This window comes from Carassius carassius, chromosome 13, assembly GCF_963082965.1.
Source record: "Carassius carassius chromosome 13, fCarCar2.1, whole genome shotgun sequence".
Taxonomy (NCBI): Eukaryota; Metazoa; Chordata; class Actinopteri; order Cypriniformes; family Cyprinidae; genus Carassius; species Carassius carassius.
The window spans coordinates 835,056-979,234 of NC_081767.1; the positions used below are offsets into that span (position 1 = coordinate 835,056).

Consider the following 144,179-nt stretch of genomic DNA (forward strand, 5'->3'; position numbering starts at 1 on the left):
GATCCAGTTCTCTGATCTGATTGGCTGAGCGGCTGTGTCTTGATCCAGTCCTCCTCTTGATTGGCTGAGCGTCTGTGTGTTGATCCAATCCTCTGATCTGATTGGCTGAGCATCTGTGTGTTGATCCAGTCCTCCTCTGATCTGATTGGCTGAGCGTCTGTGTGTTGATCCAGTCCTCTGATCTGATTGGCTGAGCGTCTGTGTGTTGATCCAGTCCTCTGATCTGATTGGCTGAGCGTCTGTGTGTTGATCCAGTCCTCTGATCTGATTGGCTGAGCATCTGTGTGTTGATCCAGTCCTCTGATCTGATTGGCTGAGCGTCTTTGTGTTGATCCAGTCCTCTGATCTGATTGGCTGAGCGTCTGTGTGTTGATCCAGTCCTCTGATCTGATTGGCTGAGCGTCTGTGTGTTGATCCAGTCCTCTGATCTGATTGGCTGAGCGTCTGTGTGTTGATCCAGTCCTCTGATCTGATTGGCTGAGCGTCTGTGTGTTGATCCAGTCCTCTGATCTGATTGGCTGAGCGTCTGTGTGTTGATCCAGTCCTCTGATCTGATTGGCTGAGCGTCTGTGTGTTGCTCGAGACTCAACAAACAGCCTGTTTTCATCTAAAAACATTAGATACCTGATATCAATTAACCGCTTAATGAAATGCTTCACTCACAGTCGAGTTAAATGACATGCACAGCCAACTTGATTATACTTAAACATGTAAAGCTCTGTAAAGTGTAAGTAACATGTAAAGTTCTTGAAATATTGAAGGGAGGCTTAAAGGATGAATTTGCAAATACAAAGCTGTTTCTTTGTAAAATGATCGATATAAATACCCTGACATTATCTGTCACCATAGCAACAGCTGATTCTCCTGTCAGTTAGTGCAGCTGTGTGTGTGTGTGTGTGTGTGTGTGTGTGTGTGTCTGTGTGTGTGTGTGTGTGTGTGTGTGTGTGTGTGTGTGTGTCTGTGTGTGTGTGTGTGTGTCTGTGTGTGTGTGTGTGTGTGTGTGTGTGTGTGTCTGTGTGTGTGTGTGTGTGTGTGTGTGTGTGTGTCTGTGTGTGTGTGTGTGTGTGTGTGTGTGTCTGTGTTTGTGTGTGTGTGTCTGTGTGTGTGTGTGTGTGTGTGTGTGTGTGTGTGTGTGTGTGTCTGTGTGTGTGTGTGTGTGTGTCTGTGTGTGTGTGTGTGTGTGTGTGTGTGTGTCTGTGTGTGTGTGTGTGTGTGTGTGTGTGTGTGTCTGTGTGTGTGTGTGTGTGTGTGTCTGTGTGTGTGTGTGTGTGTGTGTGTGTGTGTGTGTTCAGTCGGACTTAACCCCAGCATCAAATCTTCTTCGATTGGATTTTTTTTTGGTGGATTATATATAGCCTACTTTTTTCCAACCTGGCCCGGAGGACTACAAGTTTTGGCTGAGTGAGCTTTTTCCGGTGATGAGACTGTGGTCACAACTGATCTAATTTTGAACTGAACTTTTGTGCATTAACAAGCGGATTGATCATCGCTGGATTGCAGGTTCATTATTTCCATTACACACATGTTATGTGTTTACCTTGTATGGATTAAACTAATGTTGAATTGGACCAGGTTTTGGGTGATTATAAGCTATTATTGCTGTTGGGTGTTGTGATTATATTATTTTGATATATTCATTTTGAGCTGGTGGTTGGTAATTATATTTGGATGTGATTCCCCCCTTATTTTCTATTTGTGTTTCATTTTTGTCTTAGTTATTAGACTAGTTGTCACACAAAATGTCGCCCGAACAAGGACCTTCCAAAGGCAACCAGTTCATTTGAAAGAATCTTGATTTGTTCGTTTGTGTGTACTGGGTATTGTACAAACAATTGTATTTTTTTATATATATACTTAACTGTTTATAGTTGAGCAGTAATACCAAGTTGTATTTTTTATGTATATTGTAGTTTATTCATACCCTCCCAAAAATGGATGCTGATCCTACTGAGACAGTGGGTGAGGGCCCAAAAGAGCCAGGTTATGGTTCAGATGCTTTCACTATGTGTCGTGAACCCCTGCAAGATATCATACAGTCACTCAGTAGTCTCTATTTGGATCCTGTGTTGGAGAGTGAAGAGGGAGAAGAGCTAACTGTGCTGCCACCGCCAATAGAGGAAGATGAGAGTCTGATATCTATGGTGATCGCCTCAAGGGTAAGCCAAGTTGAACAAAAAGTGATGGGGTTGGAGAATGATATCAAGTGTCACATTAAGGACTTTGAAACACAGGTACTTGATGGATTTAAAACCCAGCATGACCAGGTGTATCATTTGGAATCTCAAGTCAGTGCCCTAGAAAGGTCGCACAAGGAGTTGGCAGAAACCATACTTGATGGAACTAAACAAGAATGTCAGAGAGTGAAAGAGCTCCTTGAGCAGAATATGCAATCGCTGGGAAATGCTGTCATGGACTGCCTTAGACGAAGAGATGAACAGTTAAAGGCTAAGGTACTCCCCATTCCATATGCCATGTCCACTCCCACTGTAACTTCAGTCTCACCTTTTGACACTGGGCAGCGATCAATTCACTTTAGTGCTCCCATCAAAATTGAATTCCAAAGTTCAGCAGTCAGGAAGGAGAAGATGCAATAGCCTACCTAGAAAAGTGTGATGAATATCTGGCTATTCACCCTATAAGTAGTACAGAGATATTATCCATGCTTCCGTCAGTACTTATCCACACAGCAAAAGACTGGTGGATTGCTGAGAGAACCCGGGTAAAAACTTGGGCTCAATTTAAGACTCTCTTCTTGCGATCGTTCTTGCCTGATGACCACGAAGTTGAAGCTGAAAGAAAAATCAGGGAGCGAAAACAGGAAATCGGAGAAAGTATAAGCACTTTTGTTTATTAATACAGAGCGTTATGCTTAAGACTGAAGCCTTCTATGTCTGAAAGAGTAATTCTACAAGCCACTCTCTGAAACTGCAATACTGTATAGCTAGCATACTAAGGGGTACCGTATCCACAGTGGACGAGATGGTTAGAGTGGGAACATTGGTGGAGAGAGACCTCAATGAGGAGAGAGCATATTGGAGACAGAGGCAGGCTAAACAATCACGAAAACCTGCTGTGGTTGGAAGAGCTGGTCAAGGTCAGCATGATAGTCAACCTATTGCTCTCTTGGATGGAACTTGTGAGTGTTCTATAACTCCTCTGACATTACCTCTAGTTATTCGTGGTTATCCCTTTGAAGCTTTTATAGATACCGGCAGCACTTACTCGTTGGTACAAGAATTCCTTTGGCATCGTATCAAGGAAAGAGAGGAAGCTTGGCAGTCTGCTAGAGGGCAGACGTTTTCCCTTGCCAATGGACACCTTCAGCATGCCTTGGGAAAGGTAACATTAGAATGTACATTGCATGACCATGTTTATCCTTTTAACGCTTACATCATGAGAGATCGTGATTTGACTTTTCCCTTGATAATAGGCCTTGATTTCTTGAATGTCTCTGGCATGGCCTTGGACTTCCGTGGCGCAACATATTCTTTGCCCAAAGGGGATAAGGTGCATCAGTTATCCATCCCTTCATCTTCACACAATACTGACTTCTTTTCAACTGCAACCAGATTACATTTAGCACTACCTGCTGTTCAGATCAATGAGGTTACCAGAACTATCATTTAAGATCTTGTGAGTTCAGCAGATGCCTTACCTTCCCAGAGACATCAATTAGAAAGCCTTCTCTTTGATTGGCCTACAGTGTGTACTGATTCACTGGGAAGAACTTCAACCATCAGGCATCGCATCAACACCAGTGATGAAATTCCAGTGAGGAAACGGGCAGACCCTACCCCAGTTCACAAGCAAAAATTAATTGAGGATGAGGTGTCAAAGATGCTGGAAAAGGGAGTCATTCGTCCATCCACTTCCCCGTGGGCTGCACCTATTGTATTGGTGCCAAAAAAGGATGGTAGTTTGCGCTTTTGCGTAGACTACAGGTCCTTAAATGCAAAAACTCCACTAGATGGTTTTCCTATGCCTCAGGTGCTGGACATTCTTGTCTCTTTGTATTGAGCCTCAGTTTTCAGCACGTTAGATCTGAAGAGTGGTTATTGGCAGGTGTGTATGGAGGAAGATAGCATTCCCAAAACTGCTTTTGTCACCAAATCTGCACAATATGAGTTCATTCGTCTTCCGTTTTGTTTGAAAAATGCTGCTTTGACTTTCCAGTGATTAATGAATACCATCTTACAAGAGCTCATAGGTAGATGTTGTTTTGTCTTTATAGACGCTATTGTTGTGTACTCGGCTAATGTTCAGGAGCACTTTGGGCATTTAAGACAGCTGTTCACAAAGCTGGAAGCATCTGGTTTGACTTTGAACTTGAAAAAATGCAATCTAATAAGAAAGTCCCATTCGTTCCTTGGTCATGTCATCTGTGAAGTCCAGCGATTCCTTGGCTTGGTGGGTTGGTATCATCGCTTCATACCTAATTTTTTTAGAGCGTGCAGCACCTCTTCATGCCCTGAAAAAGAAGGATGTCTTGTGGGTATGGACTCAGGAGTGCCAACAATCATTTGAGTGGCTAAAGGAAGCTCTGCAGAAAGCTCCTATACTTAGACCTCCAGATTTCAGTCGACCCTTCAGAGTGCAAACAGATGCCAGTAACGTTGGTTTAGGAGCAGTATTAACACAAGAAACTGATCAAGGGGAAAATGTAATAGCGTATGCTTCCAAGCTGCTGCAGAGTGCTGAGAAGTCATACTCCACAGCTGAGAAAGAGAGTCTCGCTGTGGTATGGGCTGTGGAGAAATGGCGAGAGTACCTCGAAGGACGACACTTTGATGTGCTTATAGACCATTCTGCACTCACATGGGTTTTTAATCATCCAAGACCCACATTTCGGTTAACAAGATGGGTCATTCGGCTCCAAAGCTTTGATTTTACGGTAAAGTACCGTAGAGGGCAGTGCAATGTTATCCCTGACACGCTGTCACGGGGAATGGAAGAAGAAATCCCTGGGACAATTGCTCTCTCTCAGGCGGTCAGTGCCCCATGTAACTTACCTTTGAACTGGGAGGACATCGAGCGTGGGCAGAAAGAGGATGTTTCTCTTCAGCATTTCGTTATGTCATTCAAAATGACTACTTATTTAGGTGTACCTCCAACAAAGAGGTTGTTTTCCAAGTGATCATTCCTACACAATACAGAGAGCAGTGTCTTCAATTCGTCCATGCAAACCCCTTGTCCGGACATCTGGGACGCATGAAAACCTTGCGCAGATTGCTGGAGGTGGCCTATTGGCCAGAGATTCGGAAGGATGTCTGGAAGACCTGTAAAGAGTGTCAGATGTGCCAGCAGTATAAGTCACGGATCACCAAACTTGCAGGTCGACTTCAATCAACTCCCATTGTTGAACCAGGGTTAGGGATTGACCTAATGGGGCCTTTCCCAAAAGTACTCGCCTGAATGAATACCTGCTGGTGATTGTGGATTATTGCAGCAAGTGGTTGGAGTTATTTCCTTTAAGATCTGCAAAAACACCCTTGATTTCAAATGTCCTGACGAAGGAAATCTTTACCAGGTGGGGTACTCCAGCATATCTAGTCTCAGATCGAGGACCTCAATTTACATCTCAACTGCTTCAACACACCTGCAAGCAGTGGGGTGTGGTCCAGAAACTCACAACGGCTTACCATCCTCGGACTAATTTGACTGAGCGAATTAACCATACCCTTAAGACCATGTTAGCCTCCTATGTGCAAGAGAACCATCGCCAATGGGATAGGTGGATCCCTGAATTTCGGTATGCCCTTAATTCGGCATGGCAGGAGAGCACTGACCACACACCTGCTGAAATTGCAATTGGCAGAAAACTGAAAGGTCCCCTTGAGCGTCTTGTCCACAAGTCTCCAGACCCTGACCAAGCCACTTATAACACCATTGAGAGACAGAAGGCCTTATTGGGTTGTGTCAAAGAAAATGTGAGTAGAGCCCAGAAGAGACAGGCCAATTATTATGATCTCAGAAGGAGACTAGTCCAATATGAAGAAGGAGACTTAGTATGGGTACAAAACCACCCGTTGTCTCGAGCAAGTGATGCTTATATGGCAAAGCTGGCTCCCAAGTGGCAAGGACCTGCTAAAGTTATATCAAAACTTAATAAAGTCAATTATCGAGTAAGAATGGTCCAGGAGCCAAATAATGTTGAGATCTATCATGTAGAGAAGTTAAAACCCTTTTTTGGGGCTGTCTAGCCTTTTTCAGAATCGAGGGGTATGTAACAGTTCCAGAGTGTGTTCACTATTACTGGCTGTCTATAGCTGTTTTGTAATTATCTTCCTGGTCACCAGGGGGCAACGCCCTCAGGTAAGGGGTTGAGAATACCCATATAAAGAAGAATGAGTGATCTAGCTGGAAAAAGGGCCATGTGGTGGCTTGATTTGGAGAGGGCTCACTCTTTTTACTTAAGAGGGGTTTTGAGTTGAGGCTCAATGTTTATGCCTCTTTTGGCTAGTATTTGAGGAACACTGTGTTTGCAATACTCAATGTAGGCCATATTTCCTCAATTGTGTTGTTTGGAGTTAGCCGGAATCCTTGTGTTCAATACGGACTTAACCCCAGCATCAAATCTTCTTCGATTAGATTTTTTTTGGGGTGGATTATATATAGCCTACTTTTTTCCAACCTGGCCTGGAGGACTACAAGTTTTGGCTGAGTGGGTTTTTTTCCGGTGATGAGACTGTGGTCACAACTGATCTAATTTTGAACTGAACTTTTGTGCATTAACAAGCGGATTGATCATCGCTGGATTGCAGGTTCATTATTTCCATTACACACATGTTATGTGTTTACCTTGTATGGATTGAACTAATGTTGAAGGTCTCATTGGACCAGGTTTTGGGTGATTGTAAGCTATTATTGCTGTTGGGTGTTGTGATATATTATTTTGATATATACATTTTGAGCTGGTGGTTGGCAATTATATTTGGATGTGATTCCTCCCTTATTTTCTATTTGTGTTTCCTTTTTTGTCTTTGATATTAGACAAGTTGTCACAAGGTCATCAGTTGCGAAACCTCGTGTGGTGAAATCAGTTAAATCACAGGATGGATTGTGTTATTAAAACCTGTTGCACAAGAAGTTTTCTGGCTTTTCTAGTCGAGCCTGTCTGGGTGAATCAGCAACCAGAGAAGAAGAACAGATTTACAAGCAGCAGACACAATCTCACAGATCTGATGTGTTATTCATCACGGATGCATTCAACTGACCAAAAGTGACAGCGAAGACATGTATCATGTTACAAAAGATTTCTGTTTCTAATAAATGCTGGTCTTTTGAACTTTATGTGAATCCTGAAAAAGAAATGTATCACAGTTTCCACAAAAATATTCAGCAATATTTTTTTATATTTTTACATCCAGTTGTTTTTCTTTTCGTTTTTTCTTTATTTGATCTATATTTAGTTTTATTTTAGTTTCAGTTATTTTGGTACAAGTTACACAATTAAAACGAGAAATGCTGCTTTAGTAACTAGCCAGATTAAAATAATAATAAATTGGTCTTTATTTTAGTTTTCGGTGACAATAATAACCCTGCACATGTGCTGCTCCAGAACCAGCCACTCAACCGTGTTCTGAAGATGAAGAGCATTGTGTGATCAGACCCAGACCAGGAGTGTGTGTGACATCAGAGGTATGATCACATTACTGTCAAATAATGTAAAGTGCGCACTGCTGATGTGTGATGTCATGAAAAATGGTCTCCATAGCAACTCTCCTGAAGATACAATGTATAGGTAATGTTTATGAATGAAGAGTGTTTGTCTGATATCAGGAAACTACATACAGGTGTGTGTGTGTGTGTGTGTCCCCAGAACGGAGGAGAGCAGCTGTGTTCAGACAATATAGTACCCTTCTAAGACTTTGATTTTGTTGATTTAAAAAAATTCCTAGGCACTCATGAATATTTTTTATGTATATATATATATATTATGTAATATGGGGTAATATAAGGGTGAGTCTGTGGGGAAGTTGAGATGATGTGAACACAAATATATAAAGAGTTTTCCATTTTGCCTGCCCTGTGATGGAGAGAGGCCGTGATATAAATGGTAACTACATTTAGGTAAAAAAAAAAAAAAGTTTTTTTTGCTGTTCAAAGTGATTTTTGTGTGATGTATGTTACTTCCTGTGTCTAAACAATTATAGACAAATCAGAAAAAATATCGTGTTTGTGTTTTAGGAGGTTATAATACTGTTAGCTCTAAACTGCTGGATGATACAAGTCTGTTAAAATGGCAGGAGTGGGGTAAGATGAGCCAGTGGCTCACCCCTTCTCATAATTATAAATGACTATTTTACTGTGATTCTACATATTTCCTCTCATTAAAAAGCAAACTTTTTTTTAGTTCTTCAATTACTATTTTGTGCTGAAATGTTGTAATCTTTAAATGTATTATCTTCTAATTTATTCATATACATATTGTATAATTTGTATTATCTTCGTTAAAAAAAATTATGCCACGTGTTTTTCCACACACTGAGTATCAAGCTCAACACAGACTGTAGTCTCTTATATTATCTTACAGCGCCATCTAGTGCTCATATACTGGCACGACCAGAGTGTCCACTCAAATACAGTTTATCCTTCACAGATCACACATCTAAAACCATGCATTCTAGAATTAAACTTTATTTAGATGAAAAGTAAAAAAACAAATCAAAGAAAGCATGTTTTTAAGGCAAAGGTAGATGTGAGTTTGACTGAACTGGTCACTTCACAGCATCTAAAGGCCAAACACACACATCAGAGTCGTCCTCCTCCAGAGAAGATGAGCTCCAGAGCGGCCTGCAGATCTCCGTTTGTGGCTGTCAGCGCTCGCAGAGCCACTTCCTCGTCCTGGATGCCCATATCCCTCAACTGCTGCATCTGCGTCTGCCAGCGGCCCTGCACACACACACACACACACACACACACACACAGACACACACACACACACACACACAGATAGAGACACACATGTTAAAGCCAGCAGTGCATCAATCCTCTACTGCTCTCATTTAATGGAATTAAAGGGACAGTTCCCCAGAAATGCAGATTCTGTCATGATTTACTTACCTTCATGTTGTTCCAAACCTGTATGAGCTTCTCCTGAAGAACATGAAGATATACTGAAGAATGTTGGGAACCAAACAGTTGGTGGACTCCATTGGCTTCAACAGTATGTGTGTAAAAAAAAAAAAACTAACTAACATAGAAGTCAATGGGTACCAGCAACTGTTTGCTTCCCAACCCTCTTCAAAATATCACAGAAGAGCGTTCAGCAGAAGAGACAAACTCATACAGGTTTAAAAAGAGTAAACCATGACAGAAAGATTTGGGTGACAAAACACTAAGTGATAGTAGTAAAACATATACAAGTTCATATACAGAAATGATTTAAAGTTAGAATTGTGCTTGTATACAATGCATATATTGCTTCATACTAACTTAAATGCAATAATAACAATAATAATGATAATAATTCTACTTACTACATTACTTATAAAGAAGTCTTGTTTAATGAGAAATTGGTCAAAATTAATCTTATAATTCAAGTTAGATGTAAAACAAACTAATATTTGCCAATGGATTTAGAAAATAAAATGAATTCATTGAGAAAGCATGTGTGTGTGTGTGTGTGTACGTGTGTATGTGTGTGTACGTGTGTGTGTACGTGTGTATGTGTACGTGTGTATGTGTGTGTGTACGTGTGTATGTCTGTGTGTGTATGTGTGTACGTGTGTGTGTGTGTATGTGTATGTGTGTGAATGTACGCGTGCATGGGTGTGATTGTGTGTGCGTACGTGTGTGTGTGTACGTGTGTTTGTCTGTGTGTGTACGTGTGTGTGTGTGTGTATGTGTATGTGTGTGAATGTACGCGTGCATGGGTGTGATTGTGTGTGCGTACGTGTGTGTGTGTACGTGTGTGTACGTGTGTGTACGTGTGTGTGTGTGTGTGTGTGTGTGTGTGTGTACATGTGTGTGTGAATGTACGCGTGCATGGGTGTGATTGTGTGTGCGTACGTGTGTGTGTGTGTGTACGTGTGTGTATGTGTGTGTGTGTGTGTGTGTGTGTGTGTACGTGTGTATGTCTGTGTGTGTGTGTGTACGTGTGTATGTGTGTGTGTGTGAATGTACGCGTGCATGGGTGTGAGTGATTGTGTGTGTGTGTGTGTGTGTGTGTGTGTGTGTGATTGTGTGTTGTGGTTGTGTCACCTGAGGTGAGCTCACTCCAGAGGCCTGTAGCGCCTGCTGCAGCGCGTGACTGAACAGACTGCTGCTGACGCGGGCTCCTGACGACCCTGACGCTGCGCTGGAAGACCCCTCCTGCAGAGTAAAGCACAGTGAGGACTGAGTGGAGATGTGAGCTGTATTAGTCACTGAGACCTGGTGTTCAGTGTGTGTGTGTGTGTGACCTGAGCGCTCCGTGTCGCTGTGACGCCGCTGCTCTCCGGAGTGCTGGCTAAGGCCAGGGCGGACGCGAGCTCGCTCTGAGTGATGGGTCGGGGGCCCGTGGCTCCGCTGTGACCAAACGTCTGTGGTCTGGAGCCTGCAGACACTCGCTGGGCTCGCACTGAACCGCCTCTGCTTCCCTGCTTCAAACAACACGTACAGTATGACCATATACATCAAAATACTATCTGGTCACTGTGATTTCACAATAATACTAAACATTTTCCTCACTACAATATTATTATAAACACTAATAAAACAACCTCTTCTCACAATAATACTACTATAATAATGAAACAATTATTTTCACTATAATAATAATAAATATTCCATTTTTATATATTACAAAAAATTAATATATAACTATAACAATTATAATAAAATCTAATCTAACACACACACACACACACACACATACACATATGTTTTATACACAAAATATTCTAACATCAACACATTGTATATTTTACATTGAAGGAGGTAAAAACGTACAGATTGGAAATCGTCGTCCTCATCCGACATGCCATCAAACAGAAAACCTCCTGCTCCACACAGAGAGAGAATAAAGACATGAGCATCAGTGATCCGGAGCTGTGGATCAGGATGAGGATCAGGATCAGACGTGTACCTGGCAGCTCACTGAAGGAGGCGGCGGCAGGGTTTCGTGTGGAGCTGCTGCCGGTCACTGAGTGCAGGACCAGGATGATGGCGTTGACCAGTGCTGGGTGAGACTGGATCAGTCTGTGGGAGGTGATGGAGATCATGTTCACTGGGGCTCTGTGAGAGACTGTGTCTGTGTGTGTTCAGGAGACTCACATGTCCAGCAGCTTCGGGTCTGTGAACTGAACGAACAGATCCTTGTCCTGGAGCACACCTGTAAAACCAGTGAGCTGATGAGAGACGGACCCAATCAAACCCTGGAGCTGCAGTGTGCTTCACAGTCACCCTACCTAAAGCCACGGGGTCCGAGCGGAGTCCCGGCGAGGCCACGATGATCTGCTCCAGAGACTCTTTATTAGCCAGCATCTTAAACACCTGCAACCCAGCGACTCAATCAGGTTTGCACTTTTCTTCATAGAAAAAAGTTTGCAACTTGGGGACTTGATATATAAAACAAACAATAAAAATAATAATGAAGTCACTGACATGATTACACAAAGCTAAATGGTCTTAAAAATAGACACATGGTCAAAATGAAAAACCATCATAAGGAATGAATGGGAAATACAAAAATGACATACAATCTACAAATCACCCATAATTAAATATTATTAAAAAGTTTCCAAATATATATAATAATTTAATAATTGTATATTATATATCCAGTTTATGTGTGTGTGTGTGTGTGTGTGTGTGTGTGTTTCTTTTTTTATAAATTTAAATGATTTTATTTTAAATAATTGTAAATTTATTTATTTATACATTTTTGGTCTACAATCTACAAATCATTTTCCAAACTATACATATCAAAATGAAAATGTATTAATTTAATAATTGTGTGCATTTATGTGTGTGTGTGTTTCTATATTTTTATTTGCATTTTATTTGCAAGTGTTTATTTGTTTTTAAATACTTTTAATATATATTTTAACTTTTTTTTTCTTTAATTTTCAGTTGTATTATTTTAAATAAAAATAAATTTAGATGCAAATATCAAATAGTAGTAGTAAATTACCTCAAAATACAATATTAAATAAATAATAGTGAAACAAAATATACTACATCACTTTCAAGAATAATGAATGAATGTATGTGGATAACAGAGGGTTTCAGAAGAAACGTGTTAAATCAGTATGAATACACTATGTATAGTTGCAATTTGCTAATTCTTTCACACATTCATTCTGTACTTTATTGTGGACTCAGAATTAATTCAAATGATTTGTTTTTTTTGTTGTTGCTCCATTCTGGCATTTTGTAGTTTCCAGCAGGATTGAATGTGTGAGTGAAAGGTGAAGACTGAAGTGAGCACCGCGTCTCTGTAGCCTCCGCTGGAGAGCAGAGCAGCCTGAAGCGTCCTGAACTCTCTGACAGCAGCAGATCTGTTCACCGGCTCTGTGTGAGGAGCACAAACACTCAGAACCACCACCACTGACACACATCTGCACACACACACACACATCACAGCTCAGCTCAGCTCAAACACACCAGGCTTGACCTCCGGCTCCGGCCACGTCTTCTTGAGGATATGAAGCGTGGATCCAGACTTGATCCCGTAGGAGTCTAGCGTGAGATCATCCTTCAGCACGCAGCCACAGTGCACGAAGTCTGAAAACACAGCAGCGTCAAACCCAGCGATCCACAGCAGCGATGGTCCTGAAGCACACTCACCTATGAGCTCGGGGTCGGGCAGAGCGTCGCAGAGCTGCGCTGAGATCAGCTGCTTGAGCGTGGACACCTGGTATCCTCCTGGACACACGTCTCCGGGCTCAGTGTCTGGAAACTGAAACACTTCCTTGGGTTTGTCGCTGAGCTTCAGGGAGAGATGCCAAGCTGAGCTCTCCATATCCTACAAGAGAGAGAACGGGATGAGATGCATTTCAGTTAAACACACACACACACACTCACACTCACACACACACACACACACACACACACTGCTGAGCAAAAGATTGGGATCAGTAAGATTTGTGTTTATTTTTAAAGAAGTCTCTTCTGCTCACCAAGGCTTTGATCAAAAAATATAGTACTAATTGTGAAATATTATTCTAGTGTAAATCATCTGTTTTTTGTGTGAATCTGTGTTAAAGTGTAATTTATTCCTGTGATGCAAAGCTGAATTTTCACATTAAATTTTCACAGATTAAAATAAAAATAAAATAAAAAATCAGCATAGTAAATATGAACTATAAAATAAAAAAGTAATCTATGAAGTGTTTTCTGCTTGTTCAGAGCTGATCGAGTCTTTCAGTGGAGAGGAAAGATCTGAATAAACACACCTTGAATTTCTTTAACTGCATGTTTTCTGTCTGATTTCAGTTCAGATCTTTATGAAGGCTGTGGGTTTTCTTCTTAACTTCAGCAGCACTTTAGTTTATTCTCTCTGTATTCTGAGGGGTTTCTTCACATATGTCTGATTCGCCTGGATTATATTGATCATCTCAAGCCTAAACCGCGGTCGAAATGTGTTTGTTTTCTGCCTGTTGACAGTATTGTCTGATTTATATCCGAAAACCTCTCTTTTAAACACCTTTATCTGTGATATCAACTGTTTCTGTTTCTGTTCTGGAACACATTTACTCCGATAATATCGAAACAAAACATTCCAGCTGTATTAAAGCACAGAGAGCACGAGATTCAGATCAACACCGATCACTCGTTGATTCATTTCTCATCACAGTGACATGTAATTCAACACAAAAGGACTAATTTCTCACCAGTTTTATCAAGATCTGTTCACACTGCAGCAGAAAGAATCAGCGCTCTGTCAACAACCGGTTCCCGGAGGTGACGTCACCCCGCGTCCGACAGAATAAAAGTCTTCTAAATATATACAATTTTCTTATAAATACATACAATTATGTGTTTATTATATATTGTCACGTAGTGCCTCTAGAATGTATATATATAAACATATACGCTCTATCGTTACATATCTTACATTTAATAATTTAGTTAAACATATATTTCAGATTAAATGTATACTTAATGTCTATGCAAAACAAATGTAGGGGAAATTATCGTTGAATTTTGATTAAATAAAATCAAATGAAAATAATTTGTGTAATAATTACAAAAAAATTAACTTTCAAACTAGAAATATACACGTATGTTTTATATCCCTGCCCTGACTATTTATTGACTTGCATATTTATTTATTTATTTATTTATTTATTTATTTATTTATTTATTTATTTATTTATTTATTTGGAAGGATTTTTTCCTTTCTTTCTTAGGCTATATCATGTTTTATTTTATTCACAGTTTTGTTATTTAGCGTTTTTTTATATAAATAATTATTAATTCAAAAATCTGAGTAACAATAATATGGTCATTTTAATATCAAAATATAAAATAAAATAAAATAAAGAAGAAGTAAAATATCTGAAATGTAAAAGTCTCTGAATAATAATAGAATTCAGCCAGAGCACTGAACTGTGATGTTTGGAAACTTGGATTCATTAACTTTGATTGATTTTACAGGTCAAACAGAGATCTCAAAGTGTTTTTACAGTTTTACAGAACACTACAGCATTGTTTCAAGTATTGTAGGTCTTCTGAACTTCATTCAGTCAGTGTAGCAGATCATATTATTGTTTTTTTTTCTTTTAGTAACTATATTTAACTTTAATAATAATACAGATAGGCTAATAACAATCGGCTATATGCTTTTTATTTTCTGTCTCATCGAGGTGATTCGCTCTATAAGGTTAACCTAGTAAACGATGAAAGAGTAAGCACAGTCAATATTAATATGAAATATCAAAAATAATAAACCCTTACTATAATGTTTTGTGTTGTTTTTCGCTTCCATTATTAAATAACTAATAATATCCTCCTGAGAGCCAGAAAAAAAAGTTTAAGTTTAAATAAGTTTTTTATGCGTTTCTTTGTGGATAATGAATCTCCGCTTTATTGGATCCAGAGTTTGAGATGTGAACCACAGCCCTGATCTGGACTTTACCTTCAACATCTCACTTTCACTGATGAGATTCACAGCATCTCTGCATTTACATTAGATCAAGTTTCTTAAATTTTATTTATTTATTTATCTTATGTCATTAAATTGATTGGAGTAAAAGAGACAAATAATTTATTCATATTGTCTTTATGGATTGAGTGTTATTAACAAACAACAACAACAACTACAAAACAATGTTTTTTTTTTTCATTCACCAATCAGTTATCAGACTATTTTTAACCAAACTTTGTACAAATATGATTCTCGACTATGTCAAAGATATAACAGAATGATTTTGTATACTATTGTTTTTATGCAATATGCGTAAAATGTCAATAAATTGCTAAGTGATGACGTAAGAAGCGCTGTTTCCGGGTCCAAGCCTCAACTCGCTTCCTCAGCAGCCGTTTATGAGCACTGTTTATTCATATTAATAATTTAAGCTAAATGCTATCAAACTTACGGTATACACTACAGTCTCCGTGCTCACAGCGTCCCAAACACAAATAATTTTTATGTATATTTTTTATATTTATATTTTCATTGTCTGGCTATCTGATACTTCGATATGGAGTTAAAGGTTAATATTATAACTTTTTCGCTAGTATTCTATCACATTGTGAGTTTATATTAGCACCTTTTGTTGTTTTCTCATGGTAACTGATAGAGCGTTTGGACACGGAAGCGCTGCTACGTGACGTCAGACTTAACAAGCGAATTCCCAATCTATACAATGTGTGTGTGTGTGTGTGTGTGTGTGTGTGTGTATGGCTATGTTGTGTTTCCCCAAAATGCCTGATTAACATGCTGTTTGTCCTCTACCGAAGACATGTATGAAAAGTATGCCGTTTCATAACAAAAAAGTCATAATCCGAGTTGAAACCCATAACAATTTTCTGAGGGGTTTAATTTTTTTTCTTTTTTAAGACAAAACGTTTGAAAATCACTCAGGTTTAAACAATAACTACAAAACATCATCATATGTCCCTAGGAGTACTAAAGTTGATCATGAATATTTAAGGACTAAGTAAACATTAGATATCCACAAAAAGCCCTGAATGTGGCCCGTGCAGGACATCCAGAGTAAAACTGTGTCTCAGAGAAGATTCCGTGAATGCTGAAGTCTGTCTGTGTCTCAGGAATCAAAGCGTGTTGTGGCAGTGACCCGTGACGTCATACGCCCGACAAGGGTGACGTAGCAATTTAGTTTCACTCAGTGTTACAAATAAACCGTGCGCGTTCACGCTTCGCTCGAGCTCAGGCGCTTTGTCCTCTGACTTCAGTGCTGAGATGGTGAGTTCATCAAAATGCCTCCAATGCATCTTTCAGATCCGCTCGAGTCGCTAGAAAACACGGCTCGGTTTGTGTAACGGTGCTCGGGGAAAAAAGCTTAGGAAAGTCTTAGGAAAACTGCGGGGTTCTTTGTGAAAGAAAAACTGAATCAGTGAGTCAGAGCCATTCAGGGTGTGTTGTTTTTGAGCAGAGTCGGAGATTCAAACTTCTCTACAGTTCAGAAATAGTGATCTAATAGTGAGCTGGCTTTATTTGGGTCGTTTCTTTGTGGATAATGAATCTCCGCTTTATTGGATCCAGAGTTTGAGATGTGAACCACAGCCCTGATCTGGACTTTACCTTCAACATCTCACTTTCACTGATGAGATTCACAGCATCTCTGCATTTACATTAGATCAGGCTCTGGACACACTCTCAAACCACACAGACTCATGCTTTGCTTTGCTTTTCGAAAATGTTTATATATATATATATAACTGCATTTCATTATTTGAAAGTTATTTTAAGTTATTATTATTAACATTATTGTTGTTGTTGAGTTGTGTGCTATATGTTAGACGAGTCTGATGTTGATTGCTGGCTGTGAGTCCAGGACAAAACTCCCAAAAATGGGAAAATACATTCTATTCTATTCTATTCTATAGCATTTTTGCATACTTAAGGTGCATGCACACATAGATTAATGTAGTCTACCCTGCTCTATAGTGTTTAGGGAAGCAGTTCTTCTCCTCTTGTTGTGTTTCTACAGTAATTTAGAGTAACAAATAGCAGTCCAGGATATTATACATTTAGTACCTGGTGGATAAACTGTGGCCTGGGGTTTACTGATGTGAGTAATACTAATGCAGGTGATTGTTTGAGAACAGGGATAAATGTGCTTGTTTATATGAATAGATGCTGCAGGAAGCAGTGTATTATACAGCTTTAATGACTCAACGAGCCGTGACCCGGGTGGAAGATCACTGTAGTTTTTCTAGAGAAAGTATTGGATGTTCATGCAAAGCAGCCGGTGATTTATTTTTTGACTCTATAGTGTTGATCGTACACAATGCTTACATCATATTCTTTTAGTTTTCTGGCGTGCTGTGGATTATTGTGATGTTTTTTATCAGCTGTTTGGACTCTCATTCTGACGGCACCCATTCACTGCAGAGCATCCATTGACGAATAGGGATATGCTGGTGTCAGATGTTCCTGTTGCGATTAGTTTCTTACGCTTTTATCACAGTATTAATATTTAGTTAAAAAAAGTTTGGTCATAATACAGTATAACAGGTTAAATAACTTTTTTCTTATAACAAAAATAACTGAACATTTAAATACAATAAAGCAATACAGAAACATATATAAAGTTTTACACAGATTAAAGTGCAAAATAAATCTAAAGACCCATAGATATGATTTTACAATAAGACCTCATTAGTTAACCATTAACATTCATAATGAGCAATAGCTACATTCACTACAGAAGTTTTTTTTAATCTTTTTTATAATTTAGTTCATGTTAGCTCTTTTAATTACACAGTTGCAACTTTCGATTTTAACAATATAAGTTATTATATATTGGAATACCTAAAATTAATGAATGTTCAGAAGAATTTTAACTGGCAGTTTATGTTAACTAATTAATTAACTAATGTTAACTATTGAAGCCCTAATATAAAGTGAGACTGAACAATAAAGACCCAAAACACTTTCAAACAATATCTAGGGCGTTGTAGTCCAGATTAAAATGAAAAAAAAAAAAGAGTTTGAAAATAAATGGCCTATTAAATCGATATAATTAAGTATTTGGCACTGTGATGAACATCACAGCAAATCCACAGATCTGAATGCTATTTAAAATGATTTCTATATGTTTTAGAAAGTAGAGCAGCTGCTTTATTTATGGGGTTTGAAGGGAAACGGCTGCAGTTTAGCGCCATCTGCTGTCAGAGAGTGAATGTGTGTGTCAGGTGTTCCTCATGTGCTTCTCATGCGTGCTTGTTCACATCAGAACACACACACATCTTTCAAGCAGCATACAGTTGTGTTGTGCATTTTGACCAGTTGATGGGAATAGTATTTTTAAAATGAATTACAAATTCTGAATAATTTATAATATATAATTATTCATGGTATTTTGAAGTGCCCAGGATAACAATATCGTGCATATTCTTTACCGAGATATTTCGCGTTATCGAATACCAGCACATGTCTATTGCTGAGACACTGATGCAATGCTACATTCCTCCAAATCTAATGAAGAAACAAACTCATCCACATCTTGGATTCCCTGAGGATAGCATCTTCATTTCTGGCTAAACTATTTTTTGGAGTCTAGACGGAATTTTGGAACAGCACTGCGTTGAAAGACACTGACAAAGTGATCGAGTCCAACAAAAGACATTCTGAGGCTTTCTGAGGATCCAGAAGGAAGGAACGAGTGAAGGAATGTGCTGTTTGAAGTTCACACAGACACTTCCTGTGATCTAGAAAGTGTGGCGTTTAATCATGCTGTGCTTTAATGCATGTGGAAAGCCTGACTAGTTATTATGAGCTTTGTCTCGGAGGAAAGTTGACTCTGTCTCAGTTTCTGAAGAGAGTAGCAGTGCAGTTGTCTGACCGCATGTTTTGTGCTGAGTGCAGATCATGACTGGAAGAGTTTAGTCAGAGCTCACATGAGTCTGACCTGTTCATCGAGCGCCCACTCGCTGCTTTAGATCGCCCTACAGTCGGATAACTGTGGTGCTTCTGCTCAAAGATAGGGTGGATGTGAGCAAGCGGATCAGGAAGTCAGCTAGTAATGCAGCTGTTTGTGTCTGTCAGGGTGTTAAAGACCACATGAAATCAAACTCGACTAATGCAGGAGATCTCCGACAGGTTTGGCCTTGAATGTCTTTACTAAATATAAAGGCAATTTGATATATCTACATTGTTTTTAATGAATAAAACTGACATTCAGAAATCTTGGGTCGGTAAGACTTTTTAATAATTTTGAAAATCTCTTCTTTTTTTAAAGTCTCTTCTGCTCACCAAGGCTTTATTTATTTGGCCATACATACAGTAAAAACAGTAAAATTGTGAAATATTATTATAATTTAAATCAGTTGTTTTCTGTGTGAATCTGTGTTAAAGTGTAATGTATTTCTGTGATGCTCCGCTGTATTTTCAGCATCATTCCTCCAGTCTTCAGTGTCACATGATCTTCAGAAATCATGAAAATATGATGATTTACTGCTCAAGAAACATTTCTGATTATTATCAGTGTTGAACACAGTTGTGCTGCTCAATATTTCTGTGGAAACTGATACATTTCATTTTTCAGGATTCACAGATGAACAGAACGTTCAGAAAAACAGCATTTATTAGAAATAGAAATATTTTGTAACATTACGAACATCTTTTCATCATCTTTGATCAGTTTAAAATCAGGACGAAGTCCACCCAGACTTCCTGTTAACAGAAGAAATGTGTCATCACAGGGAAGGAAACCAATCTACTTTACGTAGTCTTTAAGAGGTTTGACTTCCCAGAGAAAAGAAAGAAAGGAAGAAAGAAAGAGGAAATGAGAAAAGGATGTTAAAATTGTGACCAGGCTGAACAGGATGCACTGACGTGTCAAATTAGATCTAGAAACATCCTGGTCAGCAACTACCTAACCATATAAACCATGCATTACAGTAGTGAAGGGAATGCATTTCAGTTTATGTGCAGCAGACACAAACCAGACTTTATAAGAGTGAAACTGCATGATTTTGTCAGAACTGAATTCACTACGTTATTATTCCAGGTGTGAACAGAATCCAGGAGTCACTCCTGAACTATCAGTAGCAATGTTTTAACATCTCAAAACTACGAACAAGACACACGGCTGTCTGTATTTAAACGTGTGCGATGTTAATTCATATCAGGAACTGGAGGTGTATTACTGACGGCCGATTTCTAGTATGCACTTGAAGTTTAATGCGTCTTTCACTCGCACAGTCGAATAGAATCAACTATAGAGTTGAATAAATAACCAAAAGCATTAATGAAGCATCAGTAGTACAAAATCCTGTTTAAATTGTAGCACTTTTTGCAGTAACACTAAGAATGTATTTGTGTGGCACTAATATGAATTTAATTCTACACATTTGGCAATCAACGCATTGTGAAATCAAGTTTGTGGAGCCAAAAGGGTTAAATGAGTGGACTAAATCAGCATTTGGCTTGAATACGAGCTCCTAGATGGCATAGTTTCTGTGGGACGTCAACCGTGGCGTGGCATGTATGTGTTTATATCAGCTGGAGATGTTTCTCTCTCAGTCTCTCAGCTCCAGGTTAATCAGTCTCTCTGTCTGCTTTTCCCCACAGTGCTGTGATTGAAGGAGCTGCCCTGCTGTTACACACACACACACACACACACACACACACTCGTCTCAGTATGCTGGCTCTCCTGTTGTGTGCTGTGCTGGCTGTTCACGCTGACGGTGGGTGATCTTCTGTTCTCTATGTTCTCTAACCTGTAAACATGGAGCACATCAGAAGAGCAGGCCCTGCGCAACAAACAGACATAGACCGGAGTTAATGAACCGACTGGGCCTTGCAGAATTAAATTCATATTTTAATATTATTATTTAAAGATGCATTAAATTGATCAAAAGTGACAGTAAAGATGTTTCTACTGTTATAAAATATTTCTGTTTTAAATAAACGCTGTATTTCTGAACGTTCTGTTCATCTATGAATCCTGAAAAATCAAATGCGTCACAGTTTCCACAGAAATATTGAGCAGCACAACTGTGTTCAACACTGATAATAATCAGAAATGTTTCTCGAGCAGTAAATCATCATATTATTCTGATTTCTGAAGATCATGTGACACTGAAGACTGGAGGAATGATGCTGAAAATACAGCGGAGCATCACAGAAATAAATTACACTTTAACACAGATTCACACAGAAAACAGCTGATTTACATTAGAATAATATTTCACAATTTTTGCTGTACTTTACGGTAATTTTAATCAAATAAATGCAGCCTTGGTGAGCATAAGTCTGAACAAAAACTTACAGATGCCAAAATGTTGAACGGTAGTGTATATTATAATCATAATAAAAACAACCATCTTCATCATCATCATCATCATCATTATTATTATTATTTATTTAAAAAAAGATATACATATATTTCTTTCTTTTTTTTTAAAGTTTGGGTTAAGTGTCCAAATACTTTAAAATATGTATTGTTTATACTATCTATACTTAATACATAACAGAGCTACAGAAAAAAATGATCCTTCTTGAGCTTAAAGTGATTTTATTACATAAGAGACTACTACAGCGTTGTCATGTCGTTAGGTGACATGCATTACAAACCATGCATGACATTGAGATGTCCTGAAATATCAAAGTTTGCACAGACAAAAAGCACGAAAGTATCTGTGAAATTTGGTTTAATCGATGCTCGGCGAGAAAGAGAGTTTGATTCTTCCCCATTAAAAGTCCATTAGAGGCTTATATGGCATATCCTTAGTTAAATTTGCATAGTGCATAAAGGGATTAATGCGTGAATATTATAATATTGAATCCAAAACTGATTAATACCTGCCTCTGCTGGTAAAAAACTCTCTCTAGACTTTATACAAATACGAAGATTGTTAACAGCAGTGTAAGCTGGCGAAGGTCAGAAATGTGCTGGGGAAAGTGAAAACATGGTGTCTGTGAGGTTTAAGGTTATTCCTTATAGACCTGCAAACCTGAAGAGAAAAGAGCGAGGAGGACAGAAGAAAGGTTTTCCCCTCTGTCTTGCTCATCTACGTCTGCGGATGAAAACCAGAACACGGGTGTGGCGTGTTGGACCTAAACCACAGATATGAATCTCTATTGTAGGACCGTGCTGAAACTGTGAGAGTTATCGCTGAGAGGATCCTTAAAGTATCTGAGAAGTTTCTCAAACTTTACCGTTCAGCAGAAGAGCGTAACTCAATATACAAGACATAAATTGGCTCCTAGGATGTATGAGCTCATATGCTTTCGTATTATCATTCCCAGTTTCTCCATTTCTCTGTATTTTCGCCACATATCTGGTACACAAGTACAGCTTAGGGCCTGCGATCGGACGCTTGCTAATGGTTTCCTAAACAGACCGATAGAGAACTTGCCACATTTTATTTAATTTGTGAATTAAATAAATTTGAAGGATGAGTTTGTTTCTTCATCAGGTTTGTAGAAATGTAGCACTGCATCAGTGTCTCATCAATGGATGCTCTGCAGTGAATGGGTGCCGTCAGAATGAGAGTCTGATAAAAACATCACAATAATCCACAGCACTCCAGTCCATCAGTTAAAGGGTTAGTTCACACAAAAATTTGTGTTGAGTTATTATAAAAAGCTGTTTGATGTCACTCAGCGAGTGTTGCACTGCATCGGTCCAAGAGAAGTTTAATAAAAAGCTCATCCATTACAAAAAAAGTGTGTCACACAGATATTTTTAAAGAAAATATCTGTCTCCTCTTGGCTTATATCGAAATCCTCTGACATTCTTCTTTACAAATCCTCGTTTTGTTCTTCTAATTAGTGACCGTTGTTTAGTTTTGATTAGGAGTGTTCTTTTTAACTGGTTAGTCGTTAACCGACCGTTCAGAATTTCGACAGATTAATACAATCAGTTAAACGGTTTAAAATGTCATAGATTTATTTATTTTCAATCATTTTTCAAAATATTAAAAAAAAAATGTTTGCTGCATTAAAATATCCTACGAGTATAAAATATTGTGTTATTTAGAAGAAAAAAAACACAACTCACATATAATAAGTCGCATATTTCATTCAGAAATAGGCCTAATGCTGACGCGAAATGTTTACAAACATTATAATAAACTATAACTAGGCTATTTTAGTTTCCCTCACTCCACAACTAATCTTTTCAATTAACAATACTTAGAAAATAACAATCTATTGAAAATAGTCCTTTCAGAAGTTACAGCAATATAAACGGCAAGCCAAAATGAATTAATTTAGGCTAAAACTAAACTGAAGCCAGTGTTGGATCTCTCATTCGACACAAATTAAATAGTTTCCGTATTCACTATGTATTTGAATGACTAATCATCTTTATGTACTTCACTCGCGTTCCTATATGTTTTGCATAACATTACAGTAGTACGATGATAAGACTTAACAGCACTGATGTTCCTGCATATTTAAACTGAGCAGTGCTTTCCTCCATATGTTTGACTGACTGTATTTCATTATGATAATAAACAGGGTGCAATGTAACTGTGAGCGTGCATGCAGCACCAGAGCAATCACTTTAGTTTTCCCTTCTAACAATGCAAGCAACTTCTCCTTTTTGCCATAAAGATAAAAACAATTTTTAGCCTTTATTTGTATACATTCACAATAAAAAACAATCTTTGTGTGTAAAATAAGCCTAAAGAAAACTAGAATGGCGCTTTCTGCCATCTGTTTCCTTTTGTGCAGCACAAAAATTAACTGAAACTGCATTTTTTGTTCATTTTTTTAATTTATTAAGTAAGAATATATTTCCTGTATGGGCCTATTTATGTGTTATATATACGCATACGCATATTTTGAATGGGAGCTTATTCGGTGTGCGGATCTGTTACTTACTATTACATATATACGCAGCAGATCAAGCCCTTACAGTGTGTTTAATTAACCTCTTGTTATCTGGTGACAAAAAGTCCCAGATTTTAGGAGCATGCGCCTCCTCAACACTTTCCTGACCTACCTGTACACACTTGTGAAGCACACTGCGACTGGTTTGATGCTGATCTGTGCACATTAGGGCTGCACGATTAATCGGAACAAAACTGACATTGCTATATGGCTTACCTTGTAGTTAAATAAATGTATATAAATATATGTTTGTGTTTCAGAATGAAATGTGGCCCTGTGTTCATTTACACATGAGCAGCTCGTGATCCACCAGTGTTTTCAGTGTCTACATCTTTCTTAAAATGCTTATATGATGCGATTTTAAATGTTTCCTTTCTCTTTGGAGTGTAACAATGCATTTAGGAATCTTTAAGATTACTTACAACAGAACAGCAACGCATTTTATGGACGACTGTTTCGTGAACCCTGGAGAGGAGGTCATTCTGACTTTGATACGACAAGCTGGCATTTCTGAATCAGCTACTGGAAGTTAAGCAATTGACTGCTCAGATGTGGAGTTTTGCACACTGCGTGTGTGTGTGTGTGTGTGAGAGAGAGAGACAGGGTCACACAGTGGAGTCAGCTGTCTTAACAAACACACACGAGCTTCATCACTACATCACGAGACTCTGTTCCTCTTTCAGCTTGAACTGATGGTAAAACTAAGGACATTATTAGCTGTCTTTACATTTATTTTGAAAGCTGAATCTCGCGATTATGTATTAAATTAATGGATTGCTTTGTAAGGACACTTTTTCAGTTTGGAGAATATTGATTTGGGCGTCCTTTTTTAACCTCAAGGACCCGAGAAGCAGATCAGAAGGTGTTGGATGCTCACAGCGGGTCTCCTGCGGTGTAAACGCCTCCTATAGTCCTGCAGAGACACAGAGACACTTTCAAACGTGATGCTTATTAAAGCAGAGCACATTACCCAGCATCATATCAGCACATTTCAGTCTTTTGGGAATCAAAAGACCAAACCTGATGTACTCGATGTTCTGAGACAAGTCTCTTTCTCCATTCATCTCTCTTTGTCTTGCTTTCTTTTAACACTTTGCACAGAAATTCGAATAACTCACCTGAAAGTTCCTGTAAACTGTAGCTCATGATGCTAGCAACAGGAAAGTCATGGGTTTGAATCCCAGGGAATGCATGAACTGAAATGATGGTCAGCTAGTGTAAGTCACTGAGGATAAAAGCGTCTGCCAGATGCATAAATGTAAATGATGTTTTACTGAAAACTAAACTGTCAGTCTCCATCTCTTCATACACACAGACTGTATGTAGACACACACTGGTGATCTTCTGCTGTCCGTATCTCAGTCCGAGCCTCGTCTACATCAGCTGAAAGACAGCTGGATATTTATGACACCATATTTACACTGTGAATGTCATTATGATTTGACGATATCATCCTGTCGGACCAATAAGGGCCTTTGAGCAGAACATAATCTCAAAGAAAGAGATGAGAATGACACGTTTGGAGATCATGTGAGACGCTGAGCTGTTATTACGTTTGGACAATACCAGAGCCATCAATCTCATTCACATGGAAATCAATCCCTCACACACAGAGAGAGAGACGATTGATGTGTGGGCCAGTGGTACCCATGATTCATTCGGATGATAATGTCTCTAGCTCTCCGTCAGATACGTGGCCTTGCAAATGAGTTCTTCTGTTGGCCGCTGACAGTGAGAATTGAAAATCCAGAGGAGATTTTGAGTGCTTCAGAGCTTGAGTGTCGCCAGCAGCGTCTTTAGGACTTTATTAGGTGCTTTGAACACCACTGTTGCCTCAGATTGTGTTGCTTGTTGAGGAAAGGTGTGCAATTACCTTTTCTACACACAATTACAGCCTGGCAGATGATGAAATCTCAAACCTAAAACACCCTGGCAAGCACAGAGCTCAGTTTAACCCCTTCAGCTCCTCTCGCAGCGTGATTGTGGCAGTGAGTTTTGTGTAAGTGTGTCTCTCGCTGTGTTCAGAGAGTCTCCTCGGTTGGAGTTATACTCAGGAAGCCTGATTTCCTGCTGCTGTGTTGTTTCCATCACTGGAGGGCGACAGAGCCTCTCCGCTGCGACCGAACACATTTACACCAGCTTTCTGTAGCCTTTATTAATCTAACCAGAAATACACCTCCATCACTTTAATATGTGTGTGTGAATAATGCTGGCGCTGGATGATGGAGGTCTGATATAGTCTCTTATCGAGCTCAATTGAAGCGGTGTCTCTCTGCAGGTAGATATTGAGCTCTTTGTTTCTCGCTGATATTCAGGCTTTGTCTGTTTGTGTGTATGTGCTTACTGGCCTTCCAGCGGTTATTGAGCACCATGCATTGAACTCTCTCTCTTTACAGCCTGCGTTATGAGAGAGAGAAAGAGACAGAGAGAGAAAGAGAGCGAGAGAGACAGCGAGAGAGAGATCAAGGGTTGGAGAAATAGAAGAAATAGTGGCACTTTCAAAAACATTTACCATTTTTGTTGTTGTTGCTGAAATATTTCATCTTTGGAAGCCTGTTTCCATCCTGGAACAAAAAAGTTAATTGCAACTTATTGCAATAGTGTTGTTTTGCTTATGCTACAAAATAGAAATAACATAATTGCAACATTTCTTCTCAGAATTAAAATTGCACAATTCTGAGTTTATATCTCATAATTATGTTTTGTTGCTTCCTCCAAAAAAAAAAAAATGTTATTGTGATTTTTAATCTCATAATTTAGATAATTTTTTCCTCACACGATTCTAAGTTTATATCTCAGAATTTAGACTTCCTTTCAGAATCTTGAGTTTATATTTTGAAATTCTGAGAAAAAGACTGAACTGAGAGATATGAACTCAGAACTGCCTCAGACTGCAGTTACCCTCAATGACTCAATGAATAAATACAAAACAGCGCACCAGCCCCTCACGGACGACTGACGCGCACAAATAAAAATCAAAACACAAACTAAAACCCAGACCTGGTCCTCTCTCGTCCTTCACTGTCGTCGCTCCAGTTTTATATCCCTCCATCTCCTCCGTGGGACTCGAGACTGGTGGGTCGAGCAGGTGTCGCTCATCTCCAATCACTCCACCGGCCTCGCTCCAGTTCCCACGTCTCTCGGCCCCGCCCCACTCCTCACAATTATATTTGTAGGGTATTTTTAGATGTCTAGACTAGATCTAATGTGACTCCAGGACTGTTGTGCGATCACACAGAGGACAGACGATCCACACACAAGATCTCTTTAACTCCTCTCTTTGATGGCAATGAGATTAAATGAAGAGCAAACTGACTTTACCTCAAGAGTTCCTCAAGAGAAATTAAGAAAAGATTTTTCTATATATATATATATATCTACAATTATAATATATCTACAATTTAAAGCCATATTTTTTTTTATTCAGTTTAATTAATTTGTAATATTTCATTTTATATTTGTGTTTTCAAAACTGTTTCAGTCTTTCTTCCAAGTGTCTTTGTTTAATTCAACATATATTATTTGCTGTTTCTTTGGAATTATTTGTGGATATGTATTTTTTTAATGTTTGGACACTTAACCTACACTAAAAAACAAAACAAAACATCAATCATATAATGAATTATATGTACATGTCTGTATTTAATAATAATAATAATAATAATCTGATAAAAAATACATCACCAATAAGAAATTTGAAGTTTTTTAAAGAAGTCTCTTCTGCATTTATTTGATCAAAAATGCTGTAAAAAGATGTGACATAATATTAGAAATTAAATCATCAGTTTTCTGTGTGAATCTGTGTTAAAGTGTAATGTATTTCTGTGATGCTCCGCTGTATTTTCAGCATCATTCCTCCAGTCTTCAGTGTCACATGATCTTCAGAAATCATTCTGATATGATGATTTACTGCTCAAGAAACATTTCTGATTATTATCAGTGTTGAACTCAGTTGTGCTGCTCAATATTTTTTCAGGATTGACAGATGAATAGAACATTCAAAAGAACCACTTATTTGAAAAAGAAATATGTTGTGTTGTTATAAACATCTCTTCTGAACAGTAGTGTCTACTTTATCTTAAAATATTAATTTATTTTAGTTTGACCCCTGATGAAGCTGATGCTGATATCTAGAGAAAGACTGATGCTCCGTTTCATATCACATGGATACTTATCTAGTTAGACATCATTGTATGTAATTAAACAACAAATTAGTTTAAATGATCATTATATTCCGGTACCTGGATGACATCTGTTCAGATTAATTAGTGTAATAAAAAGATGTAGGTGTATACTGTGCTTAATTCCTCTGAAGGTTTCATTCTCATCTGCTCAATCATCTACATTTCTTCTCTGTAAACGGAGAAATTATCAGAAATTGCTCCAAAGCAGGAATAATTGAGGAGAGGAGACGTGAATAAAGCGCAGCGGTGTGTGTGGCAGTGTTTATGAGGCTGTAATGACTTTATTTGATTGCGGTGGCACAGGTTCCCGTTCCCCTCTCCGATGTAAATTCACATCAGCCCACCTCATTCTATATATATATATATATATATAGCATTTATGGATGAAGCGGTTCATGTGTACTTCGATGTGGAAACATCTAAATAAACTGACTTCATTAAAGGCATAAAAAAACTGATTTAACCATTGATTGACCAGTTTTACGGGTCAGATCATATAGAAAAAGCACATTTCAATGTGTTATGTAAAGTTTCAAGGTATTTCAGTGATCATATCGTATCTGAGTCAGGGCTATTTTAGTGATGTCAGATACCACACAGCATGTGATAAGTGCCGTATCCAGACAAAGAAACACAGACAACAGACAACAGACGGGAGTTATTAGATATTAATGTTGTCTATGTAGGATATCTATGAATATAATGTTAAACATTAAACATGAGCGTGCAGCGGCGGAGATGTGCGAGCTTGTCGAGTGAATATACAGTTCATCATGGGAAAGTTTGTAGTTCAGTCGGATATGTCAAAAACAAGTAAAGTAAAACAATGCACAAGTTACTTAAAGGTAGAGAGAGATTTACAAATGCAATACAAATATTGGTATTTGTACTCCGATTCAAGAAGGACCAAAAATAAAAGTATCGGTATTGGTACTCACTATCAGCAAGTACAAAAAAAATTAAAGTATCGGTATCTGTACTCGGTATCGGCAAGTACCCAAAATAAAAGTATTGGTATCTGTACTCGGTATCAGTAAGTACTCAAAATAAAAGTATCGGTACTCCGTATCAGCAAGTACCCAAAATTTTATTATCGGTATAGATACTCGGTATTGACAAGTATCAGATATAAAAGTATCGGTATCGGTACTCCGTATCGCCAAGTACCATAAATAAAAGTATCGGCATCAGGTGAGTACAGGAAAAAGGGGTATCCGTGCATCCTTAATGTCAGTTTTTAAATTATCGATTAGATTCAATTAATATTTGAAGCACCAAATACAGTACCAGGGCTTATTTATTTTCCAACTCAGAATTTGTATTTCATTTTATTTTATTTATTTTATTTTGTTTTATTACATTTAAAGTATCTTGGGCAATAATAAGAAAAAAGTTTTTGTTCTAATACAGTAATTTTTACAGTGTAGTAAGTCATAGTAAGTGAGGCGTCTGTATTTAGCAGTAAATATGTGTGTGTTGATAACTGTTACTAGGATCTTGTGCAGTCTTTAGCAGTGATCATCTGAGACTGGAATATTAATAGAGTCAGATAATTTTCCTGTTTGATTGTCATACTTTAGAAACTCCATCATACACGCATGCACACACTCCCAGACACACACACACACACACACACACACACTCGGTTTGGTCCCCTGTGTGGCAGCAGATTGAGGTTGATTTGAGCATCTTTAATGATTGTGTGAGCAGCTCACAGAAGACAGACGCACGCGTTCCTGAAGTTTCCGTGACGTCAAGCGTCCTGCCGCGAGCTCTTCCTGGCTGCACGGTGAGAGACGCAGGCTTTCTGAATATGCTGTTACCAAAATAAATCATTTGGGGCTGCTGAGTCCCGTAATGGTTGAACAGCAAGATTTGTTCATAGTTCCTGTCACTTTAGAGTTGTTTGACTGCTGATGTTCTTGTCCGTCTGTTTGTCCTCTCAGAGCCTGTCATTCTCCAGGCCTTGGGTTTTCTGATGGCAGAAAGGCTGATTTAGTGCTGACATGAGCAAAGAGGGCCATTTCTAATGACTTTTTGCACTCAGATGCATCACTCATCAACCACACTTAAAGAATAAACCCTCTAGCACTCTACAAAACTAAACAAAAAAATATGTTTCAAGACTTGACCGTAAAGGTACCAAGAGCGAGTGGAAAAATGAAGAGGCTCAGAGGGTTAAATAATTAAATATAGTTCACATGCATAAATTAAAGCAAAACATTTATTCCTGAATCCATCAAATATTCAGAGGGCATTAATATCTACAGTTAGTTTAGATGAAGAGCTGACAGAATAATTAGGAATCTCAGATCCTCATCTCATATGGAAATGCTGTTTGTTTATCATCCTGGTGGCAAGAACATGTGTGTCAATATCAGTTAGTTTGCGTATGCTGTGAAAGTCTTGAAGCGCTGGCCAGTCTTAAAGGGGACACAGTTTATTTATTCATTCATTTATCCCTGAAGTGTTATGCTGGGAACGTGTATTTGTGCCATAGACAGGATTCACACGGTCCTAGCAAACATGAAAAAACTAACTAATGTGATTTGAAGGCCTAAAAAAAGTCATGGAAATGAATAAATATTTTAAATCATGAATATTTGTGTAGTGAGTTTGTTTTCTAATCGTGCTTTTGATACAGAGCTGATACAATATTTTAAGGCTTGAATCAACTATTTCATTTAATGTATAATGTTAATTGTTAATGGATTTTCAATGTAAATAATTCTTAAAATAAATGTAAGCTTATATTATGTGTGTGTGTGTATATATATTATTTTTTCTCTCTCTATATATCTAATATCCAATCATTAGGCAAGAAATCATATTTTTTATATAAAAAATGTGATTGAGTTGAGTTTAATTTAATTTTTTAAATATTTTTTCTCAAGAAAGAAACACAAATAAATGCTTACAGTATTGCCAAAAATTATACACTCTGTGCACATTTTGTTAATAATTTTCAGTACAAATTTAGTGAAGTGCCTCGGGGGCATGAAACGATGCTTTGTGTAAGATAGGAATACGAAACTGTTTGATGATAATATTAACAACAATTATTTAAATGCAACAATTATTTGTATTCATTATGATGGGCATAACAAAGTACTGTAAAAAGCTTTTAACACTTCATTTTAGCGAACCACCAAAACTTTTAAAAGCTTACTTTTAAACATATGTTAACATTTGCTTTTCATTTTTCAAACCTATTTTATAAATGTTGTTTAATAAATATTTCAATTAAATATTCTAAATCAAATCACTTTTTTTTTCTGTCCTGACCAGACAAACCTTGACTTTTTTTGATATTTGCAGTCCAGTTTCTATAAAAGCTCTTTTTGCTCTGAGGAGGAGGTTTTGAGTTCTGAACTGTACAGTATGTTTTCATTCTTCATCAGGCTCTTTTATCTGACGAGATCAATGAATGTATGAGTCCTAATGTCTGTGCTCTCTCTGTGTGTGTCTCTGCAGCTCTTGACGTCCGTGTCCCAGAATCCCCTGCGGTGGCTCTGTTCGGGACGGATGCGGTCCTTAACTGCTCTTTCTCAGGCGTCTCAGAGTTTAATCTGTCTGACGTGAGTGTGTTCTGGCAGCTCTCGGACACCCAGCGCACCGTTCACAGCTTCTGGCAGAGCCGCGATCAGCTGATCGATCAGGAGGAGCGCTTCTCCAACCGCACAAGCCTGTTCCCAGACCAGCTTCCGGCCGGGAACGCCTCGCTGCTGCTGAGGAGAGTGCGTGTGTCCGATGAGGGAAGCTACTCGTGTTTCGTCAGGGTTCAGACGTACGGCAGAGGAGCCATGCTGATGCAGGTCGCAGGTAACCAGTCAGAGAGCTGCACCACAAACCACACAAAAGCTCTCCATGTCAATCTGTGTTAAAGTGTAATGTATTTCTGTGATGCTCCGCTGTATTTTCAGCATCATTCCTCCAGTCTTCACTGTCACATGATCTTCAGAAATCAGAATAAGTTATGCTGCACAATATTTTTGTGGAAACTGTGATGCATTTTATTTTTCTGGATTCACAGATGAATACAGTTAAAAAGAGCAGCATTTATTAGAAATATAAATCTTTTGGAACATAAAATGTCTTTACTGGCACTTTTGATCAATTTAAAGTGTTCTTGATTAATACAAGTATTCATTTATTAATTCTTAGGTATCTTAAACTTTTGAATAGTAGTAGTTCATCAGTTTTCACAGAAATATCAGAATGATTTCTGAAGATCATGTGACACTGAAGACTGGAGGAATGATGCTGAAAATACAGCGGAGCATCACAGGAATACATTACACTTTAACACAGATTCACACAGAAAACAGATGATTTAGATTAGAATAATATTTTACAATTTGACTGTATTTTTGATCAAATAAAGGCAGCCTTGGTGAGCAGAAAAGACTTTTAAAAACAATAATAATGATATTAATAATAATAATTGAAAAGCTCTGTCAGCAGAATTTGCAGTCAAAAATAATTGACCTTTTTCACTTATTTTATTTTTTAAGGGAAAAATCTCACTTACAGTAACTCACAGATTTTCATATTTTTTTATAGCATGAATTATTCAGTAATAATGGGAATTGTTTTCTTTGTGTTATAATACCTAAAAACCTCAATTAAATGTATTTAATTTAATAATCTTCATATAAAGTGGGTGTGTGTCTTCAGAAGTTTAGGATTAAAACACTTGATTTGTATGTTTACTTACATTTTATGAAGCTAATACTCTAATATGCTAATACGCTCAGGTTTCATTTCAAAATATTGTTGTAAAATATCAAAGAAATGCAATTACATTGCCTATTCATTTTTTTTTTATATCTTTCAAACATATTGGGAAATAAATAAATACATCTTTAAAAAATACAATAAAAATATAAACATTTACAGAGCAACCTGTAAATTGTACAGTATAAAAATGTAATTTACAAGCAAGAAAAGTGCAGTTTAAAAGAGTTGCAAAAAAGTTTGTTAAAAGAGGAAAACACAAAGAATCACAAAAAATTATTCACAAGCATCTTTTCCATAAGATGATGTATATCCCAATATACAGAAGAATAAACAGAAAACACTTCAATAATGCAATAAACTTTCATTAAACCACAGAAGATAAAACCCAAATGTGCAGAACTGATAACAAGACACATGTGAAGTGTCACGCACTGTAAATCATCATTTGCCTTTTTGTTTCTAAACCCAAAGCTGAAGACAAGAAGCTGAAATCATGATTACTGTACTTTATACTTCAACGGCTGATTATTGTTGGCCTTATATTTTTTTTATTACTAAATGTAACCATAACCGATTAAAAGAAATGTACCTACCAAGGTTCGGAGTCAACTTAATTTAACCTTTAACTCTAACCTGAGAATAATGAAGAACAGGTGTGAAATCTTCACTTGTGTTTCCAAGACGAGCGACTTTTGAGTGAGGAATTAATGACAGGATTTATCTGATCTGAGAGGTTTGACTTTTCTTAAATTAACAGCTGAGTCAGCACAGCGCACTAATTAAGATCCACAAAAATCTAATTTCCTAGTAATGTGTAAAGACAAAATAAATCTAAAACTAGTTAGCCTCACTAATTAGCTGGTGGTTTGCCTTATGTTTGCATTTTTAAAAATAAACTGAGGAACAAGTTGAACTCATTTGCCACAAACGTTGAGCTTAAGCCATATTGAACCCGAATCTAGAAGATCGTCTGTCTACAGAATCTGCTGCTCCTATAGAATACATATTATCAGATATTCATAACTGAGATATTATGCATATCAAAGCACTGCTATTATGTTCTGTATATATTATGTGCTTTATTGTAATCTGTGTAAGTGGTCGACCGATATATCGGCCGATATCTGGCATTTTTCAAATATCGGCATCGGCCGATACGTTTTTCTGCTTGGACGATGCGTTCAGTGCGGGACTTTTATTTACACACATGGGTCGACCACTAATCTGTGTTATTATGTGTGTGATTGATGTTGTTGCTCATCTTGAGGATTGTCATAAAATGCTTCTGAAGACACAATAATCATTAATATGCGACGATCAATATCCAGTCGTATTGATTGTTAGGATCTGCTGAGATTGATGGCGCGCAGCTGTAGCTATATGTGTTATTATTTTTATGGCTGAATGCACTCATTATTTATGATCTATAGATGGCATTTTCCCTTTCTCCTCTCTCTCTCTCTCTCTCAATGCATTGATTTAAGTGATATTAATGCTCCGCGACACAGAACTCCTGTCTTCTTCTGTTCGTCTAATGAAGATTAAACAAAAACAATCGTCTCTTTTTCACTCTTCTATATTATAATGCTTAATAATTATCAGCGGGATTGTTTTGTGCTCACATTCAGAGGAAGAACTACAGCGATTTCTTCTTGAGGAGATTTTCAATTAGCAGTGTGGAAATGTGTCATCTGTAATAGTTATGTTCTCATATATGGTTTCTGTGACACTTAAAGGACTAGTTCAGCTAAAAATGACCATTCGGTCATTTACGTTACAAACCTGTATGACTTAGTTTCTTCTGAAAGAAGGATGTTTTGAAGGATGTTAGTAACTAAGCAGATTTGGTAACCATTGACTTCCAAAGACACTTTCTCAAGCTATATAGAAGCTTATTATAGAAGCTATTATAGAAGCTCATATAAGTTTAAATGACATGAGAGTAAATGTCTTTTTCCTGAAAATGCTAGTTAATGTTATCACATTGGACTGAAGCTTGTGGATTTTCCTCAGACAGGATATAACAAATCCCAAAAAAAGTAAACATTTAAAATAGTATGTTCAGACAGTACTTCAAATTATGGATGAAATATATAATAAATATATATTTTGATCTGTGGGTCGGTCAGATGGACAGCAGCTAGAGGTTAAAGTCTTCTTGGCATCGGTTCTGATTGCTTCTTCTCCCATCGTCCCAGCACACAACTTTTGTGTTTGCTGAGTTGTGATTGGCTGTGGGAATAAGTGTGTCCCTCGGTGTGTGACTTCTTCATCTGCTCACCGGTTTCCCAGAAGCCTCTCTCCCTGCTGAGGAAGTGGGTGTCAGCAGATGATTTCCGTCTGATCTTGAGCCATGTGTGTTTTATGCTAAGCTCCTAGAATGTAATTAACAATTTAATGGGAATCACGTCGAGCCGGTCCCCAGGTGAACGCAGCGGTAGATCGCTCTGCTAAATACTTTAGTAGATTCAGCGGTTTTAGCTGCAGACTCATTGCCTTCCAGTGAAGCTCTTCGTTCTGACTCTGAAACACGGGGTTTGTGCCAATCTGATGAGTTTTCATTCAGCCAATCTGCTGCTTTTGTTCAGGCCAACGTGAAAAAATATATTTAAATAAAAATTCAAATAATTAATGTTTTTTATTATTCTTTTTAATTGTAAATATAATACAAATGTGTGTATATATACATAGTCAAACCAAAATTTATTCAGACACCTTTTTGTTCACAATTTATCTGCAAGAAAATGGTAATAAAATAACTGTCAAAACAAATTCATCTTGATAATGACTGATAACTCTTAAGCAAAGCATGGTCAGGTCAAAGTGTCTGAATAATTTAGTTTTACTGGTAGTCCACTATGTAGAATTTTTTGTTTAATTTGTCACAGTTTACTTTATTTTGCTCTCGTCACTTACATTCATGAACTATAATTTCATTAAATAATAATTAATTATATTTAAATAAAATATATTGAATTAAATCATAAATAATTATAATAAAAATGTGAATGTAAATATATAATATAATTAATTTATAATAATTTATAATTTTGACTTGTCTTAAACAATGGTTAAAATGTGAATTTTATCCTGATATACAACTCTGTTGTTGGCCAAGAATTGTATGCTTTTTTACACTATTTTAGTTTTTATTTGTATTTTGAAGTCACTCTCTCTCTCTCGGTTGATCACAGCTCCGTTCTCCAAGCCGCTGGTCACCTGGGGCCCAGAGTCAGCCCTGAAGCCCGGTGATGCGGTGGCCCTCAGCTGCGAGGCGTACGGAGGTTATCCTGAAGCACAGGTGCTGTGGCAGGACGGGGCCGGACGCAATCTGACCGACAACGTTATCGTCTCACAGGTGGCCAACGAGGAGGGTCTGTTCAGTGTGAAGAGCGTCCTGACGGTGATCCTGGAGCCCAACAGCACTTACAGCTGCAGACTGATCCACCCGCTGCTGGGAGAAGAAGGACAGGCGTCTGTCACCATCAGCGGTGAGTGACTCTTCTGAGACGACCAGTGTCTCTTTAGCACCACTGACACACTGCTACACTAATGCTGTTTCAATCAGTATCCATCTTCACATTTTCTGTTTTCATTTTAATTTGAGTAAAGTTTTGTCTTTTTTTGTGCATTTCAGTTTAAGTAGTTATATATATTATTTTTATTTTTTTAATACATTTTTATACAATTTTTGTTATGTTAGTGCATTTTAGTTAAGTTAAACTAAAATATTTTAGCATTTTTTAAACTTTTTAAAAAAATGTAATTTCTGTTTATTTTATTTTAAGTAACATTTTTTTAATGGTTTTAATTTTAGTTGTAGTTATTTTAGTGCATCAAGTTAAACTAAAAACTTGTTGCTGAAATAAAAGTTTTTTTTAAATAGATGTTTATATATTTTTTCAGTTAATGTTTATTTTATCTCAAGTACAAACATGTTTTTATTTATTTGTTTATGTTGTTATTATTATTTTTTAGTTTTAATTAACTGATTAATTTCCACTTCTGTTGACCTGAACATCTCACCTTCACACCTCTTCCTGTAGAACACAGAAGGCATTATTTAGTAGAATGTTCTTTTCCATTGGGCAAAAGTCAATAACTTTCACTCATCCTCACACAATCTGTCGTAGGGCTTTGCAGAACTTGTCTGTTGTGATACCTAAGGTTCCTCACTATGAAAAAGAGCAGCGTGAACATTCTGCTAAACATCTAAAAGGCTTAAAGGCAAAGCTTGAATGGGTCAAATGGTCATTTCTGGTTGCACTTTCCCTTTAAAATCCTCAATATTTTTACAATCGCTTCAGAAGTCAATTAAAATCTCCACTGCGAAGGTTTCCCTCGTCTGTTTCTCATTGCTGCTCAATGCCAAACCCAATTATTATTTGGTCCAGCTATGGTCCAATAGACTAGAGTCCTGCACGGGTTCCGGTACCCGACGGGTGACCCGCAAATTTGGCTGAAACGGGTGAAAAATATCCAACTCATCGGATACGGGTGCGGGTCAGACACAGGGGAAACACGGGTCTAAACATGGGTTCAAAACAGTCACGTGCAAACGTGCCTACGTTCCACTTAAAAAAAAAAATTGCGCGAACGACTGCATGAGTCATTAGTTAACAGACGGAAAAGATCAGCCAGCAGTTTTTTTTTTTCCGTTATTTTTGTTTTCCGTTTATATATATATACAGCTCAACTAACGTGATCTTTGTAATGTATTTGACAATCGGAATATCAGATATTTCATTCCAGAGCTAACACATTTGTGAATATGGGCCTAATCTAGGCTATCCAGGGTTGTTGTTTTTTTTTTAATTGCATCTGAAAATGACTTTGTGCAGCTCATTCACATGTGCGCTCTGGCGTAGATCCGCCTCTCGCGATGCTCAGCTGTGAACCGTTCGACTTGAAGCACAACCTCAGACGGTGGTATGATTCGCTCTTGTTGTTCTGTTTTCTTTCAGGATCAAAAATACAACAAATGAAAGCGTTTATCTGTATTTCGACTGATGAGAACTATGCATATCCATTCATAAATCAGTCAATTTTGTATTTTATTATGAGACGAATATCTTTTAAAAAGAGTTTTCCATAAAACAAAACTTAATGAAATCATGTTTTACCAAAAACAGCGCTGTTACTAGGAGGGCGCCAGCGCCTCTGCCTCGCGAGTGGATGGTAGCCCTGAAGACGCCTAGCAATGATATACCTTTAGTGGTAGTATACCTTTAGTTAAGTTATACCTTAAGAGTCTTCGTATCGCGTTAAGAGACAATGTTATCAGGAAACGCAGCCCAGGTATGATGCGTTTCATGCATAATGGAGATTCCAGAGCGCTCTTCTTTGGTCAGAACCATGGATAGCGACTGCGGATAGATCTGTCCTATACACCGAAACTTTTAACAATGCAACAAAATATTTAAAGAGCATCAAGCTATTAAAATCTATATTAGGTATACGCACAGATAATATAACAGTATAGGCTATATTAGTCAATAATTGTATTAGGTTAAGCAGTGATTGGATTATCGTTTTTTATTTTTTTTATTTTACGTTTTTAATTTAAGGCCCACCCACTATTGGTCTGTCCCATCCAAAACTGTAATCCTGGCGCCGTGCCTGAGCTGTGCTTAACGCCCACAGACGTGAGGTGAATCAGACAGATGCTGTCCTGTACTGTCTGAAATTGCTAACTCTGTGGCGAAGCATGTGCAAAACAGATTTAACTAATCATGAAGTCAATCAGGATACATAACACGGCCTACTATAGGCCTACACCCAAAATTGTCTGATGTAGGCTAGACGAAATTGCGTGACTCAGTTTTGTGGTAACGTTAGCCATGTTCTTTATGTACCGGCTTTTTGACAGCTTCGGCTGAGGTTGTCCTTGTGTTAATGCCAAAGGCTGTGTAATAACTTCTGTATGACCTGGCAATAAAATTGGAAAAAAGTGTGTCTAATGTGATTGGCTCAACTGATTTGATTTCGGGTGTGGGTCGGGTGCCGGTTCTATTTTAAGCGGTTCGGGTGTGGATTTTAATTAGTGCTGCTGTCGGAAAATGGGTCGGATGCGGTTTTAAGCAGCTCTTTGCAATAGACATCGCCGTCAGTTTTCTCTCATTGTTAAATGAGAAAGCAGATGATAATTTTACAGACTGCTTCTTTGAAATGGGAACAGGCCTTTTGTGCTTAGATAAAGACCGTTAGGAAGATGTTTCACTGCATGCTTACCTGTGTCTGTCCAGCCATCTCAGTGTATATGCACGGTTTAATGTACAATTCCAGTGAGATTTGAGATCAGTGAGATCCTGCCTGAGCCGTGCGTGGATCATCATGACTACTAACAAGCGTCAGGATCCGTGTGCGAGCCGAGTGATCACGCCGACCCTGTTTGATATGAAAATGTATTTGCATTTGTTTACAGCAGCTGCTGTATGCTCAACAACTTCGGTAATTAATATTGACCTAGCCCAGCTCCGTGCAGTTTGCTTGCTTGTTTCTCTACAGCAAACATCCCTGCAACCAGGATTCACTTTGACACAAACCCACAGCATTTAGAGCTCATCAGATTTAGAAACACTTCTGCATATGGATGAATTTCAGTAAATATGTATCGCAAAACCTGAAGAGTGTTTAAAGCTTCTGATCTTTAAAAAAAAAACATTCACAAAGTTATTGAATAGGAGACAAGTCTTTTGTATCTCAACAGGAGCTCAGAACGTCCTTCTAAGTGAGAGGTTTAGGTTTCTTTCACTGAAGAGAGAAAAATCTGTTTAGTATTCAAAAGGGAGAGGACGAGACTCTAACAAGCCCATTTAAAATGCACACACTTCTCTCCAAATTCCCAATGAAAAATTACAAAGTAATGCAGACGTGCCCCGAAATGAATGAGAAAGTTAGAGAAAAAGAGGAGTGGAATTAGACGTGTGTCAGAGCGTCTGTGAAGGTTCAGAAAGAGAACATGAAGTGCACGGATGCAGTCTGAGGTCAGAGAAACTTCATCTCAATCTCAGTTAGCTTCGTTCACTTCAGCCGCTCGTCGAAGCCACGGAGGAGTTTACGCTCTTGTATTCTGTGTACTGTATTTTTCAGACTATAAGTCGCACCTGAGTAGAAGTCGCATCAGTCCAAAAATACGTCATGATGAGGGGAAAAACATATATAAGTCGCACTGGACTATAAGTCGCATTTATTTAGAACCAAGAGAAAACACTACCGTCTACGGCCGCGAGAGGGCGCTCTATGTCTTCAGTGTAGACTACAGGAGGATTGAGCAGCATAGAGCGCCCTCTCGCGGCTGTAGACGGTAATGTTTTCTATTGGTTCATTTCTCTTTGTTTATTTCTCTCGGTTCATGTCAAATTAATTTTGATAAATAAGTCGCAACTGACTATAAGCCGCAGGACCAGCCAAACTATGAAAAAAAGTGCGACTTATAGTCCGGAAAATACGGTAATAACTGATCATCATGTTATCCAGCATTATTAGTGCAGCTCGTGTTTTAATGAAAGAAGTTCACATAGTGTTACAAATGTTTTATTATTTGTATTTATTAATTGTTGATAAAAAAAGTAAATATAAATATATTTAAAATTTAAATACAATCTAATGATTGAAAAAATGATTGAAAATTATTGAAAAAAAAATATATATAGTATATTTACATAATATTATTAAGATACTCTAAATATTTTACATCTGAATTTAATACATTTAAATATGATTTAATGTTAAAATTAATTATGATCGAAAAATTATGATGGAAAATGTATGGGAAATCTATCTCTCTCTCTCTCTCTCTCTCTCTCTCTATATATATATATATATAGAGAGAGAGAGAGAGAGAGAGAGAGAGAGATTTCCCATACATTTTCCATGTATATGGAGATCATAATTAATTTGAACATTAAGCTTTATTGATCAATTACACACCGATGAACTAGAAAGATCAAATCTTGTCGACCTCTGGTCTGAATAAACAGCTGATGACAGACTCCGCTCATGATTCTCACTGTTTCTCCAGCGCTGACTGTCATTTCGGCGCAATATCCATCCATGTGCACAGCTACAGTACCGCGGTGAGATGTGTGTGAATCCTGAGGCTCTGAGCTCTGCACAAACCCACCGTTATGTAAGGATGTTTCTCAGTTAATCTGCAGCTGTTGACCTTGAGCTTGTGTAAGAAAGAGCTGCAAACACTGAGAGAAAAACAGAACACTTACAGATGATGAGCAGACCTCTGACACCAGCGGCAGCTAATGAGTTAACACCACTGTTCCTCTGCCTGCTTCAGAATCTGGAGGATTCCTCGCTTGTTTTCAAACAGCTGATATCTCTGTCTGTACAATGGCCTCACTTTAAAAGTCCTTCAACATGTCAGCAGCTCGGAGAACGGAAAGGTGTGTGTGTGTTTCATAACAGAGAGGGGAAACCATCTCTGTTTGCTGCCACAGCATTCTGGGTAAAACCTGTGAGAGAAATACAGAAGGCGTCCGAGAGGCAGAGAGAAAGACTGCTGGAGTGAGTGAGTGAGTTGGGAGGGAGAAATGCTTAGAAATGTAGCCATGGTGATTTTGCAGTGAATAATGTAGCCATGGCGATGTTGCTGTGGCGACTGTCTAGCGTTGATGAACTGCTGATGATGTCACAACAGAAATGGTTATGGGATGTTGCAGCAAAAATCTTCGTCTCATTCCGCGATGTATTTTAACATGAGGTGTAGGACTTATAAACATTTCTTCACTCAGAAATTGATAATAAATGTAACAGATAATTACAAAGAAACCGCAAGTAACACTGAAGTAAACAGGAAATGCTGACAATTATTTGTTGTATTTTTTTTTTTAAATACATAAGTACATAATATTTTATTTAGATTTTCAGTGATTTCCAATGTTTACTTTGAATTTTCACTCAGAAATTGGTAGTAAATTTCACAAAGAATTACAAAGAAACCGCAAGTACCATTGAATTTAACATAACATTTTGAAGTAGAAAAATTGAAATAGTATTTCCCTGTAAAACATACTCCGTTATCTGTGTATTACTTGCAACTTATAAAAGAACCGATCCAGGATCTCATCCGGCTTTATGGTGAAACTGTGTACATTGCATTAAGCACTGCATTTTTTGTTTGTGTGCGTTTGCATTGTTTGCAAAAATGGTTCCGTGAATCGAGTGCTAAAACGATGCAGACAGTGTAAATAAACAGCGAGCACAATTCGTGGTGGTGAATTTCCCCCTCAGCATCAGCCTTTTCATAATCTCCTTCATTCTGTTTTCTTTGCCATCTTTCTCCTTCCACTGTTTTTCATCTCTTCTTTTCAATCTATATTTTACCTCCTCACACACTAAACACACGCCTCATATTTATGATCTACTTAATAACCCTTCAATGTTTGACTCTAGTGTTAGTGGAAGGATTACATTACTGTGTTTCTCTCGCTGTTATCATCTGGTCCTCCACTTTTCCCAGCAAATGTTGCCTTCTAAATTGCTGCCTGACAGAGCCAAGCCGAGCTCACAGTAGCCTAAAGATTCAAGTAAGCAGACCGAAAGAAAATGAGAGAGCGAAACAGAGAGGCGGACAAAGCAAGATAGAATGATAACGCAAGAATGAAACCCTTTATTAGTCCTTGTCTCCTGCTCTTCCTCACCGGTCTAATTTGAATGTAATTAGCACATGCATTGGTAGGAGAAACAGCAATCTAAATGAGAGTTGTTCAGTCCTGTCACAGACGCAAACAGCACTTTTGACAGTGAACACCAGCCTGATTGGCCTGGTCACGAGATCACGCTACTAAACATCCCAAACACACAGAGACACACAGCCTAGCTGAATACCACAAAACCTTATGCCAACACTGGATCTGTGTGTTCAGTCTGACAGTTTTAGTGAACAATACTATTGGGCAGCACTACGGTTTTCAACATTGATAATAATCAGAAATGTTTCTTGAGCTGCAAATCTGTGTATGAGAATGATATCTGAAGGATCACGTGACACTGACGACTGGAGTAATTATGCTTACATTGAGCCGCGCATCACAGAAATGACAGTTTAATAGATATAAAAAAAAAATTAAAATCACGGGAGATTTATAACGAGTGGTTCCCTGCATGATTACAGTACGAAGTTGCTGCAATAGAGCAGCTCTAATGCTATTAAATTACAGATGATGAACAAATAGAGCAAAAACATGAACAAAGTAACAAAAACTTGTAAAATATATTTTAATGGGCATAATTAAGTGTGAAAATAACCGAAGGATATACAGTTAAACCAAAAATGATTCAGAGACCAGATATAATTTATTTGTATGTTTTCACTAGTGGGTGCAGGACACTATAGTTCATGTATGTAAGTGAAGATAGCGAAATAAAATAAACTGTGACAAATTATACCCAAAAATCCTTCAAACAGTGGACTACCAGTAAAACTGATACAAATTTGCAACCAAAAATTATTCAGACCAAGTCTGGGGAAAAATGTAACTTCAGGTTTGCATGAACCCGGGATGACCGGTGTCTGAATAATTTTTGGTTTGACTGTATTTAATAAATTAAGTCAACCAGCTAACATTATACATACTTTTTGGTTTTTGTACTAGATATTTAAAAAAATTACAAATGCAATACAAATATCGGTGTCGGTACCCTGTATCGGCAAGTACCAAAAATAAAAGTATCGGTATCGGGCGAGTACTGGAAAAAGTGGTATCGGTGCATCCCTAGTACTTACACTAGTACTCTAAAACTCACATGAGCTCTCTAGAACTCACATGAGTACACCAGACCACTAGTACTCTTCAGCTGTGAGCGGTCTTTTCTCACCAGCCTTTAATTCTTGACTTTGTGACTAGAGCGTGTAATAAAATAACAAATGGGAGTGCCAAAACATGTCATACCTCTCATTAGATTAGCAGTTTGGCTGCTAATGGGACACGTGTCATTGGTAAAGGTGAGCGGCAAGTACTAGTTCTATAATCAGTCTATAATTGTAACGGATCATCTGTTCATTAAGCATTGTTTCTCGTTCAAGGACAGAGCGGTGGTCGTCATTTCCCTCATTATGCTTCTACTTTCTAAAAACGTGCTTTTACTTTGGCTATGATTTATATTTCCTATCAGAGAGATATTAAAAATTTGTTATTTTCATGTATCACCTGCTTTTTTGTGAACATCGGTTAAGTCTGTCTGTGTGTACATCTGTCTATGTGATGCTTTCTGTTAAATCCAGTTTTGAGTTTGCTTTCCTTCACCCTGTCATCTTCCTCAGCACAGCGATATAGAATCATATTAGTTTCAGCATTTTTAGGGAACACTAAACCAAGAATAGCATCCTAAAATGCCTAAACTATAAGCTCTGAAAGCTTCCTGTTCACTTCTTTACATCCTGTTCCTCCTGCAGCCTTTTGTTCTGGCCTGTGAAGAACTCTACATCATTGTCTGCTTGTGTGACACAATATTGTGTTTGTGCTTAATGTAGTTTCAGTTAGATTCATGGAAATGAAGTTGCTCTGAGATTAGCCAGTTCTTTCATTTTACTTCAGAGGCCAGAAGCTGGTAGGAAAGTTCGAAATAACACTTATACGCCAACCTGGTTTCAACCTCAAAATGATATAATGTTGTATTATTACCTAAATTATTATATTATTACAAATCATAAAATGAAATATTAGAAATTATATTTAAGAAAATATTTTATCAGCTTTTCCATCACAGAAAAAAAAGCAAAAAATGTGTGTGTATGTATATATATACAGGTGCATCTCAATAAATTAGAATGTCATGGAAAAGTAAATTTTTTCAGTAATTCAACTCAAATTGTGAAACTCATGTATTAAATAAATTCATTGCACACAGACTGAAGTAGTTTAAGTCGTTGGTTCTTGTAATTGTGATGATTTTGGCTCACATTTAACAAAAAACCCACCAATTCACCAATCCACCAATTGGTCAAATATTTGCATCATTGGTGAATAAAAGAGAAATTGATGAACACAAGACTTCATATGTGTATGTAGAAATATATATATATATATATATATATATATATATATGTATGTATGTATGTGTGTGTGTGTGTGTGTGTATATATGTGTGTGTGTGTGTGTATATATATATATATATATATATATATATATATATATATATATATACAGTACAGACCAAAAGTTTGGACACACCTTCTCATTCAAAGAGTTTTCTTTATTTTCATGACTATGAAAATTGTGGAGTCACACTGAAGGCATCAAGGGCTATTTGAGCAAGAAGGAGAGTGATGGGGTGCTGCGCCAGATGACCTGGCCTCCACAGTCACCGGACCTGAACCCAATCGAAATGGTTTAGGGGTGAGCTGGACCGCAGACAGAAGGCAAAAGGGCCAACAAGTGCTAAGCATCTCTCGGGGAACTCCTTCAAGACTGTTGAAGACCATTTCAGGTGACTACCTCTTGAAGCTCATCAAGAGAATGCCAAGAGTGTGCAAAGCAGTAATCAAAGCAAAAGGTGGCTACTTTGAAGAACCTACAATATGACATATTTTCAGTTGTTTCACACTTTTTTGTTATGTATATAATTCCATATATAATTCCACATGTGTTGATTCATAGTTTCGATGCCTTCAGTGTGACTCTACAATTTTCATAGTCATGAAAATAAAGAATAAACTCTTTGAATGAGAAGGTGTGTCCAAACTTTTGGTCTGTACTGTGTATAAATATTAAATCATAAATTTTATTTTATACTTCATTATTTATCTTTTATGTATTTAATATATTTTATATCCAATCCAATCCAATCCAATTTTATTTATATAGCACAATTTAAATAAACACATGGTTTCCAAAGTGCTGCACACAGAGATACAAATACAATAATAATAAATAACAACCAGAAGCATAATAATACAATGGACTCAATAGATAAAGTAACAAAATTTAAAATTAAACAACAAATAAATATAAAATCCTTAAGATAAAATAAATGAATGAAGTCAACTTCCTACTAGGTGTTAAAAGCCAAGGAAAAGAGGTGGGTCTTTAGGTGGGATTTAAAAACAGACAGAGAGGAGGCCTGTCTGATGTGCTGAGGCAAACTATTCCAAAGTTTTGGAGCTGCAACTGCGAAGGCACGATCCCCTCTGAGCTTCCGCTTTGTTTTAGGCTCTCTCAGGAGCAGCTGATCTGCTGACCTGAGAGACCGGGAAGGAGTATAAAATTGTACAAGCTCAGAGAGGTATAGCAGGGCAAGACCATTGCAGGATGTATCCATCTGTAGCCGAGAGATGGTCGACGCACTGACCCCCACATACAGTGCATTACAGTAATCCAGCCGAGTGGTTATGAAAGCATGGACTACTGTTTCAAAATGCTGTCTGGAAAGAATTGGTCTAATTTTGGCCAGCTGCCTCAGGTGAAAGAAACTTGATTTCACGACAGACCTGATCTGGCTCTCAAGTTTAAAATCGGGGTCCATCTTCACCCCAAGGTTTGTAATTGTTGGTTTCATGTACTGTGTTAGGGGACCAAGATCTGGCAGGGGGGTTCCAGTGGATCCATTAAAAAAACCATCACCTCTGTTTTATCATGATTAAAATTTAAAAAGTTAAAAGACATCCAGGCCTTGATGTCATCCAGACATTTCAGTAATGCAGTAACAGAGCTGGTGTCATTTTTCTTAAGAGGTACATAAATTTGGCTGTCGTCCGCATAACAGTGGAATAGAATCCCATGCTTCCTAATTATAGAGCCAAGCGGGAGTAGGTAAAGAGAGAAGAGGAGAGGGCCAAGCACTGAGCCCTGTGGGACCCCACATGAGAGGGGAGCAGAGGATGACACAAAACGTTCTATCAGCCAGGTACGACCTGAACCAATCCAATGCCACACCTCTAATACCCACCCACTGTTCCAGGCGAGAAATTAAGATCTCATGGTCTACTGTGTCGAAGGCAGCAGTTAAATCTAAAAGCACGAGAATCACAGAATCACCAGAGTCTGTAGCTAACAAGATATCATTAAAAACTCTTAAAAGTGCTGTTTCAGTGCTATGCAGAGATTTAAAACCAGATTGGAAAATCTTGAGAATATTTTGGTGTTCCAAAAAGGCCATTAATTGACCGTAAACTACTTTCTCGATGATTTTTGAAAAAAAAGGGAGTTTAGAGATGGGCCTGTAATTGGAAAAAACAGCAAGATCTAGCCCTGGTTTTTTAATCAGTGGCTGCACCACTGCATGTTTAAAATTCAAAGGGACCACACCTGAGAACAGACTACTGTTAATGACTGAGGTAACATAAGGACCTACAGTAGGGAAGATCTCCTTAAAAAATCGCGCAGGGACAGCATCATTTGGAGAACCTGAGGGCTTCATATGACCAACAATCTCCTGTACGAACGACAGCGTCACAGGCTCAAACTGGTTAAAAATAGCAGAGCAGGTGACAGAGATTGACGGGTCATACGCAGAGGGGGAAATTAAAGCCCTAGTAGAACAAACCTTGTTGATAAAAAAATGAAGAAAATTTTCACAAACAACAGGGGAGGACTCCATACTGACAGATTGTGGGTCGTTCAGGACAGAGCCAATAGTCTTGAACAAGATGCGAGGCTTGTGGCAGTTTGACACGATGATTTCCGACAAATATTTTCTTTTAGCAGGTTTCACAGTAATTTGATAGCGTCGCCAACAGTCCCTAAGCATTTCAAAAAACACCTGCAGTTTGTCCCTCTTCCACCGGCGCTCAGCTCTGCGACACTCACGTCTAATAGCCCGAGTTGCGTCATTCAACCAGGGCTCAGATCTGATTTTAGGCTGCCTGGTTTTTAATGGAGCCACAGTGTCTATTACATGCTTACAGGTGGAGTGAAACCATGAACTGAGCTCTTCAGTAGAGGAGACAGTCTCAGTAAAGACGCAGCTAAGATTGAAGGCAGTGGAGAACTGAGCGGCAGTGGAAGGGTTAATAATACGACAGCGCCGAACAGCAGCAGCAGATCTAACTGTAGTATTACAGGCAAGAGCAACCTCGAACAGAACGGGCATATGATCAGAGAAAGTTGCATCACATATCTCAAGATTAAGAACAGGCAGACCATAAGATAAAACAAGATCAAGTATGTGTCCGCGTTCTTGTGTAGGTCCGGACACAGACTGTACAAGATTAAAAGAATCAATAAGGTTTAAAAAATCCGCTGCCATTGGCTTATCAGGACAACATACATGAATATTAAAGTCACCGACAATAAGGACACGGTCATATTTAGGCATAATTTCAGCCAAAAAAACAGAGAATTCATTTATGAAGTCCTTGTTGTACCTCGGAGGTCGATAGACCATGGCACACAGTACGATGTGAGGGTGACCCAGCACAAATAAAGTGAGTTCAAAGCTGGTAAAAGAGGATGACGGAGATTGCATCTTACACTTATAAGAACTCTTAAAAAAAGTGGCTGTACCTCCACCTCGACCCGACATCCGAGGGGAGTTAAAATAACAGCAATCATGTGGTAATAGTTCAATGAGAGCGCTGGACTCACCAACAGTCATCCACGTCTCAGTCACGAAGAGAAAATCCAATTCTCTGGAAGTGAAGAGATCCTTTAGAATAAAAGTCTTGTTCGCTAGTGATCTAGCGTTCACCAGACCGAGTCTGGTAGGAACCTGTGGATCTGCGTTATCAGCTGTCCGGGGAAACCAACATATAGGGCGCAGGTTGCAGTGATTCACCCCGCGCCAGCGGGGGCGAGGAGAGCAGCGACCGCGGGTCTGAAACCCATCATCCGGGCCAACGACAGGTATCAGCCAGGGGTCGTCAGGTTCCAGTAAGCGCCGGGAAATAAGGCCGCCACGCACGCCTCCAAACTCGGTCCAAAGAGCAGAAAAAAGGTCCACCACAGAAGCCTTCAGCCTCACCAGCCGACCGCTACGTCTACCCCGACGTCTACGTCTACCCCGACGACGGGTGCACTTACGCCGAGGAAGCGGGTGCGGGAGGCGGCATAGGTGAGCAGGGATTCCCGCCAGGAACGGGATATATATATATACAATTTGCTTTCTGTACTGTGTGAGAGTTGGAGAAGCTACAGAGAGCAGAGCGGCTTCAGTGAACTGATAGCTGAGGTGATAATCACGATAATCCTGCTCTACTTTCAGCTGTTGTGTCGCTGTCTATCATGAGTATGAATACAGAAAGAAGGGACACTTTGAAGTTGACCCAAATGTGTTTGAAATCTGGAGCTCTTAGGCTGTGCTTTAATCCCTTTAATGATGTGTTCTGTTCTTTAATCTGACTCCAGGCTGCTGTATTTAACACTGGTCAGGAGGCCCACTGACCAGTGTCTGTGGGCCTCCTGATGTCTGACGTCTGATGTCTGACGGCCCACGCATTAGTGCGGGTGATTTCTGACCTCTCCGATCACGGGAAACACCTCTGTTTGTATAAACAAATCCTGACTCTGACTCATTGATCAATGCTGTTTGAGTGAATTCACAGCTGACGCTGGATTCTGACATTCACACATCACAGTTATGCCAGTCAGAAAAGAGTCACAGCATTTAACAGCATTACTGACTGTCATTTCCCCACTGGAAAGAAATACATGCATGCATGCAGTACATCATAACACATATAATAATACATGTGTAGACTCTTGGTGCAATATAATTTTTTGTATTTATTTTGTCTTTCTCTTTGGAGTGTTACAAGCTCTTGGTGCATGAAGAAGATCTGTAAAGTTGCAAAGACTGAAGTCTCAAACCCAAAGAGATATTCTTGATCAAAGTTAAGACTTGTCCACGCCCCCCTGAAACACCTCGTTTAAACACGCCCCCACGTCTCTACATCACTGTGTGGGAAGATTTGCATAACATTTATTATCACTGTTGCCATGTTGTGGAGTCGCTGTATGTTTCGTTGTGAAAAAGTTAAGACTTTTCCACGAGGTCACAACTAGAAATCAGTAGAGTTGAAGAGCTTGTTGTTTGTTGTTTCTCTGAACACAAATGCAGACACTGTTTCCTGAACCAGTAGCCTACAGTGTGTCTGTGGCACAAAGGCTGTTTCTATAAAGTTTGGCAGTTCAAACTTTGCAAGAACAGTCTGGTCTTCTGACTCCCAGTCTGTAAGTATGTCTTTTATATTTAAATAATGTGCCACAGATGATTCAAACACAAGTTTTGAGCAGTGTAGAGTAGAGCTTGTTGTTTGTTGTTTCTCTGAACACAAATGCAGAAATGGTTTTATGTTTATGCAGCGCGATACGCAACACAATGCATAAAAAGACAGTATAAGTCATTATAATCAGTAATTATGTCCCCACTGGATGAAACACGTGCCTCGTTTGTAATGTGTTTTATTGGTTTGGTCTCGTCTATGTCCGGATCGCGAACGAATCTTTCTATTTAGCCGGATCGAACCAGTTCACTAAATCGAACTGGATTGTTTGAAATGGTTGGCGTCTCCAGTATGCACTAATCAACAAATTACTTAAATTATTCGGATTATAGACGTGCTTTACACTCCCTCTGATGTGAAATAAACTGCATTTATTTCTAAAGTTTGATGTGCTAATCCATACTTTTTACCTGTAAGCCGGTAAACCCTTCCTATCGGTGTATTATAAACATTTTTCAAGCCCATCTCATCTCATGGACAGCACATCGTCTCCGTGTTGTGGTTGGTATCCTATAATGATTTGATGATCCATCTCTGTTTCCTCGTGAGCCGCTCTCATCTGGCTCATGTGAGCAGGAAATGTGTTGCATCACTCTTTTCCAACGAGGCAGGCGCTATCGAGGGTGTTTTGTAAAGCCATTAAAGATTTGCATCTGCTCCATTCATGCACTCATCTCACAGACGATCTGCTGCTGTAGTAAACACACACACACACACACACACACACACACACACACACACACACACACACACACACACACACACAGAGATCAGCTGGAAAACACTATCTGTATGGAGCACCATGTGTAGAAAAATAAAATAAAATGCACACCAATAAATGATTCAGTGAGGCAAATATATTTAAGTTATTTTTACACAGAAGACAACAACTATAAAAAAGAAAAAGAAAAAAAATGTCTGTACTCTTCATGGAAATAGTTCTGGAATTTTCATGATGTACTGAAAATTCTGTAAAAAATAAAAATAATAATAATGCATAGATCATTAATGCATAGACTGAGCCGTTGGTTTGCTGGCTCTAGAGATGAACTGAACACAGCAGTCCTTATTATGGGTGACTTAGTGTTCAGTCTAACTCACTTAGCACTGTTTTTAAGCCAGAATCCATAAATACTGCAGCAGGGTCACCAGCGGGCCAGAAAGTTAGAGCATCTCCGAGTTCAAAACTAATTTGTGAATGTGAAACACGGCCGCAGACGAGTGTCAGAATCCGTTGGCTTGAGCTGCAACCACTGAAAATGTGCTGCTTGCAGAAGAGCGGATTGTTAATAAGGAAATGAGTATATAAATAAATAAAGCGCTGTTTGTCTTGTTCTGAGCTAGTTACAGATGGAGGTCTGGAGGGGAAGGTGCTGATGGCCATTAGGTTTAATTGATGGTTTGGAGAATGAGAGCGAGAGAAGAGAATGAATGGAAATCAAGGCCTTCATCTTCACTGCTGTACAGAATAAACCAAACTCATCTGCATTTCAGCTCTGCTCACAAATCACCAAACACAAGTGCAAGAGTCCTTGAGAAAATCAAGTGTTTTTCTTAAGATGATTTGTGTTAAAGCTCAAACTCTCTCTGGTTTCTCTCCCACGCGCTCCTCTTTTACATATTTCAAGCTTCCAGGTTTTTGGGCTGAAACTGATCTCTTATTTCTGTGTGGAGCGTCCGTGGCTCAGCCGGACACCGATGCGATCCGAGCGTTTGTCCTGGAGCTCGTATCATGTGCGGCGTGGAGGAGCTCATTCTTACGCCTTTAATTAAACTGCCTTCAAAACACTAGTTAAAACACTTGTTTTTACTGTTGTGGTAAACTGATTGTGTGCCAAACACACTCTGTAAATAAATACATTTTACTGATAAAAGGCTGTAAAAATGATATGGTAAAACCTGTTCAATTCCATATTGTGTATGTTGAAAAACTGCAATAATTCTAATTGGATGAAATAGTAAAAAACTGTTAGCGCTACAGTTTCTGGAAAGTTAAAAAGATAAAATATATAAGTATCCATGGAAAAAGAAAATCACTGTAAATTATAAGATGACTGTTTTCTTCTTCCTTTCCAAAAAACTGTATTGTACAGTATTTCACTGTAAAATTTCATGAAATGCCCCGTTCAATTTATTAATTTATTTCATTTTACAGTTTTTGGGAACTTGCAGTTAACCAGTGAAAAGTCTTGTACTGTAGCATTTTTTACCATTAAACATTTTTCTCACATTGTTCAGTTTCTACAGTATAATATATATATATATATATTTATTATTTTTAAATATACATATATTAATATATAAAGGTCACACTCAAAATCTAGAAATATTACAAATTAGAAATAAATTAAGTTCTGGGGCTGTCCTTTTTTAAATCAGAAAATCAGGGTGATTCCTAGTTTTTTACTTACAAAAATCATAAATGTGGCAGTATATCACAGTACAGTTGGTAAGCAATTTACAATTTTACTAGAATAATTTTTTTCTATAAAATTATTTTGTGTAAATGTATTATTATTATTATTATTAAAATATGTATACAAACAAAAAAATAAATATTAAATATTAAAAGTAATATTATTAATAATAAATAATTAAATAAATACATTGAAATCAAATTCAGATTTGAGAATCAAACGGTCTAGTTTAAATGATGAGAAGCTACAAGCGCTGAAGTCTTATAGCAGCTTCCTGAGCAGACGAGTGTGTGTTATTGATTGAATGATGTGATGGATAATCAATAATCAGTCTTCCTCAGAGCAGAAGAGCTGCACTGTGTCTGCTCTCTTCACTCCTCAGACTGATCGACATAAGATTATTATTTTATTTATTATCATATTATTAGAATTTTCTCGCACTCTGAAATTAGTTTAGTGTCAATTAAGCAGTTAATTTTCCTCAGCACTTCTCATTACTGTAATACAAAAAACAGTAATGGTATTTAAACTGTAAATAATAAATACATAGTAGTAGTGATTGCTGTACTGCCTATAATTTTTGCTGATTTTAATTAAAAACAGTTGTGTTTGTGCAGGATGATTTTCATTGCTGCATTACAGTAACAAGAAGCTAATGAGAAGCATCAAGAAAAATCATCATTTACAATAATCACAATTACAGTTGGATGCATTACAGTACTGAGAAATAGAGCCGAGTGTGTTTCATGTGCCATGAGAGTAATTCCCTAAACATTTGCTATATGTGAAATAAAATATAATGTATAGCAAATATTACAAATAATAATAACTATATATAACTTTCTCAGCTGAAGTTTGTCTGAAAATGAGCGAGAGAAATCGATCGGATCTGAATGTGAGCGGCGTGGGAGAGATGTGCTGTCAGTCTCTCGAGGGACGGGTGACTGTCTTCCCTCCATCCGCACCGCATCCACTCACTCGCTCTAATGAGCGCCGCCCTGTGCTTGCTTTGAAGCGTTCGCACGCACGCACTTAATTAGCTGTCCTGCTCCGCTTCACGCGCTCTTACTTGCCCTTCATCCTTCAGTTTTTTTTTACCTTGAAATGAGAGAAAACTGTCTAGGAAGAGGCCAGACTACACAGTTTTACAATCAACTAGTTTTGGTGTCGTCTGATTGATTAGTCAGTCGTAAGAAAGCCTTGTTTAATAACTATTGAGTAACAGCCAAAATCACGCATCTATTAAAAATAGCACTGTCTGAATGCATTACACAGCTTTTCCACAGACAAATATTCAACAAATTAACACATTTTATACATTTATTGCATATCTATTCAGCAAATTAATTTAATATTTATTTATTTTATATTATTTTGTTTTATAATACAAAAAGTGAGCTGTGAATGCCAAAGTGGTTCGTCAAAATGGTTTGTCCTCTGGGACTTTCTCTGCAATAAGTGAACTTTGGATAAAATACGTCACTCTGGGTAAAATACAATGACAACTTTTTGCTAGAAGGTGCTAAACTGGTTTACCTCACCACTAGTTTTATCATCCTGTATCTCTCTCACAAGCTCAACAGTGCCACCAATGCAGAAGTTGCATCTCTAACCTTCTTAGAAGTACTTGTAAAACAGACTTTTCTTCACTGAAAGGGCAAGATATCTGCGGAAAACTCCAGGAGCATTTAGCGGGAAGGACACTGCCATCCGAACACAGTAACAAACTCATCGTCCTTCTCACGCGATCGATAACACGGCTCTTAATACATCCAGACAAACGTCTGACATATTCAGCAGAGCAGCGCTGCATTAGTTAAGTGAGTAAACCAACAGGCCAATAAAAGACCCTAGGGCTAGTGAAAGATGCCACATTAAAACGAGAAAAATCATCATCCATAGCACTGGCAGACACTGAGAATCAACGAAAGCTAGGGTTTTGTGTTGGACAGGAAGATCAACTAGTCGTCCAACTAACTGATAAGTGAGATTAACAAAAAATAGTTGTTTCCATAATCTTAAAAGTATGTTCAAGTGCACTTCACAGTGTTTTGCAGTACCTAGATGGAGTTTTTCAGCTTCAGTCTTATCTGTTTCTAGTGTGATGTTTAAGGAACCAGAAGCGCTGTCGAGGTTTAAAGCATGAGTGTCTCTCCTGAAAGCTAATAAGACAGCCATTCATTTTCTCCGCTATAAAGTCATTCGATCAAACTCACAGAAAGATGAAGCGTGTCTCTAGACAAATGTGCTGATCTGACAAGACACCTCAGAGATGCATCTGTCCACATCTTCATCTTTTCTCCTCCTCTCGCTCACACAGGTGGTCGCAATACGTTTTATTGAGAAAACAACAGCATGGAAGCAGAAAAAGTGAACAGCTTCCCCTCATTGTGATGAATGCTTAACGTCAGACACGAGCCCAAAGTCATTTATTCAATCCGAATCCCTCTAAAGGGAAGAAATCAAATCGGAGGCCGTCTCGTGTCTTCCTGTTTAGCTAATCCCTGTCCTCTGACATTTCTGGCTCGCCGTCTTGTGATTGCATTTATTGTTATTATTGCTAATCAGAATTCATGGAGATCCCTTAGCGGGCTTGTTGGAGGGGAGCACAATAAATAGACGGATAAATAAAATGAATAATCTCTCAAATGTCAGGGAGCTCTGGGAGGGGCAGATGGCAGGATTTCAGATGTGTTTTGGGAGGCACTTTTGTCTTGTTGTGTTGATGGTGAGGTTTCGTGAAGGGCGATAACACGGACTGACTCAATGGTTCTCAACCCAGATTCACCAGAAAAATGTGCCTCTACTTACATTTTTGTAATGTACCTATACATACAACTCACTGCATTTCAGCTGAAATAAACACTAGTGGCAGTAAAACACCCGACAGCTTTTGCTTCTTTTCATACAAATGATGATTACTGGGCAATTGATCAATTAACGAAGACCTATTTTTGTGCAGGTCCAAACTCATCCTAGTCTTGGATGGTCTGAGTGTGAGCACATTTCCATTATTGGCTGAACTATTTCTTTAATTGTGAACACTATTGGTTCTTGTGTGTCACATGGCAATTAGAAAAGTGCAACCAGAAACCCTGAGAGGGGAAGATTATCATTGTCTGAGATCTCCTTTGGTGTTTCCTTGCAGAAAGAACATAATATGGCATTGACTAGGAGGTGAATAAATGATGACAGAATTTGGGTCCGTCAGTCTCCCGGGTCTTGTACTCGGCTGTGTTTGTGTCGCTCCTCCTGCTCAGCACATGGCTCGTCTGAGGCTTGTCTCGGCTCTTTCTTCTCCTCGTGGCCTCAGTATTGTATCGCTGTGACTCTCTCCGCGGCGGGAACAAGGAGCGCGCGCTAGCTTTGATCAGCGGTATCGGGAGAGGTTAGGCTGGGAGGTGTTTCAGCTCTATTCCAGGAGATGAAAGCAGAGCAACAGTAGAAGTTCACTCAGAAGTGAAGCTGGTCTGTTCGCTCTGGTCATGAGTGGAGGGGCGGAGCCTGGAACTCCCGCGGTTGCCATGGGAGACGCATCGTTCAGAAACCAGCGTTAATAGATTCTCATAAAATACTGTACCGTTCATTTGCTCCCTAAAGTGAGTTTATAACCATAACCTATACCGGTTTCAATTTCAAAATGTGTGTGTGTGTGTGTGTGTGTGTGTACATATGCGTTAGATGATGACTTTCGGCAATGTGTAGGATCTTGCTGTTGTCTTGTGCCTTGTAAACTGTTTAATTTATTTTATATAAATTACATTTATTTTTATATTTAATTAATTTATTTTATTTTTTATTTTGTTCTATATTATTTTATTATTATTTTTTAATTATCTTTTTATTTATATATATATATATATATATATATATAGAGAGAGAGAGAGAGAGAGAGCTCTGTCGCTGTAATAAATCAATTTGTAATACGATACAATAGTTTTATATTGTAACATCATTTTAACATTTTATTTAATTTTGTTTGTTTTTAATTACATTTATTTTATTTGTTTTGGTTTTATTAAATATGTGGTTAAATTTATTTATTCAATTTTTTTTATTTAAGTTAATTTAATAAAATTCTATTCTATTCTATTCTATTCCCTGTTTGTCCTAGTGGCATTAGTTTGGCCATTGTTGAAAATCACAGAAGTTCACATAATAGACTCAATAGAGTGGTTATTTATTGTAGCATAATTTTTGACTTTTTTGCAAGTTTATAATGTTTTCAATCATCTCTGAGCTTGATATTTTACAATCCTTATAGAGCAGTAAAATATAAAAAACTACTTTGGTAAGGGAGTGATGGTCATTTCTGCAGCACTGGAGCATGATGCTGGGAATGTAAGCGATAGAAACCGAATCCGGACTCTTGAGGAAGTGTTGGAGGTGAGAGCAACTGAGAACGAGAGCAGGAGAGAAAGAGATGAATAAGGGCTTCTAGAGGAAGATGATGGGTGATGAGAGACCTCTGGGATATATCTATAACAGAGGGAAACAAAATCACATCATCAAACAATAGTAAGAGAGAAATATGAGCCTACAGGCCTTGAGGGACAACAGCGCTGAAATGCTGGACCTTCACAACATTAATCTTCATCAGCCCACCTTCAGCAGGAGAGAGAATACAGTTATATGGATTAGACAGGGATTCACAGGAGGAAAAACTAAAGTAAAGCATCACGTGTGTGCGCTTACAGAAACACCAGAGGATCTCATTAATAATTATGACGGACGGTCTTAACAGAGGCGATCAAACGTCCTCTCTGTTGTTTAATTGGTGTGTTATGTGTGTTATATAGAGTTCATCTGAATCAAGGAACTGTTGGTCTATGTACGTATTTATTTATTTAATTTGTTTCATTTTGTTTTCATTTCATTTATCTCATTTTATGTATTTTTAATTGCGATTTTATATATATTTATATATAAAAAAAAATTCCCTTTAATTTCACCTGTTTGTTCCAGTGACAGTCATAGAAGATGACTCGGTTATTTCGCTTTGTTTTATTTCATTATATTTTATTACATGATTATTATTATTTTTATTTAATGTCATTTTAATTTATTTTATTTGTTGTTGTTATTTTATTTAGTTTTGCCTTATTTTATTTGTAATTCCATTTTTTATTTAATTTTATGTATATAATTTAAATAACATTTTTCATTTTATGTTATTAGATTTGTTATTTTATTTGCATCCTAGCTGTCATAGAAAATCATAGATGCTTATATAATTCTTCTACCTACAATTTGAGACATTAACATGCCTGTGAGGCCCAATATAAAATACTATAATATAATATAATATAATATAATATAATATAATATAATATAATATAATATAATATAATATAATATAATATAATATATGATGAGATATGATATGATATGATTAGTCAGTGCTTTGGTTTTTCACACGGTGCTCAAATCATCCGATTTAGCCCTACTTTTTCGTTATCCGTACAGTTGTGTAATTTCCTGAGCATCTGCACGGCGTCTGAATCAAACTCTGAATGACGAGACTGCTTGGTCTCTGAATGGAGGAGCACATCACACTTTCATCTCGTGCAGCTCGCCTGGCCCAAAAAAAGAGCAATAAATAGCCATGAATTGAATCCGCGGTCCTGTTAACCTTTTTAAACACACAGAGAGTGTAATTCTGTCAGTGTCCACACTCTCTCTTCAGCAGCTTTCTCTGCACTTCTGCAGATGATAACAGATCTTCATCTCTGGGGCCGCATCAATACATCGATGTACATCCTCGTCAGATCATCTCTGTCTGTGTGTTACCGGGGGAAATAAAGCCAGATTTCTCCGTGCTTTGCTTTGTTATTGACTTTTTTGAAACCTAGCATGTTTGAGCTGATACTTACATGGACAGCACTCAGAGACATTAATAAACCACCAGCTAGCATTGATTTCTAAGCGTACACAATTACTGCCCGTCACATTTGTGTCCAGTCTACCTTTATCTTTTGGCTGCGACGATATATATATATATTTTAAACGCTCATTATTTTCACAGACGCCCACCTAGAAGTTCAAGAGCCAAGAGTGGAGTGTTTTCAGCATTAGAGTCTTTTGTTAGTTTTTCGTATTGTTTGTTTTTTATTATATTATTTTATTTGAATCTCATTCATTGTAATTATTTTTGTCTTATTTATTTTATTTCTGATAATTTTTTATTACTATTTTAAGCATTTCTATTTCATTATTTTGTTACTTTATTTTATTTTGCCCTTTTTTTATTATTTCATTATATTTTTTGTTTAATTTAATTGTAATTTATTTTGTCCTTTTATTTTATTATTTTATTTTATTTATTTTATACTTATTTTGTTTAATTCAGTTTAATTTGCAATTAATTTTATTTTGTCTTATTGTTTGTTTTTATTTTATTCTATGTTGTTTTATATGTATTTCATTCATTTTAATTAGTTTTTGTCTTATTCTTTCATTATTTTATTTTATTATTTTATTCTCTTACTTGCTTTTTTTTTATTTAATTAATTTATATTTATTTGTTGTACTATTTTCATGTTATTTCTGTTTATTTATTACTTTTTTTAATGTTTATTTTGTTATTTTATTACCCATTTTGTCCTTTTTATTATGTCTTATTTTTATTGTTTTGTTCAATTTACTGTATTTTAAATGTTTGTTTTCTTTATTTTTTATTTCATTGCCTGCTGTAGAACCCCCTTGAACATCGTATAAGGTTACATATTATTATAAATTTAAAGAATATAATTAATTTAATTCATTTATTCATTCAGTTCTTTACTTTATTTAATCTTTTTCAGTTTTTTTTTTTTTTTGGTATCTGACTTACAAAATACTAAATATACTGAAAAAAAAAATACTTATTTACTTTTTTTTTTTTTCAATTTTCATTCATTGCCAATTGCCTGTAAAAAACAACAACAACAACAACTAAGTACCAGATTGAATTAAAAGTGAAATTCTCTGCTAAAAACACTAACGTAATATTTATAGGCTCCAGATTAAAAAAAAAATGTTATTATAAGAATAAAGATGATTATTTCTACATTGTAAAATGTATTTTCCAAGTTTTACTGTTTTACATTCACTTCATTGTATTGTTTATTAAATAACTAAAAAAGCACTGTCGTTAATGTACCATGATTACAGCAGTCGTCTGTTGAAAGAGTGCGTGTCGTTTATTTCACACTAAATAATGAGAATAATGTGAGATTTGTGCTGGAGTTAAAAGCTGCTAAAACACTGTAATTGCTGTTGATGAATGATGAAGAGGAGCTCTGATCATTTTCTGCTCAGTTCTGTCAAATGTGAACCACGATGGCTTTAAATCTCCATTAAATGGCTGTGATCACCTGTTTTCTCCAGAGTAGCTATCTACTTGTAATATTTGATTGGTAATGCAGTCTGTGACATTGATGTTGCTAGGACTTGATACTGGATTGATAGAGAAATAAATGGCATGACGTGCATACAGCATACAGTTACAGTAGCGTCTGTGGTTGTGCTTGATGATGAAGATCTGTGTGTGTGTGTGTGTGTGTGTGTGCAGCTCCGGCTCTGGGCTTTCCTCCGCTGGCGCTGTGGCTGACCGTGGCTCTGGCCGTGTGTTTGCTGGCTCTGCTGGTGGCTCTGACCGTCGTCTGTCGCAGGAAGATCAGAGAGAGCTGTGAGGAGATGAGAGCAGGTGAGGAACACATCAGCATCTCATGCTGTCGTATTATTATATGTCTGTGATTTCATATTAAACCACTAAACCAGCTGCGGCTGGTCGCTGTAAACTCCAATTAATAATATTATTTTAAAACAAATTTACGTAATTTAAAATAATAAATCAATCATATTACAAGATTAGCAATAAATAATGAAATATAAAAATAATAAATTAAATATATAACAGTAAATTTAAAATAAATAATAAAAACAATTTTAAATATGAATCAAAGAGATAATGTCAGCTTAATAGAAAGTGCATATTTTTCCAGTATTTATTTATTTGTATGTTTGTTTTATATTTATCATTAGACACACATTTACTTATTTTACATAAAATATATAATATTTAATTTATATATATATATATATATATATATATATATATATATATAATATATTTACAAAATGTATTTGTGTAATAAAAAAATTATAAACCATAATTTAAATTAATATTAAAATATTAATGGTAAATAATGTATTTTAAAAATAATACATATATTAATAAATAATAGTAAATGGAAAATAAATATAAAAAAAAGTTGAATAAAAATAGAATAAATGTATGAATATATATATATATATATATATATATATATATATATATAGTATTGGAACATAAATAAATATCTAAATATGATTTTATATAAATTATTTACAATTTTTTTTTTAGCAAAATCATGAGATTGCTCACAAATGGTTAAACAGCCATAGTTTGTCTCTTTTTAGCTGCATCATCCATCAGTGCTATAATGATGAGTATAAAAAAGACATCATGTCAGCTTAATAGAAAGTAAATATCTTCCAGAAGCTTTTATTTATTTATTTTACACATAAAAGTGTACATATGTGCTTTGATTTTAGGAGGGAGGTCTCTCTCGAGGGAATAATAATCATGTCTGGTGGTCTGTGGCATCTGTAATAATGAGCAAACTCTCACGCTGCTCACAGTTTGTAGTTTTTCTGCGAGTCCAGTTCTCTCTCCTCCTGAAGTTCATTAGCGCAGCCAGATAATTAGTCTCGCTGCGTAACTAGGAGCGCAGAACCTGGAGGTTGAAATGACTGATGTGTGGAGGCTTCAGCGGTCGTGCATTGCTCTGATCTGTGTGTGGAGCAGGAGACATTTAAATAAAGGTCATTGCAGCGCTGCACGGGACCCCTGGGCTTTTAAAATACATCTGCATCTGCAAGACAGAGACTGAGAGAAAGAGTGAATATCTGGCAGAAGAACCACAGCCAACAGTGGAATGAAATGAAATAAAGTAAATAAAGCAGCTCTTTCTCCAGAAATAAGATCAGTCTCCAGGCTTCTGAGCTGACGTTTGGCACTTTAACTGGACTGTAATTAGACTTTTTCACGTCTGGATCTTACTTGAGAACATGTGATCAGCTTTTAGTCAGTTCCCCGTGGCTAAAGCTGCAGAAATGCTTAACAGATTAGCTTAATATAGATTTTTTTTTTTTGCTTGGTTTATTGGAACATTAATTATTTAATTAATTGCATGTAAATAGTAAACAGATAAATATAAATATTTATATATAATTATGTAAAATAGTTACAGTTAGATATAAATATAAATATTTGTATAATTATGTAAATAAATTATTTATTTAATTTAATAGTTTAAATAATACGCATTATATATATATATATTTTTTGTAAACATGAACAAATATAAATATTTGTAATTATATAACTAGATCCAATAAAATAATTTAATAAAATAATTCAATTGAATAGTTTAAATAATAGGCACCATAAATATTTGTGTAATTATACAAATAGATTAAAATAAAATTCCTTTAAAATAAATAATTACACTTAATAGTTTAAATAATATTTGCTATATATAAAGAAAAAACACATAATACAGAAAAATATATATTTAAAAAAGCGAATTATTAATAAAAAGTGTAATAAAATGTCATACTAAAATAACACTGGGTGACACATGTTGCATAGCACATTTGCATTTTCCATAAACTTCATATAAAAAATATGTTGATCTTGTTATAATTGTATTTTTATTGGCTATTGATCTTTTCACATGGATTTCCTTGTTAGCAAATCGAGACCTTTTCAGATCTTCCTGAACTGTGTCTGTGATTGCATGTCTGTGTTCGGAGACTGTAAACTCATTCCCTCTCATCCGTTTTCTCTTTACAGAGGAAGAAGCCAAAGAACTTGAGGAAGCCAAAGAATTAGAAGAAGCTATATCAGGTCAGAGACTTTTGTAGAAATGCGTACTTAAGTTACGAATTGAGAAGATTTTTAATGCTTCTGCTCACCTAGGCTGCATTTATTTAATCAAAAACTTTAAAAATTTTGAAATAATATTACAGTTCCAAAGATTTGTTTTCTATGTGAATCTCTGTTAAAGTGTAATTTATTTCTGTGATGTGCAGCTGTATTTTCAGCAGGGCGGGTTGGGGCGCGTCACTAAAATCAAAAAATTGAAAAATCAATTTATGGTGTGTGGAATTTAGTGGTGGAAATTTTTATTATTTCAAGAGATTCGTTGATTTTCAGTTCGTTCACCAAAATGATTCTGCGCTTTGTATCTGCTGATTGCTGATCGAGATTTACATGCTTGGCTCACTGACCCGGTATACTCTCATTCATTTCATTCACGAACGAGCTATGTATCAGTTCATTCAACTCAATGAAAGAGGACCTCTCCTGGACTGAAAACACTGCAGCACTGGCCAAGAAATCACAACAGCGTCTCTACTTCCTCCACAGTCTGAGGAGAGCCAGAGCCCCGGCCCCCATCATGTACACCTTCTACAGAGGCACCATCGAGAGCATCCTGTCGAGCTGCATCACTGTGTGGTATGGCGCCTGCAACGCGTTCTGCTGAAAGACTGAGCAGCTGAGAAGATCATTGGTGTCTCTCTCCCCTCGCTCCAGGACATTTATGGAACCCGTGTCACCCTTAAAGCCCTCTGCATCACAGGTGATCCCACTCACCCATCACACAGCTTCTTCAGTCTGCTGCCATCAGGGAGGAGACAAACAACAAAGTGCTCAACAGAAGACCAGCAGACTAAAGGACAGCTTCATTCATCAGGCTGTCAGGAAGCTGAACTCGCTCCCGAACTTGCCCCCCTGTCTCTCTTCTGCCCCAGTCTCCAATGAACTATGAACCCCCCCCCCCCAGATCTCACATCCCCAGGTCCTTCCACCCCCTTCCCCCCACTAAAATACGATGACATGCACCAGTCACTTTGTGCAGCCTTGGTCTGATCACTACCTTCAGCATGGAACTGACATCATTCTACCACCTCTTCAGTCAGTTAAATAAAATAACTGCTTTGACACTTTAATCTGACTGAATAACTTTTTTTTTTTGCACTACAATCTTTATCTGCACTGTTTGTTCACCTCACTGGTTTGCACTCTATCTGCCATGTGCCGTTTGCCGGCCATCTCTCTCTCTCTCTCCTCAGGTGAAGGCCAGAGTCCAGCTCCCCTGTGGCTTTAATGCCATTCGAGATTCATTTGACTCCTTTAGTCTGATTGAATTGTTCAGCCTGAGCAGCCGTGAGCAGCAGAGTTAATGCTATGAGATTTTAATAAGCAGGCAGGTGAAGAGGGTCAGAGAAAGAGAGGAGAGAAAGGCTGAGGGCAGAGACGCAGAGACAGATGTGTGTGTGTGTCTGCGTGCGTGCGTGTGTGTGTGTGATGTGCTCTCATGAATATCTCACATGTGACGCGTGTCAGATGACGTGTTGACAGGCTGGGAATCCCTCATTTCCACTCTTAATGAGTAATTATAACACTCCGCTGATGAATGTTTTCAGGTGTTTCAACTTGGGCACACAGAGATTCACTGAGAGTTGCTGTTTGTTGTAGATGCATGGTCCTTTTTTTTTTCTTCTTTTTTTTTCATAAACAATGCAACAGATGTCCTTATTTAATTGCAAAATATAAAAGCAAGTTGTTGGCATGCAAACTTTTGGCATTTTGTAAACATTGTTCCCACATCCAACCTGGTAAAACCCTGTAAAAAAAAAAAAAAAGATACAAGCCATTATAGTTAATAATAAAAAAAAATAACAAAAAATTACTTGAAATTAAAAACATAAAAAACATTTTTTTATTTTAACTGTCCGGGTTTGTTGCATCAGAAACACTTTTTAGCTACAGTTTGCGGCTGCTTAAGCAGTGTTACGGACCTGCAACCAAACACATCATTGTGTGAAACACTTTGTAGGGTTTCTTCATTTTCACAGGCTGTTCCACCCTCACCATCTGCTGCTTTCTCTTCAACAAACTGAAGATTGTCCTGATCTGGGCATGCGTACAGTAGTGTCTGCTCACTGACACAGTCTTCACTCTCACAGCCTCACTCAAGGCTGAATCTGAAAGATGGATGGCTTTTATCACAGAGCTGTTAAAGATTAAAACCCAAAGGCTTAGCATGCTATTCTTGCCTCTTAGAGTCAATGGATAAAAGTCATTTAATCACATTTATTGACTGTTTCAGTTTGGGGTGAGAAATATTCATTAAATTTAATCATTCAAGGAAGGATTTACAATTATTAAAATGTAAACTAAACTGGAGCACAAAGCCAGTCATAAGTGTACATTTTTCAAATTTGAGATTTATACATCATCTGAAAGCTGAATCTTTCCATTGACATATGGTTTGTTAGGAGGATAATATTTAAAAATCTGTAATCTGAGGGAGCCAAAAAATCTAAATATTGAGAAAATCATCTTTAAAGTTGTTCAAATGAACGTCTTAGCAATGCATATTTCTATATATTTACGATAGGATTTTTTTTTTTTTTTTTTTTACAAAATATCTTCATGGAACATGATCTTTACTTAATATCCTGATTTTTGGCATAAAAGAAAAGTGGATAATTTTGACCACTACAATGCATTTTTAGCTATTGCTACAAATATACCCCAGAGACTGAAGACTGCTCTTGTAACAATAAAAAAAAAAAAAAAAAAAAAATATCTTTTCACAATGATAGTCACTAAAATTAAAAAAAGATAAATATAAGCAACAAAAACTAATAAGAAATGGAAAAAAAGAAAAGAAAATAGAAACGTATGAACATTTAAAAAAAGAAAACCAAATAAAATAATAAAAGCTCACAACAAACATTCAAACAAACTTAAAATTAAAAATAGATAAAAATTCAAATGAAAGCAGTCAATTTTTATTAAAAATATTAACAAAAACTATAATAATACATTGATGATGCTAAAAAAGCAGTTCTAAGCAGATTTTTGACTTTTGCATGACCAATGTTTATGAAGACAAAAAGCCATTTCTAAGGATTAAAATATGACGTTATAAAACATTATATCTACTTATTCATTGTTAATATTTTAAATACTATACTGTATAATAATACATGATAAAATGTTTTTAATATATTATACTTATATTAAAGGTATAACCAGGATTACATTAGTATTGTAGTGTTTGTGGTAATTTATGAACAAACACAGCTGATATTATTCTGAATGCATTGTAATCCATCATTTACACCTTTACTTGGTGCATTATATATGAAGTCATGCGGAGTGTTACGAAACTTCAATTGTGTGAAAGACTTGCTGCTGTAAATAACTCTGATCAGTTCTGCACACACGCACACACACGCGCACGCACACACACGCGCACACACACACACAGACTCACACACACACACACACACACACACACACACACACAGCCTCACATTACATTCTTTTCAGCTGCTGTTCCTCCCTCGTACAAACATATGAGCAGAACATTCAGAAGCGCAGTCGCCTTGTATCCGAATACATACAATCATTATCTACAGATGAGTGAATGTAGATCATCTCTTAAACCATGACCCGGTTCATGTAGCGGTGTGTAAAAACATATATGAAACCTATTGAAAATGGGACAATATCTTGCCCATACAAATTTGTATATTTCTGTATGTGTAATACATTTTTTGGACATATGTCATGTTCATGTATCCATCCTAAAAAAGTAAATATAAAAGACATGTATAAAAAAAATATACAAAAACATAGAGAAAAATACAGGTCATTTTAATAAGGTTTGCATATATAAATAAAATTATTAATATTTAAATAATAAATGTATTGTTGCTACATAAAACATTTAAATAAATCTTGCACATGTACTTTTCCAAGCCATGATTATTATTGATATTAACTTATTATATATTAATATTTTTTGTTTAGTTTAAGATGAATTAATAAAAGTCAATAAAATAAATAAAAATAATAAGTCAGTAAAATAAAACTGTAAAGAAATAAAAACTATATAGAAAATAACCTAATAACATGAGCAAAACACACAAAATAATAAAAAAACTTTACCTAAAACTAAAAAAATATATATAAAAAATAATAAAGTCATAAATCAGTGATTCTAAAATAACACTTTTCAAAGCGTTCAGACTCTTATAGTATGAGTTTTGCATGGCCGATGTTTATAAAGACAGAAGAGTATATACGTAACACACATTATTCTCTCCCGCTGTTATTTTTATTTATGTATTTTTTCTCCATTGACGTCATCGTTATAGATTTGTTCATGCCAATCATGCCGTGTCTGTCTGACATGGGATTGCAACCCTTGGCAACTGAGCTGAGCTGAGCACCCCAGGGATCTCCATTCATCCGGCTCTGTGTGCCCGTGTGTTCGTGTTTACATGTATTGAGCTGTGTTGCTTGCTCACAGTTAAATGTCATATTCTGTGGCACCTCTACAAAACAGCAGCTGAAAGCACAGGTCTTGTGTTTGAGTGTTGGGCAGGTTGTAATGATGTTGGGTGTGTAGACTGCAGTTTGCTCTCTGGGGAGCATGAGCCTGAGTTGGTTGTTACTAGCTCAGACCAGCTCAATACTGCTTTTTTACTTGCCTGGAGTTCTTTACCTCTTCTTTTTTCCACGTCCTTAAAGAAAACTATTTTCTTCTCTTTTTGTTTCAGCTGCAACACCTCTAAAGAGCTAAAGTTGGACACCACGGGTAAGGCTCATTCAGCTTTGGCCAAGATATTCTGCTGTTTTACTGGTATATCTACTACTGTTTTTATTTCTGTATTTAACAAATTGTCTTATTTTTATTTAGTTACTTTTGAAAATGTGTTATTTCTTATTGCACTTTCTCTTTATTTAAAAAAAAAAAGTGTTGAGCAAAATTCAGAGTTTATCAAAATGTTTGCAGGTTTTACCAAAACATTAGAATATTCTGGCAAATTATAAATCCTAACAACATGGTCCATTCATTTGATTATTAATGTATTATTGTAGGAATGATATATATATATATATACACATAAATGTGTGTGTGTGTGTGTGTGTGTGTGTGTGTGTGTGTGTGTGCGTGTGTGTGTATGTGTAATGTCAAAGAATCTGGAAATGGCCCATATTATGTGCAAATATGGTTATGGAGAATTTATTCTGAAAAAATTAATTAAAAAAAAATAATTATATATATATATATAATTGTATAAATATATAAGTAAAATATATAAGTAAATCAGTGCACTTAAAATGTAAAATATTTATGAATAATTTATCATGTAAATTTACAAACACACATTATGTATGTACAGTATTATTCATATTTTTATAGGTTTGATACTTCAGAGATTATGGAAATGCTCCATATGTTGTGTGTCATAGGTAAATCATACGGATAAATGAAAGTAATTCCTACAAATTCTTAGTTTTTTTTTAATTCAGCTTAAATTCACAATTCTGTATCCTGCTGCCTCAATTGAAATTCAGGAAGTGAATCTGTCATTAAATGCCATTTTAAGTTAAATTCTGAATGGCACACAATCCTGTCTGTGACAAGCATTTTTGAGCAGCATGCTCTACAGCTTTCTCCATTTTAATAAAGCGTCATTATCTTTATGCTGTGAAGGATGTTCCGAAGTTCCCATAGTCTTGACATTCTGCTACAAATAATATCCACTAGGTCACTGGTTGCCATGACAAATTCATTTCAGTGTCAAGACATTAAAGTGGCCTGGTGGACTCTCCTCTGTCCTACCATGCTAAGCCTGATTACGGCTAATCACCAGCCCTTTGAATCATTACAAAGTCAGACACAGGTGCAAATGTATAGGGACAAGGTTGCAGGAAAAAAATCTATTTGAAAAAGAGTGGGAGTTATCGAGACAACAGGGAGAGAACAGCCTGTTGCTAAGACAAGGAAATTAAACAGCATAGTTTGCTTTCCCAGACATGTAGGAGGCAAACTGACACTCAGACATCAACAAGTCACACTATATTTAACTGCCACTCTCATGTCTTAATTACAGTGTAAAGAATAAGCGAATCCGTCTCTCGTGAGAAATTGGCATTGCGTTTTTAATGTCTAGGGACATTAGTTTGTGTTCTGACAAAATCACAAATATTGTTTATATCACAGAAAATTAAGTAGATATGTCCAAAATATTTAAAGTAACCAGGTTTGCTGAGATTAGGAATATTGCATTAATATTATCATCACGGCTAGATGGTGTTTTCCAAACTCAACACAACAGTCTTTGTTTTGTTGTTCACTGTGCTGAGGAGGAAGACTGACCCAGTGCCCCTGGTGATGTCCAGTGTGCCCAAGGCAACCTGCACTGCTTTGTTTCCAGATCTGTGTTTTTTTGCACTAGGCTATTTTTGAAAATTGCATCATGAACTCTTGTAAAAGGCCTGAGGGCTTCCCTAGTTTCATAACATCATCCTTCTCTGCTGTTCTTCTGAGAACTGTGGGTCAGATTCATAGAAATTAGATGTTCTTGAATTGCAAGTGCTGTTTGGTTGGTAAGGAGTCTTTGTTGTGCATCATATAAGAATGAGTCTTTATTCAGGGGGAAATATGTAGATGAATAAGGGAATAGTCTTTTTCTAGAAAGGATTTACAGTGGTGTCTGTGCTGTTGGTAAATGTGTGAGTACATTTTTCTAAATCATGTTTGCGTGCAGAATTAACATCTTTTTGATATGATAAAAGGCTAATTTAGTTATTGATCTGATGTGACAACTTAAACTAAGATTTTTAAAAACAAGAGAGGTCCAAGTATCGAGCTCTGGGGGTCTCCACATGTTATACAATAGATGTCCATTTAGATTCATAATTGTCTGTTTATATGTTTTATCCCCTAAATATGACTAATTTAATGAGACGAGGACCATCTTAGACAATCATATCCAGTTTTTCCAGTCAGTCCTGATGCATATTGTGGTTTACAATGTAAAAGGAGCATGAAGATCTAATAAAAACAGCCACTTGTATCTTTCATGAAACTGTTCTTAGGAAAAATATACAAATCTATATTTTGGGGGAAATATGTAGATATAGTGATGAACTTTGTGGCCAGCAAAAGTGTTTATTTTATTTTTTATTTGTATTCCCTTAGAATGAGCTGCAGCTATCTAATGGTCTTTTTTTGAGGGGAATATTGTTGATGAGTTGTAGTACAGGTGGCCCTGCTGGTAAAGAGTGTATGAATTAACTTTTCTAAAGCTTGTTTCCATGCAGAATTAATATGTTCTTGATATGATAAATACTGGACCAAATATTTTTTTAAAACAGGAGAGGTCCAAGGATTGAGCTCGGTGGGTCTCCACATGGTGGTCCATTTAGATTCATAATTGCCTGTTTATATGTTATAACCCCTAAATCAGCTGAGGATCATCTTAGAGAGTCCTGTCCAGTTTTCCAGGCTGTCTAGTTGCATATTATGGTTGTCGGTGTCAAAAGCAGCAAGAAGATCAAATAAAAACCAGCATTGGTAGTTTCTTGAATTAATTTTGGCAAATGACATTTTGTGTTTACGAGTGCCATCACTGGGCTGTGATCTGAACAAAAAACAGATGGGAAATTGTCCAAGTAGCCATTTGAGTTTAGGAATTTGTTGTGCTGATTGAAAACCGCATTCTCAATGATCTTGCCTATTAAGGGGAGATTTGAAATAGGTCTTGTATTTTTTTTTTATTAGTACAGAGTTATCCAGATGGCTCTTTTTTTAGGAGCAACTAAAAACTGCAGTATTCAAGACAAAGGAATGAAGCCTGAAAGGAGCCATTTACTATTTTTAATAGGTCAGTTATTGGAAAGTTAAACACATTTTCAGAGAAGGATGTGGGCAGCAAGAAAGCAGGACAACAGTTTAAAAATCATGCAGTGTTTTGTAAGAAATTGCCTCAAAACGAGACAGTGTCTAAATTATTATGTTGTTGTTGTTGTGGGGGCCGTATAACCCCAGTGCTACATGAGGACATGCTGATCTCTATTCTAATATAAATGATTTGGTAAGTGAAAAACAATGCTAACTCATTGCATATGCTGTCAGATAGCGATTATAGGCAACCTTAGTTTAGAGGGTTAGTTAACCTGTCAACAGTAGCAAATAAAGTGCAGCTATTGCAAATATTCCTGTTAATAATTTTTAAAAAAAGGTGTTTCTAGCAGTGCATAGTTTCATAAGCATGAAGACCGTCTTTGTCTCAATAGTTTCATTTTTTTTCATGTTTTATACTTCTTTTGTATTTCTCAGAAAAGCTTTATACTTTCCTAACATTACTGGGGTATCATAGCTTGAAATTTAAATCAAATTAAAGTATTGCTTATTATATCCTGTACAGTACATAGATGGAATCTGTATATATACAGTATATACTAGACTAGATATATACTGTGCAAAGATAGACACAACAGTAGATATACCCATAATGAAATCAGTTTTAAATGAGGTTTACTTATTCCATTTACATTAGGAGTACATGACTCATTTTCATACTCGTATTTATATAAATAAGTATACATTTAATTTAAAGATGTATGGGAATTTCTAACTCATTTGACATTGATTTTTAGTGTTCTAACATCATCCAACCAAGTTTGTTTAATTTATTAAACCAATTTTTTCTTTAATTTGCTCCACCAAATTAAAATGTCAGAATAACTCAAATTTAATTTGTATAAAAAAACACTTTTATTTATGTAACTTATGTAAATGGGTGGAAAAGTTTTTAGGATAATAAAGTTCTTTGAACATTTTTAAATAGTTTGCTTGTATTCACTTTTATTTTATTTTTTGTAATTTTTTTTTAAAGCAGATCTAATTTATAAAAGATAAAATGTCAGAGATTAGATTACAGCAATTAGAATAATTTGCACTGATCAATTGTGCACAATAAAAGCAGGGATGTGCATTAGAAAGTAGAATGCATTCATTTTGATTTAATGTTGATTTTAAAAGTGCTGACTTTACTGTATCTGTGTTTGGCCCCCAAGGAGTCTCAGACTGACGTCTAATCGGGAGCAGATTAGATACATGTGCTGTACGCCTTGAGTCGGCCCTAGTCGTTCTATCACTTATCAAAACACAAAAAGAGGATTGCCACAGGCACATTGGGTTTCTGCTTGTTTTGCAAACATTTGTGAATGTCAGTGCTATTGTAGCGGGGACCTGACACACATGGCTGAGAGCTGTTATCAGTTATCAGTCGAGCAGCGAGCGCAATAGCTCTCCAGTTTTCAGATGATCCTGTGAGAACGCCCTCTACAGACTGTTGATGGAAAGCTTTTGTGATGCTTTCCAGGTGCATCATGTCCACATTTCTTTCTTTTTTGTTTTTGCACAATAGCATCATGACTGCGACTCGATGAAGGCTGAGCTCTTTTTAGTCATTTTAGCTGCGAGATCCTCCATAGACACGATTTCTAGTTGACTCAACTAACTCAACTAACTTTAACAATAACTGTATTTCAAAATATTTTCAAAATTTGCTCTTTTATAACTTTTTCAACATCACAAGAACATTATATGATGGCAAGTCCTACATTAAGTGTCATGTTACAGCTTTAAAAACAGATTTTGTCTCATTCTCTCATTCAAGTCAACAGTATTTCTTCTTTGTAATCTCAGTCATTCTCTGGATGTCTTTTACCCTATTTACATTTACATTTTTTTACATTTAATCATTTAGCAGACGCTTTTATCCAAAGCGACTTACAAATGAGAACAATAGAAGCAGTCAGGTCAACAAGAGAACAACAACAGTATACAAGTGCCATGACAAGTCTCAGTTAGTCTAGTATAGAACGCATAGGTAGTTTTTTTTTTTTTTTTTAATTAAAAGACAAGAAAAGGAAAAGTGCTAGTGTTAGTTGGTTAAGTGCAGGCGAAAAAGATGAGTCTTTAACTGTTTCTTGAAAATGAGTAAAGACTCAGCTGTACGAATTGAGATTGGGAGGTCATTCCACCAGCTGGGGACAGTCCAGGAAAAGGTCCTTGAGAGTGATTTTGAACTTCTTTGGGATGGTACCACAAGGCGTCGATCACTTGCAGAGCGCAAACTTCTGGAGGGCACATAAGATTTAACCAATGAGTTTAGGTAAGTTGGTGCCGTGCCAGTGGTCGTCTTGTACGCTAGCATCAGTACCTTGAATTTGATGTGAGCAGCTACTGGTAGCCAGTGTAACCTGATGAGGAGCGGAGTAACGTGAGCTTTCTTTGGCTCATTGAAGACAACCCTCGCTGCTGCATTCTGGATCAATTGCAGAGGCTTGACAGTACATGCAGGAAGGCCCGCCAGGAGAGCATTACAATAGTCCAGTCTGGAGAGAACAAGAGCTTGGACAAGAAGTTGGGTTGCTTGCTCTGACAGGAAGGGTCTAATCTTCCTAATGTTGTATAAGGCAAACCTGCAGGACCGGGTAGTTGTAGCAATGTGGTCTGTGAAGCTTAACTGATGATCCATCACAACGCCTAGGTTTCTAGCTGTCCTCGAAGGAGTAATGGTTGATGAGCCCAGCTGTATAGAGAAGTTGTGATGAAGCAATGGGTTAGCTGGAATCACCAGGAGTTCTGTCTTCGTAAAGTTAAGCTGAAGGTGATGGTCATTCATCCAGCTAGAGATGTCACTCAGACAGGCTGAAATGCGAGCAGCTACCGTCGGGTCATCTGGTTGGAATGAGAGGTAGAGTTGGGTGTCATCAGCGTAGCAGTGATAAGAAAAGCCATGCTTCTGAATGACAGATCCTAATGATGTCATGTAGATTGAGAAGAGAAGTGGTCCAAGTACTGAGCCTTGAGGAACCCCAGTAGCAAGGTGATGTGACTTTGAAACATCACCCCTCCAAGACACACTGAAGGATCTGTCAGAGAGGTAGGACTTAACCCACAGGAGTGCTGTTCCAGAGATGCCCATCTTTCTGAGGGTGGACAGGAGAATCTGGTGATTAACAGTGTCAAAAGCAGCAGAAAGGTCAAGTAAGTTGAGTACCGAGGATTTTGAAGCTGCTCTTGCTAGTCGCAGGGCTTCAGTAACCGAGAGCAGAGCCATCTCAGTTGAGTGGCCACTATTTAAATTCAGAGATGCAATACAGTCTTCACTCATACTGCAGAATAAAAATGAATGCAGCCCCCAAAGAAAATGCTATATTGCCATATTTTTGTGTTTTTTTTTTCTTCTGTACCCTTCAATCTGAGGACTCCCTATCAGAAACACACACAGCCTCCTTTGAAGCTGGCGAGACCAGGGGCAATTGTAACATTTTTATATAAATATATTTTCACAACTTGCATACTATGACAAAAACATGCATGTGTACCAAAAGTAACTGAAACATAAATATACTTACAACGAGAATGACAGACAGATGGGTGGATGGACAGATAGACGAATAGAATGATAGATTGACAGATGGACACAGGGTTCCCGCGGGGTCTTAAAAAGCCTTAAAAACATTGAATTTATTAATTTTGAAATAATACCTAAAAAAGTCTTGAATTTTGATGTATTAAAAATTGTGCTGTATGTAACTTCTATGTATTGTAATTTTCCTCAAAAGTTTCATTTGTCAACCACGATTATTTTGATTAAATGACTTAAAAAGACTTGAATTAAACTTGAAGAAACCTGTAGGAACCCTGTGGACAGGAGGACCGATAGAGAGATAAATGGGCAGACAGATGGACAGATATTCTATCTAGACAGATAGACGGGCTGACAGACATAGAATGACAGATAGATGGGTGGATCGACAGATAAAATGATAGATGAATAAGATGGAGGAACAGATAGAATTGTAGACAGATGGATGGTCGGACAGACAGAATGATAGACGGATGAATGGATGGACGGACAGACAGATAAAATGATAGACAGATGAACGGGTGAAAAGAAGGATGGATAGAATGATAGATGGACAGGCGGACAGACAGATAGAATGACAGACAGATGGGTGGATGGACAGCTAAAATGATAGTTGGATACAAGGATGGACAGACGGATAGAATGGTAGACAGATAGATGGGGAGACAGAAAGAAGGACGGACAGATAGAATGATAGATGGTTGAATGGACGGACAGCTGGATTAACGGATAGACAGACGGGCAGAAAGATGGACAGATAGAATGACAGACAGCCGGATGGATGGATGGCAAACAGGTAGAACAATAGATGGATGGACAGACAAAGTGACTGAGAGATATACGGGTGGACGGACAGACAGATAAAATGATAAATGGATGAAAGGGCAGACAGAAGGATAGATAGAATTATAGACATATGGACAGGTGGACGGACAGACCGATAGAATGACAGACAGACAGAAAGATAAAATGATAAACAGATGGACAGAAGGAAGGACAGATAGAATGATAGATGGATGGACAGGCAGACTGAAAGATAGAATGACAGACAGCCGGATGGATGGATGGATGGATGGATGAATGGATGGATGGGTGGATGGACGGACAGACAGAATGACTGACAGATGGACGGGACGGACAGAATTACAGATAGAACTATAGACAGATGGACAGGTGGACGGATGGACAGGTAGAATGATACACAGATAGGCAGAGAATGATAAACAGATGAACAGGTGGATGGAAGGATGAACAGATAGAATGACGGAATGAGACAGATGGATGGACGGACAGATAGAATGACTTACATATGACGGGTGGACGGACGGACTGATAGAATGACAGACAGATGGACAGATAGAATGATAGACAGATGGACGGGTTGACAGATGGACAGATGAAATGATAGACAGATGGACGGTAGATGGAAGGATGGACCAATAGAATGACAGAATGATAGATGGATGGACGGACAGATAGAATGACTGACAGGTGGACAGACAGATGGGAGGATGGACAGATAAAATGATAGACGGATGAATGGACGGACAGACGGACAAACAGATAGACAGACAGGCAGACATATGGACAAATAAAATGATAGACAGATGGATGGGTGGACGGACGGAGAGATTGAATGGCAGACAGATGGACGGGTAGATGGAAGGATGGACAGATAGAATGACAGAATGATAGATGGATGGACGAACAGATAGAATGACTGACAGATGGAATGGTGGACAGACAGATGGGTGGATGGACAGATGGACGAACAGATAGACAGACAGGCAGACAGATAGAATGACAGATAGCTGGATGGATGGATGGATGGATGGACGGACAGACAGAATGACTGACAGATGGACGGGATGACGGAAAGACAGATAAAATGATAGATGAATGAAGGGGCGGACAGAATAACAGATAGAACTATAGACAGATGGACAGGTGGACGGATGTACAGATAGAATGATAGACAGATGGACAGAAGGATGGACAGATAGAATGACAGAATGATAGACAGATGGACGGACGGACAGATAAAATAATAGATGGATGAACAGGAAGACAGGAGAACAGAAAGAATTATAGACATGGACTGATGGACAGATATAATGACAGTCAGATCGATGGAGGGACAGACAGACAGATAGAATGATAGACAGATGGATAGACAGACAGACGGAATGATAAAACAGACAGGTGGATGGACAGACAGATAGAATGATAGAAAGATGGATGGATGGACAGAAAAACAGATAGAATGACAGACGGATAGATGGATAGACAGAATGATAAGACAAACAGGTGGACGGACGGACAGATAGAATGACAGATGGATGGATGAACAGACACAATGTAAAAAATGATTGTGATCTTAACAGTAAAAGACTGTAAAAATGCTACAGTAAAAAGCTGTTAATTGGTTATCAGTAAGTTTCCATACTATATACAGTGAATAACTGTACGTTAAAATTACAGTTTTTGGAAGTGAAAAAGAAAAAGTCATTGTTGAATTTAAAGTGAAAAACTGTTAATTGACACTCCCAGAATTCCCTGCATGACACTTCATATTTAATGTTTTTTCATTGAAATAACTGTTTCTTCTTAGTTTTTTTCTTATCAGTTGTGTACATTAGGGTTTCATCTTTCATATAAAGTTGTTAAATTAATGTTTATTGCATTGTTTCAGTATCATGTGTGTTACCATGATGGTGTTTAGTGTTTGTGTGAATGACACCGCTTGTGGAAGAGCTGTTAGTGATGAGCTTTGATTCATCATGTTACTTTCTCATCACCACCAGTTTTTGGTGGTTATTAGTGCATTACAATGGTTCAAAACAGATATTAGTACTTCAATTTGTTGGTTTCTTAACATTAGATCAGTTAGTGAAACACAGTATTTTATTGTGAATTTAAGTTAAGTCTGTAAAACCTAAAATGTTGCTACCATATTTTTGCTACCATACCATATTTTACCATATTTTTCAACCACAGCTGCCGGTATTTTACCGTAAATGTCACAGATTTTTTTATTACAGTGCAGAATGATAAGACAGACAGGTGGAGGATGGATAGATAAAATGATAGACAGATGGACGGAGGGAACTCATGGGACTCTGATTGGGACACTGTAAATCATTCAGCTTATAGATTGAAGGTACTTACTGGAAAACCGTGGAAAGGTCACAAAGCAAGACGAGTGGAGATCTATGGTGAAAACTTACAAAGATCAATAACTGAAAAAACAAAAAAGACACATTAGTGATTTCATCCTTTAATTTACACTCAAACAGAATCCTAGACACTAAATTAGTTTGCAAATATAGTATATAAAAAGTAAAAATTCAAGTGCATTGCTATATATTTCCTTAAGAAAAAAAAATGTATATACTGATTTGCATCTCAAGAAACATTATTATCAATTTCGAGAGTTGTACTGCTTCATATTTTTTTGTAGAAATCGTGATGCGCTACTATTCAAAAATTTGGGGTAAGAAAAAAATGCTTTTATTCATCAAGAACGCATTAATTTGTTTAAAAGTAACAGTAAAGACATTTATAATGTGAAAACGATAAATGCTCTTATGAACTTTCTATTTATCTGTGAATCCTGAAAGAATATATAATGTATCACGGTTTCCACAAAAATATTGGGCAGCACAATTGTTCTCAATATTGATGATTATCAGAAATGTTTGTTTCTTATATTTTGTCGTGAAATTACATTTACATGAAGGGTGATCACATTTATGTTCAAAATACCTATTAGTTTACTTGAACGGTAATCTACAAGTAACAGTTTAATCGTCTGGATGAAGTCACACTGAATGAATGAAAGTGTGTTTGTGTGTGTGGCATCTGAAATATGCATATCACAGATAGTGTGAGTACTGTAAGCTGTTAAAATGAGTGCCAGGAAGACACCTCTTTATGCTTTACACAGCGTGAAACAGGCCTACATTAGGTAGCGTGATCGTACGTTGTTCCAAACATAGCAGAGATCTTTATTGCCAAGCACCGTGAGTCTAAGAAATACATCAAAGTCTAATCTAAAAAACAACCAGCTCCCTCTAGCAGTTCAGAAAACAGATGATGATTGGAAGAAGGGAGGCCGAGAGGATGAGGAGGAGAAAGAGAGATGTAATTGCAGTCGCACACACCCAGAGCCTTTACTGAAATAGCCTTGCAATTTTCAAGACAAGTAATGCAGTGGTCTAAGCATTTCCTCAAGCCCTCTTTTTTAATCTCAAGTCATTTACTCTCATGTTGACTTTTAGTTTTGGCTCTATGATGACCGTAGACTTAAAGTCCACTGAAACTTTCACTGCATTTGCATCCCGATCATCATCAGCTGCATCGTCGGTGATCAATTCTTTCTAAAACTTTTACCATAATGCAGCATGCAGAAGATCTGATTTCACTTGTGATACAGTATCACAGGAGATTTTCCTCTTCTACCTCTTTGATATTCAGATACTGATATTTTCTTATTAATGCATGCGTCTTTTATTGTGTATATACATACATTCATTTCCTCATGTACTCTCACTGCAGTTTTGTACAGTTCATTCATATTTCTTGTCTTTTTTTCTATAAGGTCATGTTATTTGAACAGCTAATCAAGCTATTTTATATATAAAAAAAAATCAGTGATTCATGAAGCATTGGCTGCATCTGAATCCAAATGCTGCTGATGTGATTATAGACACATTTATTATTTAGAGATATTTTAGAGTTTATTATAAAGTTATAATAGATCATGGGTTCCCAAACTTTTTGATGAACACACTTAATGAACCACTAATGAGGAAGCAATTTATTTATTTAAATATTAAAGCAGCTGTATACCCATTTAAAATTAGAAAAAGAGATGATAAAAATAGCAAGTGTATATATATATATATATATATATATATATATGATTTCTGAATTTACCATTATGAGAGTTTCAGTTAGCTTTCTAAAAATAAGCATTTCCTTGAATATTCTAGACCTAAGAGTAATAATTAATTAATTAATTAATTAAGCAAATACAAAATCAACCAGATTAATTCTTTGTCAACAGGATGTTGTAAAAGCATTCAATCTGGGCATGGCTTGATGCCTTCCTGTCTTCATTCTTCATGTTTTGGACATTGTCATGACCTTTGTGGTCTGATCGTAGTCCCATTCCTCTCCCATTATATTTGTTTCCAGGAATGTGTTGGCAACATTAAATGGTGAGCAGTGTGTGTTTCTGCTTATGCGCATCTAAAAATAAGCAGATCCCATGTCACTGGTACTGTAGTGTTCTCCCTACCGAGGGAAGAGCTGTGTTTCTGCTGTGAGAGAGAAATGATGTTCAGCCAGCGCTTCAGGACTTCATATGAAACTTAATGGCTGTCAGAGCGATGCCTTTCAACAGACAGAGCCGATAGGGGCAATTAGTGGCCGATAATGGCTCGCCCGCCCACACCTTAAGTAGTGCACTAAAATATTGATTTAATTCCCGTCCTATATATTCTCTTAACCATTTGCTGTCACCCTAAAAATATCTCTGGTCATGGCAGGCTGTCCATAGAGCTGCCAGTGCTGAAGAGAGGGAGTCGAGGGAAGGAGAGAACGAGGCTCTTCAGGACGGAGGTTTACAGTAGAGAGAGAGAAGAGAGTGTTTCTATGACAAGACCTTCATGATGCATAATCCATTCTTAATGTGGACTGAAAACAATCAGGGAGTCAACTCTAGGGCTTCCCTTCGAGAAACAGGAGTTCACTTTTAATGTTAAATTCTAAGTAATCGCTAAATGATGTTCCAGCCAACATTGTTTCTTGCCAATATTCCGTTTTAATCACATTCTGTGTGTTAAATGCAAGTCATGTCGCCGTCTTGAGCGTAAACTAGTATTTTAGTAAGTATTTTAGAAGCCACTTGTGGTATCAAACCCTGACGTTTTCCACACGGCAGTTTGCACAGATCATAAAATGTACATCTGTCTCGTAAGTAAAAATGGAATCGCACCAAAAAGTTCACAAAACCAGAACTGGAAGCTATTGCTTTATTGTTCCTGCATTATTAATGTCTGTTCAGACACGGAGCCCAGAGGTGGGACAGGAGGAGGTGGAGGAGCGACAGAGAGAGGAGATCAATGAGCGCTAATGAACACTTCTGCACTCATCCCAGCCTCAATTACATAACCAACCTTAGGGGCCAATTTAGAGCCATAGATTACCCACAATGCCTGGCGTGACACACACAGCAGCTAGTTTAGCATCTGTCTTCTCGTGCAGATCACCATAGGTTCGCTTTAGAGTTTCTATACACACAAATACTCAAACTCATACCTGTGTTTGTTTATATAGCACTTTAACAAAAAATACAGATAAAGCAACTTACACCCACTAACACAGGAAACAGTCTAAATGTTATAAAATTTATAAAATAATAATAATAATTTACAGTTAAGCAATAAATGAAAACTCACTGTTAATAATAACCAAGTAATAAAGTAAATGGATGCATTACTGTAATGATGATTTTAGCGGAAAATGCTTTATTGTCATTTAAAAGGTTTTCAAAAAGAAAAATCTCCTTAATTGTATTAGTCCCTTTATAATTGCATGATCATATTTTGCTATCATATGAATGAGTGAATGCAATTAATATGCATTAAAGCAAGGGTCAACTAAAGAATGAAGCTGGATTTGAACCAAAAGCTATTGTTTTACTGATTAAACTTGAAATGCTATGATAGATTCCCCTGTAGTGCTGTTGGGGCATGTTGTCACAGAAAACAGTGTTATTGTTACGGTGTTAAACAACAAATAAACCTCGCTTTGACAATACAATGTATTTTAAATGAAAGTAATTTTACATCTTGGTCATGTTTGTTGTGCTGCCTTTAATACATGCTATTTAAATGAAATACAAAAAATGTTGTTGCTTTACAATAATGAGAATTTAATGAGAATCACCATTAAGAATACTGAGGATTATGGAAATCATTAGAAGTAAATGGATGCATTACTGTGATGACGATTTTTGGGGAAAATGTGCTTAAATGTCATTTAAAAATTATTTCAAAAATGCAAAAAATCTAAAAGTCTTTAAAGAAAAAATATGCTAATTCAAATGTGTGATTTTGGGCTGAAGTGCGATTGGCTCGTGAGCTCTTGTAAGGCTGGATGGCTTGTATTTCCCCCCATCATTCGGTCTGTGGCCGTGAAATGGTCAACAGCTCTGAGCCTCAGGCCGTCTCTGTCAGCAACACTAAATATCTCTCACACATACTGTCCCTACAGAGCCTCTTTCTCTGTTAAAGCATCTCTCACACACGCACACTAGATCTCCAGTCAGGTCCGATGGGAGCGTCGTCTTCTGCTTGTCTGTTAAACTATCGTTTCCTTCACATGAACGCACACATTTGCTCTCCTGTGAAGCACTGCTCTTCCCATCAGTCCCTGCTGGAATCTGGCCTGAATGTTTTAGTTGTCAAGTCATTCAGTAGTGCTAAATATACCTGTGTTTACTCATGTATTCAGTTTAATAAAAGTTTAAGTCAGAGCAGGTACTCTCGGCTAAACATGAAGTTGATTCTGATTCATAGTTATAATGTGCTTTTTTGACTGATTGAAACCGGTGACTCTTTGTGCACTGTTGTCATTCATTTCAGGAAGCTATATGGAAGATTGTATGTTAACTTTATGTCGCAAGTCTGACTTTTTTTTTCTAAGTTTTAATTGCATGATGTTAACTTGTAATTTGCATGTTTAAAACTCAGATATGTATAAACTTGCAATTCTGAGAAGAAAAGTTGCAAATACAGTTTTTCTAGTTTTTTTCAGTGGCAGAAACAATACAATCTCAGAATTTATAGAAAAACTTGCAATTCTGAGAAAAACAAAAAAGTTTGTAAGATATAAACTAAAGCCCCTTTCACACTGCAATTCTGGAAAATGCATGGGTAATGTGTCCCGGCAACTGTTCCCGGGTAGCTAGATTTTGCCCCTTTTACATCGCCAGTGTGTCAGGTCTGTATTGATGATCAGGATGTGACATGTAATCTACGTTTTGAAAGCGCTAGGCACGTTAACTTTCATTTTAGCTGGTAAACGAGCTCAACTTCAGTGTGGATAGTGAGGAACTAACTGATCTCTGCTTCATTACAGTTTGCACAAACGTTGATCTGCCTTCAGAACACCCAGTAAAAGAGTGGCATGATGACGTGTGTCATCACTACATCACACCCTTTATGTTATTAGTTCTGGCTTTTGTTCACACCGAGCTCATTCTGGGACTGAACCCGGCAATGTTACTAGGTCCCCATCCCATCATTGACTCTTTTTGTTTTTGTGTTAATGTTTTGAGAACATTATTAAACATCAGATAACATTTTAAAACATTTTATCCCGGGACATGTTTGTGTTCACACAGGAGGCGATCCGGCAGTTTTCCGGGACCAACGTGCAGTGTGAAAGGGGCTTAAGAATTGTCAGATGTATCTCAAATCTGAGTTTATCTCACAACTCAGAGGAAAAAAAGTCTAAATTACGAGAATTGCGAGTACAAAAGTCATAATTGTGCATTTACCTTTGTGCATTTACCAAAAGTTGCAATTACCTTTATTTTATATTCCATGCAGAAAAAAACTCCAAAGAAAAAAATCTCAATTTCAAGAAACAAGGTCCAAATAGTGAGATATAAACTCAGAACAGTGATAAGAAAACTCAAAACTATGAAAGTTGCAATTACCGTTGTAATGAAATGTGTTTGTGGTTTAAGGTTCAAAAAACACCTTATTTTCCTCATACTTTACATTATTGTTTCTCCTCTATGCCCCGCCTTCTGAAAAGCCTCAAGTGTGTGACGGAAATGTTATGACAATTACCATTCTGTGATGCATGTCCCAGCACAATGAGACAAAACCAATAAAACCCATTGCAAACGAGGCATTTGTTGCATCCAGTGGGGACATAATTACGGATTATATTATATATACGGATTATATTATATATGCATATCGAGCTGTGTGAACATAAAACCATATCTGCATTTGTGATCAGAGAAACAACAAACAACAAGCTCTACTCTACACTGCTCAAAACTCATGTTTGAATCATCAGTGGCACATCCTTTAAATATGAAAACATACTTACAGACTGTGAGTCAGAAGACCAGACTGTTCTTGAAATGTTGGTACTGCCCCACTTTATAGAAACAGCCTTTGTGCCACAGACACATTGTAGGCTACTCTCTCAAGTTCAGGAAACAGTCCTCCACACTGCAGGTTTGAGTGAGGAACGGCATGCGGATTCGACGAAGGACACATGTGAAGACCCCGGGCTGGACTCCGCTTTGTCCTCGGTGAAAGCCAATCCGGTGATCCACAGCTCTGAATTTGAGACTTTAGTCTTTGCAACTTTACAGATATTCTTTTGCACCAAGAGCTTGTAACACCAAAGAAAAAAGGGAAACACATCATATGACCCCTTTAATTAATTGATTTATATATTTATTTTTAGTCTGTGGTGGAAACTGGTTCCCATAGAAATCAGACTACATTGCTCACACTCAATATGTGTTTTTGCATGCAACCCTAGTCATTATTTCCCGATTTATTGCATCTCATCCAATACAGCCTCAGGTACCTTAGGATTTCTTTTGCTGTGGTTCTGCAGATTCATTAGTGCTCAGATGGTGTAAATTGCTCTGTAGCTGCGCATATGAACTTGCGAAGCTGTGTGTGATTCTGTGCGCTGTCAGGCTCACCAGATATGAAAGAATCCATGACTCAATTTGAATCATATTCTCTCTGATGAATCTCTGAAGTGTGTTCTTCCAATAAACGAGTGTAAAACCCATTTGGTTGACAAGATCTTCAGGATGTGTTGTTCTTTTAGATAAAATGCATGATGGATAACTGACTAATAATTTAAAAGAAAGCCCAATGTCAAGGGTGCAGCTTTAAGAATTCAGATGATGTTAGGATTCAATTAGGGCTGTGCAATTAATCGCATTCAATTGTCATGCACATTTCGTCATTAAAGCCAGTCCCTAGTAAATCCCCATCACCTGTTTTCAGATTGAGCAGCTTTCACTACACAGAGACAAGCTAGGCGATATCGCGTTCGAAATCTAATTCGATTCATCTGTGATTATGAGGGCGATTTTGCCTAATTGTAAGAGAACTACGGCTCTGTGTAGTGAAAGCTGCTCAGTCTGAAAGCAGGTGATGGTGATTTACTATTAATCACAGAACCGGCTTTTACTGACGAGATGCGCATGACAATCGATTGCGATTAATTGCACAGCCCTAGATTCAATGGTATGAATATATGTATGTCACCCACAATTAAATCTGTGTGGGGGCTTACTTTATGATCCACATGAGGAAAAGAGCTTCATAAAGTGAATTAAAATGTTTTATTGCACATAGAAAGGGATCTATAAAGTGAAAAGGGTTTCTAAAGTAACTATAGCTACTTCCAAATTTTTCAGTTTCAAATATCTGCTTGAAAAACCTTTAAAATTTTAATCATCAACATTACATTTGAATTATCATATTTTTGATGGATTGAATGTCAGCTAAAAAAATATGTTTGTATTGTAACCATCAATATATATAAACTTTATTTCTAACATTCAAAACGTCCATGTTTTTTTATTTATTTATTTATTTTTTTGGGTTATGCAAACTTATTTACTTAACTTACTTTTTACTTAACTTTCTGAAACAAGTAGTTACATTTAAAAAAATGTTAGACGAATATCCATATAAAACATTTTTTAAAACAAAAAATGTTTCATAATGTTTTTGTGTTAATGTTTTGAGAACATTATTAAACATCAGATAACATTTTAAAAATTATTATTAGGGCTGGGCAAGTTAATGCATTAATTGATTAATGCCAACAATTATTTTATCGCGTGTTAACACAGTTTTTTTATTATTATGAAAGTCCGTTGCTCACTCTAAATACACATACAGACTAACCACAGTGTGGTTAGCGCTCACACTCACTGAACTAAAACTGAACCACGCTCTTGCCCATCTCTTCCAACCGAGCCAGGGACTGATAAACAGAGCGATCACACTGGTCAAACGAACCAGGCTTTGGGGGTCAAATGCGCGGTTAGGATTGCTTATTGTGAGAATACCCTAATTATTGTCCCACATCCTGCACACATGAGTCTTTACCCGCACATCAAATGTTGTCCCATGTCACACTCTGCTGAGATGGGTCCCGTGATCGTGCAAGGTGCCTGTTATAATACTATGATCGAGGCTCTAGACTTTGAGCATAACTTGTTTTTATATAACAAACTATAAAATATTTTCTATAAAAACGTTTATGTACTGGATTGACTGTAGGATGCACGAGTGAACGCCATTAAAACAACACTTCTGTACATTTAAGCAAGGGTCAACTATAGAATCAGGCTTGATGTGAACCAGTTTTTTTATATATAACTGTTTCTTCTTAGTTTTTTCTAATCAGTTGTGTAAATTAGGGTTGTATGTTACATCACCACCTGCATTTGGTGGTTATCAGTGTATTACAAATGTAAAAAACTGATTTCAGTACCTCAATAGGTAGGAGCCTGTCCTCCAACAAAAAACGACCATATAGGTCGTTTGTGCAAGCATTTATTACGACCTATATTTACGTTTTAAAGTTAAGCGCCCTCTAGCGGGCGTAAAAATAATGACAGTATCGCGTTGCGTCTGTCGTCATGAATTGACGTATAACGTCATTACCAATAAAAAAGGCACGTTTATTTAAATGCAATGTGTGGGGGTTTTACACCGATCTCACAGTATTTCCTACATATTTTACTAGGTGGCTTATTCGTTCGAATGACCACACCTAACCCCACCCCTAAACCTAACCCTCACAGAAATCATGCTAAATTATGATTTATTGAGCATATACATTTTCGTGCACATCCGTTCCCTGGGATCGTACCCATGATAACATGATTACATATCAAGGTATGGGAACTGCACCGTCACAACTGCAAAATACAGTTTTAGATTTAGACTTATTTTATAGATTTATACTTTTTATAACAGTCTTGGGCATGTCAAAGTTTAGTAGCAACATTGGCTTTGATGCATTTTTAGTTTTTGTGCAACATTAGATTTAATTTTTTTCTCCCTAATTAGTTGTTGGTGGCTGTTTTGCCCCAATGACTTCCATTATAACGACATTTTTTGATTGCGAAGCCATGACACCATATAATCATGCATTCTTGATTGTTTGTGGTTTTCCCTTTTGGGAAGAGGTACAATTTGTTAATTTTACAGTTGATCACTAGGTGGGACCATTAACCCTTTAGATAGGCCTGTGCAAAAAAAAGGCTTAGTTTCTGACTTGTATATGGAGTTATATGGAGTATAACAGCAAATTGTAGTGTTTGTGTGTGTGTGAGATTCTTGATTGTTGGTGGTTTTCCCTGTTGGGAAGAGGTAACATTTGTTATTTTTACAGTTGATCACTAGGTGGGACCATTAACCATTTAGATAGGCCTGTGCAAAAAAGCTTATTTTCTGACTTGTATATGAAGCTATATGGAGTATAACAGCATATTATATTGAGTGTGTATGTGTGTGTGTGTGAGAAAGAGAGAGAGAGAGTGTGTGTGAGAGAGACCTTTGCGAACTTACCTTAATGTATTTCAGAAAATCACAATGTACACCTCAGCTCTTAGAACTACATGGAGTAAACAAAAGTGTATTTATGCACCTGCTGCCTTTTAATGGTGGTGAAAGTATTCGGTTGTTAAGTGATGACGTAAGAAGCGCTGTTTCCGGGTCCAGGCCTCAACTCGCTTCACTTGAGAATATGACCTCAGCAGCCGTTTATGAGCACTGTTTGTTCATATTGATAATTTAAGTTAAATGCTTTCAAACTTACGATATACACTACAGTCTCCGTGCTCACAGCGTCCCAAACACAAATAATTTTTAGATATTTTTTTTATATTTATATTTTCATTGTCTGGCTATCTGATACTTCGATATGGAGTTAAAGGTTAATATTATAACTTTTTCGCTAGTATTCTATCACATTGTGAGTTTATATTAGCACCTTTTGTTGTTTTCTCGTGGTAACTGATAGAGCGTTTGGACACGGAAGCGCTGCTACGTGACGTCAGACTTAACAAGCGAATAGACTAAACAAAAGCAAAGTATGTGGATTTAAACACTTGCATGCCATCGTGCTGGATATTTAATGGTGAGAAGAGCAGACCACGAGAAAGGGCTTGACTTGTACCAAAGTTTTAGAAATGATTATGTAGCGTGACCCCTCCAGGGAGCTGCAGCTTATTTGAAGTTGGTATTGCATTTTGGTTCATAATACATTATGTTCATAAATTTGATGCAAAGTAGATTTTTTTACAGGATTTTAAGGTTTTAAACTGGCTTTACCATCAAAAAAAGAGGAGCATTTCACTTATAGGCCATCTGTACTTTTCACCATCAAAAGGAAGCAGGTGCATAAACACACTTCTTTTTTTATTGTTTACTCCATGTAGTTCTGAGAGCATGAGGTGCATATTTTGATTTTTTTCAAATACTGTACATCAAGGTAAGTGCACAAAGGTCTCTCTCACACCCTCTCTTTCTCTCTCTCTCTCTCTCTATCACACACACACACACACTATAATTTGCTATTATACTCCATATAACTCCATACAAGCCAGAAACTAAGCCTTTTTTTGCACAGGCCTATCTAAAGGGTTAATGGTCCCACCTAGTGATCAACTGTAAAAAAAAATAACAAATGTTACCTCTTCCCAACAGGGAAAACCACCAACAATCAAGAATCTCACACACACACAAACACTATAATTTGCTGTTATACTCCATATAACTGTGGGGTGGTGCTAGCGCAGTGGATAAGACACATGTCTTTGGTGTGAGAGACCCGGGTTCGAATCCACTGTGAGACACCAATGTGTCCCTGAGCAAGACACTTAACCCCTAGTTGCTCCTGAGGTGTGTGACCTCTGACATATGTGGCAATTGTAAGTCGCTTTGGATAAAAGCGTCAGCTAAGTGAATAAATGTAATGTAACTCCATATACAAGCCAGAAACCAAGCCTTTTTTTGCACAGGCCTATTTAAAGGGTTAATGGTCCCACCTAGTGATCAACTGGAAAAATACATTTTTTTTTACCTCTTCCCAAAAGTGAAAACCACAAACAATCAAGAATGCATGATTATATGGTGTCATGGCTTTGCAATCAAAAAATGTCGTTATAATGGAAGTCAATGGGGCAAAAACAGCCACCAACAGCAAATTAGGGAGAAAAAATTTAAATCTAATGCTGCACAAAAACTAACAATGCATCAAAGCCAATGTTGCTACTAATCTTTGACATGCCCAAGACTGTGATAAAAGGTAAAAAAAATCCAGTCCACAATCACTTTTTATATTGAAAATATGTAATTTTGTGTGGTTTTTTTTCCCAAATCAGTGACATCATTTATGAACTTGGTAATTAAAAAGTTAAAATCTTGGAATTTTTTTTTAAAAATTTAAAAAAAATATTTATCTGATACATTTTTACAGCAGTTTAATTTAGTGGATGTTTTCATCCACGAACATCCCGAAAGGTTAGTGAATTTGCCCACAGTGTACCGTTGAGTTTTTGAAAAATTTCAAAGCATTTTCCCAAAATATGGGTCAAAATAAGATTTGTCACCAAAAATCATTCCATTAGCTCAAACATAGAGAAAGTTGTGGCCAAAATAAGACTCAACTTTACCCCCTAGTGGACGAAAACGTCAAGAGTAAAAAATGTATTTATTTATTTTAGTTTTATTATTTATCATTTAGATCTAGATAAAAAAATAATACCCCTGTAATGAACATTTAAGCTTCATAAAGGACATAAAGGTGCTATTAAAGTATCACAAAAGTAGTCAAAATACCAAAAGTTAAGTCATTATTCTTATAAAAATTTGGACATGATTGGAGTTTTGAAAACTGTAGCAGATTTGGTGGGAAAAGGCAACTTGAATGATTTGTTCTCAAACACGTGATTGATTCTCGTGAACTTACCAAGTTGCCGTTTTCATTAAATAATGGCTTAAAAGGTGTGTATGAAGTTATCATATGGCTTCAGAAGACTTAGAATGTAATTATAGAGAACTTTTATTAATGTTGCTCTTAAATGTTTTTGAACGATGGAGAGGTTGATGTTACTTGGGATTTTGCTTTTGTGTTTGCCCACAGGAATCAGAAATGATTCATTTGAAAATTTGTTATCAGGATTAGCCATTGATCGTCTGCTGCGACCAACAATACGGCCATAAAACCACTGCATGTGTGATTTTATCTCACGAAGAATTTAACTGTAGATGTTCCTTTTTGAAAGGATTTCATGTTTCATATTCTAGTCCTTGACGATGAAATGCTTAGTGATGAGGATCGAATGAGTGTCGTATTCACTCCTGGCTTTGACATTCAGACTTAAATGAGTAACACGTTTCCCGCTGATTTCAAAAGCGAGCCAGTTTTACTGCTCTGGAGGCAATGCATGTTGTAAAGTGATGCTTCAGCAAGTTAATTGTGCAAACCCCGTCCCATGAATCGTATTATCGTCATCATCACAGCTATCATTTACACTGCAACAGAGGGAACATGTTCACTAGACTGTAAATATATAAATAAGTATAAGTGTACCAGGGACTGGAATGAAATATGGCATTCCCATTTCAATGCAAATGAAGGAAGGGATGAATGCAGCGAGAGCGTCTCACCAGTGTTTCTGAGCTCAAAATACGCTCGTATAGACGCAGGAAATTAGTGTCCGGGCTGCAAATGAAACTGTCAGCATGAATCCAGAGCCGAACGGAGGCGTCTTCCACTCTTATCGCCGCCTTTGCATTGTGTACGGATGTTTATTTCAGATTGCACTTCTTTTAATGCAGAAATGAAACAGCGTGACAGTCGGGGTGAAGGAGAAGAGTGGCCCACTAACTCAAGAGCTTCATATGCCTTCTGATCAATGCTTTTCGTTATTTGTCGCATCTGTTTAGACCTTTGCAGTCTGCCTGGTTCTGCTGTGGAAATGTTGTGTTGTGTTGATTTGTGTGATAGATTACAGGAGCTTCTGCAGGTCTGGGAGACTGGAGCTGGGAGATGGAGAGAGTTTTCAGAACCAGTGCACTCTCTCTCTCTCTCTCTCTCTCTCTCTCTTATTATTATTATTTTTTTTTTTTAGTGTGACATTATGTTAAATGAATTTAGCACACACTTTTATGCAGAATGACTTGAAGGCATCCAGTCCATGCATTCCCTGGGATCTGAACCCATGAGCTGCCAGTCATAGTGGCATGATCCACTGTTTGAGATGCAGGACTGCCTAGAATCTCCTCATGCATGAACATCACTCAGGATTTTCCCTTTGCCTGCCATCAGATCAAATCTAATCACTCTCAAAGCAAGCAGCACGGCTCTCTCAGTTAAAGAGGAGAGATTCAGGGAACCAAATGACTCCCGAAATGAATCCCGTCTGACCTGAACAGACTGCTCTGTATTCTGAAGATCACAATAGGTTGTTTTGCACCGTTCAGCTCTGCATCTCTTTAGAAACATGTATTCGTGCTTGCAGACATTACGTCAAGGGAATGAAATGTCTAATGTTTCATAAAGATGGTTTTGGAACATTGTTATTTTAGTATCACTGATATACTGCACTCTAACCCAAATTGGGTTGTTTTCAACCCAGCAGTTTTTATTTTGGCAACCCAGCGCTGGGTCAAAAAGGGACGAACCCAACGCTGGGTTATTTTAACCCAACCAGTTGGTTTATTACGTTTAACCCAGCCTGCTGGGTTGCTTTTTTATGGTTTAAAATTACTACATTGCAGGGTTTCAAAAACCAGAGCGGGTGTTTTTTTATCACTGAATTTCAGTGGCAGAAAATGAACTCGCGGAGTGACGCCACCAACTGAGTGTAAGGATGTGGGAAACACTACATTGCTAGGCTAAAATGAACCCAAATTGAGCAAATTGAATTGGACAGTCTGGTTAGAGATGATAGAAATGCAACAGTAACTCAAATAACCACACGTTACAACCAAGGGATGGTTGTACGGCATATCTCTGAATCCAGCAGGATAATGCACCGTGTCACAAAGCTCAGATCATCTCCGACTTGTGTCTTGAACATGACAATGAGTTCACTTTACTAAAATGGCCTCCATAGTCACCAGATCTCCATCCAGTAGAGCAGCTTTGTGATGTGGAGGAATGGGAGATTTACATCACTGATGTGCAGCCGACAAGTCTGCAGCAACTGCGTGATGCTATCATGTCAATGTAACACAGTACAAACTTCATATTCACGGGAAGAAGGAGGTGGGAACCGTCAGACAATCAAAATGACTTTAATAATCAAAAATAACACAAACAAAACCAAAACACAACTAATCTCGTCCTTCGCTGTCGTCGCTCCTATTTTATATCCTTCCATCTCCTCCATGGGACTCGAGACCGGTGAGTGTCGCAGGTGTCGCTGATTTCCAATCACTCCACCGGCCTCGCTCCGTTCCCATGGCTCTCGGCCCCGCCCCACTCGTCACATACCCCCCAACGCCCCTCGCACCCACGAGACTGAAAATCGTTCTTCTGTTTGTTGAATCTCAACACACACCACAGGTCCAAGGCCGATTGACTCCAATTATGTATCTAAACCAACCAACTCACTTCTCCAGCCAGCAATATTGGTTTTCCTCAGATCTTACGGTCGCAGGGCCTTGTGTGTGACATAATGAAGTTCTGTCTAAGTTAATTCTCTGGCAGGTTTAATGGTGCATTTCGAGCCATTCCTCGGGCTGCATTAGCAGCAGGGAAACGCTCCGTAGGGAATCAAGTGCAGCTCAGTGCATTAAAAGTTTGGACTCACCTGCTGTAATGGTTTAGGGGCTGTTGATTGGATGAGATGGGAACACTGGTGCCTAATGAAAGCCATCTAGAGCTGCCAGCCGTGCAACAGTCCATTAAAAGAGTCTCATCGCCAGACTCCTGCTAATAACACACTTCAAGTGTCACAAGAGCATTGGTTTCTTTTTCAGCGTGTGATGCAGACTTTGTCTTTAAGGAGAAACACTTCAGCTTTTAAGAACTTTGAGATTTGAGATGTTTAAATGCTTTGAGATTCAAGAAATTAAAATGACATGAGTAGACTGAATATATATACATGATATATGCTCTTAAAGCAACACTCCACTTTTTTGAAAATAGGCTAATTTTCCAACTCCCCTATAGTTAAACAATTGACTTTTACTATTTTTGAATCCATTCAGCGGATCTCTGGGTCTGGTTGTAGCACTTTAGCTTAGCTAAGCATAGATCATTGAATCTGATTAGACCGTTAGCATCTCGCTCAAAGAGTGACCAAAGAGTTTAGATATTTTTACTATTTAAAACTTGACTCTTCTGTAGTTACATTAATAAAGTAACGGAAAATGAAAAGTTGAATTTTTCTAGGCTGATATGGTTAGGAACTATATTCTCATCCCGGCGTAATAATCAAGGAACTTTGCTGCCTTAGTTTGTGTAGTTGCAGCAATAGCAGTGTTGCTAATATCACTGCGCCAATGACCCAGTACAAAATGCTTTGACAATTAGCTGAAATAGTGTTTATTTGATTTAACATTTCTTTAATTTTGTCATGATTTTTTATGGTTTTAGTTTTAGTTTAGATTCAACTGTAAGAAGGCATAAGGAGTTACAGTAAGAGATTTTACTCTATATATTTCTGTTCATCGTGTCAGCGATGTATCATTTCATTCTTTCACTGAGAGTTTCTGAATAAAATGTAAGTTCAAGATTTAGTTATTTTCACACAAATGTTGACTTGGCAACTAGCTGAAATAAATGCAGTGCTTTTTTATACTTTATTTTTTTTTCGAGTAATTGAAATATATATATAAAATGTAACAATAATAACGCTAAGTTCAGAGGAGACATAATTGATATGATGAACAGACTTAAGGCTTTCATTCACACACAAACATGATCATCAGACACAAACAGATGCTAAAGTGTAACATCAGCATTTGTGTTTCAAAGATAATGGGACTCAATCTGAGCACCATCTTCAAGAATCGACTAAAAACACATCTCATCAATATTCATTTGACCCTCTAACTCTAGCACTCTCTATTCTAATTATATTATTAAAAAAGTGCCCCTTTTAGACTTGCACTCTGTTCATCCCCACATGGAAAGAACCTATATGTGGATATATGCGCATATATGAAACTTATATGCAGTGTATATGCACATATATGATAATATATATACTGTATATATGCGTATATATACTGCATATATGCTGCATATATGCGTATATATGCCACATATAGGCAAAATTGAGGTGCATATATGTGCATATACAGGAAATATAGGTCTCCTGTATTGCTTCTTCATATCCACATATAAGCCCTATACATACAAGATATGTCTTCTATATAGCTAATGGCAGGATCTGGTCACTTAGTAGCTCATATCCCATTTTTGACTTTCATACATGATGCCTAGCTCATATTTTCTAAGGCAAAAACTAAGAATTAACGAAAAAAATTATGCAAGAACTTATGTATGTGCGAACATGTGAAATTGGTATCACATGTAATTGGCATGTTATGGAATTTAACTATGGCAATATATTAACATGATATACAGAGCCGGACAGTAACGGAGTACATTTACTTGAGTACAGTACTTAAGCACAATTTTGAGGGATCTGTACTTTACTCGAGTATCATTTTTGGGGAGTACTCATGACTTTACTCAAGTACATACATTTGAGAGGCAAATATTGTACTCTTTACTCCGCTACATTTCTATCCATAACCGTAAGTACCTGTTACTTCTTCAGCCCCGTCCACACGGAGACGGACCCCCGATCTTTTTTTTCCCTCGTCTCAAGAAATATTATTAATCGGTGTTAATGTTAGCATTCAGTGTTTGTTCATGTTTTTGTTGCTGTTACGTGGTGTAGTGGTGTTTGACTAGGGGCGAGACGTGGGCTGATGACGCCATATTTTCAGAAAATGTACGGATTCGCCCTCGAGAAGAAACGCAAAGGCGGCGTTTTCAAATATATCCAGCCTATCCGCAAAAAAAATTGTGCGCCGAAAAAAAAGAAGAGGAAAAAATACAAATGTCGGACACCCTATCAAACGTCATTGGATAGTGCAGGAAGGAAGAGGAGGAGGAGGATGATGAGGCGCGTCATGACAGACCTTCAAAGAATAATAAAGATATTTTTTTTTTCTGTTCAGTTTTTTGTCCTATTTTTGTTCTTGTACTATTTGATTGTTCTTGTAAATACATAATGTACATTTCTATATTTGGGACTTTTATTTATGTTGCCTAGCAGCTATGGATTTTAATTTTACTATTATAGGTGAACATATAGGTACATATATACGTGCATATATGTACCTATATAGGTATATGTATACACATATATATGTGTAAATATATGCGTGCATATATGTACATATAATATAGGAAAACGGCCAATTTTAAATATGTCACATATATTAAAAACATATCAAAACCTATATTGAAACATATATGTTTATATAGGTTTTTTCCATGTGGGTCTACTAACTGCTTGTTATCTATTTTTTTAGTATTCTGTCTACAGTTAACAAAAGCAAAAAAAAAAAGGCCTCTAACACTAGCTTATTCTCCCTCCCCCCTTTCTTATTTATTTAATTAATGTGTGTACTGTGTTAAGCTAACTGACACTGTGTGTGTGTGTGTGTGTGTGTGTGTGTGTGTGTGTGTGTGTTTCAGGTCGAGGCTGGAACTTCAGTGATTGATATGAGAAGGAAACATCTGTCCGATTCAGCTTCATTTCAAAAGGGATTCAAACATGAACGGATTTCACGCACGGATAGTTAAACTTTACATTTTGATATTTCATGTGATTCCCGTGTGCATGAGGGAAAGCGTATGATGACTGTTTGACTACACGTTACACGACTGACCCACTGATCTCCAACACCTGCCCGTCTCTTGTCAAACTCCCAGCATCCTCTCTGAGTCGAGTGCTCACGTCCATCGACTCAAACACAGCCAGCTGCAACTCATTACACATTGTATTTTAAAATCCAGGTTTTTTTTTATGATGTTGTCAAGTACTTTGAATATTGCACATATGTGACCCTGGACCACAAAACCAGTCTTGGGTGTAAATTTTTCGAAAATGAGATTTACACATAATCTGAAAGATGAATAGATGAATTCTTAGCAATGCATATTACTAATCAAAAATGAAGTTTTGATATATTTACGGTAGGAAATTTACTAAATATCTTCATGGAACATGATCTTTACTTAATATCCTAATGATTTTTGGCATAAAAGAAAAATCTATAATTTTGACCCCTACAATGTATTTTCTGGCTATTTCTACAAATATACCCCAGAGACTTAAGACTGGTTTTGTGCTCCAGGGACACATATTTGAATTCCAAATCTGTCATAATAATTGGAAGCCTTATTGCAAACATGCTGTGCCTGTCTTTTGTACATGTATAAATTAAAATGGTTTTCACTCCTACAAGTTTCCATGAATTTTTGAACAGTAATGCATGTCAGATTTACAGATTATTATACTACTAGTCACATGATCTTCAGAAATCATTCTAATATGATGATTTGCTGCTCAAGAAACATTTCTGATTATTATCAACGTTGAAAACAGTTGAGCTGCACAATATTTCTGTAAATACATTTTAATTTTCAGGATTCACAGATGAACAGAAAGTTCAAAAGAACAGCATTTATATGAAATAAATTCTAATTATATTTTATATTAACCAGACACTTATCCAAAGCAACTTACAATGTATTTAGTCTATACAGTTCATTCTTTCATGGGTATGTGTGTTTCCTGGGATTTGAACCCACAACCTTTTGCTCTGATAATGCAGTGTACTACCATTGAGCCACAGGAACACTAGTAACATCTGTGTTTTCTTTACCTCTGAGCATGAGCAAATGTCGGTGGATTAAAGAGAAGTTTTATCCAGTAGTTCTGCTTATAATGTCTGCGGGTCAAGGGCAAAATAAAGCCTTCATTTAAATGCAATTAATTTAAAACAGCCAGAAAACTCTGTTTGGCGATGAATTTCAAAGTCATCAGAACTAATCAGCTCAACTTGAAGAAGCTGTCTATGTTTATGTAGAGAGCTAATGTCCAGAGATGCTTCAGCCTTGGCTTTTCTATTTCCATTTCCATTCTGAAGAATTATTTTGGAGATGAGAAGACCTGATGTCAAAGTGCAAGACCTTTCTCAATTTGAAGGCAGTCACATTTTTGAGGGCAGCGGTTTCAAGAATAAGTGATGCAATCATTTCGGCCTATGAGAAGCCTCAAATTAGCGCAGTTTTTATTATTATAATTATTATTTATTTATTTTATGTGAGGCTGTCAATCAAAATCTTAAATTTTTATTTTTAATATAATAATATAATGAAAAATAATATCTATATTTTTTAATATATTTATTTTTTTTATGTATAATAATAATATAATTCAATCAATTTAATTTACTTTTTTATTTTTATAAAGTTTTTTTTTTTTAATTTTAGTATAATAATAATGCAATAAAAATAACACATTTAATCTTGTCCCTTGACCCATACATAATTATTTTTCAATTGAAATGTTTCATGCTTGAGGCACCAAAAGCACTTCTCACTTTTTTCATAACCCTTTTTTTTCTTTTTTTTGTATGAAAAGAGCAAGCAAGCAACTGAAGAAGCAGCACATGAGCTGCTTTATGAGATGCACCATGTTTAAAAATAGCACCTGAACTTCTGCCTGTCTGGTCTCTCTTAAGGTCAAGAGTTCGGTCTCTTTCAGAGATGTGCTTCTTCTTTAATCCTAGATGCTTTTCTCTAGGATCATCATGCACCCTGATACTAATGCTGAACTGACACTTCCATGAACCACAACACTTACAAACATCTCTCCTACTTTGCTAGTAATCACGATCATTATTTTGTGATATTTTGTTGCTTGATGCATTTAATATTTATGCTGGTGAGCAACTGAGTCATGCAAATTGCAAAAAAATAGTTCTGTGTCTGGTTTATGGTGTCAAGTATTGCATCACTGTTTTAATTCAAACATTCAAACTAATCAGATTTACTCAATGCCTCCTCAATATTTTAACATCTGCATTTGCATTGTCAGCTAAGACCATGATGCAGCTGAATTAATTTTTTCATGCTAGATCCTATAATTTGGAAATACAGCTGGCACATGCAATATTATTAATACATGCAACGAGAGATGTGTGTACTGCAGCAAATACAAAGCAAACGAATCCAGCCAATCAGTGCAAGAACGAGACGCTGATGGCGAACACTAGCGGCATGTGTGCATTGCTTTTGGCAGCTTGTGTTCATGGACAAATCAGATTTTCATACTATTTAATATAGCTTTTGCTTTGAATTCATAATCCTAAAGAGAATATCGAAAGTACACAGATTTAAGATTCATTAATGGTCCTCTGTAACCTGTCCTTTTGAATTCAGAAACGTTTGAATTGACTGTTTCTTTGTTCCCTACTGACTAAAGAAATAATGCAACACAAGAAATGTGCACGATTATATCATGATAAAAATGAGTAAATATGGCACTGTGTTTTGTTAGCATGCAGGGTTTTCAGTCAACAGCTCTCAGTCAGAATTCATATTCACGCATAAACAGAAAGTGAAGAGAAGAGAGGAAGATAACGTTTACTTGTGCCTTATTTTCAGCGGCGCTTGAGCAGTCCGGCCCTAATTAAAGCGTTCCGGTCCACGGCACGGCAGACGAGATGCCAACCACAGGCCATTTCATTTCCTCTGGTCTGTTTAGACTGTGATTACAGCTGTTCACAATGGGCAGGAAAAGAAAACAGCAATAAGAAGAGTGACGTCTGATGGAGGGTTATAGAGATACTGTGGATCTGTACATGGGCTCGGGACACTGTATTGATCTTGTCCTACACACAACAGTAATGAGGCTGGAATGGCATGAGGATGAGCATACAATGACAGAGTAATCACACAGATTCTGAGTCCAGTCGGGCGAAAGCTTATTAATATCACAGTTTGACCACAGATGATTCGACTCATTAGCCAACATGCCACACCTCGAATGAGAAATGATTGCAAAGCACATTCACTTCTGCATGTCATTGGTTGTGTTTGGCTTTCTCTGTCGAATTAGAGAGATAAGATCACCCATGCTTTGTGTTCTCTGAGGATTTATGATTGAACAGTTTTAAGTGAGACTTCCAGTGCACTGGTTGTAGGGATTAATGAGCACCACACACTCAAAGTGATTAAACAACAACTATTTCTCAATTAATCTGTGTGAAAACTGCATAAAACAGGAACTTGCACTCTGGAATGTAACAAGCTTAGATTTAGTAAATATTTGGCTTCACAAGTGATAGAAAACTGCAAAGACATATATAACTTACCATATATTATGTGTATATTTGTATTAATTAAATACTTCTAAATTGTTACAAGAAACAATCTTGTATATATATATTCTTATATATATATATATATATATATAATTGTATGTTTCTTGAGCAGTAAATCATCATATTTTCATGATTTCTGAAGATCATGTGACACTGAAGACTGGAGGAATGATGCTGAAAATACAGCGGAGCATCACAGAAATAAATTACACTTTAACACAGATTCACACAGAAAACAGATGTTTTAGATTGTAATAATATTTCACAATTTTTCAGTTTATACTGCATTTTTGATCAAATAAATGCAGCCTTGGTGACTCCATTTGACCAAACTTTTGAACAGTAGCTAGTGTTTATATCTCTAACAACCTTCTAACTAGCAAGGAAATAAGTCAAACACACATATACTGTACTTGCATACTTAATTATAATATTTCCTAAAAATCTCCTCAGGGAGGCAGTATCAGTGCTTGGTCTTTAAAAGTTAAACGTATTGCTGTTTCTTGAGCGATTCAGACCAGCAACCTTTCCAGCCTGAGCTTTTACTTTTGCCATACCAGCAAACCATCCCTTCGGGAGAAGAACATTGGCTCTGGCTCAGGCATTAAAACAAGAAGGAAATAGGTTTAAGAAACTCAAGCTTGTTAGTCAGCCGTTTGAAACGAGGCCACTGCAGTTTTACATCGTACAGTATTTGACCATCACAGCCACTGACAAACAACAACGACACTACTGCGATAGTCAGAACATTAGGAGGAGACATAAAAAGACACTTAGGTGAAGTGTTATTTTCTCATAATGTGAAGATAAACGCAGGCGATACGGAGAGGATGGAAATGAAAAGGCTGAGAGTGAGCCCGAGGGCAGCACAGCTTTTGGTCTGCGTTCAGCTTTCGGGAGGAAAATCTATCAAGAAATGGCCTCAATTTCCACTTTTTAATCTTCTTTTCTCGCTCCACAGACTATAGATTGATTCCTCTTTGCCATCAATCCATTTGGGTTCAGCTCATGGTTCTCCACTTGCTAATGATGATGGCTGCTATATTTAGTGAGTGAAAGCCTGTTTATTTTTCCTTCCTAAGCGACGGAGATGAAAACGTTTGATGGAAAGGGTGTCGACGGTCATTTTATTATGCCATTCTCACAAGTAAATAACTGACTATTGTGGACCACGAAGTGTAAAAAGTAAATAATTCTTTATCATAACTAGAACAAAATTTTTTAAAACATAACAAAATCTAATTTTAATTTAGTAACAATTTTCATTTAAATTATATATTTATGTATTAAAATAAAATACAAATAAATATTAATAAAAACTACATAAACAGATAAAAAACTACTAAAAATAACAAATACACACACAAAAATACAAGAATGAAGTAAAATCAAAAAATGCAAAATATATTGAAAAAAAAAAAAGAATATAACATTTGAAAATAAGTCGATAAACAGATTGAATTGCTTTTGGTGATAATATGAAGAGAAATGTATATTATTAAGCAAAAAAGAAAAAAAAAAGCCAATCATCAACTAGCGTTTTTTTTTTGGGAAGACAAAGTCCTTTCTGGCTCTTAAAATGACCAGAAAACAAAACATGCAATGAAGTGGACATTTACAGAAATAAAACCTGAAAATGCGTTCTACCGTTCACTAGCGTCAGTGAATCTTTAGCATCAGGTGCATATGAAGCCTGTAAACAACTCGGTACGCCAGGTAATGAGATTTTCCAACCAAGTGATAATGTTAGCATGTTTTATGTGTCTATATACTTTGGAGTACCATGTAAACCTGTAACCAACCGTATAATCACATAGTGCCATGGTGTCATCTTTATTTTTTAAAGTAAGAGGATTTTGGCCATTTTTTTATTGAATTTGCGCTGCTTCCGGTGTTATTTTTAGCTGTACACAACAGCTCATTATGCTGCTTGATATTGTAGAATGGTCTCATATTATTTTAATGTATATTGTCATAATTATAAACACACAGGGTTGTATTGCAAATAATCTTTTGAAAAATGTTTTGAAGATTTGAAAACTGGTTCGAAGGCAGTGGTGAGTGTCAAGCATGCATCAAACACCTCATACAAAAAGTGTGTTCTCTTTAACAAATCAAACTTCAATTTAAATGGGAAGTGTACTAATGACATATATGTTTTATTAATTTGCCCTGATAGCACACAGAGACTTTGACGTCTGCAAGACATATTTTTTTAGAGTGTTTGCTCATCTGCAATACATCTAGAGGACGTTTCCTACCAGATGTCAAATATATTTAAAAGATGTCTTATCTTAAAGACGTCTGTCAGATGTTTGTACACAGAAGATGCTTTCCGGATGAAGGGATCTTTAACAGACCTCTAGCAGATGTACCTGTGCTGTATGGGAAGGTAATTAAGAGCTTGGTTAATCAGAATAATTTACTTCTAATTGAGTGAATAATATAAAATCAATAAATAAGCAACTGAAGTCTGATCGCGAGTATGATAATTAAAACAGGTCTTAATGACACAGGCTGAGATGATTCCCCACTGACTTTCACAGGATAAATATTTAATAATTCACTCTAATTATAATGAGAATCCAATGTGCCAACCACTTACTCGTCCTGCTTCAAACAGGGATCTGTTAATCTATAAGCTGTGTGTTCTAGAAGAGATAACTCCAATCAGGTGATGTCCTACTGATGCAGTTATTAAATATTACACCGAGTGGATGAAGTGAAGGAGAGCTGGTCTCCCTGATCATCTTTCCGTGCATAAATATAAGTGTAGCAGAGCCCAAATTAGCATTTATATCGAAGTGAAGTCAGATTCTGGAGGGAAGGAGGAACAACTGTCTTTAAGAGCCTCTTTAAGTGTCATCTACAGCTTAAAACAGCAGCTTAAAAAGTTATTATCGCTTCAATACAGAATACTGATAACAAATATAGTATAGGTAGCATATTACAATACATAAGTATAAAAAATGAATTAAAAGTTGAACTTTTAAATTGTTTTGACCCCCTTTAGAAGGACTCGACTACATATTTAGACATACTTTATGACTAATGTCTTTGACACTTGGTTAAAGTTACTGCAGAATGCACTGACAAGCATTTACGATCAACTAAAATGTCATTTCTATTGACACTTATGTCATGTTTTTATATGTATTTGTAATTCAACATTTTAAATGAAAACATTAAGTCTAAATGTAATATTGAATAAAAGTACAGTTAAAATTATAATCAAATACTGTACATGTGCTTTAGTATGTTAGTCAAAATTAAAATAGGACAGTATTATTATTGCATGTGTTCTTACATGTGTTTAATACAACTAAGCACACTTTTTTTTGATGAGCTACTTTACCATTTAAATGTCTTCAACTCAATGATGTATTAAAGCGTAACCCAAGTGCATTTTCCAGTGCAGTGTTTCATGGCGTCCTTTGAAAGACAAAACCCAGACTAACAAATGGAGGAGAAGCTGAAAAAGAGCAGTTTGTGGACAGTTATGCAAACATATTAGTCAACTTGTTTCAGCCGCCTTGCTGCCTCTGCCTAGGGAAACACACACACACACGCACACACACACACACACACACACACACGCACGCACACACACACACACACACACACACACACACACACACACACACACACACACACACACACACACACACACACACATGCAGGACTGCTGTGAAATCCCAGCTCAATTTCTTCTCTTTCAGCCGTGTGGACACCAGAGGAGGTGAAGATCAATATGACACATTCTAGCATCATTATTACAATTTATATCCTCAGCGGCTCCCAGCCTCTTTAATCATAGGGTTGTGGCCTGCCTGACTGCCTCGTCTTCTTTTAAAACCCCCATAAAGGTGCTATCTAATTTTTGTCCAGGTGTCCAGTTCTTAATTAGCTGACGCTGCGAAAGTGGAGACCTCATCAACATCGAGTGTCCAGAGAACAGATGGGAGGCTGATGTAACGACTGCAAGAAGCCCGAGAAAAACACACATTTATAATTTCAGGAAGTTCTGAAGGATACTAGCTTGAGATCATTTATCATTCATTATTTCACTGAAGTAAGTTGTTCTTCATAATTTGTAAAAGTCACAGAAGAGGGCGTTTATGTAATATAAATAAAAAAGAATGTGCCAGCACTTAATCAACACGTCAAGAGAGCGATGATATGTGACAAAATATCACTCTCATTAAAAAACTGAAACTGGCAAGCAGTTCAACTTATTGTTTGCACAATAGTTTTTTTGTTCATAAGATTATTTTGCAAGCAAAGGATATTCTACTTTCTGTTGAGAGAAACTCATTGTTTAGCTTGCTTTTGTGAATGCATGTGTGCCATGATATAATATGGTTAAAAGAAACTGCATCGCTACATTTTATTGTATACACTATCTATATTTTTGTGTCATTATTGCACATTTTTTTGCCATTTTTAAAATTCATTTCTCATTAAAGTTTAGGCTTATTAGGTTTGGGATGCATTAGAATATATAATACAAGGCAAATTTGGGCACGTTACGGGTTTACTGACTATACTATATAGTAATGATTTAACATACTGTAGCATTTGAGATATTTGAGATATCCACACAATGCATTTCAGCATGTGACACTTCTAGAAATGTGTCAATATGTTTTTCTTGTTTTATTTTATTTTGCAAAAAAAAAAAAGATGAAGATTCTGTTTTGCATGAATTTTAGACATTATGTGTCTGCATGAGTGCCATGGTAAGATGTGATTTATTATATTTTAGTGGAGTTAATTCATTTTCATCATTTTTTCTTAATGTTTCATAAGATTTTATGAAATTTGAGGATTATGGTGTTTGGGGTGCATTAAAATAAGAAGTTGTACCAGAAGCCAGATTTGTTTGCTAGAGAATTAGACAAATCCATGCTATTTCATTCAGACATGACATTACAAAACATATGCACACTTTTCAGAATCTGATTTAGACTTCATTTGAACCAGAACAAGGTGAAGGAGTTTGTCTAGTACTCTGATGAGTTTTAGTCTTCTAGCTAACCAGCCACTGCATGGCTAGAGTAGATAGACAATCGGCCACATCTCCTTCATTATCTCTGTTTAGGATCTGATCCGCTCCATGAACCTCAGGCGGTTTAATGAAGTGTTGGCAGCGGCAGTCACCATCAGCCATTGAGTTATTATGTGAGGTGCACATGAAATCGGTGTAATATCTGCCGCTCTGCAGTTACAGTGAGACGCCTGATAACTCGCATAATAACCAGATTAGCAATATGTCACACTAAGCTATTGGCAAAAGGCTGGGGAATTGGGAAGATTCTCCATTCCTACGGAAATGAGGAGGCTTTAAATAGAAAATGTTGGAACTCAATTTGTCTTGTGTTAAGGCTGAGGATTGTGTGTCTCTCACGAAGCAGGCTCATTTATCGACTCAACTCAGTGCTGTTTGTCTGCCGTTCGAAGGATTGAATTGGTCATCTCTATATTTTTTTTCTTCTTCAGGGTTTCTTCAGCACTCAAAAAGGTCATAAAATTGTGCCCTTCCACAAGTTAGGATCTTAAAATGGAGCAGAAAGTCTTCAGTTCATGAAGTAATGGCATTAAATGATGCATGCAATGCAAAAAAAATTATATCTTTGTCAGTATGTTTGTCTTTTTTCCCCCAGTAAAAATATTTAAATGTCCTTAAATCAAGATATGTTTACTTGAGATGCAGCATACAACAAAGAAGTCTTGTTTTCTGAGAGATTTAACAAAAGTTATTTTTTTTGTTAAGTTGAAATTTGTGTTGCTAATATAACTCAGTGTGTTCTCCTTTGCATGTCCATACATTTAGAGAAACATACTGAAGTATTGTTTAATTCAACTTGTTCCTAAAGTTTTCTTTAATTGGTCTTAAAAAGGAGTTAAAGGGGTCATGTGATGTTGCTAAAAATAACATTATTTGGTGTATTTGGGTGTAATGAAATGTGTTTATGCAGTTAAAGGTAAAAAAAAAAAAAAAAAAAAAAAAAAAAAAACCTTATTTTCCACATACTGTATATTATTGTTTCTTCTCTATGCCCTGCCTTTTTAAAAAATGCATAGTTTTTTACAAAGCTCATCGGTATGAAAAGCGAGATGCACTCTGATTGGCCAGCTATCCAGTGCTTTGTGATTGGCTGAAAGCCTCAAGCATGTGATAGAAATGTTACGCCCATTGCCATACTGTGTTGCGTGTCCCAGTCAGAACACCAGCGAGACCAGACAAAAACAATAAAACCCATTACAAAAACGAGCCATTTGTTGCATCCATTGGGGACATAATTACAGATTATAATGACTTATACTGTGTTTTTACGCTTTGTGTTACATCGCGCTGCGTAAACATAAAACCATGTCTGCATTTGTGATTGGAGAATCAACAAATGACAAGTGATACTCTACACCAGCGGTTCTCAATTCCAGTCCTCGTGCCGCCCAGCACTGCAAATTTAGCATGTCTTTATTTGTTAACACACCTGATTCAGGTAATCAGCTCTTTAGAAGTGAGCTCCGTGTATGAACTGTGTTCCCATTGACATGGTCCCTAAACAGTGTTCATTGCTCCCTACTTCCTGAACAGGGAAAATCTGTTGAAGTTTACCTCACTTCGGAACATTCATTCACAAATTTGCACGGCACGTTTTCACACACGGACAATTATGACATCACATACCTTTGTAAATAAATAACATTTAAATTCACGTATTGCACACTTTAATACACTTTGAAAAAAAAAACACATACGTTAGCTTCGAATTGGAATCATATCAAAATATCCTTTGATGTCCACTTCTCAGGGCACTTACTTTCGAATAGAACAAACGTCTGAAGCCATAAGAGAAACATTCAAAATGTGCAGAGCAGGACGGGGCGAGGACTGGAATTGAGAACAGCTACTCTACACTGCTCAAAACTCATGTTTGAATCATCAGTGGCATATCCTTTACAGTACTTACAGACTGTGAGTCAGAAAAGCCGGCATTGTAGTCTTCTCTCCCAGGATCAGGAAACAGTCCTCCATAAAATGTGCTGCACACATCTGAATATTTGGGTTGAACTGTTCAGAAACAGTGTTGTAAATACAACTTAACCACTGATTTCTTACCCAGGCCAAACAATGTAGTTTCGCTTTTACAATAAAACAGCGTCTCCACAATATGGCTCCGGCAGCAACAGCGAGAATCAAAGTTTCACCTTTTACACAGTTGGGCAGCATTATGCAAAGTTTTCCACACCGTGATGTAGACATGTGGGGGCGTGTTTAAACGAGGTGTTTTAAAAGGGCGTGGACAAGTCTTAACTTTTATAAACAGTATATTTTGGAGTTTGAGACTTTAGTCTTTGCAACTTTACAGATCTTATCTATTCACTAACAGCTTGTAATAGTTCAAAGAGAAAGGAAATCTTGAAATCGCATCATATGACCACTTTAAGATTCTACATGAACTTGTGAGAAACAAAATTAATCACTCTTTGTTCTGACATGCCTAATAATAATTTGGATTTTTTTTTTTGTGTCATCCTGCATTTAAATTTCAGTATATTTTTGTCCTCAGAACAAAGCTGCTGTGATTTTCGGCCTGTAATAATAAAAGCAGCTCCATTTTGAATGCTGAAACAAACAGTCAGACTCAGAATTGGATGTTAGTTGGAGCTTGGCAATTTGGAGAGTAATTACCTTGATGTTTGTAGCGAGGATATTTGCCACATGGAAATTGCCACCCTTTATATGAATGACCCCTTTGAGGCTGTTATCGCCGGCTACTCATTCGCACTTTAAATAATTCTCATTACCCAGCTGCCAAAGTCACAGGTTCTTTGAGCGTGAAAATATATGCTACACGGCTAGTGCTAGGAGCTGTCCGGTTTTTCTCTCACTTCCCTGGGACATTAGCTTAGAGGTAATTACATAAATCTACGAGTTTGAACTCCTGCCAGCGCTTTTGTAATCTGGATTAAAGGTGTGATCACACAGGTAAGGTCTACTCTTGTTCAGTTCAAGACGTTAAACGACTCAAAACTGCTGCTGTTGCTCTAATTAATGCGTATCCAGATTCTAGAGTACATTTCTTCGCAAACTTTGCTGAGATACAACAAATATTTGCTAATGGATGCTGAAGTTAGTCTATTGTATTTCGTATCTCGAGACTGACTAACACAAATTGCTAATTGTACACTAAATACTGCCATCATTAATTAAACAGAGCTGTTGTGCTGATTTTGTTTGTTATTTGAAGTTCAATAGATCCGACTGCTAGAACGCACTGTTTAATGCTCGTACAATAGCTGCTTATTGTTTGCTTTAGTTTGCATGAACGTTAAACAACTGCCAAGTGGATTATACAGAGAGCTGCATTTGTTACCCTATTTTTGCTTCTATACAAATTATTTAACATAAATTTGGAGATGTTTGAGATATCACAATGCACGTCAGCATGCATGGTACACTTCTAGGACTGTCTAAATGTTTAAATAAGATTAGTTTGCAAGCAAAGGAGATGCAATTTTCCATACATTTTAGGCTTTTGAGAGAGACTCAATATGTGTCTGTATATGTGCCGTGGTAAAATGTGATTTATTATGTATTTTGTGGGATTATTGAAAATTTTTGACATTATTTGCATTATTATTGTGCTTTGTTATTGATGAAACTCTTGAAATTTGAGGGATATGAGATTTGGGATGCACTTAAATAGATTTTGGATCCAAATGCTTTAGATATGGGTTTATTGACTAGTTTGACTTTTTGCTCATAAACTCATAATATTGTGAGAAAAAGTCAGCATTACTAGAATAAAGACGAAATATTTTGAGGGTAAATCAAAATTCAGAGAATAAATTTGAAATATTTTGAGAGTAAAGTCAAAATTATGAGAATAAAGTTGAAATATTTTGAGAATAAATTTAGAATTACAATAATAAAGTCAAAATATGTTTGAATAAAGTAAAAGTATTTTGAGAATAAAGTGAAGATTACAGGAATGAAGTCAATATTTTGAGGATAAACTCAAAATGATGAAAATAAAGTTGAAATATTTTGAGAATAAAGTCAGAATTACAAGGAAAAAATCTAATTATATTGAGAATAAAATTTAAATTATGAAAATAAAGTCAAATTTGATAATTAAGTCAAAATCACGAGATAAAAGTTATAATAGTCTATATTTTGCATGCAACTGATTTGAATATATGTGGGATTATTAGCAGAAATCATACCATGTGTCATATACTCACAGAGACAGTATGCATGGAAATAATATTTCATGTCTTTCAATGCATTCATTTGTTTAGCATTGAAATTACATGCAGTCAAACCAAAAATCATTCAGACACAATTTTTTCTTGTTGGTGCAGGACACTAAAGTTCATGTATGTGAACTATGGTGAGGAGAGCAAAATAAAATAAACTGTGACAAATTATACCCAAAACTTATTCATACAGTGGGCTACCAGTAAAACTGATTACAATTTGGGACCAAAAATCATTCAGAAACTTTGAACTGATCATGCTTTGCTTAAGTTTTATCTGACACCATCAAGATTAATTTGTTCTGACAATTTAACTCTATGTTCTTGTCATATGTTATTACCATTCTCTAAACTTAAGTGAATAAACTATGATAATGTGTGCAAGGTGCTATAACTTAAGGTGTTATACTTTTTGATATGCACACTTTTCACTGAATTAGACACTCATCATAACATACGTCTTATTTTTAATCTATTGACTTTTGCTCCTGTATTAGTTATTTAACATAACTTGGCACGAAGATCTGTGTCAGCCAATGAAACGCAAGAGCACTGGGGTTCTCTGTTTCTGTTGGGTTTTTCCTCTGCCAAACATTTCCGTCTCATCCTCTCTCTCTGTCGTCACCATGGGAATCGAGCCAAGCCGGCTCACTGCAGACCAAAAAAATCAAGAAAACCAGCCACTGAGTGCCTGTCGTTCTGGATGAGATCAGAATCGATGTTTTGTGGTATAGATCATTTGCCATTTACACAAGTGTGTCGAGACATTCTTCTTTATTTTGAATCGAAGGTTGAAGTATTTTGGCTCCTAATGTGGCTGAAGTTATCTTGAGCTTGCATTTCAATTTCACACCTCGTACTAAAAGCGTTTTATGGCTGGCTGCAGGTTTCGAGAAGGTAAGATAAGGTAAAATGAGAAATTAGCCCAGGGAGGAAACAGCAGAAGGTTGTAATGATCAGGAAAGGTTGTTTTTTTTTTTGAAAAGGAAAAGCTTTGTTTACTCTGGTCTGAATATTTGATAATTTTTTTTCCCCCTTCAGTAAAATGTGAGCTCGGGAAACAGCAAATAAGAATCAAATCATGCTGTTTTGCCTTTGTTCACTACATCAAAAGCAAACAATTATTTGGCTCAAGGGAAAAAAAGACATGGAGGACAGAGCCAAAGTTCCCCTCATATTTATCTTTATTTGTGAGTTGTATTTATGCTGCCCATTTGGATCTTTCTTTCTTTCTTTCTTTCGATCTTTTTTCTTTCTTTCTTTCTTTCTTTCTTTCTCATCAAGTAACCTTTGGTATCTGAACAGTTGAAGTCTCAACGCAGGAAATCATCCTCTAAATTCGATTACAGATCAAGGCTTGTGAGAGACAGCAGTATCATCAAATTATCCTCCAGCCTGCAAATTCTACTGACAGCTTAAAATATGGATATATTGTTTAAAAACAGAGTATCACCATTGATGAAATTGATACACAAATCCAATTAAATAAGCATAAATTCATATAAATACAGAAGCTTTTTGTTGCCATTAGAGGTGGACAGTTTAACTGTCTGTTGGAAACAGGCTCCCTGTGAAACGTTGAAGACATTTCAAGGTTTCCATTCGAAAAAATATGAAACAAATGAAGTCAAAATTGAAGTTAACTTCATGTTGATAACACACACATACTCGCACAAACACACAACACACAAAACACACAAAACACACACAACACACACACACACACACACACATATATATATATATATATATATAAATTAACCCAAACTTTTAAATGGTAGTGCATTTAAATTTTATTTTTATATAATAGTATAAAATATTAATGAAAGGTTATTCAACTCAAAATATTCAGTAATTCAAATCAAATTGTGAAACTTGTGTATTAAATAAATTCATTGCAAACAGACTGAAGTAGTTTAAGTCTTTGGTTCTTTTAATTGTGATGATTTTGGCTCACATTTAACAAACACACACCAATTCACTATCTCAACAAATTAGAATATGGTGACATGCCAATCAGCTAATCAACTCAAAACACCTGCAAAGGTTTCCTGAGCCTTCAAAATGGTCTCTCAGTTTGGTTCACTAGGCTAAACAATCATGGGGAAGACTGCTGATCTGACAGTTGTCCAGATGACAATCATTGACACCCTTCATAATGAGGTAAGCCACAAACATTCATTGCACAATACATTGTGTGGAAGAAAAAGATGCGCAACCAACCGAGAGAACCACAGCCTTATGAGGATTGTCAAGCAAAATCGATTCAAGAATTTGAGTGAACTTCACAAGGAATGGACTGAGGCTGGGGTCAAGGCATCAAGAGCCACCACACACAGACGTGTCAAGAGATTTACTGAACCACAGACAACGTCAGAGGCACCTTACCTGGGCTCAGGAGAAGAACTGGACTGTTGCACAGTGGTCCAAAGTCGTGTTTTCAGATGAGAGCAAGTTTTGTATTTCCTTTGGACACCAAGGTCCTAGAGTCTGGAGGAAGGGTGGAGAAGCTCATAGCACACGTTGCTTGAAGTCCAGTGTTAAGTTTCCACAGTCTGTGATGATTTGGGGTGCAATGTCATCTGCTGATGTTGGTCCATTGTGTTTTTTGAAAACCAAAAAGTCACTGCACCCGTTTACCAAGAAATCTTGGAGCACTTCATGCTTCCTTCTGGTGACCAGCTTTTTGAAGATGCTGATTTCATTTTCCAGCAGGATTTGGCACTGGCACACACTGCCAAAAGCACCAAAAGTTGGTTAAATGACCATGTGTTGGTGTGCTTGACTGGCCAGAAAACTCACCAGACCTGAACCCCAGAGAGAATCTATGGGCTATTGTCAAGAGGAAGATGAAAAACAAGAGACCAAACAATGCAGATGAGCTAAAGGCCACTGTCAAAGAAACCTGGGCTTCCAGACCACCTCAGCAGTGCCACAAACTGATCACCTCCATGCCACGCTGAATTAAAAAAAAATGTATTGGTCTTATGAAGTTTTCTAATTTTTTTGAGATAGAGAATTGGTGGGTTTTTGTTAAATGTGAGCCAAAATCATCACAATTAAGATCCTGTACACATCTTCATACCGGAAAAAGACATGGAGTATTAAATGTCTACTATAAATTTATTTTGAGAAAAGTATAATTTTTCTTATTTTTACCCAAAATAGGATGGATTGACCATTATTGAGCACTATAAACACATGTAAAGTCTGTTCCATTCATACTGGATGCTGGAGGGCGCTCTCACGCAGGAATTCCACATGCATCACATAAGTAATAGAACTGATGACAATCCAGGTAATCCCAAAATATAGACAAAGGGATCAAGCTATCGCTGAAACTGAATAAACAAAGAAGATAGAAACGTTTTGAATAATTAAACACGAAGACAATAAACGCTCGACCGTGACAATGTATAGTTTATCTGTGTGCTTCAAGCCATCTCTGTATTTTCACAATGATTAAGTACATTTGTAATCCAGTACTTATCAGCATCATAGCTTTTATTACTGTACAGAATATATTTCCTGCCTTATTATATGATTAAAAAGCCACATCAGATCACAAAAGGAAGTTATTTCAAATATTTGACTGATGTTGTGGAGTAAAAACCTCTTATAATGTTCTCTTTTGTTGGACAACAGGATTAGACTCATAGGCACACGAAAAGAGGCACGGAAGTTACTTAAACTCAACCCCTCCCCCCAAAAAAAATAAATAAATAAATAAAATAAATAAATAAATGCAATTCACAAGCACATACTAAACCATGGTCCATGGAGGTCATGTTTACACTGATGCTAGTGAAGGCTTCAGGACTGTTTGCATTCTGTTGGTTCTGTCAGCCAAGCGGCTTAATTTTTATATAATAAAATATGAGTGTATTTCTTGCGAGCAGCACCGTGACTCAAGCTTTTTCCTTCAGCACTTAAGGCAGTTAAACGATCAAGTGAAACGCAGCTCTTCACATCACACTCTGAGCACGTCAGTCAAAAGAGAGTGTTTTGCTTTCCCTGAGGTCATTTAACACTGCAAACTGAACGACAGAGTTACACGCGGTGTACACGCGGTCATCTCTCGCCCTCTCTCTCCCACACTCGTTCAGCTCTCCTTCTCTTGCTATTTTTACTCTGCTAATAAGAATTCATGGCAGGGAGGGACTTTCTCTTGAAACGATGTGTGCAGAATGGCCAGGCTGCGAGGATAACAGCCGGAAAGATAAACAAAGTGATTAATTGCTGCGAGATCCTGCCTGAATGTGAGCAAAACCCTCATGTATCACAGGGCAATCCAATTCATATTCAGGAAAAAAGCACACTTTTCTGCTGCTCTCCGCAGTTTCTTTGTGCGAGAGTGCGGTCACTATCATGGTCTTTGATGTGGAGGGCTTCAGGGTTCACACACACACACACACAATGCTTTCGCACTCTCAGGAATATGAAACCATTTCTAGACATACAGTCGTTTCAGCGATTCCCAACCAGGAGTGCATGCTCTCTGGAGGCCACTTGCAACGATTTCTTTCTTTCTCATTAGAAATTAAGAATGCATTTGCTCCTGGGTGATATAACGCACTTGTTGAGTTTGATTTGATGATAATTGAATTCCACCATAAAGCAACGTTGCTTTTGTTAAAAGTCCCACTTGGATTTGGTTTTGACATGCGCTCTCATCAAAATGAATCCAGTCAGTGCATGTTTTTAATAGGGTTAGGTATTGTTTGAATTTGATCTATCTCTATATATAGATTGATCATATTTCCGAAGGGACAGTTAAAACCTGTATGAGTTTCTTTCTTCTGTTGAACACAAAAGAAGGTATTTTGAAGAATGTTGGTAACCAGACAGTTGCTGGTAGCCATTGACTTCTATAATATGAAAAAAATAAATAAATATGGAAGTCATTGGCTACCGCCAACATTATTAAAAATATCTTCTCAACAGTGAACCATTCCAAGGAACCTTTCAATTTTCCTGTTCTTCTTTGACAACGCTGTGAAACACCCCGTTTTGAGTCTTTATTTGTGCTGTGTGTTTCGCACACATATTGTTGGATGATTGAGATCTAGTATTGTATGGAGGCCTTGAGACTGAGTTCAGAAGACTGAACTCCTCACAAACTCCTCATACTCTTCTGACCGGCGTCTTTGCCAGGATTCAGCAAACAGGATTCCCAAAGACGAAAGGATGTTCTGCTGTATCTCCCAGGAGGAAAAAAACTGCTGCAAGACTTTTATACTTCTTTTGACTGTGTGTGAACCTCTGAGGGCTTCGTAGACATCTGCTGCTCTGTACATATGAAACAGTTCGATTTTTAACTTTTAATTTCTAAAAGGACAAAGATAATTATTTTAGATGGCCTGAATGCTTAAGCAGGCCTTTCTGGATGAGGTAATAAATAGATACATAAATAAATAACAAACACCTTTAAAATCACCAGAAGGATGCTTGACGCAAGCTGTTATTTGCTGTATAATTAGCACTGAATTTTAATTGCTCCATTAGGCTGATAGCACTGTCTGTGGCATTGAAATTGAACTAATCCAGTAGATAAATTCAGTTTCCTTTGATTTTATGTAGTGCAATATTTGACACAATATTGTGCACAAACTGTTTTTATTTAGTGAGTGCTGTTTGAGTTACAGGAATGCAAAGATCCAAGAGCATTAACACACTATAATCAGTCTGTGAGATATTGCTGTGTGATATTGCTTTTATATTTTATTTATAACTGTAATGTTTGTATTTATTAATATTGAATATGTTTATTTATATTTATATTTTGATACATGTATGTGTGTACATATAATTTTACCAGAATAAACCTAAATGTAATATATTTTATAATTACATTTATTAGTTTTCATATTGTTATTATATATATATATATATATATTTTTTTTATTTTTTTTATTTTGTTATATATTTGTATACTGTATTTGTTTTTTTTTTGTTTGCTTGTTTTTCTTATATAAAACATACATAGAATTTAATATTTCAACTTTTTCACTATTTTTTTTCTTCATATTTTTAAAGAAAAAGAACAGTTACCTTTTTTCTTTTCTTTTTTAAGTTCTCAATAATATCTGGAAATATACAGTTATTGTAATTATAAAACTATCTGACAACGCTGCTGAACCAACCAGGTCATCAACAACACTCATTTGTTGCAGATGCACAGAAAATATTGTATGGCAGTTGATGATGATTTTAACATGTGATGCGTCTGACTTTGACGTGCAACACAAAACCGAGTTGGTGCTCTTAATGCCCTGTTAGCAGGATCATAATGTCCTTGTGTAATTAAGTGAAGCAAAGAACAGGTACAATAACAGGCCTTTGATTCCTTAAATAGAGCTACTACACTCTTACGCTGCCACCAACCCTGCACTTTATTCAGAGCCACTGAATGCCTCATTATTTCTCTCTCCAGTGAATCTGAACATCCTCCTCCTCGTGTGTTGTTAGATGAGCAGTTGCATGTGCTTACAGCTCAGATTAAGGGTTAACCGTCCTCCTCTAGTTCTCTGGTCCAGTATGAAAGACCAGTCACTTGTTATAATTTCATGTGTCCATAAGAAAAAGCACGCAGAATGGGAGCCAGATGATGTGATTATTCCTATTCTAATGACTTTATCCAAAAGTAGGATTTTAATACAATGCACTGAGGCCCTTTGGAAATGCCTCATATATAAACAAACATTATAATAGCAAGGAAGCCTCTCTAAACAGAGGTGGCGCACATGCATTATGGTAATTTGCTAATGAGCTCGCTCTCCAAAGGTTTTTTTCCTGATCACCTGTATGTGCTGGATCTGATTCCCTTCTGATCCACATCTCGGTCAGTGCAGAAGTGCCAAAAAAAAAAATGATGGGGCAAATCATGTCATAAAGGACAAAGCTGAGAGCAGATGGAGAGCAGTTGCCATGGTTACGCGATAGCCCCACCTGTGTGTGTGTGTGTGTGTGTGAGGAGAGAGACAGGCTGAGTGAGATCTGCAGGGCTTTTCACTAGGCCTGATTTGAAAGGTTATTCCATGTCTGGAATCCCAGGATCAAAACACACTGTGTTGCTTTCAGAAACAAAACTTAATGCTTAATTATCACAATTTGGAACAGGGAAGATGTGCGTGTGAATTATTAATTTATGCATGTGAATTATAAAAAAACTGCTAATTAAATATGCTGTTTCTGAAACTTACCTGAAAGTACAACTCATTGATTTAGAGATGCTATGAGTTAAATAACAGCTGTAAGCCGTGACCCGGGCACCTATCAGCATCGCCCTGGCAACAAAGGAGATCCACCTGCACACAATCACCGCGGGCTGATCGGTCCCAGCTGAAGACGCTGAAGAGAGGAGTACAAAAGCTGCACCCGAGAAGACACAGGTGAGAAAGTTCTCCAGAAGACAGCCAGTTAATGTTGTGTCTCTTATCTCTCCAGAAAACGAGTGACCGACCAGCCCGCCACCTGAGCACCGGACACCGAGTTCCCCTTGCACTCAGCCGGCCGGCGAACAGGATCTCGCTGCACCGAGGACGAGCACCGGACACCTCTTGCACCTACACGAGCACCCCCACAAATAAATACACCCTCCGGGGCTTTAAACTTTCACCACAGGCTGCCGTGTAGATTCTTCAGCCCGCGACACAGCACATCTACTGACTGACCATCGGTCTGTCCACTGACCAGCTGATGCATAATGCACACAGAATCATTTGGGATGCACCTGCAAAGTTGTGAAAGAATCTGCGTTTTTGATGAAGAAAGGATGAATTGCTGGATTTGCTACTTTTTTCTAGTTTGTTGCATCAGATCTTTAAAAACTTTCAGTTTTGCTTGAAGTACTTAAGAGTCACCTGGGCTTGTGCCATTGATTTTATATTCCACTTTGTTTTATCTGTGATATCTTGATAGTAAATCTGTTTGAAATTCTAGTAACAGTTTCAATTATCTTAGTTATTTTTTTTTTTAGTGTTCACAAACTGGCACCAGTGTTAGTATTTCAGTAACAATGACATACTTTTGTAATTTCTGTTTTGATCTTCATTTTAGTTCAATGTTTTGTTATTTTTATTTTTAACTTGGATGAGTCCATTCTCCTGAAGTCAACAACAATCTCCTTCGTCTTCTCCACGTTCAGAGAGAGATTGTTGTCACTGCACCACTTCGCCAGGCGGTTCACCTCACTCCTGTAGTGTCTCATCTCTCTGTTGCTAATGAGACCCACCACAGTCGTGTCATCTGCAAACTTAAAGAGGTTGGAGTTGTGTGAAAGTGTGCAGTCATGGGTCAGCAGAGTGAAGCGGAGGGGGCTCAGCACACATCCTTGGGGGGCCCCAGTGTTCAGTGTGATTTGAGGGAATATGCAATGTATAGAGGTCAATTGAACAGTGTTGTGTGAACTACTGTTGACTGAGAAGAAGAGAAAGGAGACTTCCTGTTTGTTGTTGGCGGCTGTACTGCGTTTGAGCTCCGTCACTATATTCTTTTCATTGACTATTTTTAATTTAAAAATCAATTTTATACATCATCGTTTCCGTTTATATAACGTGTGAATATATCCTCTATTGTATTCTACAACAAAAACAATCAGAGCGCCTCGCTATCACTAGTTTTATTTTGATCTCCCGGGTCCGCTATTAGCTTTTAGCCCGTTAGCATCAGCGGCGTGGTTGCAGCTAACTGCGCTAACATTGCTAATACTCTATTCACACACATTACCACTGCTGTACTCACTGTTACTTGCTTTAATGGCGGATGAATGTCTCCACTCTGTGCAGCTCGAGCTCGAGGCCGTGGGAAAGCAGATTCGCGACCTGGAGGTGAGGCAGGCCCAGCTGAGAGAGCAGAATCATCCCGGGCTGACGCTCACAAGTCCGGGGTAAGTATACAGCGATCTGCTAACAGTCCCACCACGTCTACTCCGTGTGTTTCTCTGCACAGGCCCGGTGCACCCAGGACGCGATCTTCCCAGATGTCCTTCACTGCGACGCCGGGACACCACGGACCCTGGGTGCATCCACAGCGGAGGACGCGAGCCGGGTCCCGGGCGACGACTTCTCCCCCTCCTGCCTTCGACATCTCCATCCGGAACCGCTTCGCTCCCCTCCGCGAGACAGGACGCGACGCTGTGATCATCGGAGACTCCATCGTCCGACACGTAAGTGCTACGTTAGCCGAAGGTAAAGTGCACACTCATTGTTTGCCTGGTGCTCGTGTTCTCGATGTTCTGCGCAGATACCCGCGATCCTGAAGGTCGACGAGAGCCCCAGAGCGGTCGTGCTTCACGCCGGGGTTAACGACACCACGCTGCGGCAGACGGAGACGCTGAAGAGGGACTTCAGCAGCCTGATCGAGACGGTTCGCAGCACGACGCCCGCGGCGACGATCGTCGTGTCTGGACCACTGCCCACGTATCGACGAGGACACGAAAGGTTCAGTAGACTTTTTGCTTTAAATGAATGGTTGTTGTCATGGTGTAAAGAACAGAAACTGCTATTTGTTAATAACTGGAATCTTTTCTGGGTGCGTCCTAGGCTGTTTCGCGCTGATGGATTACACCCTAGCAGAATCGGAGCGGAGCTGCTCTCTGACAACATCTCCAGGACACTTCGCTCCATGTGACTAGTAAGACAATTCTCTAATAACTATTATGATGACTTTTGTTCCACCCGCTTAAATGATAAAAGTACTTGTGCTGTAAAAACTATTAAGACTGTGTCTGTTCCCCGAATAGTGAGGTCAAAATATAAAGTAGGATCTAGAAAAAATCTTATCGTAATTAAACCAGAAAAATGTAAAGTAAATGAACAAAAACAATTTTTAAAGTTTGGGCTCATAAATATTAGATCACTCACACCCAAAGCAGTTATTGTAAATGAAATGATCACAGAAAATAGTTTTGATGTACTCTGCTTGACTGAAACCTGGCTAAAACCAAATGATTATTTTGGTCTAAATGAGTCTACTCAACAAAACTACTGTTATAAGCATGAGCCCCGTCAGACTGGTCGTGGAGGAGGTGTTGCAACAATATATAGTGATATTCTCAATGTTACCCAGATAACAGGATACAGGTTTAACTCTTTTGAAATACTTTTGCTAAATGTTACACTGTCAGACATGCAAAAGAAATCTAATGTATCTCTTGCTCTGGCTACTGTGTATAAACCTCCAGGGCAGTATACAGAATTCCTAAAAGAATTTGCAGATTTCCTCTCAGACCTTCTAGTTACAGTTGATAAGGCGCTAATCATGGGAGATTTTAATATTCACGTTGATAATGCAAATTATACATTAGGACTTGCGTTTACTGACCTAATAAACTCCTTTGGAGTCAAGCAAAATGTCACCCGGCCCACTCATCGTTTTAATCATACACTAGATCTAATCATATCGCATGGAATCGATCTTACGGCTATAGATATTGTACCCCAAAGTGATGATATTACAGACCATTTCCTTGTATCGTGCATGCTGCGTATAACTGATATTAACTATATGTCTCAGCGTTACCGTCTGGGCAGAACTATTGTTCCAGCCACCAAAGACAGATTCGCAAATAACCTGCCTGATCTATCTCAACTGCTATTTGTACCCAAAAATACACCTGAATTAGACGAAATTACTGACAACATGGGCACTATTTTCTCTAATACATTAGAAGCTGTTGCCCCCATCAAATTGAAAAAGGTTAGAGAAAAACGTACTGTGCCATGGTATAACAGTAATACTCACTCTCTCAAAGTAACTCGTAGTCTTGAACGCAAATGGAGAAAAACTAACTTGGAAGTTTTTAAAATTGCATGGAAAAACAGTATGTCCAGGTATAGACAGGCTCTAAAAACTGCTAGGGCAGAGCATATCCACAAACTCATTGAAAATAACCAAAACAATCCAAGGTTTTTATTTAGCACAGTGGCTAAATTAACAAATTACCAGACGCCACCTGATTCAAATATTCCACCAACGTTAAATAGTAATTACTTTATGAATTTCTTCACTGATAAAATAGATAACATTAGAAATACAATAGCGAATGTAGATTCTACAGCGTCTAACACTTCAGTTTCATCCATCGCACCCAAAGATAAACTGCAGTGCTTTACAAATATAGGACAGGAAGAGCTAAATAAACTTATCACTGTATCTAAACTAACAACATGTTTATTAGATCCTGTACCCACTAAATTACTAAAAGAGCTGTTACCTGTAGCCGAAGAACCGCTTCTCAATATCATTAACTCGTCGTTATCTTTAGGTCACGTCCCAAAACCATTCAAGCTGGCGGTTATCAAGCCTCTTATTAAGAAACCAAAACTAGATCCTAGTGTACTGGCAAATTATAGGCCTATTTCAAATCTTCCATTTATGTCTAAAATTTTAGAAAAAGTTGTGTCTGCTCAATTGAGCACCTTCCTGCATAAAAATGATCTGTATGAAGAATTTCAGTCAGGTTTTAGGCCCCACCATAGCACAGAAACTGCACTTGTTAAAATTACAAATGACCTGCTTCTTGCGTCAGATCAAGGCTGCATCTCATTTCTAGTCTTACTTGATCTTAGTGCTGCGTTCGACACCATAGATCATGACATACTCATAGATCGATTACAAAACTATACAGGTATTCAAGGGCAGGCTCTAAGATGGTTTAGATCCTACCTGTCCGATCGCTACCATTTTGTTTACTTAAATGGGGTGTCATCTCATTTATCATCAGTAAAATATGGAGTGCCACAAGGATCCGTCCTAGGTCCCCTTCTATTTTCAATATACATGTTGCCCCTTGGTAATATTATTAGAAAATACGGGATTAGCTTCCACTGTTATGCTGATGATACTCAGCTATATATCTCAACGAGACCAGATGAAACTTCCCAATTATCTAAGCTAACAGAGTGTGTTAATGTAAAAGATTGGATGACAAATAATTTTCTCCAATTAAATTCGGATAAGACAGAGATATTAATTATTGGACCAAAAAACACCACACAGAATCTTGTAGATTACAATCTGCAACTAGACGGATGTACTGTTACTTCCTCTACAGTCAGAAATCTGGGTGTTATATTGGACAGCAATTTGTCTTTTGAAAATCATATTTCCAATGTTACAAAAACCGCATTCTTCCATCTTAGAAACATTGCCAAGCTACGAAACATGTTATCTGTTTCTGATGCAGAAAAGCTAGTTCATGCTTTCATGACCTCTAGACTGGACTATTGTAATGGACTTCTAGGTGGTTGTCCTGCTTCTTCAATAAACAAGCTACAGGTCGTCCAAAATGCAGCAGTCCTTACCAGGTCAAGAAAATATGATCATATTACCCCAATTTTACAGTCTCTGCACTGGCTACCTATTAAGTTCCGTATCAGTTACAAATTATCATTACTTACCTATAAGGCCCTAAATGGTTTAGCTCCTGCGTACCTAACTAGCCTTCTACCACGCTACAACCCATCACGCACCCTAAGGTCACAAAACGCTGGACTTTTGGTAGTTCCTAGGATAGCAAAGTCCACTAAAGGAGGTAGAGCTTTTTCACATTTGGCTCCCAAACTCTGGAATAGCCTTCCTGATAATGTTCGGGGTTCAGACACACTCTCTCTGTTTAAATCTAGATTAAAAACGCATCTCTTTCGCCAAGCATTCGAATAATGTATCTCTTAAATTGTGAGTGTAGTTGCATCTGCATTTTTATTCTTTAGCTTGGGTTAAACTAATTTTACTTTGTTGGATCAGCAGCTATGCTAATGTCTCTATTTTGTTTCTATGTTTTGCCACGGGATTTACATCCTGTGGTAACTAGGATTTACACAAGCTCCAGTCTGGATCCAGAACACCTGAGAAGAGATGATGCTGACCCTCAGAGGACCCCAGATGATCCTAACCTTGAATCAACAAACAGAACTAACCATTATTGCTACATGTGTGACTGCATCCTATAATTACTATTAATTAATAATATTGATAGTTCATCATCTAGCTGACTACGTCTTGTATTATTATTATTATTTTTCTAAAATCCTGTCAAACGTGCACAAACTACTAGCTACTACTAAATATTGTAGAAACATCATTTTCTGTAAAGTTGCTTTGTAACGATTTGTATTGTAAAAAGCGCTATACAAATAAACTTGAATTGAATTGAAGGAGCCGTTCTGGAGGCAGTATGTGTGCAATCTCTCATTTCTGTTATTGCAGTGTAGATTGTGCCATTAATTATTTCTGCTTCTATCATCACCACTCTTATGCACAGTGATAACATTAATATTTCCTCATCCTGTTTTTCATAGGACAGTTTTTTTTATATATACTCAAAATAACTTTTCTATTGCTAACCTTTCCAACCTGCGTGTGAAAATCCTCAGCAATTGTTTTCAGTTAATTAAAAATAATTATGTGCAATTGTTCTGAATTGTCCCAGATTTTCATGCACAAACAAATAGGGAAGATATAGTTTCACTTAATTACTGGATAAACTGAAATATATCTGCAAAAGCTCATTAAATCGAGTGTCTAATTACTTCAGTGACTTCCATCAGTTCATGCCATACATATTTATTTATTAATTCTCTTTTGAGAGAGGTTGTGTGCTAATAACCCACCAGCAGAAGAAAAAAATCACGTATGTGAGGCGGTGAGCTCAGGACTACTGTGTTGTGAATGCAATTTTTTAATGACATCTGAATTTCAAACCTCTTTCCAGTCATCTAACATTTAAATCAATGCATTTTTTCTCTTTAAAGTGAAGGAGAGCCGTGGCTTAACAATGAGAGACTGCAAGTGTGAAATATTTATAATTTCATAGCACAGCAGGATGATTTTCTAACTATCCAAACCTTTAATGCTTTCTTCCAAGGACGACGATAACATAAATTATGCATGAGTTGCAACAACTGTTTGGCCCATTCGGACTGAAGATCTAGAATGATGCAGGAACAAGCTTCGGATGAAAGTTTACACTTTAAATGCTTTATCAGAGCAAATAGTGTTGTTGTGCTCGGTGCTTCTATAAGGAAAAAAATTGCATTTTACTTGTTAGTGACTTTTGTTTTATTAAATTTATTTCTTTAAACGTGCAGTATGAAATTTTTGGCCACCAAAGGTCACTCAATCAAAACAATAACATGAGACGTACTTTGATGACGTCGGGAAAGAGCGTAGGCTCATGGGAGTTGTTGTTCATTGGAACACGCGCTCTGTCGCTCCCCACATTCCTCACTCATTTTAACTGAGGCCGGCGTCTCAGCTGCGTGGCGTGTCAGTTTTTAATTCGGCTACCATGTTAATAGGTTAGAGCTTGCAGACTGCCTGCGTGAGACGCGTGTCTCAGGCGCGGCGGAAAACGTGTGCATAATAGAAATAGAACTGACGCCTATTTTTCACGCGACACGCACGCGTGTTGGAAGCGTTTCCAGGCAAAATATAATAGGAAAATATGTTTATATGTAATTTTGTACACAAATACATATTAATTCATGACATTTTGATGTTTGAAAGTCTATAGGTTGACATAAATTCAGATACAAATGTAATTTAAAAAATAAATAATTATCGATTTTCAAATATTGCACCTGTCAAACATAAGTCTATTTTGCCGTCAATACTGTTGACGGTGTCCTTTATCAGTAGGCTTTATATTTATGTTCAACATGAAGCATAGATATTGTTGTCATGAAGACAAGAGCCTGGTCTGTCGGCGGTCTCCCTCTATGTCACCTACAGCAGCAGCACCGCGCCACGCTTCTGGCAAGCAGCAGAGACGCCACGCAGCCAGTGTGTCACCGGCCTTAGTATTTTGACAATCACGTATTTTCGAACGGAGAGATATATGAATTATCAGACCCCTATCAAATCAATATTCCATCTAGCTAGTAGTAATATATGTTAAAAAAAACACGGTTGCCTTTCGTTAATAATTATAATTAGGCTACGTTTATACTATGATATCGAACAAGATAGTGAACTGCATTTGAAGCTACTTTATCCAGCTAGATATAGAACACATGTAGATTTACATTATACTCTACATGAGAGCTAGTCCGTCTGCGTTTTACACAAGACATCATCGTTTCACAAAATATACGGATAGATATAGTTAGCTGAATGGATGCATACCTGTTTATTAGAATGCAAGCATCTCTCTGTAGTTTCAGCTTGTCACGAAGCTCTCTCTATCTTGGAAATGCAACTCCAATATTTACCCGTGTCTCGTTTCTTCTTCGTCCCAAAACCTTCTCAGGTCATTTATTTCACCCGTACGTTTGCGCTTCACAGAACGTGCAGGCAAAGCATAATCATGATCCATAACTAAGTTATTGATTGAGGTATAAATACGAATATAAACAATATAAATATAAAACATAATAGTCTCGACCAAGGCTAGCTACTACTTTTTCTTCTTCGTCTCGTCTTTGCTTCTGTTCACCTTTGTATTTGGCGGAGATAAACTAGAGGGGTCAAAGTTTATATGACGCCATAGACGGGCGACAAAACGGAAATAAAGAACGTGCTGTGTCTTCTAATTAAACTATAATTTTCTCCGGATTTTAAAGTTCATGGAAACTGTCGGGATAATGTAAGTACACAACAAAAAAATATATATATCATAGATATAGTGATATCTGCTATTTTTAAAGCAGAAAAATTACATATTGTGCCTTTAATGCATGAATTAAAGTTTTAATTAAACCCTCTAGGCATAACTAAATACAATATATGATTTAGATGAATCAGTTATTCAGTATAGTATAATCAAGATCTGCAAATATCCAATTACTTTTTATTTTAGTGAATTGAGTGCACTATATTTCAGTTAAAATGTTTTTATTTAATATTTTTTTTACATTTATGGTACTCAATTATATTTGTTCTGTGGCTTTAATCCATTTCTTACCTGTTAACCAGTTTTTGAGCATAAAACAGAAATTTTATGAGAAATACGCAGAAATACTATTTTCAAATTTGATATACGTAAATGTGTTTTACTCTAAAACTGTTCGAAAATCAAAGACATAAATCTAAAAATGTTGTGTTTCAAATTTGAGGTTGATACACGAAAAAAAAGAAAAAAGAAAAAAACAACTTTTGTTTGGGTGCAGTACCTCATGTTTCCAGTTGTTTTCCATTCATTTCCAGTGAATTATTTCTCAGGACTATTTCACCTTTTCAAATCATGTCCTTGAATTGTGTGTGTGAGTTTTGTACTTTTCCGATAAGAAAAAGCTAAACAAAAAATGTCAGAAGAGCAGCAGAGGGTTAAGTGTGTGAATGAGTTGTTTGTATTTAATTTATTGTACATTAACATTTGTTTGTATATTCATGAAATCCTGTTGTTCCATTTTCTGAGTACAGATTAAATCTATTGAATCTTATTTCTGCCACTTTTTTATAATAGCAGCTTTATATTTCAATTTCAATTGTTTTTTTTTTCTAGTAGTTTATAAGAAAAAAGTCAGAATTGCAAGACATAAACTCAGAAATAAAGTCAGAATTATATAAAGTCACAATTGATTTTTTTAAATATTTTTTTTTCTGCGGCAAAAACAGGCTCCTATAGATATCTGGTAAGGGTGCTTTAAAATCTTTGAGACGTCTTGTGTTGTAAAATATTACTAAATACACTGTGAGCGAATGCAGCATGATAGATGTAGTTTGTAGAAAATATCCATTTAGTTTCCATATATTAAATTTTTCAATAATAAGATTACACTTGTAAAATATGTTTAGATGACAGTTATGCATGTTAATTAATACAACATAAAACTACTCATGAAAATGCAAAGTGTTTAAATGAATCAGTGAAAAATTTTTCATGACTTCCATGGAAGCCAGTTTCCATCTCAGAGTAAGAACAGAACAACTGAAAAGAATAAAAATAAAATAAAACAAAAATTCAGTAAGATCTTTATTTCTGGTAATTTCGTGTTTCTAGGAAGTGCGGCTTACCCTAAAATGCGACTTTACAGTATTTCTTAATTTAAACTTTAGCTCACTCTTAAATTTTCATGTTTTCTTGAGCGTTTTGATATCAGGCTTTCCTAGAAAATAAAGGTACATTAAAGATGAAAAACCAAAAAAAACTAAACACAACAGCACTGAAACGATCCGGGCTGGATTCATGAGGGTTACAGATGATAATCATGGAGTTTTTTGTAGAAAATATGAATGTGTTTTAAAGGCTGAATAAACTGAAGTCTTTATTAATGTAAATCACACCTTCATTTGGCCACAGGCTCTTTGACGCTCAATAAACTCATTTCAGAGCGCAGCGTTTCTTAACAGTCTGTCATCTGTCTCTCTTCTCTCAGATGATCCGGGCCTCTGAGGCTCACAGCAAGCAGTCACAGACTCAGTGTTTAGAGATGAGTCTTCAGAGTCTTCGGCCTGACATTGATGCACCTTTTGTCTTGTCATATGCAAATACTGTGGGTTAAGAGAGAAGCTGGTTTGAAGTGCAAATTGTGATTTAAGACTCCGGCACGACTCTTCTTAGTCCGCTCCATTCCATTAATTACCTCTCCCACAGAGGAGAGAAACTTTATTAAAGCACAGATAGGAAAAGAGCGTTAAGGAAACACAGGACTGCTCAAGGACACGCTAGAACAGGAATTAAACTCCAATGAAGCATCGCACGCAAACAGCTTTCTGCAGATCACGGTTTTTACACGTCTAGCCTTCAGGCGATTACAGCGTGATTGTGTAGCACTGAAGCCTAAGTAAAGATTGTATTTTACATTTACGTCAGGTTTTATCTCCATTTTGGTGGCCATAATAATGTATATTAATAAATAAATAAACACATAAATAATAATGACAATTATAATAAAACAGACACCACCATGAAATAACACAATTGTAATAATAATAATAATAATACTACTAATTAAAACATAATATTTAAAATAAAATGTATAAAACATAAATAAAATTTAAATGAAATAATCTATTAAAAAACAAAAAGTAAAAATAAAAGTAGTGTTATATAAAAGCTTAAAATGAGGAAAATATTTCAGATTCAAATCCAGGGTTATTAAATTGTTGAAATATATTGTTCAGACAAATTTAAACCATAACAAAGTGTATTACTTGAAATAAATTAACAAAATTAAATAAAAATAAACTTAATCTTATTTTATTTCTAATCATCTATTATGTATGTATGTATGTACTGTATGTGTTCATTGTTTGTTCATTTTAGCTCAGGTTTATTAACTAAGGTTAACAGATACAACTTTTGATCATTTCTAATGTTATTAACAAATGTCTCAATGATACTAAACTGACGCTAGCCAGATCTAATCAAATCAATTTCAGTGCAGCTGCTAAAAAGAAGGTAGTATATTTTCTCCAAGCCTCAAATTATTATTTAGCAGGCGAATTAGCTCAGTGTTTGGCCACAATAATTCAGTTGTCTCAGTCTCAGATCAGCACCGGATCTTAAAACGTCTTTTTCTCATTGGATTGTATGTGCTATTTTAATCGAGCCGCAGCAGCTGAGCTGAATCTTTTGCATCATGTTCATTTTATTCAAACCTACATTTGCCCCCCAGTGGAGCAGAGTAATTGAAATTTGCCTCAAAACAGAATAATTTCCATGTTAAATAAATTAACTGACAACACCTGAGCAATCCAGCGAGTGCGTTCTGACAATGCAACCGAGCTCAGCAGCACAATGTAAATCCTCCCGCTCAAGTAATTGTTTGGTATCTCTGCCAGACGCACCGGCCTCGCGTTTATATGATGAGAAGCCTCACAAAGAGATGTTTGTTTGCGGCATGTTATTGTTGAATAATGCCACAGAGAATGATGGGTAATTGTGTGGCACCAGGTAAGTCAAGCTGTGATCTGCATCTCTTTTCTGGGCTACAGAAAGCTTTTTTCGCCCACAGTTGGCTGGTTATCTGAACAGCCGAGGATTTGGTTCTGGTCCATTTACATTCATTTGAATGTTTTTGAATAATCTCCTTCATAACTCCACAGTCTGTGTTTGTTTAAGATGAAATCAGTTATAAGTGTGCCAGTGATAGTGTCAGAAAAATATATGGTGAATTGCTGAAAGCAGCAAAAATTGTCATATGCAGGTGCAGTGAGAAAAACACACCTTTATTACAAAATGCAACATTCCTGGGTTGAATTGTAAAGCAACTAATACAAAAATCAAATGTGATGTGTGCATATATTATATTTCCATATGTGGAATATGTTGTTCTGAAGTAAAAACATATATGATACCTTTTAGAAATTAGAACAATTTTATATAAAGACAATTATCTCACCTATACAAATTATGTATGTGTAGTACATTTCTGGACATATATGTCATGTTAAATATATATCTATCCTAAAACCTGTCAATACATGTTGATGTTATAAAAATAAAATAGAAAAAAAAGACGTTTTTTTTAATGGTCTTTACTGCAATAATAAAAAAAGTATTTTGTTTTAAATACATTTAAAACACTTTTTACAGAAACTTATATAAACATACACATGTTTATAGATTTGTTGTTTTAATAAAGTTTCATACTGTATGTAAATGATATATTGTTGCATATAACAAAAAACAAAATGTAGATAAAATGTGAACATATACAAATTCTACTATGAAGATAAACCTATTTTTATATGGTTTAAACTTCAGAATGTACTTATGTGAAAATTATATATGTAGGCTTATGGGTGACATATATGGCAATCTCACTCTTGATATAGGGCAATTTGTCATATATTACATTTCTGTTCTCTTTCACTGTTTACAGCAGATAATGCTGGAAGCTGAACCTCTTCAAAAGGGAGATTTTGCACTTGAGGATGACTTTCCTCACTGAATAAATCCACATTCTGGCTGAAAACCACCCCATGGTACTTTTCCCTAAAGCGTCTTTTGCCAACTATGGTTGCAAGCTGTCTCATTACCAACATAGTTCAGCAATTTGATGTTTCCTAAAACCATAATTCAAATGAACATTTGTAAACAGCATTGCAAACTTACATGGTTGGAAGTTCAGCTCTCCACCTGCAGCTAGAAGTACAGTTTCTTGTTAGTGTGACATATGGATTTAAATAGATCATGCAAACTAACATGTAGTTCAACCTACTGTATAGCTTTCATGCATGTGCATTTGTGTGATGCAAGGAAACCACAACATTTTTTTGTTATCTCCACCAATAATCTGACATTAATTAGATTTGAACTGATTAAGTGGCAGAAGTGATCAATCTACAACCTGCTTGATGTCATTATCAACAGCTCTAACCAATGTGGTTTGAACTATGGGTGCGCGACTAAGTTTTAGTCATTTAATGGAAACAGTCGTGTCTAGTTAGTTAGTTTCACCAACAATGCTGCTTTTGACACTGTTAATCACCAGATTCTCCTGTCCGCCCTGAGAAAGATTGGCATCTCTGGAACCGCACTCCTGTGGTTTAAGTCCGACCTCTCTGATAGATCCTTCAGGGTGTCTTGGAGGGGTGAAGTTTCTAAATCACAACAACTTGCAACTTGCAACTAGCCTTCAGGGTTCCTCAAGGCTCAGTACTTGGACCACTTCTCTTCTCCATCTACATGACGTCATTAGGATCTGTCATTCAGAAGCATGGCTTTTCCTATCATTGCTATGCTGATGACACTCAACTCTACTTCTCATTCCAACCAGATGATCTGACGGTAGTTGCTTGCATTTCAGCCTGTCTGAGTGACATTTCTTGCTGGATGAATGACCATCACCTTCAGCTCAACCTTACTAAGACAGAACTGCTGGTTGTTCCAGCTAACCCATCGTTTCATTACATCTACTCTTTACAGCTGTGTTCATTCAGCCAGAAACCTAGGAGTTGTGATGAATCATCAGTTAAGCTTCACAGACCATATTGCTACAACAACCCGGTCCTGCGGATTTGCCTTATACAACATTAGGAAGATTAGATCCTTCCTGTCAGAGCAAGCCACCCAACTTCTTGTCCAAGCTCTTGTTCTCTCCAGACTGGACTCACTAGTCCAGACCTATGTACTCTCCAGAAGTTTGCGCTCTGCAAGTGAACGACGCCTTGTGGTGCCATCACAAAGAGGTTCAAAATCACTCTCACTGACCTTTTGCTGGACTGTGCCCACCTGGTGGAATGACCTCCCAATCTCAATTCGTACAGCTGAGTCTTTACTCATTTTCAAGAAACATCTAAAGACTCATCTTTTTCGCCAGCACTTAACCAACTAATACTAGCACTTACCTTTTCTTTTCTTGTCTATCATATTCTTAAAAAAAAACCTGGCTATGTGTTCTTTACTAGACTAACTGAGACTTGTCATGGCACTTGTATACTGTTGTTGTTCTCTTGTTGGTCCAATTGCTTCTATTGTTCTCATTTGTAAGTCGCTTTGGATAAAAGGGTCTGCTAAATGATTAAATTTAAATGTAAATGTAATGTCATACTATGGTAATTGAGCAGAGAGTTACGTCACTGAGACCATCTGACCGATACGTCATACCACATTTGGTTTTGTATTTATAAGCCATTTAGGGGTTTACCTGAAACCGATTAGTCCAAAATATTGTATACAATAAAAACTAAAATTATAAAAAATGTATAATATAATATTAAAATTTCACTATAGAGTCACACTGTCATGGGGATGCAGGATTATTATTATTATTTTTATATATATAACAATGCAGAATTCACTTCCATAACTGGTGAGAGTTATTTATAGTAGATCAATGTTCTTAAATCGCCCCTGTTGGCAGTTATGTCAAAGTAAATTTTAGACCCTGATTACACACATTGCATTGAGCTGGAAGTTTGGGCCAGTTTATTTGGCTCTGGGATAGAAATTTTGACACTTGACCAATGCAGAGTATGTCACTGTGTAGTAGTACAGGTAAGAGAGAAAGAAATCTCGATAATCTTTTGGAAAGGAGCACTTTTTTGATGACAGCAAGCAAACTATTAGTTCCAAATCAAAACTGCTGACCTTCTAAAGCTGTGCTTAATCAATGCCTCATTTGAGCTGAAGCTATCGAGCACAACATAATCGCTCTGAAGGCCAAATATTCTGACATTTATGGACAGCAGGCTGACTGCCTACAATATCACTTTCATTCCCTTCTCAAGATGTGACTCTGATATATTTGAAGTGGCTCGAGGTGTTACGGCCAAGCCTCTTGTTTTTCATTTGGCTCTTCTTAACTTTCTTTCCCGTCTCTGTCTCTCTTGGTGTGCAGCATGTGCCTCGTCCACCACTGCAGGGGTCTTATGGGTAATTACTTTCTGCGACTGGGTTTGATCTGTTAGGCTGAGATTCAGAAGAATCCGTGTTACTGGCTTTCTGAGTCTGTAACTTCGGAGAAAGTGAGCGAGCAACATCTCCCAGTGAGGTAATGTTTTAAGAGTGCTTAAAACTGACAAGTAGCTCCTCATTACTTTTTATGTGTGTAAGCAAAGTATTCGATTTGTTTCAGACTTATATTTTTTATCATGCAGGTCTTTGGTGTTAACAGGGCTTGGAAATGGAGACTGAAAGCAACATTTTTATGTATTTTTGACTTTCAGATAGGGTTTTGAGATGTGAATTTATTTATTCTTGAGCACTGTTTGCTGTTGTTGAATTAGTCACATGACCTTTACAACTCAGGTTATTGGCTCAACCTGAAAATTATGGCACATGAACAAAGTCGCAGATCTTATGCCATTAAGATGAACCGCTTCCTTTGATCAGAGAAGCTGAGGAATTTTTCGCTCTGCATTTGTTTATAAGAATGTGTCAAAGGCGTAGAATCTAAATCTTTTGATTACTTTTTTATATTCTTGAATTAGAGAGACTTCATTAGTCCTGATGTGGCTTTTGTCTGTGTTACGCTGATGACTGCATAATGGGATTTTCCAAAAACATGTTCGGAGGCACAGATCTAATTTCTAGCCCTCCAGCGCAGCCAATTTCAGTCAAAAACAAACAAATGCTGTTTAAAGTCATTCCTTTTTTTATACAAAAAATACAAATAAAAATGCATATTCAGTGACAGACTGCAATGATGATTTTGTGCAAGCATGCATTCATTTCCCCTTTCACAATTCAGTTGATTTATTTCTTTTTATATTCTTGGAACCAGTTTGCGTTTCATTATTTGAAAGAGAGGCGGTTACTAAAATGAACCATTTCAACTTTTGTTATCACAACCAAATTCAACACCTAAAACACAAAAACAATTTTGTCCCAGACTTAAGCTGAGCGATACATTAGAGTAAAAACTCTGAATGGCAAGAAAAAGGGTTTATTTACTGAACCAAGCTTCCCAGTGTAGAATTCTCCACTTTATTGTCATTGCACAAACCATTACTTTACTCTAGCATTGATGTGTATGTGTGTGCAAGGCCTTTCGGATCCAAAATGCACAGCGTTTGCGTGCCGTTAGCATGCTTGCGGTAGAAGATGAGAACAGCGTTCCAATCGAGTCGTGATTAAAGACGCAGCATCCTGCAGATCTCAACATCTCTGGAACGGGACCCAGAGGAATGCTGCTATAGCACTACATTAAAGGGAATATCTCAGGAAAGGAAGGCATGAAATGATACATAAATATCAATTATTAAATTATTCAGAGCCTATCCAAAAGGAGGAGAATCCAGAAGTCTGCATGGGTAATCTCATCTCAAACAGTCCTCACATAAAAATGACCTAAGCAAATAGAGAGGCAGTGGAGTCTGCACAGAGAAGAATGACTTAATTCTCCTAGGACGTATTTAAATTAGAAGAGCAGCAGAATTACACATTCAGCATGTTTTATATTAAGGTCCTTTGATGCGTACATGCAAACTGAACAACTTTTTTGAACAAGATTTTTCTCTAATTTCAGGATGTGCCTGTGACCTCTGCAGGATGATGGGATACATTAAAGTTATAGTTCATCCGATTATTAAGGTTGACCAGTAGTTTTTATATTTTCTGCATGGTGCTTTTAAGATGTTGAGCTGTGAAGTGTTTCATGGTCGCATAGTGAACGCTCTTGTAAAATCGCACCTTTAAATTCAATTCAGATTTGTTTGTAAGAAGATTGAACTAGCACAGGCTTTTCATCCAAATGTGTCAGATCTGTTTTGGGTGATCCCAAAATCAGCCTATCTATACAACACAGATTGTTTCAAAGCAGCTTTACATTAATAAACAGGAAAATAACAGAAGCAGTGATGCAGACTCCATTAAACATGAGACTAATTCAAATTCTGCTGTAGAGAAACTAAACAAAGACAATTTTCCAGTTTCTAGGGTGTTGCTATGCGGTTGCTAGGGTATACGGGGTGGTTGTTAAGGAGTTGCTATGCGGTTGCTAGGGTACCTGGAGTGGTTGCTAGAGTGTTGCTATGCAGTTGCTAGGGCAGCCGGAGTGGTTGCTAGGGTGTTGCTATGTGGTTGCTAGGGTACCTGGCATTGTTGCTAGGATGTTGCTATCGGTTGCTAGGGTGCCCGGGTGGTTGCTAAGGTGTTACTATGCAGTTGCTAGGGTACCCAGGGTGGTTTCTAGGGTGTTGCTATGCGGTTGCTAGGGTATACGGGGTGGTTGTTAAGGAGTTGCTATGCGGTTGCTAGGGTACCCGGAGTGGTTGCTAGAGTGTTGCTATGCAGTTGCTAGGGCAGCCGGAGTGGTTGCTAGGGTGTTGCTATGTGGTTGCTAGGGTACCTGGCATTGTTGCTAGGATGTTGCTATGCGGTTGCTAGGGTGCCCGGGTGGTTGCTATATTGTTGCCATGAAGATAGATAGATGAATAGATAAGAGTCAGATGATAGATAGATAGATAGATAGATAGATAGATAGATAGATAGATAGATAGATAGATAAATAGATAAGAGTCAGATGATAGATATATAGATAGATAGAGAGAGAGAGAGAGAGAGATAGAGTCAGATGATAGAGAGAGATAGAGTGAGATGATAGATAGATAGATAGATAGATAGATAGATAGATAGATAGATAGATAGATAGATAGATAGATAGATGGGTTTGAATGGGTTAGTAATAGTACATAGATGGTAAGTCTGATTGAGTCTAATGGGCTTCGATTGAGTGTTTAGATTAGAATTTTTGACAGTTGGAGTTTACGGAATGTTTAGGCGAGCAGAGGCTTTTCAATGTAAGTCTATGGGATTTTTATGAGTTTTAATCTTCATTTTTATGAAAACCGTAAGTCCGATCTTAACAAGTATTAATTAACTTAATAAGTTTAAATAGAATATCAGTAAGTTGGCTTTCTCAAGCCAACTTAAATATGAAATTAACAGTTGTTCGGAGTGGAGTTGGGTGCTATCATTTCACCCAATAACCACTTCACACATGACCTTAAGTGCTTAGCTCTCATTTGCTGTTAGAAGCTTGTCGATGCTAGGTCATGTTGGGTGATAATAGCTGTTTGCCAGTATGGGATTCCAGAACTTCAGCTCTTCTCTATTATAGCTGCAAATATTTTTCTGTCACCTATAAAATCTGCTACTCCCACGTGAGACTCCACTGCATGATTTATACAAAGTAGCATAAAACCCTTGAATTTAATCAAATACTTCAGGCCTAGAGAGAAAATACTTTTCCTTTCCCCCAGTGCATTATGGCATGTATAGATGGAATCCCAATGATTTGAGTGCTGAAGCCAAGGCGAGAGTTTTTTAGTCATATTGTCTCCCAGGTTCTTAGGACAGAGTTTGAATTCTAATGAGCTGAATCTTAAAGAGACTGCAGAAGTATTTGTAATATTTCATCCTAACATATATTGAGAGATATGTCCTCGCACACATACACAATCAAGCCCCCAGCGTTTCTTGTTGCCGAGCTTCATTATGGTGAAGCTGTGGTACCTTCACTCGAGCGGCCCAGCCTGCTTCTCCTCTCTTCATTCTCATCAAACATTGCAGATGAGGTCCTGAGCCCAATTAATCACAGCACAGTCCTGCTTCACAGCCCCCCCATTAATCAACCCGACCACCAGCACGCACGCAAACAGCCCCTTCACTGAGCCTGGAAGCGCTGTCAGCCAACATCAACACACCGACATATACACCAACTCTAATGCTCACTCACCATGTCTATCTCACACAGATTTACCATTGTACATCGTACATAGCTTTCGTCTGCAGGTAAATGCTGTAAATCTAGCTGCAAAAAGCTTTTTCCTTTGACAGCCATTGAGAAGTTTTTAAATACCGTTCTTAAAATAAAGATGGTAATTATTTTGTGTAATGACTGACAACTAATTAATGGCTTGTGTTGAAATTATGAGTTTTTTGTTCAAATAATTGCCAAATAAAATACCATCTGAAAAAATTATATTCATCTGGAGATTTGCAAAATGTTACATTTAACAGAAAAAAAGAAAAGAAAATACAGGAATGAGCTTGCACAATTAAATATTCAATATGGACCAATACCAATATATAATATCAGCTGACAACCGATATGGTAATCATGGAAATGAGCATGCACATTTAACCCTCTGGAGTCTAAGGGTATTTTTGGGGCCTGGAGAAGTTTTGTCATGTCCTGACATTTGTGCTTTTTTCAGTTTCTTAAAAATATCTAAATGGGTAAAGTCTAATCTTTCTGTAATCAGCACAAACTTGGCTATAATAATATGTGAGCAGCATGTATGTACATGATTGTGTTTTTGAGAAAAAAAAAAGTTAAAACACTTGAATAAGGCAAAAAAACACATAAAGAACAATGGTTCCCGGGTTTTTTGAGAACTTGTTTTTGGAGCTTGTAGCCTAGAATTTTTCTTTCTAAATTATGTGAAAATCATCTTGTTTACTCACTTACAGAAAACAATATATTGATTTAAATTTTCGAAGACACTTTTTGTTGGTAAAAGTCATATGCGAGTAGGCGTCAACTATCATGAATATCATTGTGATTTACACCTGAGAAGACAAAGGCCTGCATAATGAGCTGCATAATGAGCCTTTCAGTCATCTGTGCCCCTGAGAGGAAGGAGTTAAAAGAAAGAATGCGAGGACAATATAAATCTATATAATTTTATGTTTGTAGTTTATTAAGAATATATTTAATTATCCCACAACATAATTTAATATCCACTTGGGGGAGCAGTTAAACAGTTTATTAGGAACAATCAAAGCTGACTTTCAAACTAATTTTTTGCACCATTACTCAAGTCACACAATCTTATTTTCTACCAAAAAAAAATGTATTGTTATTATTATTATTATTATTATTATTACCATTATTATTATTATTATTATTATTAATGTTGAAAAGAGCTGAGAATATTTTTCAGGTTTTTAGGGGGGATAAATTAAAAGAACACCATTTTTTGTTACATTTGTTACAGTTACATTTATTTGTTACATTTATATTATTTACATCAAGCTTTATATTATTTACATCAAGCTTATTTCACTTGATTATACATTTAGTCAGGAATTATAGTTTGGAAAAAGTCTAACTAGTAAAATGTTTACACGTTATGTGAAAACTAGTACAAGTATTTAAATAAATAAAAAGAGACTTACTCATTTTTATGTTCTCTGCTGAATAAAGTGCTTCATTCTTTTTTTTCTTAGGAAATCCATTTCTCAAATCACATTGCGTCGTTTTCATATGAATTACTTTAACACAGAATATCTGTTTTCGGCGGCACTTGTTTAGTTTAAAAGTAGACATGTCAAGCTTTCTATAAATATATCTCTCATGTCTCTTCGTTGAGTATTCACGGAGTTACAGTTCATTTTAATGACGTGTTTGTAAATGAAGATCAGTGCAGACAAAGGCTGCAGACAGCACACCTTGTTTGTTATCTTAAAACTTGTTGTTGTTATTTTAAAACTGATTAAAACTGAAAGTGTAATTTAAGTTCTTTTCGGGGTTATCAGGAGAAAATGTCTCAAAATGTGTATCCGCGTTAATCGACTCCAGAGGGTTAATAGACCTTAAATGCCCTGACGCGACGACTAGGGTGATGATCAGGATGTTGTTGATCGAACTCTTCAAGAAGCATGTGGTCATCCCGGGCCACTCAGGAACGTTCCTCTGGTCCGTACCCCTCCCAGTCCACCAGGTATTCCAGCCAGGCACCCCGTTGCCAAGAGTTCAGGATTTCCTTCACCTGGTAGATGGAGGGGTGAATGCGGTACACTGGAGGTCAGTGGAGCCTGTAGGTGACGTCATTGATCTGCTTCTCGACTGTGAATGGACCAATGTAGCGGGGAGACAGCTTCCTGCATTGCTGATGGAGACACAGATCCCTTGTTGATCACCATACTTTATCCCCTGGATGGTAAACTGGAGTGGCGGCATGTCGAACATCCGCAAAGGCCTTGTGTCTCCGTATGGCATGCTTTAGGTGGACACTCTCTTGCTCGCTCGGACTCCGCAGCTGGAACATCAGAAGGTTCACCTGTACAGAGGAACAAAGGGGGTTGGTAGCCGAGCATGCACTGGAAGGGGGTGAGTCCGGTGGTATCTTGTCGAAGGGAGTTCTGTGCATACTCGGAAAGGAAACAGTTCCAGCTGTGCTGGTCTTCTTTGCAGTCTGCCCGGAGGTACCGTCCGAGTTCCTGGATCTTCCACTCAGTCTGGCCCTTAGTCTGCGGATGGTACCCAGAGGATAAGTTTACTGTCACTCCTAAGAGATGGAAGGCTTTCCACACCCTGGAGATGAATTGGGGACCCCGGTCTGACACAATATTTTCAGGTAGGTAAAAGTTGCAGAAGCATGGTTGAATAGATGTTCTGCAGTTTCCAGGGCAGTTGGTAATCCTGGAATCCCACTCACATCATCAACACTTCCCTCCACACTGGTGTTTTTCCCTCATCATTTAAACAGGCACGTATAACTCCACTTCTTAAGAAACCCAACCTCAACCCATCTCTTTTAGAGAACTACAGACCAGTTTCCCTTCTTCCTTTTATTGCAAAAACACTTGAACGAGCTGTGTTCAAACAAGTCTCTACATTTCTCACACACAACAATCTCCTTGACAACAACCAATCTGGCTTCAGAAGTGGACATTCAACTGAGACGGCCTTGCTCTCAGTTGTTGAAGCTCTAAGACTGGCAAGAGCAGAATCCAAATCTTCAGTACTTATCCTGCTTGATCTGTCCGCTGCTTTTGACACGGTTAACCACCAGATCCTCATATCAACCCTACTGGCAAATGGCATCTCAGGAACCACACTTCAATGGTTTGAGTCTTACCTATCAGATAGGTCCTTCAAAGTATCTTGGAGAGGTGAGGTGTGCAAGTCTCAACATCTATCTACTGGGGTGCCTCAGGGCTCAGTTCTTGGACCACTTCTCTTCTCTGTCTACATGGCATCATTAGGTTCTGTCATTCAGAAACATGGCTTTTCATACCACTGCTATGCTGATGACACTCAACTCTACCTCTCATTCCATCCTGATGATCCGATGGTAGCTATTCGAATCTCCGCTTGTCTAACAGACATTTCTTCCTGGATGATGGACCATCACCTTCAACTCAACCTTGCCAAGACAGAGCTGCTTGTGATTCCAGCAAACCCATCATTCCATCACAATTTCACCATCAAGTTAGGCACATCAACCATAACTCCTTCAAAAACAGCTAGAAGCCTTGGAGTTATGATTGATGATCAGCTGACTTTCTCAGACCACATTGCTAAAACTGTCCGATCTCGCAGATTTGCTTTATTCAACATCAAGAAGATCAAGCCCTTTCTTTCGGATCATGCTGCACAACTCCTTGTTCAAGCTCTTGTTCTGTCCAGGCTGGACTATTGCAATGCCCTCTTGGCAGGTCTTCCAGCCAATACTATCAAACCTTTACAATTAATTCAGAACGCGGCAGCAAGATTAATTTTTAATGAGCCAAAAAGAATACACGTCACACCTCTGTTTATCAATTTGCACTGGCTTCCAATAGCTGCTCGCATAAAATTCAAGGCATTGATGTTTGCCTACAAAACTACCACTGGCTCTGCACCCATTTACCTAAATTTGTTACTTCAGACTTACGTGCCCTCTAGAAGCTTGCGTTCTGCAAGTGAACGTCGCTTGATTGTGCCTTCCCAAAGAAGCACAAAGTCACTTTTACGGACTTTTAAGTTAAATGTTCCCTTCTGGTGGAATGAACTCCCCAACTCAATCCGAGCAGCTGAGTCCTTAGCCATCTTCAAGAATCGGCTTAAAACACATCTCTTCCATCTTTATTTGACCCTCTAACTTTAACACTCACTGTTCTAATTCTATGCTTAAAAAATCTAACTACCTTTCTAATCTTTTTATATTCTATTTTCTTTTCATTCATTATGCAATTGTATTTGTATGTGTGTGTGTATGTGCAAACACCTCTAACTAACTTGCTCTATTCTTTTTTATTTTTATTTTTTATTCTATCTGTTTTCTTTTTATTTATTATATTATTTAAAATCCCATGCTACGTGTACTGTGTTAACCTAACTGAGACTTGTTATAGCACTTATATATCATTGCTCTTTTTGTTGTTTTTGATTGCTTCCACTGTCTTCATCTGTAAGTCGCTTTGGATAAAAGCGTCTGCTAAATGAATAAATGTAAATGTAAATGTAAAGACATTATTCAGGGCTTGAAATGCTTCGTGGGCAGTGGAAGTCCAGGACAGGGACTTGGGCTTACCTCTAAGGAGAGAGGTCAATGGTGCAGTATGTAGACTGAAGTCTTGAATAAATCATCGATTGAAGTTAGCAAATCCTAATAACCTCTGGAGTTCCTTCACAGATTGTGGAACTGGCCACTCTTTGATGGCAGATACCTTCCCCTGGTCCATCTGGATACCTTCTGGGCTTAAGTTATGCCCAAGGAACTGCACCGTGGAGTGATGGAACTCACACTTCTCCAGCTTTAGGAAGAGATGATGTTGTCTGAGCTTCTGGAGGACCTGCATCACGTGGTGATGATGCTTGGCCTGAAGAAGCTGGAGGCAGCCGGTGAGCTGGATGGTCGAGTTAATCGCTGCTTGGGGGCCTCCTTGATGTATTCCTCCATAGCCTTGCACTCCGATTCAAATTTGAGAATTAACGAAGGTGCCTGAAACTTAACCCGCCCGCGTATTAACGGCTTTCCTTGTATAGTTTTGACTTGGAGCTCCTGGGAGCCGAGTCCACCAGGGCTGACACAGAAACAGTGCTTTCTGGGGTGACTAGCTGGACTGGCATGGTGGTAAGTTTGGAAATTACAGGGTTATGATGGATAGTATTCACCGAAGGACGTGGGGCCTTGGCTGCTGCGAGTTCACAAAGGGGAAGGAACTGCTGCGCATGCTTCCGAACCTCGAGAACGAACTCTATATCTAGGGAACACAGGTGGAGATAGGAAGAGTCATCTTTAGCCCATCCCCAGATATGCGAGAAGCACAGTCAGCCCCCTTATTTTTCCTGAGAGCTGACAGCGCGAACTGCACTCTTCATTAATGCTGCTCGTTATAAAGTTTAGGCATAATATGCTTGTGAAACTGATGCTTGTGCAACTGATGTCTGTGCAACTGATGTTTATGCAGCTGATGTTTGTGCAACTGTGAGCTCATCGACGTCTTTTGTTTCAATCTCCTCGGAGAAAGAAAGGATGTCAGGTTTACCTTGGCAGGTAAGGTAGGAGATAGGGACGCGTCCATCTCTTTACCCTCCAGCAGATCTATCTGCGAACCCAGCGAATGCAGGCGCCGCTCCATCTCAGCGCAAGTGGGACCGACACCGCGAGGAACGCTGGTGAAGACTCCCTCTCGAGAAGAGCCCTCTGGGATCGAAGCATCCACACTGACTCGTTCCAGTGCAGGCAGTCGGCTCCCTCAAGAGCCGAAACAGCGTGCTTCGATCCCAGGCAGACCGCGCACAGACTGTGTGTATCCCCACTCGTGACATAGCGAGGAACACAGATTCTGAAACACGACCTGGATTCGCCTTTCAGATGTCTCGTCTTAGCTTTGCTTTTTGACTATTGCTTACCACTTTGCCCAGTGGTCCAAAGTCCTCTTTTCAGATGAGAGCAAGTTTTGTATTTCATTTGGAATCCAAGGTCCTAGAGTGTGGAAAAAGGGTGGAGAAGCTCATAGCCCAAGTTGCTTGAAGTCTAGTGTTAAGTTTTCATAGTACGTGGTGATTTTGTGATTAACATACTTTCCAGAAGGACAACAATTCGCTAAAAATGTTTTTTTTTTTATTGGTCTTATGAAGTATTCTAACTTTTTTAGATGAATTAGTTGGTTTTTGTTAAATGTGAGCAAAAATCATCACAATTAAAAGAATCAAAGAGGGTTGTGGTAAAGAGGCAGACACAGGGGAAGGGAAGGAGGGCCAGGACCATGGAGAGGTACTGGTGGCAGAGGCGAAACAGAGAGCGAAGGCCACAGATGATTCTGCAGAGCAGAGGGTCGAGACCAGATCAACAACTTAGATGAAGCTGACAGAACTAAAGGCAGCAACCATGGCGGAATCAGCAGCTCAGAGGGCAGAGACCGGAGTGAAGCCAGAGATCGAGCTTATGGAGCTGCTTGACCAGAAGATGGCACAGATGAAACAGATGGCATTCTGGGCAGAGCTGGTAGAGCACATGCTGGTTTAGGTAGATCTGGCTGGATTGGCAGCCAGAGAGGAATGGGATCTGGATTGGGTTCAGCCACTAGACCTTGTTCAGAAACAAGTTCTTGGACTGAACTAGGCTCTGAAATGTATTACTTGAACTAGACTTGGCTCCAGAATTAATTCTTGAACTAGACTTGGCTCAGGACCAGAGACTTGAACTGGACTTGGCACCGGAATGGATTCTCGGACTAGATTTGGCTCAGAAACAGAAAGCTGAACTGGACTTGGCCCTGGAACAAATTCTTGGACTGGACTTGGTTTAGGACCAGAGACTTGAACTGGGCTTGACTACGGAGTTGGAGTACAGTGTACTACCCAGACACACAACATAGCCACTGCCATGACTGGAAGTACTTTAGAAAGAGGAACCACCTCTTTAACCTCCACGGCTGAAGGCCCTGGTATGGCAGCTTATCTCACTGATGTCAACGGTAGATCCGCCAAACTAGAAGTCAGCCTCAAACGCCCAGGGAAAGCTATGTTGTTTCCAAACACAACAGTCATGACAACCGGGAACTCTGGCGTGGCGTGCATGACGAACGGAAACTGGCGTGTTGTCCATGGTGGCTGAAGACCTTGGTGGGGCTTTCATAACAACAGCAACTCTGGCTGAGGAGTTGGCAGGTAAAGAAACAGCTGTAGCAGATAATGGCTCTGGCCTCTTGGGAGCTGACCTCGATATGGCAGCCATCTTGGATGCTGACAATGGCTGGAACATGGTGGTCAGCTTGAGGGCTGTCTCTGGCTGGAGCATCTTGGGAATTGGCTCTGGCATGGAATTGGTGACAAATACTGGGCTAGAAATCATCAGTGTGTGGCATGATGTCAATCTTGGTCAGACTCTGTAGCCACTTGAGCGCATGGCCTACTGCCCCCCACAAATTTTTTTTTAGGGGAGACTTCCTCTTCCACTTCCCACAGTGAACTTAGATCCACAAAACAATAAAACAAAGTCAATATGTTGCACTAGGGACCAACCTGGATCCTCAGGCAGGTTGAGACTAATATCCAGGTCTAGCCCATGCATCATCACCAGGTACTAGGTGGCTATATGAAAAAAACTCCTCCACATAAGCCTCAATATTACATCCCCTTTGATAAATGGAACAAAGATTCTTTAAAGGGTCACAACGAATACATTGACATGGGCACATGATGGAAACTGCTGGATCCCTTGTTATGGTGATTGATTCTGTTACAAATGAGCAAAAGTAGGCAACAGGCAGCGCGTCCAAATTCATGAATGAAAATTCACAAAGATATACATCCCAAATACATGATGGAACCTAAGGCTCACCAGAAATACACAAGATAACACGTATCAACCACTCTGACAATACCAGAACAGGGCTTAATATATACAAACACATGACCAAACAGGAAATGGAATACAGCTGAACCAGGTAGACACTAATGAAAACACAGCATGATCGAAAATGTAGTCCATAACCAGAACAACAGGCAGAGACACAACACAGGAACGCCCTTCAAAGCCTCACAGTGATGCAGGCAACTGGGCGTGACAACAGCGATCTTTCACATCACATCTAAGAGCATCAAAACAGCATTTGTTGTTTGCAGTTTGTGATCAAATGAACGGATTTGAAATCTGAGACTTTATTTCTTATCAGAAGTAACAAAGCACAAAGCTCTTTGTGATAATTGGATTGGAAGTCCAGTACAAATAATGTTTGGTGAAGAAAAACTGCAGACCTGGCAACTACAGGTGATTCATAAGATCAAATATAGCCTGAGTTACGGTGCTGCATTAATATTCCTTTAAACTTGATTATGCAAGTTGCTGTCTGACATATTTTTTCACTGCCTTTTGTTTAAAAGGAGATAATCGGCCCTGATCATTAACTGTTTTTAAATAATCAGCCGACAGTGCAGATAATTGCTTTTACAATATCGATTTTTTGCTGATACATTAGTGCATCTCTAATATATATATATATGTTGCCGTACATTTCACAGGATATGCAAACCAATTTATTTAGGCCATGCAAGATATACCAGCAGAAGCCTCATAAGATGGAGTCGATTTGGGTGTTTGGGAACCACAAACTGGTGTGTTTCGATGTAATTTATGTCTGCTTGAGAAAAGAGGAAGCAGCCTGGCAGCTCGAGTGGTGCAATTTGTCTCCACTTCTGCCTCACATTTTGTTAAAGTTGTAAAAGTTAAGGTCTGAACAAGCATATTGTCCCATTAAACAGTTTTTGAAAACAACTATTTCCAAACAACTTCTTGCCGGGAACAACAAAACAGTACAAGCTACAAAGAGTGCAAGGTTATACATTAATGATGAGTCTTTTGTTTCATATTTCATGACGATGCTCTGCCATTAAAAAGGCTACCATAGGACCATTAGCCCGACACGATCAGCTACAAATCTTCAGAATAACATCCGTATCATCTACACTCCAGCTAAGATATGGAGGAAACAGGGGAGCCGCTCCAATAAGAGCATCTGGAGGAGTGTCGCGCGCAACAGTTAAGAAAAACTGCCATTAAAGGAATAACTCAGACAAAAATTAAAATGCATAATCATTTACTCGCCCCTCATGTTGTTTCAAACCTGTCTGACTTTCATTCTTGTATGAAACAAAAGAAGTTTAGCTGGGGTTTAGAACTTAAAGAGACAGTTCATCAAATAATAATAATAATAACTAAATTCTGGCATTATTTACTCACCCTCCACTGGTTCCAAACCTGTATGAGTTTCTTTCTTCTGAAGAAGATAACCAAACAGCTTCTGGTTCCCACTGACTTCCATGGTATTTTGATCCATACTATGAAAGTCGATGACTAATAGCAAGTGTTTGGCAAGAAGCATACATAAGATCTTCATTTGAACATGAGAATGAGTAAATGACAATAGAATTTCACTATTTTCCAAAATAATCTTTTGGGGAGTTTTACCAAATGACATTTTACAAACTGAATTAAACTTATAATTGTCATACAAATGTTCAATGATTTTATGATGTGAGGACAGCTGTATCACTCTAATATCTTTTTACTTTTAATTGCATGTGTGAATTGCATTTTTAATGCATTTGTGAATAACTGACTGTTTTGTTTGAGGAACAGACCCCATTTTAATGGCTTAATTTTGTACAAACTTGCCTGACAGCCTATAAAACTTCTCATTCCATCAGATCTCGTAAACTTTAAGTCCAATTAGCCGTATGCCAGTCAACCCAGCGCAAATAGAGAATGAATATGAAAGACACTTCTCTAAAACACAAAACCAGAGTCATATTTTGAAATACGATGCATTCAGACTGGCATGAAGAACAATGACAAGACAAGTGAATCACCCATCCCTATTCCATTACCATGCACATCACGCAGCTTAAAAAGCTACTTTTCAATAAATGGACGTCGGTGTGAAGAGAGAGAAAGGGACGTTAAACACAAAGCAGTCCGGCGGGTCAATAGCGAGTCTGAGAAGAATCAAAACCCAACAAACAAGAATCCCATGGAGCTATCATCGCTGGCTCGGGTCAGTTGTCTTCTTCTCAGTTAGAAATGGATCAGATTGAGATTACTCAGCACCCAGATCAATTTCAGGTTTCTCCCGCCTGAGACCATCTGCCGCGAGGATATAAACAAGTAATTACTGTCTACATGTATGATTACCCTCAGACTACGAACTGCTTCCAGGAAAGATGATGTGTGGATGCAATGGAGGAAATCTGTTAAATGACGTGGGGTCGATGAAAGAGTGTCATTAGTGAATCTACAAAGTTTATGCCGAACTCTACATTGGTTACTAACAATTTAGTGTGTCATGCAGAGCTAAGGAGTTGGCCTTTTTCCCATTAAAATCTCCCTGACTGGCAGAGATAGCTGGGAGTCGCTGCTATTATGAGTGACATGAGGAACTACACTGAGCCAAGACAGTTTCGTGCCAAACAGAAATCATCCACACCAGTTTCCTCATCACCAAGCTTCCTGTTGGAGTTAGGTGGG

The 144,179-nt window shown here is 37.4% G+C and overlaps 2 protein-coding genes across 3 annotated transcripts; one reads left to right on the forward strand and one right to left on the reverse strand.

The window, feature by feature from the left end:
* Window positions 1-8,617: 8,617 nt before the first annotated feature.
* ubl7b (ubiquitin-like 7b (bone marrow stromal cell-derived)) lies at window positions 8,618-13,918 on the reverse strand. Of its 2 annotated transcripts, none has more exons than XM_059564313.1 (11): window positions 13,818-13,918; window positions 12,772-12,949; window positions 12,589-12,708; window positions 12,413-12,495; window positions 11,391-11,475; window positions 11,257-11,314; window positions 11,069-11,181; window positions 10,933-10,982; window positions 10,404-10,580; window positions 10,204-10,314; window positions 8,618-8,892 (listed from the first exon to the last, which is right to left on the reverse strand). In XM_059564313.1, exons 2-11 carry the CDS (start codon window positions 12,944-12,946, stop codon window positions 8,752-8,754), a joined length of 1,113 nt encoding a protein of 370 aa, XP_059420296.1. In that variant the 5' UTR covers window positions 12,947-12,949; window positions 13,818-13,918; the 3' UTR covers window positions 8,618-8,751. The 2 variants fall into 2 exon arrangements, with proteins under 2 accessions (XP_059420296.1, XP_059420295.1); XM_059564312.1 differs by having other exon boundaries at window positions 10,404-10,583.
* Window positions 13,919-20,694: 6,776 nt separating this feature from the next.
* cd276 (CD276 molecule) lies at window positions 20,695-94,945 on the forward strand. Its single transcript, XM_059564314.1, has 7 exons — window positions 20,695-20,805; window positions 31,618-31,965; window positions 36,078-36,374; window positions 60,029-60,163; window positions 62,357-62,410; window positions 67,147-67,184; window positions 94,636-94,945. Exons 1-6 carry the CDS (start codon window positions 20,760-20,762, stop codon window positions 67,167-67,169), a joined length of 903 nt encoding a protein of 300 aa, XP_059420297.1. The 5' UTR covers window positions 20,695-20,759; the 3' UTR covers window positions 67,170-67,184; window positions 94,636-94,945.
* The last annotated feature ends 49,234 nt before the right edge of the window (window positions 94,946-144,179 follow it).

Coding starts and splice junctions, on each gene's coding strand:
- cd276 (XM_059564314.1), top strand. CDS start 20,760: ATGCTGGCTCTCCTGTTGTGTGCTGTGCTGGCTGTTCACGCTGACG. Junction 20,806..31,617: donor GCTGGCTGTTCACGCTGACG/GTGGGTGATCTT, acceptor GTGTCTCTGCAG/CTCTTGACGTCCGTGTCCCA. Junction 36,375..60,028: donor GGCGTCTGTCACCATCAGCG/GTGAGTGACTCT, acceptor GTGTGTGTGCAG/CTCCGGCTCTGGGCTTTCCT.
- ubl7b (XM_059564312.1), bottom strand. CDS start 12,946: ATGGAGAGCTCAGCTTGGCATCTCTCCCTGAAGCTCAGCGACAAACCC. Junction 12,496..12,588: donor GGAGCCGGAGGTCAAGCCTG/GTGTGTTTGAGC, acceptor CTCCTCACACAG/AGCCGGTGAACAGATCTGCT. Junction 10,983..11,068: donor CTCCTTCAGTGAGCTGCCAG/GTACACGTCTGA, acceptor TGTGTGGAGCAG/GAGGTTTTCTGTTTGATGGC.